This window comes from Xenopus tropicalis, chromosome 5 (assembly GCF_000004195.4).
Source record: "Xenopus tropicalis strain Nigerian chromosome 5, UCB_Xtro_10.0, whole genome shotgun sequence".
NCBI lineage: Eukaryota > Metazoa > Chordata > Amphibia > Anura > Pipidae > Xenopus > Xenopus tropicalis.
In genome coordinates, this window is record NC_030681.2 from 123,361,577 (window position 1) to 123,505,755 (window position 144,179).

Below are 144,179 nucleotides of genomic sequence, written 5' to 3' on the forward strand. Positions count from 1 at the left end.
CTTCAGACTTCTGATAAGCCCTTGCCCACCACTTTTCACACAGAGCCCTATAACTACACTAGCCCTGTGGCTGCTGATATTTACTGGGTTCACTGTCTGCTTTGCAAATGTCACAGATTGCATGGTCACTACTGCAGGAATCCCCTCCCCTGGTGCAAATGGGTGAGTTATCAAAAATAGCTCTCATGAACTTCTGCCCAACATACCAGTATATAATCCGTCTGTCAACAAAATAAAAAGGCATTGAACAAAAAATATGGGCAGATCATTTAGGGGGCAATGTTCACATTTTTTAGGCTCTATAACTGCTTTGCCCAGCATACTGCAATTTTCAATGCAAACGTGGCAACATTATAAAATCACCCCCCCCTCCCCCTGGCCTCTGGTAACAGATTTCCAAATTTGTTGAAAGTCATCCTAACCAACAAGCAGTGGTCATTTTTTAATAAGCTGTGAGATACAAAATTCACCTGTGATCACCAGTGATTTAATTGTATACCACCCTTTTTGTTCTCGTACTAACTGTGCACATTATATCTTAAGGAAGCCATACACAGGGATTTATAAGGTGCTGATTCAGCCCCCTCAGCAGCTTATCTGCCCATGTATGGGTCCCTCCAATAGACCTACCCAACAGATAGCTGGCCAAAAATCAGCCAGATTGGGCAGATTTGATTTTCTCATTGGATCAAGGACTACACATTGATGCAGTCCTCGATACAATTGCCTGCATAGGGGCAAATATGATCCAAATGTTGGCCCAAGGGCCAAACGATTGGATCCGCCTGATATTCCCCACCTCAAGTATATGACTGAAAGATCTGCTTGTTTGGAGACCTCGCCAAACAATCTGATCTTCAAATGCTCACACTAGTCTGCCACTGCTCCACCGGGAGTTTCTCTATTCTCCTATGCACCTACGTTACCCCTGAACTATGCCTACCGCTCTACTGCTTTCACAGTCTCTTTTCTACATCCCACCCGCCCCCATGCTGGTACTGTTAAAAGCGTCCTGATGTCTTTCCTATCTCCATGGCCACTGGTGAATCATTTAATAAGTCATTCTAACAAATTTCCTTTTCAATTATTTGCTGTTCGTTTATTAAGGAAAATAATTTTACAAATATTTATAAGTCCTAGATTCACCACTCGTGCATTAATTAAATTAACCAAATATCTCAGTTCTTTTAGCAGCCAGTAAGAGAAAATTGTTGTACAGTAAATTATAATACGTTGCTACCCAGCTGAGCTTGCCAGTGTGCTATGCATGCATGTGTGCCCCTGTCCTCCTTTTTGTAGCTGCTTCAGGGTGTACTTAAATAAAGCTGTAATTGTTGAAACTGCTAGGATATCTTAATTAGGATATTCTGAAGAAAGGTTTTTTTGAATAGCAGAGTAATTTATTAAAGGATTTATCAGTAGGAACTTCCTAGAAACATTACAGTTCAGTGCAATATATTATTGCAGCACATATAAAAATAGCTTATGTCTCATCATCCTGAGCAGCTCCATGCCGGGTGACAGTTGTCTTGTAATTGACACTTAATAATGCACTGCTATTGCTTTGGAACAACAGACTACTTCTTTGGAAAGTCATTCTTTACACACTTCAGTTATTAACCCCATAAATGCTGCCAAGTAAAGATCCTTTATTTGTGTATGTATTTAATATATATTTTGCAAGCCCTGTAGCACCTCATTAGCAGACAGGAAAAGCGATTGCACATTTTATCTTTTGCACCAGTAAACTGTATATTTATAGGCTATATCTGGGTATGCGTTGTCTGCACTAAAACAAATCCTCCACTTTCAAGTAGGTGCGGTGCCATTGGGCTCTGGAGCAGCTGATATGCACTCTACCGTGTGATGAACCTCTTTTCAATAGCTAACAGTCTAACAAGTAAGTGCGGGGTGGTGGACTTCAGGAGAATTTCTAGGGCCTCTGAAACCAGAGGCAGCAAACCTTAACTCCTTCATAATTCCCTTTTTCCTGGTCTGTGGCAACACTTTTTTTGTGTCAGCATCATAATGTACTTATGTAGAAAGTAAGGTTAATTACCAATTAGTTTGCTTAGAAGGGAACGTAAGAATGTGATTTGCACGTGTAAAGCCCTGACCTTAAACCAACTGAATTGCTATCCAAACTTGCTTTCACAATATTTGTGTCCCACCCAACACAGGGCCAGAACTTTTGGTAGGCAGAAAAGGCACCTGCCTAGGGTGTGATGATGGGGGATCACAAGGCAGGTACTTCTTCTGCCTACCCCTCATCCAGGCTCTTTTGCCCCTGCTGCTGCTGTCCCCCACAACCCTACCCCCACGCAATGCCACCGTGCATGTGCCGACTCTTTAGCGCACACGTACACATGTGGGGGGGGGGGGGCAGTCGGCTAGCCTAGGTGCCTGGCTGGCTTGGCCCTGCCTCTGGTTGGATAGGCTGGAGACAGGACATCTTTGGCCATATAGTGTATACAATTATATAACACCCTAAAAAGGTATCGCTATATATGACGAGAAGAGAAATAAACCTGGATATAGCAAATAAAATGTCTTTTTATTACAAACAAAAAACTATTGATTTTTAATCATGTAAATAGTAAGTCAAATGTAATAAGTATTTAACATAAAGCAAACAGTACATAAATGTGTAGGGATAAAGCCCCAAAGCTGCCCACACTTACCCATCCCATTGTGCAATGGTTCTATGTGGAAAATGGGACTTCCTACGGTTGTGCCGGCCTGGGGGCAGTGTGACAATTGTGACCAGTACTCCAGCCAGTTGAATCATGACACAACCATGCCAGCATGGCTGTCATCAGACTCTCTACTCTCAGGGATAGCATAGTACTACTGCTTTATTTGCTGTTGTATCTCTCACATCATCATCAGCTAATGCATTATGCATCCAGTAACTAGCAGGATGGTCTGTTTGATAGGGACACTACCCTTATCAGGCTTATATACAGTATAGAAGAGACACTACTTACTTCATTATTCTCCACCTATCGTAAGTGCTGTAGGGGGACCTGCAGTTCCATGAGTCAATACTTTAGTTGTTTAGTAAATGATGATTATAATTCTGCCCTCTATTCATCAGATGGTTTTATTAGAATACCCTTTTCCATGATTGTAGAACTAAATAATCTAGCAGCTGTTTCATCAGCATGTTTGTTTTTATCCTTAGGTTAAAGTGTGAAAATAAGCTGACACTGTAAAAGAGCAATATGTATAGAAAACAGCCAGAGAATAATCATAATATTTCTTGGCTGATTTCTTTGATATAAATTAGAAATAATAAGGTTAATGGCCAGTTATGAAAACAGCATTCAGCATTTAGAAATTCAACCTTTGAGGCTTCTGATGCAATACATAAAGCCATGATTTGTAACCCATTGTAAATAAAAAGGCATCCAATATGAACCAGGGCAATCAAATGTTTGCTTTCAAACATGTAACCAATAAATGCTACCTGTTGATTGGCTGCTATGGGTTATAACAGCTGGTGCAACCTTTATTATATTACCTTATATAGTTCCTATGCTCTGTTAATGTTCTCACTCCTTAAAAAAAAATGATCAGTCCTGGCTATTGGTATATATACTGGTATATATCAAGAGGAATATCTTTAAAGCTGTTGTAAAAAAAAAAAACAGTGTTGAAACTCCCCAAGCAATGGCACTTTAATGCTACAGTGCACCAGGTAATATCACATATAGTTATAAAGCTGTGTAATGAATTCTGGCAAATGTGTACCCAAGTGTAAAATTCTTGACTGATAAAAGGTGCTAGTTTGAAATAAGCTGCATAAAGAGTGACATTTTATGCAGCTTTTTACACCACATTTACCCCCACAATTTCTTGGGCATCTATTTTTGTCCCATTGACTTTAATGGGTCACTGAGAGCCGAACGTCTGTAAAACAACAATGTAAAATTACAGTTTTTTTCTGGCTCACATGTGAGAAGACTAAGTTACTTTTGTTTTGTGAAATCATTCAGTACATGAATAAAAAAGTTCCATTTGGCTAGCTCAACAAACAAGTGGATCTCTGCCTGGTTTAGCCACCTACAGTATGTGCTAGGCCAGTTTGGGCAGATTTTAATGTTTTATCCCTGGGCCAACACTGAAATCATATTAGAGGCCTCTCCTATTGGGAGAGCACCACATTAAAGGTCAGCATACACAAGCCGATAAAAGGTTGACAGTTTATCCGTCGTGTATGGGGTCCTCAGAGGGGCCTAACCACTAATATCTGGCTGTAAATTGGCCAGATATCAATTGGGCAGGTTTATAAATTTCATGGAGACAAGGAGCACATCAGTGCATTGATGCAGTCCTCATCCTGATGGCCTGCATCCTGATTCAATCCTAATTCAATCATTTGGCCCTCTGACCATACAAACAGATCAATCCATGGGCATACCGGTAAAAGATTTGCATCATTTGTATGGCTGATGCAGTCCTCATCAAACTGGATTTTCAAACCTGCCTGATGGAAAACTTCACAAAAATTCAAGGCTGGGCTTTATCACCAAATTTTTTTCAAATTGCAGAAAAATCACAATCTTGAATTTAACTAAATAGTCCTTTTAATGTGCACAATTACACCTGCGCCTCAGAGATTCCATTATGTGCCGGTACTTTGAAATGAAGGGAGGACATTTGTTAAATCTAAGTGGAGGTAAAGAATGACCCCACTAATGTTTCCTATGCTTGGAGACATGACTGGCCATGATGTAGCACTTCCAGCCCAATAAAACAATTGCATCATTGTTTGTTAGTTTCAGCAAACTATTTATCTCATGAATAGATTCCCAAAACATAAACCACATGGGAATACCACCCATAGAGATTCCCCCTTCATCATAAAACTATTTGATCCATCCTGTTTCATACAAACAAGTCACAGTAGCTGCAGTAGCTGGAAATTCTTGAATAAAATGATTTTAGCAGAAATGTTCCATTATTCAAAGAAAGAAGTTTGTGGAAAATATGTACTGGAAGCAGGGTTGCCACCTTTTTTGTTGAATAATACCAGCCTTTGGGGTGGGCAGCAACGCGTCATATGGTGGTAGGTCAAAGTCATCACACGGTTGGGACACAGGCGGACTGGACTGAGAAATGGGTGGAGCATAAAAGGGCCTGTCCTTATAAGGGGTAATCAGGCTGCAGAGACAGTCAGTGATTCCAGCCCGGCCCTAGCTGGTAATTTACCAGATTGGCCAGTGAAATACCAGCCAGGTGGCAACCCCAACAGTAAGGCTTGGATGAATTAACAGCCAGAATCGATAGCCTATTGTTGTATAACAACTATTCATTATTCCGCTATGCCAAGTTACCCACAGTACAGTTAGACATGAGGACAGAGGGTCCTTCTGACAGTATACTATTTACACAGGGCAGGGGAACAACACCTCATACTTTTGTCTTACCTATCCTGCCCCGGTCTAACTAATCCATTTATAAACAGTTCAAATACAAAGTAAAATTAATCTAAATTTAGAAGTATTGCACATTTTACCAGTTATGCACAACGTCCCTATACATGTACCAAAGGTACCAATCCTGCCTCTAACTCTTGCCTGTGCAGGGGGCAGCGGTGGCAGAAAGGCAAAAATGAGAGAGGATGACTGAGTTGCCAAGTGGAGTGGTGGGAGAGTTGCTGATCGGGGGGGATTTTCAAGGGGGGTTGGTGAATGTGGGGGCTTGCCTTGGGTGCTCTCCTGTGTTGGCCTGGCTCTGCCCATGTCTAGTATCCTATAGCAGCCAGATATTTCACTTTCCAACCAGTAAATGCTACCTGCTGATTGGTTGCTATGGGTTACTAGACTAGTATCTAAATGTGGGCCTTTTATTACATTACACCCAAAGTATCAACAGGATGTCAACAGCGGCTAGGAGCTTGTAGTTCCGTACCAGCCATAATGCTGCTGCACATTTTATACAAAGTATTGACGTCTTTATTTAACTTTGCCCAAATATGAGAACCAATTAATCATGTAGGGAAGTTCAGCTCAGCAAAAGCCAAATGAATGCTATGGTGTTGCAGTTTTCTTATTTGTGTGCTGTTCAGCAAATTACTATTGGAATGTATCTTGCTTAGTCTTTTCAAACTTCAATTCATTCTTTTTTATTTGAATTTGACAAATTATATTAGTGCCTGATAAAAATGATGGATTGCATTTCCCAAAAAAAAGTTTACATAAAATTGCCATATTTTATTATGTAATTACTTTTATCAAACTATCCAGGTCTTTTACAAGTTATGCCTTTTCATTTAGTGCCATGGGATCACTGTACGTATGCCACCGGGCCACTAATCAATAGACCACCTCCTTTTCTACTCAAATTGCTTCACACATTTCTTTAGCTTGTTCAACACTGCCACCTACTGTACAGATGGAAATAATTTCCGAAAAATTACCGTTGAGCACAAAATACTGTACATGTGCAGAAAATAAAGCAGTCAACTTGTTCAATTATAAAGATACATTAAAACTAATACATGCTGATTAAGGGGCAGACCACTGAAAAATGTTTAAGCACTTACATTGTGCCCCTAAATGTCTTGCTAACTGAGAAATTTTAAAGGGAATAAAAGACACAAAATGAATGGTTGCTCATCAAATTACATGTCAAATAGGTGGCCAGTAATGCTGCATGCAGAATGGTGTTTTTTGTTACTGCAAATGGAAAAGCTTTGCACCTGTTACTACCATTGTATAAATCTGTATATAAATAAATAAAGCTTTAACATGTTGCAATATATGGGCAAACAATCCCTGTTTTGTTTAAGTGGGAGGACATTTTATTGGTAGTTTTTCTACATAATTCCATAATATCTTTAATATAATAATATGGGTGAGTGCAGAACATCTTCTCACTGAAAAGTAGAACATAATATATTTTAACAGTTTTCTGCAATCTATAATAATAACTCCTGGTATTACTACTACATGGGTCCCTTATAATTACTCCCCCAAGTTGGTAAATAAATTAGAGGGGGATCAGCCCTGAGGTGATATAAATGATGGCTGGCGTCTATGGGGCCTATTGGTAAGGCTGTGTAACATGATCTATGCCAGAAAAACTTTGAACTTAAACTGGTGCATAATAAAAGGATTAATTATAAAGCCATGTATTTTTCCTTACATGTGATGTTACACTACCCATTGCAATTCCTGCAATCATCCTTTAAATACATCTATCCAAGATTGTATGCTGCCCATAGGCTGTAAATTTCACCATTACACCTTATTGTAGTCAAAAAATAAAACATTCTGGTGGCTAGTAAATTCTGCTGGAAACAGCCATATAGCAAAGCAATGTTGAATGTGATAATGCCTAATGCCAGTTTTTATACAGCATTTTAAAAATGCTACTTGTTATGCACTAGGCCATACCTCCCAACATTTGAAAAATGAAAAGAGGGACAAAAAGACTTGGTGCGCGTAGCACGGCATTTTTTGACCACGCCCACTTTTTGGCCACGCCCCAATTACCACACCCCATTTTTTTAATTCATTTTTAAATGCCCCCATAGAAAGTACCCTCCATACACAATGCCCCCATAGAAAGTGCCCCCAATTGCCCCCATACACAGTGTCCCCCATACACAGTAGCCCCCCATACACAGTGTCCCCCATACACAGTAGCCCCCCATACACAGTAGCCCCCTATACACAGTAGCCCCCCCATACACAGTAGCCCCCAATTGCCCCATAGAGAGTACCTCCAATAGTAAATGCCCCCCATACACAGTGCCCCCATACACAGTAGCCCCCAATTGCCCCATAGAGAGTACCTCCAATAGTAAATGCCCCCATACACTGTGCCCCCCATACACAGTAGCCCCCAATTGCCCCATAGAGAGTACCTCCAATAGTAAAATCCCCCATACACAGTGCCCCCCATAGACGCTGCTGCTTCTTGTGGCTCCTGCTCCTTATGCGGCTTCTTCTACGGCAGCGACAGGCCCTTTTATAAGGTTGCGCCCGTGCGTACGTGTGATGCCACACGTACGCACGGGCGCAACCTTATAAAAGGGCCTGTCGCCACCGTACGAGGAGCAGAATAAGAAGCAGGAGCCGGAGGATTAGACAGAGCCGGAGGATTAGACAGAGCCGGAGCCGGAGCGCTTGGCTGCAGCTAGCGCATCTCGCTGGCCTGGATAGTTTAATGAATGTTCTGCATTTCCGTAATGCGGGACATTCATTGAACAATCCGGGACAGCGGGACGCGCTGTAAAAACCGGGACTGTCCCGCGAAAAGCGGGACAGTTGGGGGGTATGCACTAGGCTATGCGGACCTCTTAAATGAATGCACAGATTTATAGAAAAGCCAAATGTTATGCAGCACTTTATTGCTTTCAGCTGACAATGAGTATATTAAATCAATAATTCGTACACAGCTTTGTAAATAGGCCTATAAGTGTCTCATATAATACGCTTAGGAATATATATATATAAGGCAGGAGCAGGGGCTCTAATGCAAAGATACATGTCTGTGTGGGGTTCCTATGGGTACTCTGGTTTCCTCTCACAATCCAAAAATATACAGGCAGTTTGATTGGCTTCTGACTAAATTAGACATAGTGTGTGTGTAATAGGGACCTTAGATTGGAAGCTCCTCTGGGGCAGGGACTGATGTGAATGATATATGATCTCTGTAAAGCAGTGTGGAAATGTGTTGGTATATAATAATAACAATTATATAACTGTTGTAACACCTAATAGTCTTCTCTAATATGTCCTCAAAGAAAGTAAAAAGGCTTACTGTGGTGAGAGCAATGCTAATATAATCTGTACCCCATACAAAATCAGCCATTTGTATATCATTGATATATTATGTGTATACTGGCCTCTTTGAGCAAGTCTGAATTCCCAGCAACATGTACTATACATTCGGATGCACAAATTAGGGAGGAACAAGCTACAAAAGAGTACTCTGTACTTAATGCCAGTCAGTAAGTAGTGGGCTGCCTTGAGTTCACCGAAGTTCTGCACCCAGCATGGCGCCTCCAATCCAGCACTAGGTGCAGAAGGCAGCCAGCCCCCCACACACAAGTGCTTTGTAAATGTTTCATGGGTCATGCTTTTGTGCCCCTTAGAGCATACCTCCCAACATTTGAAAAATGAAAAGAGGGACAAAAAGATTTGGCACATGCAGTGTGGCAAATTTTTGGACCAAGCCCACTTTTGTGACCACGCCCCGTTTTTTTTGTTTGTTTTTTTTAAATACTCCTTTTATATAGTTGAAATGGCGGGATCAGATGCAAATGTGCTATACCCTCATACTGTACTACCTAAGGAAAACAATATAGCAACTCCTACATATAAATACAAATAGAGAGAGAAGGCAGTCAGTTATAAGAGAGTTATAACTATCTACCAGTTTTGCCCCCCATACACAGTACCCCCATACACAGTGCCCCCAATGGCCCAATAGACAGTACCCCCCATATACACTGCCCCCATACACACTGCCCCCATAGAAAGTGCCCCAATACACACTGCCCCCATAGACAGTGCCCCCAATTGACCCCATAGACAGTAGCCCCCATAGAAAGTACCCCCCATACACAATGCCCCCATAGTAAGTGCCCCCATAGACAGTACCCCCCATACACAGTAACCCCCATACACAGTAACCCCCAAACACAGTGCCCCCATAGGCACTCAGGCTTCTTCTGCTGCTCTGCTCTTTATGCAGCTCCTTCTGCAGCGGCAACAGGCCCTTTTATAAGGTTGTGCCCTGTGTGTATTGACGTCACACGTACGCATGGGGTGCAACCTTATAAAAGGGCCTGTCGCCACCATACAAGGAGCGACATAAGAAGCAGAGCAGCAGAAGAAGCCAGAGCGCCCAGCTCCAGCCAGCGCATCCCGCTGTGCTGGATAGTTCAAGGAATGTCCCACATTTCCGTAATCTGTTACGGAAATGCGGGACATTTATTGAACTATCCGGGACAGCGGGATGCACTATAAAAACCGGGACTGTCACGCAGAAAGCAGGACAGTTGAGGGGTATGCCTTAGAGCCCCAAAGTAAATGACCCCTTGAATTTCATAAGCCCATGTGTGCTGTCAGTACTGCACAAGATGCATTTTCCTGCTTTGAAACAGTGCCTGGGTGTCCCCTGGAATGTTTCATTCATGCAAGAAATTAAGGGATAGCTGGAATGGGCCACAATGAACTAAGCCCAGTATTAACCATTGGCTCATAGAAGGATGCCTTTGTGCCCACAGTGCCACTCTCGCATCATGCACTGGATTTCCAACCCTGAGACAGGCACAGATGATCACACCCTGCCAAAGGTTTATTGTGGTTTGGCAAGGGTGCAAAAATGTTGCACCCGTTTATCCTTTAGCACTTGCACCAATGGCAATGATAAATGACACCTCTTATATAAAACCAAAAAATATTATACTGAAGGGCAAAATGTGTTTTTGCCTTTCCTAAATATTTCTTCTTATAATCTTTTGCTTTTTTTTTTTAAAGGCGGCTTGCTTTTTAGGGTATATTTTTAAATGTTTTACTACATTATCCATTTGAATAAAATTATTAAATATTTAAGCATTTTTGAGAAAAAAATGATTATAATACCCATAAAAATAGACAAGAGGCAGTTTACATTTTTTAAAGCTAGGTGGCAGTAAAGGCCCAGCAGACACTGCATCTGGTGCTGCTTGCTTCTTTGTACTGATCTTAGTGAAATACAAGGCTATAAGCCTTGCATAATTGTATTCTGTCTGCATTCATATTTGTTTTAAATAAGGTTTATATATGCACTAAATGCATCTGTCTATAATGACTGTATCTGTTTACAAAGAGAACCGCTGAAATTACTTTTCTCCCACGCGGTCTGTGAGGTTTTCTAAAGACAGGCAATGTGGGAGCACAGTACATCTATACATTTGGCTTGATAAATGGCTGGATTGAAGCCCCGAAACCTTGCCTTTTTGTTTTTTACACCTTAATCGATTTAGTACATCTATGCATTGCTCCAAGTGAAAGATCTGAGGAATGAATACTTCATGGACCTATTATCTCTCGACACATAAGTAATTCACTGGCTAGCTACAGATTGATGTTATCACTAACCAGTTCAAATTTGGAACTTCTGTTGCATCTCCTTGGTTTTTGTCCCTCACACCCTTTGGATTATAAATGCCACAAGTTGGTTCTTTCACATTTCTGATTGCATTGAATCGGGTTCTGTTTTGGTTCCTTTGAGTCATGTTCACACGTGAGGTGAGCTATAATTTAGGGCTAACAGACACTCATTTTTGGGTGCAATAAACTTAAACACAGCAGGTATATACAGTAAAGTATGCATAGTACAAATTTTAGGCGCAAGCTGTGCAGCAATTTGGGGATTAAACTTTCATGCAACTACCCTTTTGGTCCAAGAAAGCTCATTTTCAAAGCTAAGGGCAAGGTACAAAGTAAAAAAAAAAGAGAGACACATACACAAGTGGCAGTGCATTTACGGAGACATGTCTATCATGAATAGAGCTCTGGCTTTTACTGACAGGACACAAGTGAAGACAGTTCGCAATAACACATCCTACTGACTGCAGATTCTATGGATTTCACTAGTTCTAGAACCCAAATTCATAATTTTGTTGGTAAAAATGTTTTGCCTCTATCTTGAAAAAGTTTTGCAAAAAAGTGACAAATTATTCAGAATGTAGGGATTTGGTATATGGTCTTTGGCTTTTTAATACATTTCACAACAGATGCCAAAAGTTCTTTTCTGTTGAGAAAAAAACTGTATTGTGGCAATTTAAATATGCACAAAACAGGAAACACACAGTTTTTTCTTTTTATTTCTTATATAACACAACACCCTCGTTTAGTGTTTCAGACTACTGTAACAACTTATTAGACAATACTGTGTCTATATGGACTGTGTCCACTATATCTGCATAGGCACAGGATAGGAGAGACCAATTAAATTAAAAATGTGCAATATTTGCCTCATGTTTGGATGGTACGTATGTATAAAAGGAATATGTTTTGACTTAATCTGTTGGTTTTTCTCCCTTGATAGTGCATGTCGATCCATCACCACTAACCTCTGCATTTTAGAATATAGTTTTTATTTAGGAAAGCCTTTGGCTACCAAGAATACAAGCTGTTTCTTGTAACCAATCTGCAGCTCATTCCAGATCTCACAGAATGCATCTGATCCTGATTAGCTGCAAAAGTGGTACTAATTTTTTCACATTTAGAGGATGAATACTGGAATAGGGTATAAGGCTATTACAGCCTATTTTCACATTTAGATGAGTACTCGATCTACCATTAGATAATTTAACATGTATCTAAAAAAAACACAGATTTAAAATTATATTACATACAAAAAGAACACACATGTATGTATGTATAACTTTATTTATAAAGCGCCACAAGGGTACGCAGCGCTGTACAATCTTACAAAATACAAAATTACACACAGGGAGGACAAGTGTTATAATAAATAAATATATATAAATGCACAGGGAATAAGTGCCATGTGGTATGAGACACAGTAGGAAGGAGGTCCCTGCCCCGTAGAGCTTACAATCTAAGTGGTTGGGTAACATACAGGCACAAACTGGAAGGTAAGAGTGCACCAGGTATGGGCATTTGCCCTTAAGCGCAGGACTAAGCAAAATAATGTTTTAGTGCTCCAGAAGGTAACAGCTGTGCTTTTTCTTAAAGAGAGTTAGTGAGTGTTCCCTACGGAGGGATTCAGGGATAGAGTTCCAGAGGTAAGGAGCAGCAAGATAGAAAGGTTTAAAGGAACAGTAACATCAAAAAATTAAAGTGCTTTAAAGTAATTAAAATATAATATGCTGTTGCTCTGCAAAAAACTGGTGTTTTTGCTACAGAAAAGCTACTTTATAAATAAGCTGATGTGTGGCCATGGGGGCAGCCATTCAAGCTGGAAAAAAGGAGAAAAGGCACAGGTTACATAGCAGATAACTAGTAGATAAGCCCCATATAATGGGGGTTTATCTATTATATGCTAAGTAACCTGTGCCTTTTCTCCTTTGAATGGCTGCCCCCATGGCTACACAGCAGCTTACTTATATAAACTATAGTAGTCTTTCTGAGGCAAACACACCAGTTGTAGCAATGCAGGGCAACAGTACATTATATTGTCATTACTTTTATACACTTTCATTTTTTGATGTTACTGTTCCTTTAAGACGAGAGAGCGCAGTGGGTGTGGATGGTGTAAAAAGACGGAGGCTCTGAGAGGAGCGGAGGAGATGACCAGGAATATGCAGGGAGACCAGTGAAGAAATGTAGTGAGGAGCAGAGGAGTGAAGGGCTTTGCATGTTAGGAGAAGAATTTTGTAAGCTATCCTTAAATAATCTTTAAACTCAAAAAGAATCTGACATGCAACTGCCTTAGTAAATGGGAGTTTCTTTAGGGTATGGCCTACAACTTCTGGCTAATGGTAGCAGCACTCCATCTAAAAATAAGAAATGTGTCAAAATAGCATCCTTACTAGCCACTAGAGTGTGGCCTGGCAAACAAGAGGAATGCTTATATATCTATGTATGTATGTATGTATATCTTTATTTATAAAGCGCTACTTATGTACGCAGCACTGTACAGTAGAATACATTAATACAAACAGGGAATTATTAAGATAATAATAGATAAATACAAAGTATAACAATAAATACAGATCGATACAAGATAAATACAGTTGCAATAAGTTAAGAGTCAAAGACACAAAAGGATGTTATCATGTAAAAGTCATGTTTAATCAAATGCGATTGTATAAGAAAGTAATAATAAAAAGTTCTGTAATAAAAGTCCTTTGCAAATTACGCATGAAACCCAAATCCTTTCTTATGAAAACATTTATACCTGCTATAAACAGGTTTAGAAATCTGAGATGTCAATCATATATTGCCTGACCTGCAATATTTGCCTCATAGGTGGGAGAGTCAATAACTTTCACTATCCATTCAGCACTTCCTAGATGTCACTGCACTCCTCACTTTTCCCCTCCCTCCTCACAATCTATAATTGCGTATTCTGTGCATGGGCATCAGACCCCATTCTGTTGCAAGATTTTAGGGTGATACAAAGCTTGCCTCAATATCAGTGTCCACAAAATGGTATGTGCCCGCTTGCTGTGATTGTGAATTGAGGATTTGGAATTATTTCTTAGGCTGACAGGTCCACTTTAAAACTCATTAGAAATAACCTCCAGAAAATGGTACCTGGCTAATAAGCTCTTTACCATGTGCTGTTTATCATTTATTGGGTTTTGGGCAATATTTTGTATGTTTTAACATAATTTGCCTTTGTACATAATCCTTTTTGTCCTAAGTCACTAAAACGCCCAACATTTGCTCAACATACATAAGGTCTCTGACACACGGGGAGATTAGTCTCAAGGCAACGTCCGTGATTTCAGGAAAATTGCAGTGCCGCGTATGCTATCCCACCGGAGATTTACATTTTCGCCGGTGGGATGGCATTTCAGGGAGATTAGTCGCCCGCGAACAGGGAGATTTGTTGCGGGCGACTAATCTCCCTGTGTGCCAGAGCCCTAAACCAGTAATTGTATGAAACCATGTATCTGATAACAATATCTGTAAGGAAGGAGTGTTTAGTAAGAAGAATGTTCTCCATGCTCCCCTACACACTAAAAGGCTTGTAGGGAGAAGAGTAGGGAATAACATATTATATTTTTAAATCTCCAACCTCATTATCATTAACAATAAGAAGAAAACAATCTTTCTGGCGCCAAGGTCACCAGGCATTTGCCAATGAAATAAGCACAATGAAAGCTTGGTGTTTCTATGATAAGGACTCAAATCTTTTACAACATTTATGATAACAGAAAATGCATTTATAGTAAAAGCCATTTTAGGTCAATAAAAAAACTTCCTGCAAGATAACTGAATTACACTCAGCAATGTATTTTTGCACATTGTTTTTAAGCACATATTACATTGACCCTTATTTAAGTACGTTACTTTTAAAAGGTTGAGCAGTTTTTATCTAAGGCAAGAGTTAGTGGTCCAATATCTCTTTTGGCGCCAGTGTCTCAATTAGAAATCATTTGGAGCGCCAGCATTCAATGGAATTGCCACTACAGAGTTAAATCCTTTTAGGATGCATATGTAGTCTTATGGTAGATGTAATATTTTGCATGTACACATGTGGCCAGAAAACTCCTTACAAACAAGCACTACAGTATAGCAGATAGTAAACTCAGGTCCACAAATGCCAACAAGTGTGAATTCCAAGACTTAATAGGTGCGGTGTTTATGTTTCTTCAATCCCTTACTAAAATATTTTTTGCTAAGAATTATTGTGATTCCACTGCATCTGCCCATGTGAATATTTTAAATAAATTCAACCAGATCTTTGACCTTTACATAAAGACATGGTGAATCGCAAAAGGGTTTTGTTTTTTTTAAATGTATTACTTTTTTACATCTTGTATTTTCCATTGATAAACTCTCTGTTACAATGTGCCTGCCAAAACCTCAGTTGAGACAATCCAGGTTTAGGGAGTTCATAGGTGAAGAATAACAGGTACAGCTGGTACAGTAAATAGCAATATTAGCTAGGGCGGTCTACCAAAAACTCTGGAAATCATTTGGAGCTTTCTGAGAACACTGTAGGGTCTCGGTTTTCTTCATAAATCAATTAAAACTAGAAGATGAAAGGCAAATTCATTGATACTGAAAGCGTGTTTTTTAATTCCCTATGCTTGTAGGGATGGATAGTTATTCACAATGAAAACTGTCCTCCTTAATTCATACATAAGTAAAACATTCATTCTAACATAGTTTGGTACATCACTACATCAATTAGAGTTGTAAGAAATTATTCTTAATATAACCCATCCCTCTCTAGTATAATTTTGTGCATACTATGGTTCATTTCCTCATCATGTGCTTCATCCTCCAACACAAGAAGTTCTGCATTAGCTTTCCCATCACTGTGGGACATAGATCTTTTTATAACCTGAAAGCATTATCTAGAATCCATAATTTAAAACAGCTTGTGCCATATGATATGAAGATTTTTTTTTAAATAAGAAGTGAAGGCTGTATTTGCAGCATTGTATTTTTAGAGCCAGCTTATTAGCATTATGAGAAACCATCTGTAGGGCAGACACAAGACATAGCGAAACACCTTGTGCTCATCATTAATGGTTATTTACTAATTATCATATTAAATACAGATGAATATATTATGGTATATAATATTAGGCATTATGCATAGATTCTTCCCATACCAGCTGAAAGTCATAACTGCAAGGTTGTGTTCATGGCAGCCCTCTCAGTATGGCCATGACCTTGGTCTAACTGCAAGACATTGTGGTCAGGTGTGACATTGTCTCATGTTCAGCAATAAGGATTGCTATAACTAGTCAAACTGGGGTGTGCCATAAAGAGGTTTGAAGAGCAAGCTGCAATCAGGGCTTTGTTGGGAAGAAAGATGTCCATGGTTGAAAAACAAGTAAAGCACTATTTAACGGAGAAAATCAGAACCAGCTCATCATCCATGAACAAGCTACTTATGATGCCAGCATGAGGGCAGTGATTACTACTGAGTCTGAAGCCCATATTGCCTCTCCCTTTCCATCAGGGAAAAATATTCTGCAATATTATGACCAAGAATATCTGCATGTGGAAATCAGCATACATACAGACTATCTCCATTTCATAGAAATTGGTAGATATGAATTTTAATGGCCTGACCAGATCAGGGGTGCGGGTAAAATCTGCCGCTTTTTGAATGCATACATATTGGGAGGTACACAATACCAGAAACAGGCTCCACATATGTGCCAGAATAAATATACACATATTACTGGTCATAAAAGAATCTACAGACAAACAAGTGCAAAAAGGACCTTGTTTTGACTTGCATTGTGCCTATTGAGTATAAACACTGCCCATTAAAGTTAAAAAGCAACCTTTAAATGTTGTGCTACAAATAAATAAAGTGCTTGAAGTATATTTAGTGTACAGTTGTCTGTTGCTATGTCACTGCTGGCAGTTCTCTGCCCTTTAACAGAGATAAGCACATTGACCATTATTCAAATGGGTTTCCAGATCAATAATCTCTGCAATGTTCATTCCAAACTGGGAACAAATTGTTCTGTGTTGTTCATGATCTGGAACAGTTCAATACAATTGTTACATTTTAAACATATTTTGCTTGCAAAGCAGACAAAAAAATCAGAACCAACATGTCATTGAAATATTTGCCCACTGATTTGGATTTTGGATAACTCCAAATCATATTTCCAATTGGCCCACCACAATCCACCTCGAGGAGCAAAATGTCATATGTAGATATAATAAAGGTTGCATTTTTACCCCTTGCTCAACTGCAACTATAAATGGTGTTTTTTTTCTACAGGTGATTTTTTTTTCACATTCATTAACAGTCAGAAAAAAATGTTTTTTGGAAGTAATATTTTCATGACATTTTAAAATTGCATTAGTCACCAGGTATGAGATGCCAAAAGCCATGGGCAAAATAGGTGCGAAATAGTAAAATAATTCTTTTGGTGAACAACACTGGAAAAATGTGAAAAAATGTTGATTTGCACAAGATAATTTAAACTACTGATGCCTATGAGAAAGTTCTGTGCAGTGAGAATTATTTGTCAAGTGTTTTCTCACTAGAAAAAACAATTGGTAATTATATTAAATGCCTGAAAAGCAAAAATGTATGCTTTGCAAGAAAAAAAACAAAACAGTGAAAAAAATATTTAATGAATGCGCCTCATAAAGAACTTCCCCTATGTCCATGTTCCTGGTGCTAATGTGTTCCTTATGTGACTGTGACTGGGGTGCAAGATATAAAGGTACTTTATACCTGCCACTGATCAGTTGGTAAGTTAAGGGTTACATTGTATAATTTATGATATTTTTGATGCTGGTGTGATTATATGCACCCCTGTCCTACAAACAGGAGCAACTTTTCAAGCGTGTTAGTACATAGTTTGCCCCCAGCTGAAAATTTTGGCATTATGCTGGAATTCAGGGCAACATTCGTAAACCAAAATATTTCACTGGTAACTTATGCTTATATGTTCTGTTATTTCATATTTGTTTCATTCAAATGGTTGGTGTGCTGCAACATAAATGTATTGTTCATTATACTGTATATAAAGGCTTATAGAATATTCCTATTTTTCATGTTGTTGTGTATGTGATGTTATGGGGTACCACAGGACAAGGCAGACATCTGTGTGCCATGTTTAAGCATTTAGGCATCAGGATTGATTCTAAGGAGGCTATTGTAATGTGTGTGGCAGGCCACACAGTTACTCTGGGGCACCTCAAGTTGTTGCATGGGCAAGAGTTTTTGTAGAGAGATTAGCAATGGCATGCAAGGCTTGAGGGAAGGAACCCATTTCATCTCTTAGAGTATCTGAATAGGTTTTCTTATTGGGGGAAAGCTAAGTGAAAAATAGAACTAGATCTTCTTATCAATGTAAAATAATTGGTGTGCATTATCTAAGTAGAGAATGGTGAGTGGACAAGTGACCCCATGAATGGAGAGTAACATTCTATCTCCACGAAGCAGGGATGTTATAACTATTCATAGGGCCTAAGTCCACATAGCCACTTTTCCGATTTACCCAACATTGCCCAAGTCCCCCAAACTCAAAACCTGATCCATTTGAACTCTCTTTTCTGAATAACCCCACCTCTTTTGCAGCCATCTTGGACCCCAATAAGATCCCTATAATGGTCACCATCCTCAAGATATGCAAACAGGCAAGTTATCTCATATCCCAACATATACTCCCAGTGGGGTATATAGTGGGCATCATAGCTTTTACCTCTGCTTAGCTAGAATACAGTTACAGATTTAATGTATGCAAATATAACACAAAAGGGCATCTAAAGGTAAATCAAACACCATACACGTCGTACACACATTATTCCTGACAGATCTCTGAATGGTACACGATCAGTATCCTGTAAGTTGGATCAGTATCCCTTCTTGATAAGAATAAATCACAGCCTAATTGCAGCAGTTCTCCTAATGAGGCTTGCATCCTGTAATGAAAAATCACTCAGACTTGCACACACAGGAGGCAAGTGACTTGTACATACTGCACACACTTCATCAAAGATATGATTTTCAGTTCTAACAAAAGGTCTACATGGTTTGTTATTTAGCAAAGATAAGCTGATTACTTAGTATTTCTGCCTCATTTGCAGCTATTTTTAAAGGATATGTACCACTTATACACCAACAGAAAGCTTTACAGTGGACATCTGGGGACTATTTTTATTGTGACACATTTCACCACCTCCACCATGTAAGAATACAAAGGATGCTTTTTTATAACTTACCTTTTCTTTCTTTAATCAATATTTTCATACAACAGCATAAAAACAATGTAGTGTAGTGTAGAAGTGTAGTGATGATGGAGTTGCAAACTACTAAGTCTACATGTATAGCTACATCACTTCTGTATCTACCATGTCTAACTGTGAATATGAAGGTATAGTATGTAATCTGAGTTCAAGAGTACCCTCATAAATCTAAGCAATTTTAATGCTATACATATTTTGTTGCCAAATCACAACAAATACAGTCTACTACAAACTAGCATAATTAGATAACCATTGTTGGTGCAATTTGGCATCTATGGAAACAGCACTGATGCATTTTAGCAACTATTTTAGTTAATCAGCCCCAGATTGAGCAAACCTGTTTGTTCAGCCCTTTGGCAAGGTAATCGGATTGTTAGGGAAATGTGGCATTCTGAAGAACCTGCTGCTACAGGGTAAATTGATAGCATACCCATACATAGCTCATTTCATTTTCATTTGTTTATGAGTCTAGTCGTATTTAATGATGATCACTCAGGATATGTGTGAAAGTGAGCCACCCATTAAGCAAAAAGTCTACTAACAGGAAAAAAAATGGAGTGTCTTTAATCTATGTAGACTCTTGCAAACAAATGTTAATAGAAGAAATAGCAATATAGAGAAAAAATATACCGTACAGTAGTTGTAATTCCAAGTCAAAGAACAGGAAAAGGTGTTTGCTGGTCTCATTTATTGATTTGGTCACTGTCTGACTTGCCCTTCTTAACACACAGCCAAGGCCCTTCTTAAGACCTAAAACCCACCTGGCCGGGATGACTGTGCACTGACTTTATCGGTTTCAATTTCTCTTTGTTCTAAATTTTACCAGGTTCCACTTCAGACAACCATAAATTCCAGGAGAACCATTACTGGTGGGTGCCAATTTTTTAAAGACACTTCCTGACTATATTCGCTAACCTCCTACTGCAGGTGGCTGCTCATCTTCTTTAAAAAAAAAAATGTGGAGTGTGCCACAACCATCTTGCAGATTACACAAATGCATTTAGAATTTTTGCATCAAAAAATATTGATGGGGGTCTTAAAAATGCAATACAATTGTGTCTAATTAAGAAATTCTAATGTTAATAAAGATATTGTAATGTTTGGTCTTGTTTAAATAAATGTTTTTAGGTTTGTGACTTTAACTTCATTCAACATACATTTTATAGTAACAGCTGAAGGAGAGCATTTAGCTGCAAAACCTTTTCACAATTCCTTTCACAAGTTAACATTACCAATTTCTCTGAGCAAAGTCCAAGAGTCATCTCTCTGTCCTTTCTCTGTTCTTCCTCTTCTTGTCCTTTGTGCCCCATTAAACATGAAACCATCTGCTGTTTTTACAGAGTATTTTTACCTCCATAATATGGCTCATTTTAATGTCACCTACATTTTCAAGTTATTAATTATCACCTATTTTAACAGCCTTGTAATGCACCGTGTACATTTGTTCTGTTATGTTTTTATTCTGTATATTGTCTAAATACAATGCAATGCATTGCTCTTATAACCATCTCTTCTTGGTGGACCAGAGAGTTTGTTCAACTTCTCTGTTCTTTGATCTGACATAAAATGCTACCAAAATCTTTATAGTTATCCTTTGGTATTTTAATTATTACACCTGTACAAGGGACAGTCTCCATGGCTCCATAATGTAATGTCTATGACTAGAATTAGCCCTTCTTTACTTTTTTACTTTATGTACAATGGGAGATGGATTTCTATGTGTTTTCAAGTAAAAGTAATTATATATACAATAGTATGGGGTATCATTTATAAAACATTTTTTAATCTCTTTGCCCGTTGTGCTTGTGTTCTATGACCTAATGTATAGAACTGGGGGAAAAAAGCCAGCAAGACAGAAGTCAAGTGGCAAGAAACCAATTATTTTGTTGTTGGAGAAGTGGCACAGCAGTGCAGGAGTTGTAGGTTCAATTCTCATGGGTTTATCTCCCACTCTCAAAAAATATGCAGGAAGATTAATTTGTTCTGACCACTGGGGCAGGGAAGAAACTTTCTTGTGAGGACAAATTACTATATTTATTGCTAATAAATTTGGCTACTGCTACCAAAACGTGGTGTGATAACACACCCATATATTCCCCATTATCAAAACCCCATCAGTGCACTTTGATGGCAGGGTCACTGCAGAGTTATGTCATGGTGCTGGCAAAGGGCCACAATATTGGATGACAAGACCCTTCTAGCCCAGGTTAGCTAAAAGGCCTCCATGTACTGCACCCCATGACAAGAACCAGGACCCTACTGCCAGGTTTGAAAGGGACCAGGTTTAGAAAAAAGCACATGGAGATTAATATTTTTAGCTGCAAAACAGATTTTATCACATATAAAGAAGGAGCTCTAGGTTTCTGTCAGTTTAAGTTTTCTTGAGAAATACTTTTCATGATGTAGGATTTTGCCAAATTGTATTTTGAAGTGAGCTACATGGCAAGGTTATACTTAGGAAAAGTAACATCAGAAATGAGAAAGTCCTGGGGAATATAAACAAGATTATGGGCATACACACATAAAAAATGAAGATGTCCATGCAAGGAAAAAGCCAGGTCATCTCTCCTGGCAGGTAGATATGTGGTTGATGCTTTAAGTGCTTCAACTGGAATATGGATTGTAGGCAGGGGCATAATAAGTATTTATAATGCTCATCCATGAGGTTAAAGGCCATTTTACATTTATCGCCCTCACAAATCCTGATGAGGTTCTATGCATAAATCTAGCTGTTTGAAAAGTTCTAGGTGGTCAAAAAGTTCAGTAGTAAGAGGGTAAATTAGTGTGTAGGCTCAACCACAGAGGGCAAAGTTCTTATAGTTCATCAATAAATTCCCTGTCAACAAAAGTAAGACAACGATTGTAGTTTAGTGGTCACCACAGATACATTTTGGCAGGCAGTGCTTCAAGATAAAATGGGATTATTTGTGATTACTGACGAGTCTATACTTGGGTTGTGTAGACAAGTAATCCAAATATCACTGGAGTTCAGGGGCTAAGAATAAAGAGTAATAATAATTTCTCTATGTGCATGGTTCCCACTAAAAGCAGTAGCTTTACAGTGTTACAGATGAGTTTATATTTAGTAGCTAAAACTAGAACTAGGTGGTAACAGATAGAGTAAATGTTTGTGTCACTGACCATTTTCTGCAGTCTGGAATTCAATGGCATACTAGCTGGCATTGTGATTGCCCTGGTGAATCTGCAGAACATTTCAAGAAAGCCTTTGGTATTGTATACAAGGTTAACTAGGAACTGAGGAGGAAGCAAAATGCTGAAGAGGTGGGGGTCACTAGATAATGTGACCTACAACTTGTATCATCTACCAAGTCTACAAATAGAATGGAATATACTAATTGCTCAGAGCTCAGACTAATTTTAAACTGATTTTAATTGGCCTGTGTGAGACATATGCTCTATGCACATGTCTCATATTAAGTCTGATATCATAATGCAATTTAGCACTTTAGAATTTAAAAGAACTAAATGTTTGTTTCTTTATGTATACATATCTTGTTGGGATAACAGAGTAAGAAATTGTTGTATTCAGGAATGAGACTCGAGTTTTTAGTTCTTTTGTTCTGTCTATGCACCAAAAATCTAGACTGAATGGGCATAAGTAAGCGAATGGATGCCTCCCAGATCTTTTTTTCTATAATTTTCATTAGATTTTGTATTTAACCACAATATATTTTATAAACAACACTTATTAGTAAAATCTTACATACATGGGTGTTGATCTTTTAAACACTCTAAAAAAATAAAATTGTTTCACAAGGTTGTTTGCTGAGTATGGATAAAATGTAGGGTTACTCTACTGTTTAACAATATGACTGGACATCTGTGACCAACAATATTTGCCTGTGTATAGTCAGATTTAAAATGCAAAATGGATAGTTAAAAATTATTATTTCTTCTTTCTTTGTAATAATAAAGCAGCACCTTGTACTTGATCCCAAAATGTAATTAATCCTTATTGGAGGTAAAATAATGCTATAGGGTTTATTAAATGTTTCTATTTTTTTTAGTAGACTTAAATTATTGTGATCTAATTTATAGAAAGATCCCTTATCCAGAAAACCACTGACCCTGACCCAGTGAAGCTTTGAATTTAGTTCAACATAAGGTGAAGGATGATTGATTAAAAGTCACACCATGCTTAAATGTTTAGGATTTGCATGGCATTGTCTTGTAGAATAAACAAAAGTATTTGTTGTGTAAAGTCTAACACTCATCTGATGATGTTTGAAATAATCGTGGCCACTAAATGAGACTTTCCCCCCTTGCAGGGCTTGTAACAAACATAATTAAATTCAGACAGGCATTTGTTCAACATGACAGTTCCTCACTTCCACAGAGATATCAACCTGGATAAGTGGCCTGCTGAGTGAGCTTATGCACACGTAACACAGTGCCATGAAGTGCTAGTTTCCACCACATGCTCTGCCTTTTTTGGTCCCCACTTACTGGAGGAGGTGGTGTGCTGAAGAGCTTGAGATAGAGATAGGTTCCAGTAGGTGAAGTAAATTCCAGAAAAGATTTGTAATAGCTTGCTCTAGGAGTAAGAGGCAGGATCAGGGTAGTTAGTAGAGCAGTCAAAAGGTCCAACAAGGAGGCCAATTCAATGTCAATGCTGCCTATAGAGTGGTTATGCTTAGGAATTGTTTCACCAAGACAATGGGGTGTTACAAACACCTGTATTTGTGTGATAACCAAATAATGTAAGAAAGTATCTGAAGCATTTATTGATGTGATATTGTACCATTTGAATCAGAACCCACTAAGACGCTGTGTAAGATCTATTCAATATATGTTAATAATGTACATTCCCTAGTCCCTTTTTGGACAGATCAGACTAAGGGCTACGTTCATGAAATCACGAGTACCGAACGATTGTAAACAGCGGGAAAACCGTTCCGACTTTGACTCTTCTGTGCATGATTTTGGAAGCCTCCCATAGGAATCAATGGCACTCTGCAGCTCCAAGAAAAATTCACCCAGCACACCCTTACCTTCTCCAACAATTCTTACTCGGTGCACAGCCCAGAGAGTCGGCACTCCCAGCGCAGTCCAGCAAAAAATAATTGACCGGCACAACGAGTGTAATGCAAATGGGGATTGGCCCCTGCGTGTTTATTCAAAAATAGCAGCAACGTTTCGGGGGCGTACCCCTTCGCCAGGCATACAAACCAGTGCAGTGAATATGATTAAATAGTTTCACACTTCATTAGCATACACAATTGTGCAATTAGTATATTTAACCTTTAAACAATCTGTAAAAGCCTGCAGCTCCAACCTGGCCCAAGGAAAGTCTCCCATAGGGCTCAATGGCACTCTGCAGCTCCAACCCGGCCCAAGGAAAGTCTCCCATAGGGCTCAATGGCACTCTGCAGCTCCAACCCGGCCCAAGGAAAGTCTCCCATAGGGCTCAATGGCACTCTGCAGCTCCAACCCGGCCCAAGGAAAGTCTCCCATAGGGCTCAATGGCACTCTGCAGCTCTAACCCGGCCCAAGGAAAGTCTCCCATAGGGCTCAATGGCACTCTGCAGCTCCAACCCGGCCCAAGGAAAGTCTCCCATAGGGCTCAATGGCACTCTGCAGCTCCAACCCGGCCCAAGGAAAGTCTCCCATAGGGCTCAATGGCACTCTGCAGCTCCAACCCGGCCCAAGGAAAGTCTCCCATAGGGCTCAATGGCACTCTGCAGCTCCAACCCGGCCCAAGGAAAGTCTCCCATAGGGCTCAATGGCACTCTGCAGCTCCAACCTGGCCCAAGGAAAGTCTCCCATAGGGCTCAATGGCACTCTGCAGCTCCAACCTGGCCCAAGGAAAGTCTCCCATAGGGCTCAATGGCACTCTGCAGCTCCAACCTGGCCCAAGGAAAGTCTCCCATAGGAATCAATGGCACTCTGCAACTCCAACCTGGCCGAAGGAAAGTCTCCCATAGGGCTCAATGGCACTCTGCAGCTCCAACCCGACCCAAGGAAAGTCTCCCATAGGGCTCAATGGCACTCTGCAGCTCCAACCCGGCCCAAGGAAAGTCTCCCATAGGACTCAATGGCACTCTGCAGCTCCAACCCGGCCCAAGGAAAGTCTCCCATAGGGCTCAATGGCACTCTGCAGCTCCAACCCGGCCCAAGGAAAGTCTCCCATAGGGCTCAATGGCACTCTGCAGCTCCAACCTGGCCCAAGGAAAGTCTCCCATAGGGCTCAATGGCACTCTGCAGCTCCAACCTGGCCCAAGGAAAGTCACGATAATGAAGCTTGAATGAATCCGAAACTTTCGTACTCGGTGCGACAATAAGATTTTATCACACAAATTTTGTTGCAAGGTACAAAATTTTCGTGCAAAGTACGAAATTGTCGCACAAGCTACGAAATTGTCGCAGAAAATATGCACACATCATTCGAACGAACGCTCGGAGGGTTCGTGGATTAATAAATGTCCCCCTTAAGGTATGAAGATCCAAATTACAAAAAAGATCCCTTATCTGGAAAACCCCAGGTCCCAAGCATTCTGGATAACAGGTCCCATACTTGTATTAGCTTTCACACATGAAAAATATAAATCACCCATTTTTGAATTTATATTGGTTTTAACAATATTAGAAGCATTATTTTATATGAATATAAATGGTGTTTTTGCTTTAGTTTTTATCTGCACTAAACAGATTTTTTTTTTCTCATATAAAATTATTTTTTTTTCAAACTGTCTAATATGCAAACACAGTGCCATTTCTGTCTTGTTATATTAAAGACTTAGCTAATTTACCATTTGGGCAGAATACCAGACTACCCAAATCAGTTCATGGCTATAGCTTTAATTGAAATAAAATATACTTTTTGCATGTATTTAAGCACTCCTGTTTTAAAGTTTTAGACTTTCAAAAAGTTAAAAGTTGCACTGCAGCAGTGAATCTGTTTGTCCTTCAGTACCTCTTATTTCTTGTTACCTGTTGGATTACTTGGTACCAAAGAGCACAAAGGGACTAGTTGTATAATGTAAAACCTCCTGTTTCCAGTGTATAACCCTGGTATGAAGGCCATATAATACATTTAATACTGCAGTCCTTCTATGCATACCTCCCAACATTTGAAAAATGAAAAGAGGGACAAAAAGACTTGGCGCGCGCAGTGCACCAAAATTTTTTGACCACGCCCACCTTTGTGGCCACGCCCCAATTAACACACCCCATTTTTTTCTAAAAATACTCCTTTTATATAGTTTAAATGGTGGGATCAGACGCAAATGTGCTATACCCTCATACTGTACTACTTAAGGAAAACAATATAGCAACTCCTACATATAAATACAAATAGAGAGAGAAGGCAGTGAGTTATAACTATGTACCAGTTTTTCCCCCCATACACAGTATCCCCAATGGCCCACAGTACCCTTCATACACAGTGCCCCCCAATACACAGTACCCTTCATACACAGTACCCTTCATACAGTGCCCCCCAATACACAGTACCCTTCATACACAGTGCCCCCCAATACACAGTACCCCCAATACACAGTACCCTTCATACAGTGCCCCCAATACACAGTGACCCCAATACACAGTGCCCCCAATACACAATGCCCTTCATACACAGTACCCCCAACACACAGTGCCCCAATACACAGTGCCCCCCAACACACAGTGCCCCCAACACACAGTGCCCCCAATACACAGTGACCCCAATACACAGTGCCCCCCAATACACAGTGCCCCCAATACACAGTGTCCCCAATACACAGTGCCCCCCAATACACAGTGCCCACCAATACACAGTGCCCCAAATACACAGAGCCCCCCATTACACAGAGCCCCCCATTACACAGAGCCCCCATTACACAGAGCCCCCCATTACACAGAGCCCCCCACACATCCTCCTACTTCTCCCGTGGTTCCTCTCCTTATACGGCTCCATGTGCGGCGGTGCCAGGCCCTTTTATAAGGTTGCGCCCCGTGTGTACGTGTGACGTCAGTATGCACGGGGCGCAACCTTATAAAAGGGCCTGGCACTGCCGGAGAAGAAGCCACATAAGGAGAGGAATCGCGCAAGGAGCAGGGGGGTATGTTCTATGTATTATGGTATTCAGATCCATCCTAGGGCTGTGAGTTGTCCATGTCATCAAGAGTCCAGCCCCCATGACAAAAACAATGTGCCCCAAAGTGCTTGCATGGCAGGCCCAGACTAGTAATCAGACAAATGCCAGAGGGGCTGCTGTAAGATGCCATAGACAGTCACTATTTAGTGCAGGGGTGAGCAAACTTTTAGGCCCAGGGGCCACATTGACTTTTAAAATTTGGCAGACGGGCCAGGCCAGCGCCGTCTCTGCTCATCATTCTCCTAGGTTTTGCGTCGCTGCACTTACATGCAGTCTTGACATGAGACTTCTGAAAGGCAGAAGATGCGGACTGCGGTCTCTGTTAGGAAAAGCGAGACACACCAATCCTTGGTGGGCCGGATCAAAAAGACTAACGGGCCGGACTTGGCCCGCGGACCTTAGTTTGCCCACCCCTGATTTAGTGAGTTGTTGGGGGGCTGTTTGAGCCTCTTTGTGCTTTATATTCCAGGGACTATTTTGAATTCCAGTCCAGATTGTGGTACAGTGCTGCCCCCTAGTGTTTCATCACAGGCGCAATGTGCCCCCTGCTGTTTTATGACAGGCAGCGTGGCTACCCAGTGTTTCACAACAAGCACACCATATCCCCCCAGTGTTTCACAACAAGCACACCATATCCCCCCCCCCAGTGTTTCATAACATGCACACCATATCCCCCCAGTGTTTCACAACAAGCACACCATATCCCCCCAGTGTTTCACAACAAGCACACCATATCCCCCCAGTGTTTCACAACAAGCACACCATATCCCCCCCAGTGTTTCATAACATGCACACCATATCCCCCCCCAGTGTTTCACAACAAGCACACCATATCCCCCCCAGTGTTTCACAACAAGCACACCATATCCCCCCAGTGTTTCACAACATGCACACCATATCCCCCCCAGTGTTTCATAACATGCACACCATATCCCCCCCCAGTGTTTCACAACAAGCACACCATATCCCCCCAGTGTTTCACAACAAGCACACCATATCCCCCCCAGTGTTTCATAACATGCACACCATATCCCCCCCCAGTGTTTCACAACAAGCACACCATATCCCCCCCAGTGTTTCACAACATGCACACCATATCCCCCCAGTGTTTCACAACATGCACACCATATCCCCCCAGTGTTTCACAACATGCACACCATATCCCCCCAGTGTTTCACAACAAGCACACCATATCCCCCCAGTGTTTCACAACAAGCACACCATATCCCCCCAGTGTTTCACAACAAGCACACCATATCCCCCCAGTGTTTCACAACAAGCACACCATATCCCCCCCAGTGTTTCACAACAAGCACACCATATCCCTCCAGTGTTTCACAACAAGCACACCATATCCCTCCAGTGTTTCACAACAAGCACACCATATCCCCCCAGTGTTTCACAACAAGCACACCATATCCCCCCAGTGTTTCACAACAAGCACACCATATCCCCCCAGTGTTTCACAACAAGCACACCATATCCCCCCAGTGTTTCACAACAAGCACACCATATCCCCCCAGTGTTTCATAACATGCACACCATATCCCCCCAGTGTTTCATAACATGCACACCATATCCCCCCCAGTGTTTCACAACAAGCACACCATATCCCCCCCAGTGTTTCATAACAAGCACACCATATCCCCCCCCCCCAGTGTTTCCCCCCAGTGTTTCACAACAAGCACACCATATCCCCCCAGTGTTTCACAACAAGCACACCATATCCCTCCAGTGTTTCACAACAAGCACACCATATCCCCCCAGTGTTTCACAACAAGCACACCATATCCCCCCAGTGTTTCACAACAAGCACACCATATCCCCCCCTGTGTTTCACAACAAGCACACCATATCCCTCCAGTGTTTCACAACAAGCACACCATATCCCCCCAGTGTTTCACAACAAGCACACCATATCCCCCCCAGTGTTTCACAACAAGCACACCATATCCCCCCAGTGTTTCACAACAAGCACACCATATCCCCCCAGTGTTTCACAACAAGCACACCATATCCCCCCAGTGTTTCACAACAAGCACACCATATCCCCCCAGTGTTTCACAACAAGCACACCATATCCCCCCAGTGTTTCCCAACATGCAGTGTGGCACTAAGCATTGCATGACACGTAGGGTGGCCCCAAAAATGTCATGATAAAGTGGCAAAGTGCGGCCACAGGCAGAATTTTACAACAGGCACAGTGTGCCTCTCACAACTTCATTAATCTTTTAACTGGGGCAAGAAGCATTAGCTACACTGTATAAGAACAGCTTATGGAGTACTGAAAGTGAATGTAATAAAAATGTGCCCGTCAGTAACAATTCTAGGCACAGAAACGCTTCTTTCAAATGCGTGCTGCCCTTAGTCTGAAATGTGTTTGCCTTTTTACCATATGGAGGAGGCTGGAGCGCAGCTCCTTTCACCTGCAGGAAAGCGTATACTCGCAACGCTTGCAGAGCAGAAACTTCCCATATAGTTAGTACAGGCACATTCCAACTGCCAGCTACATTGTGTAAAAATCCTCTCCTCTTCCCAAGCTGACAGAGCGCTGTCAGGAGTATTGAGGCAAGGGGAGGGAAATTGAGCTTAGCAACGGCTCCTGATAGGACATAGCCATCTCCAACCAAAGGCTCGTCACTTCCGCCCACGCATGCGCGTCTCTGCTTTTAGCTTCGCAACTTACAGCCCTTCTACTGAGGGGTTCAGCGCATGCGCGGGCATGCGCGCCCTCATATTATTAATATATATATAAGGCTAAGGATAATGAGGATTGTTTCACTTCTGCTACAAGGTGACAAGCTTTAGTGGGTGCAACCACAGCAAGGTTCGGGGGGGTTGGTGTAGAGTGCCAGTAAAGTGTTAAGGGCGGGGAAGGGCACTGGATACTTTGCAAGGGTAAGGCAGAGAAGTGTTTCCACTGGATCCTGCCCCACTGCTTCCCTTCTGCAGGGGAAAAGAATGAGAGAGAATGAGCCAGAGAGACACCCTGGTGCATCTGTTTGCTGGAGGGTAGGTGCTTTTTTCTTTAAATTCAGGAGTGTCCTGTCTGTAGCTCTCCAGCTGTGGCTGAACTACACCTCTAGCACCAGACTGTGCTGGGAGTTCTACTTCTAAAGCAGCTGGAGGGTCGCAGGTTGGATATGCGTGTAAATGGTTTTTTTATTTAACTGTCTGTCATTCATCTTTTCAGTGCTACACAGTTTAATTGCCAAGCATCTTTGGCAAAAGGGCATTTTTGTTGTCCAAATGGACCCAGAGGCCACATAATATTAAAGCAACTTCATTTTATTTTCCCCCTGTATCCCTAAGTGCCAGAGCAGGGTGCCCTTTGGTGTTCACTTCTTATCAGTGATGCTTGTATTTCTTGCAGACTAGGGCAGTTGTACATCAGAAGGGACTGCCGAGTAGGCATTGGCTGGCACTGCACAATATGAACACTTTATTAAGCCCTTTAGAGCTCTTTCAACTGTATGTACTTGAGGGTGTTTATTTAGTTAGGTGCATTATTTGTCCTCTGTGATGTGCACATAAATATGGGGAAAAGGTAACAAGCACGTTCAGCTCTACTGAAACGTGTGATGCACTTATATATGCCTTATATTTATATCCTAGGCTGAATTATAGCGACTGACATGGCAAGAATGCCACTTAGCCATCTGTGATATGTAAGGGCAGCTGTGTGGCAGTGCTGCTATAAATGTTAATTGGGTGTTTTGACCTGCTACATATTTACACACATTTGAATAATAACTTAGTTTACCTAGTTTCTGTTCTTTTTGTTTTCTGCAAAATAAGCCTGCAATGTGAACTGTGAGCATTTTAAAAAGCATTAAAAGGCATTTAGAAAGCATTTTAAAAATCACTTAAACACACTTATATATCCCATATAGATACCGTTGACTTAATTTAGTCATTAACATGGCACTTAAACAGCAAAAGTAACCAGATTATTAATAATAATATAGCAAGAAAACTATATAATATGTCTTTACATCAGCACATGCTGAACTCTGTAGTAAAATATTGCCTGTTTTTCATTTCAGTTTTAGATCTGTGGTAGTATCCAGTGCCAAGTCATGCAACAATGTTTCAGTGAGACATGTGACACTTGTTGTGTTTGGTTGGGCTGCGGCTATATTGCTACAACAAATGAAAGATGTAAACTTGCTTTTATGCAGTAGAGGTTATGGTCATGTTCTCTCCTATTCATTCCTTCAGGGGGAATGTTGGAAATTGCATAGAGCCTGAAAAACAGGTAAAGCATAGGGAAGAGCTTGTGGTAGTTAAAATACAAAGTAAGATATTGCAGAAAGTTGCATCGTTGCTGTTTGTAGGATGAAAACAACATCTTTGTCAGATGTGAAAATATTTGTTTCATTCAAACTGTTACACCAACTGTGGTAACTTTTTTGTTGGACATTTTAGCAAAGACAGTTTTTAAGAGGGATTATAGGCTCTTTATTTGAATTTCAGTATTCACCACTAAAGGGCCCTTAGCTTAGCAAATGATTTCAGTGTAGCTAAAGCTGGGCATATTTAGCAGGACTTTAACAGTATCTGAACACTTAATTTGTAGGCCGAACTGTTGCATACTGGTCAAGTAGGAAACTGGCATGGAAGGCCAAAGTATATTGCTTGTCTGATGGGCCTAAAAAAAGATTTGCTCTGCTAATTACTCTTTACAGATATAAATTAAAGCCATAAGGTTGTCTGGTTTTTCTCATTTGAACAATGAGAACAAGTGCTATAAAATCAAAATTTCCATACAGGAGCCCAAAACATGCACCCTTATTCATAGAAATTGGTGGTAAATGACCAAAATTGTTTGGCATTATGGGTTCTTACATAGCCAGCTTAAACACCACCTATTTAAAGCATTTATTTTAAATATGTTTTAATTAGCTTTGAACAAAATTTAGCATAGGTGAGTGGAAAATATAGGACTCAACTGTATGTCTTGGAAATGGTCCTCATGGTAATATTTAAGTTCTGGAGCCTTTCCTCAGTGCTGTCTTGTAACAGGTATCAATAACTGTACCTCAGTGTAGCAGGCCTGACGGCTATCGAATTCTTCCGCACAGGGTTCAAACACTTATTTGAAGTTGGTCAGCTTTAATATATGGCCTATTTATAATTTGATCCTAAAAAAAATGCTCCTGCTGATTTATAATTATAAGTATCCTGGGAAGCATGATCTTTGCAAACCATGTATGCATAAGTTATCATATTTCATTGTGCATCTGCAGTTTGTAGTTCAGTCGAGTCCTGTAGTTAATTTCACATATCTGTTTCACTTAAGCAGTGCTTTCCCATCTCAACTGATGGCTGTAAATCATCCTTTTAACTTCTCTCTTTAAGGATGACTCAACATATGTGAAAAATCCCTTTTATTTTGCAAACATTAACATTCAAAGTTGCTTACAAAATGCATTCTAACTTTCAAGTTGTCTTTGACTAAATTAACTTTATTACAGAGCCAATCAAGCCTATCCAACTATTAGGCCTATACAGCTACCAGTAGGTGCTTTCTCTCCCTTGCCAGGGTAGTCAGGGACTGATTTCTGGGTGGTTGCCAAGCAGTTGCGTATCAAAGATGAGGGTGCACATTTATTTCAACTCTGCTTCTGTGCAAGGAATTCGCTAAAAGCAGCGTCAGATGGAAAATGTAAGAAATTGTAGTCAGGTGAGTGGTGATGATCTCCACTGATCCTGTCAACACTTTACTCTTGTGAAGTATAGGAAGATTTATCTTTTGGGCACCCCTGTGGCTGCCTTGATACTGCTGTTTATTTTCTTCCACTCACAGATACCACTGTATTTACGAGTAGCAGTTTATAAATAGAAATATACATAGATACATACATGAGAAAATATGTAAATGAAAAAAAAAACTGTTTTCTTTTTCTCTCCATATTTTCTTATTTACAATATTTAAAATTTCTCCAAGGATGCAATACACAAGCACAGCTAAGTTCTGGGTCTTCTGTAGGTATAGGTGGAGGTGCAGCTGCAAGCCCTTCACAAATATAGGCCCATAATATTTTTACCATGAAGAAACTGAACATCAGCTCTTAACTATATAGCATCTATCACAAACTCAGATAGACCTGCTAAAGCTTATTGTGCTGTTGATGTATGGCCATGGGTGCTCTATTTGTTTGTGCTACAAAAGTTTACAACAGTGGTGACTCGGCTCACAGCATCACATCAAACGGGCTTGTGGTTTTCAGGTTTAAGTCTTCAAGAGGAGCTACAACAAAGAAAACATACATGCTTCTAGTGCACTTTATAAACTAACACAATGTTTATTAAAGTAAAACTATACCCCCAGAATGAATACTTAACCAACAGGTCACTTAACATAATATAAACTATCAAAGAATCTCGCCAGACTGGAATATTTAAGTAAATATTGTCCTATTACATCATTTCCCTTGATCCACCATTTAGTGATGGTCTGTGCTCTAACTGTAACAGGAAGTAGTGTGGAAGCAAAAGACAGAATTTTGGCCATTAATTGGCTGATGTGGCCTAGCATGTATGTGTGCCCTTGGTTTGTGTGCACTGTGAATTCTATGATGAGCACAATAATGAATTTATTATGCCTTTTATCAACTGATTGCACTGGACCACAGCAACCAAGATAGTTACTTATGATCCAATTTGTTCATCTATACTTCTTTGTTCTCCATTTGTACACATGCATCACTGATGGCTACAACTAATAAGTTAATGCTTCATCTTATTTTCTGGAGGCAAACCTGATGAACTTTCTGGTACAGGGAAACAGAAGGACTTACTTGGCAAAATAAATATTAGAGTAAGTGACTTCTTTGTAAACAAATCTCAATATTGTATCCAAGATATAGCCATGATGATAACTCTTCTGGTGGTATCACGTCTACTTAAATTTGATTTATTCACTTGAAATAGTCAGGCAGAAGATGTTCCTCAGCTTTGCAACACAAGAAGTGATTTAGAATCTAGTGTCTAAATGAGTCTTTTTACTGTTTTCTGCTGTAGCCACAAATTGCATTATATTGAAGTCGTTAAAGGAAAAGGAAAGGTAAAAACTAAGTAAGCTTTATCAGAAAGGTCTATGTAAATACAGCCAAAAAAGGATTTCTTGTCTCTCTTTTTTCTTCCTGTGCCAGAGTCTGCGCAGCTCTCTCCTCTCTCCTGCTCCCCCCTCCCTCAACAATGCTAAGAACTCCCTCCCCCCCTTAGGTATGTGTGATCTGAGTCATTCAGCAGGAAGCTTCCTCATAGTCTTACAGACTGGGCATGTACAGGGGTCTTGGTCTTGGTGCAGGAGCGTGGCATTATGGGAATTTTCTTTACAGAGCTCAGCGGTTTGTTTTCCTATGAGGCTTCTGATCATCTGAACGGGAGAAATATGGGGAGACGTAAGGGCACTATTGAGAGAACTGAAGGTATGCCTTCAGTTTGAGATTATTTTTTTATTAGCCTTTCCTTCTCCTTTAATGGAGACCCACCATATGCAGTCTTCCATTTTTGAGTCCAGAGTCAAATTCAAAATTAATGGCATAAACCCTAGAGAAAAAGAAAATAGGCGGAAATCAGAAAAGCTTAGCAAAAGAATAGTGTAGTCCAACCAATAATTTTTTTAAAAGCACAGTAAATGCTAGCAAAATTAATACAGCCCTACTGAACAGTTGCTTAGTACAGAACACTTTCATTTAAGCAAGAGTTTTGGCTTTAGGCGTGACCTTATCAGCGATTTAGTGACATTTTTTTTTTGTTGGTATGGGCTTGGTGATCTCAACTGATTAGAAGATTTCCAGGTAAAAAACAAAAGTACTGATGGTGTAAGGTATTTTCACATAGGATCAATGGGAGAAAGCAGGAATTGTTTTAGTATTTTCAGCTGGCGGAAAGAAAGCTATGTGCTGTCAACCTTAAGTAGGCCATACACAGTCTGGTGACTTGGCAGCTTATTGGCCTGTGTATGGGGCCCACCAGTGTGCCTGCCTGACTAAATTTCAGTCAGATTTCAAACGGAGGATTCTATAAAATAATAATAGATCTATCTGCTGCATTTTGGTGACTGAATGATGGGAGCTGTAGTAATTATTAACTGGTGAACACCAAATTTGGCAGCTCTGATTAATGGCCTTGTACTGGCTTTTTAAATGAAGTGTTCCCTCAGATTATGATTTTTGCCCTTGGGATGTACTTGCTTCCTTGTTGTGCAGCACCTGTTAAGTATTGGATGCTCTAGACATTCATTTGCTCTTCATTATAGAAGTATATTGTGATAATTTGATTTATTTCCCTAAATCTTGTGACCTGCCAAGCCACACTTTCCTGCCAGGATTCCCTGCAAGTGGTTGTACTGCATACATTATTGTCTGTTTTGACAGTATAAACAGTTAAAAGAAAGGTAGGAAAGTATAACTCGGCAATTTGTTGATATTGGCAACAGTATGGCACTACAGGGGCATTGCCCTAACAAGTGTTGTAATAACCAATAATCAAACAACATTATTGCAGAAGATTACAGGATATTGTTATATTTGCTGGTGAGAATTGAAAGGCAGTCATGTATGAACTGTTTTTTTTTGTTTTGTTTTGTTTTTTTTCCTGGATATGACAGGGTTTTACTTATTGTTAATTGGATCCTAAAGGAACTGACCCTAGTATGAATGTTACAGAGCACTTAGACTGTAAGCTTCCATTTGGCAAGTCTAATGTGAATGATAAACACTATATAAATAAATAATGATAATATTGCATAAAGAACCGCCTGAATCTCTAGCTTGAATCTGCCTATCCAACATCTCACACTTTTTTCCACTGTTACAACCTCTCTTTGTGAGGAATGCCTTATCTCTAGATTTTGAAACATTGTTGGTGGGATTTATTTGCATTCAGCTTGGCTCCCATCCATAATTCCATCATTCCAATTCATCCCACATCAAATTAGTTCTACACGGAGACAACATTGTGCCAAAGCAGGAAGGGCTTTCCCAAAACCATTGCTACAAAGTAAAAGGTGCTGAATTGTGAAGAATGTTGTTTACCCTTAAGTGTTCTGGTTTGCTTTTACTGAAAATGCATAAACCCTAAAAAAACATGTTTCTACTGCTCTAAAGTCTGGTGGAGATGACCTTTACACCACTCCACCCTACTTGGCATTGGGCACTGTGATGGCCTGTATATGCCAGCTTACCTGCTAAAACCAAAGTTATCCTGCTCTTGTCCTGATATTGGTCCCTTTCTATGAATTTAGGTGGCCTACCATTTTATAGGTAAAAATATTTGCCTCTAGATGTTTACCGTTTGATTTTTTTACATTTAGGTGACTGGGACAGAAATACGCTGAGCTGACCTAGAGAGGCCACATCCTATCACAATGCCAATACATAGCTGTTTACTAAAATTATACAACCGTGTCATTAATCTATGCAGCTTCACAGGCCAATTCTTAACAAAAACTTCTCACAAAAACATTTACACAAGGGTAATGTCATTATTTATACAGCAAATAAAGCCAGCTTGAGAGAAAGTACACACTATGATTCGACAACTTTTGGAACCTCCTTTATTTTATTATATTCATGTACACTTTTTAGAATAAATTTGTGTTTTCTCTGAAATGTTTTTTTTTTGGGTACGGAGGGACTTTAAGTAAATAATGTTATTTTCTGCACCCAAGACACACTTATATGACAACTGTCAATAGAGTTGAAGTCAGCATAGGTAGTTATGCACAGGTGTAGTTCCACCTGTGCATAAAAAGGCAATTAAAAAATATTGTTATACAAGATTATAGTTTGACATTTCAATTTTCTCCCTCTGGAGTTTCCCAGTTGCCTGCTCTTTAAACTGTTACGATTGACTACATTAGCTAATACATTTCTCAGCCACATCAAAAGTGTCAGCAACTGATGTATCAACATGCAACTGTTGCTCTGTGTCGTACAGTTCATTGAGGATGCTTATTAGGGGCTGAAGCTGCCCCTTTATATATCAATAGCTAATAGAGTCCCACCCACCGTCATGAGGGGCCTATAAATCCTAAAATGTAGCTTTTCCGTTCTACCTATGTTGAGCCTTTAGCAAAAAATGCAGTGTGCATTCGAAAAAACAGGTAGGCTGTGAAGGTTATCTCTGTCACATAATTTATATGCTGAAGGATATGTTGGGAACAGGTTTAGTGACCTATTTGGAACAGATAACATTCTCACAAATGAATTGTTACCACAGAAAATTTCACATTATAGTACATAAGGATTAGGAATGAATTTGCATGTAATTGGAAGCTACTGAAAATGGCCGGCAGTTAATGTTTGTGTGGATATATTTCTCGTCTACATCTAACCTATTGCACATTCTTGGCTGTGAGCCGCTCACAAGTAGGCCAAGGGTCATGGCAAGCAGAGAAGGCCTATGGAGAAAGCTATGCATAGAAAGGAATGTAGTCAGACTTGGTAACCCAGCTCTGCAGTATAGTTTAAAAGCAAAATAATCACCTTCTTTAGAAAAGCACCAAGGACATAAAGCATAAAGGCCGCAGAATAATCATAACGTAGCACATCTTTTGTTTTGTTTATATTTGTGTGCCAGCATTATGTGTAAGTCACCTTCACAACAATAAGCTTTGCCTAATGTGCAATTTTACCAATGCATAAAGAGCAAAGTTATCCCTATGGAATTGACTTTTAAAGTGGACATTCCCCTTTTTTAAAGAATTGTAGGTGCTCTATAGTAAATTGTAATCTTTTTTTAATGGCATTATGAGGGGTGACAGCCCCTGAAGTAGAAAGTAAGTCTTAGTGGCATATTTATTATAGTGTGTAAGCCGGAGATCAGATCTTTGCTTTTGTTTTCTAACTTGTAGATGTTCAAATTGCTGATTGGTTGCTTTGAGCAACATCACTGGTGTGGTACGCACTGTAATAAATATGCCCCTTAGTCACTGGGTGGGGGTGCCTTCTCCTTGTAAGTAATTTTTTATTTATGTAGTATAGCATTCTGTCTATTTCCATGAGGCTAGTGGCACACAAAGCTGCTCACCAACTTTTCCCTGCCTGCATTTTCTATGGCGTGAGCCTATGAGTGCACACATGGAGTGGATTTTGGCACGTAAACATGAAAATATGCATTGTCGCACTTAAAACGGCTTCAAAAACTGCAGGCAGATAAGAGCCACTAGCCTAATTTGTGCTGTTATTATGTTTTGCAACCATGTGATTAACAGATTAAATATTTATTTTTGAATTGTACCAAGCCTTTAGCACTGTCTCAGCATTTGTACTTGTGCAGTCTTGCATTGTGCATGTGAATAAAGCAGGATGTGATCAGCTAATGATTTTTATCTGCTGACTCAGTACACTAGGTCATGTTAGGTTTATATCGGGGTGTCAGGGAAACAGCCACTTATATGTAAACTTAGCTTTACTCTAAACTTTATAGGATGAAATTTCATTTTTGGTATTTGCAGTAGATTTTTTTTGTCTTAGAATTGTCTTAGAACTACTACTTGCTTTTAGGCTCTAGCAACCAAACAGCAGTTAAAATGCCATGCATAACAAAAAAAGGTTATTATTTATAAATCGAGAACCAACTGCAAATTTTCTTTGAATATACTGTGCACATCATACAACTGCTTGGCAGACAAATGGTGTTGTTTAATGGCCACTGAGCCCTTTAGACCCTATTACTTGCTTGGGTAGAGAGGATTCTTTTCTTGTTTTTATTTCTTGGACACATCAATCCTGGCAGCCAAGACTGACCACACAAAAGAGCGCCTGTCTTGTAATTAGGCCATGGGGCTCCATTCACATAGTGTTTGTGTAAAAACTATTTGCTATTGGGCACACTAGCCAAAATGCTGCTCTGCACACTTTACTCATTAGAGAGATTGTTGCAACCCTTGTCTGCTTTTTAATGGGGCACACACACAGGGGCTTAAGTTGCCAGCTTCAAAGTTGGTGCCAAGCTTAGTTGCTCCACTATGTCCACGTGGCCTTTTAAAACGTTTATTTAAGGTATTTACAAATACAGGTATAGGACCCGTTATCCAGAATGCTTGGGACCAAGGGTATTCCGGATAAGGGGTCTTTCTGTGATTTGGATCTCCATACCTTAAGTCTACTAAATCAATAAACCATTAATTAAACCCAGTAGGATTGTTTTGCACCCAATAAGGATTATTTACATCTCGGTTGGGATCAATTACAAGGTAATGTTTTATTACTACAGAGAAAAAGGAAATCAGTTTTAAAATTCTGAATTATTTGATTAAAATGGAGTCTATGGGAGACGGGCATTCCTTAATTCAGAGCTTTCTGGAGAATGGGTTTCCGGATAAAGGATCCCACACCTGTACCATAAAGTTGCTGAGCATTTATTTCTGGTCAGGTGTCAATTCCCATTGTAAGGTAACTACACCTTTAAACTCTCACTGCATATGTGATTTCTTGAAAATTATATTAAGGGTATGACATTTTTGCCCCACACCTAGTGGATTTTTTTTTTTCATATAAAGTTATAGTGGGGTGGTTTGAATAGACAATGTTTCTTCTGTCTGAAGCAGACTTGGGAAAACAGTTTTTTTTTCTCCTAGCTTTTCCTCCTACCAGTCCATCCAGTAAAATGTAAGAGGTGGTAGTTTCCAACAGAGTCATATTTAAATTATTTTATGCATGTAAAATAGTATAACAAACAATTTTTTAAAGATTTTTGTTCTTGTGCCAGCAACTAATTCTATGTCTGGTAAATGATTATAGGGAAACACAAATTCACTGTAAAGTGATGGCAAATGCAAGAGAGAAGAATTAGAATAAGCACTGTGCTAAACATGCAGTGTCAGAATTTTAGGTTTATGCTATGCAGACCCAAGTCACAGCAGTCAGGCACTTGTTTTCCAAAGCTACTGCATGGGAGACTCTGCTTAGCAAAATAACCATTTTTAAAGTGCTTATTAAGGGGATGCACTACCATAATGTTTGGATTTGCCCAAATACCTAATCCTCCACAAACAGTGTCTCACTGGGGTGCGAAGGGCCCACTAGAAAACCTTAGACTTTTGGCCTACTCTCCCCTTCTCTGTTTACTCACTTTCTTTAATCTCTTAATTACTTCTTTTTACATACTATCTCCATTTCTTTTGTTTCTTCTCTTATAGAATTGAGTAATTGCCATGGTATAGGCATACAAAGCAAATGGTTGGGTGAGCGTGAGGGCCCACTGACACTTGGGCCCACCGGGAGTTTTTCTGGTATCCTGGTGGGCCAGTCCAACACTGTCCACAAAGAATTTTGCTGAATTCCAAACCAAATATTCAAATGTGAGAAATCAAAAATGTGCATCATCTGCTTTTATTAAGCTGGCACTATTAAATAGTTAATGCACTGCTAAAATAGTTTTTATACATGTTGGATGGATAACCCCATCTTCCAGTGCAGCATGTTGGCCTGTGCCAGGTGCATGAGCAGAGGCAGGTCCGATTGTTTTAGGGCTTTATAGTGCAAATGAAAGAAAATGTTGAAATGTGACCATACTCTATGATCGCTTGTATAGTATTTTTTTACATGTCAGCCAGATACCAACAAGTATTAGCCAGTATATGGCCACCTTAATGCCAAGAACTGATTCTGCATGCTTAAGTAATCCAAAGCAAACTCAGCAGCAGTAAAACAACTAATCGATATGTTATATACTCCTGTGGTGCAGACAAGCTTTCTGAGCTTTCTCCTCCAGTTGATGGATTGTGTTCAGTTATGATCAGTACAATCATGATCAGATATATAGTACAGGTATAGAACCTGTTATCCAGAATGTTTTTTGGCACCTTGGTTTTTCTGGATAAGGAATCTTTGTGTTATTTGGATCTCTACAACTTAAGTCTACTAAAAATAATTTCAGTATTAATTAAACCCAATAGGATTGTTTTGTCACCAATAAGGATTAAATATATCTTAGTTGGGTAAAGGTACAAGGTAGTCTCTTATTATTGCTGGGAAAAAAAACATTTTTAAAAACTTTGGGTTAAAATGGAGTCTATAGGAGATGACCTTCCCGTAATTGGGAGCTTTCTGGATAATGGGTTTCCGGATATCTAGTCCCATACCTGTAATTGGTACAGACGGCCTTAGGTCATTTGTTGACAACTGCATGCTCTATGCTGTCCATCAGAACTAATGGCATCAGTAATGTTTACAGAACATTTTAATTTATTTATTTTGGATTAAAACAAACAATACAACCTACAAAGGAAAGCCCTCTCTGGAGACACTGAAGTCATACATCTGAGCAGACTTTGCTACATCATTCTGCACATGTATCCGTTAAAGCAGACGTGATTTAGTCCTAGAAAGCAGGAAATTTGTGCACACTAGAGAAAAGCAAATGTAAGCGTGCAAAATGTTCATGCCCTTTCAATAAATTTTTATTCAATACATTTTGCTAAAAATATAAATAAAATGTATATTATGGTACATTTGTCTTATAGTTCTTGATCTTGCAACATCTCTTTTACAACTGTTAACTTTCTCTCTCTTCTGCCTGCCTTTTATTAATGCCAGCATGATTGTCTCCCTTGGCACTGGGGTTGTTTAACACCCCAGGGTACTGCTTTCCAAATGCGTTCACATGCTGCCTAATTATAGCACTTTGTTCATGTCCCTGTAGTGGGAATTATTCGTCAGAAGCACCTTCGCACTGTGTGTCAGTCAGTTGTGAATAATTCAGAAGGCTGTTAGACCATCTATCCTGTAATACATTTGGTTCAGTCACAACCTGCTTAAAAATATATAATAATATAATAACAAGATTAATAATAATATAATAAAGTAGTTTGGAGATTTCTAGATAACAGGTTTTAGGGTAATAGATTCAATAACCGTATTTTATGTTTGTTATGATTATTATTATTTAAATGTAAGTGTTTCTGTATGCATTCACCATACCACAATGCTATTTGTCTGTGCATCTTTCAGACTTGGCAGCCTTGGGACCTGGCACGGCCCTGCTGGACAGTTTTACATTTGACTATAAATAACAGTCAGTTAACCTTCCTATTTCTCTGATTAGACCTTATCAAATTGCCCTCTGTGGCAGTATGCCCCTATATTAAACATGAAGTGCTCTTATTTATGGCTCTTATTTTTTATCTATTTGAAAACACTGTGTAACCTTTGTCATCTGTTACTGTACAATACCTACGGCACCCATAACATGTATCGAAAATAATTACCATTTTCATAGCAGATGGTAGGGTTAGCCTGGTGTGACAGAGCTAAAGTAGACATATCCTAGAAATTATTAGAGTTTAAGTTCATGGAGCTATAGTGAAACTTTCTTTATCCAAAACAACGGTTGTCTCTGTAGTCTGTAAACATACAGTAACACATTGGTCATAGGGCTGGGCCAAATGATGATTTATTTATGCCTGTAGGTAATATGTCTGGCATTCATCAATGATGAGCAAAAGAGCTGAGAGTTTTGAGAAAGTGTTGAGAGGATGAATATTTGTGTGTGTGTGTGTGTGTGTGTAAGTGTACATATACATACATACAGTATTCTGTGAGGTGCACGACCAAAATACATGTAGTTAATCGCAATGGATCAGCACTCTCATAATAAAAATATTTTATTAAAACATGGTGAAAAAAATTCCAACATGTCTGTCCCACCTTGAGAAAGGGCCAAGGACTGAAACGTTGAAATTTTTCGTTCACCATGTTTTAATAAAATTTTTTTTTTAATATATGTACATATATATATGTGTGTATACAAGAATGCTTGGTATTATTTTCCGCAATAAGGATTAATTACATTTTATGATTAATTTTAGGATTAAGTACAAGGTACTGTTTTATTACAGGGAAGAAGGAATTTTTTTATTTTTTTTTACTTTATTGTACTATTTTTTTACTTTACTGTATTAAAATGGAGTCTATGGGGATGGCTTTTGTATAGTGGGTTTTTGGATAACAAATCTCATTCCTGTAATAATGCAGGACTGACTGCCGGGTGATTTGCAGATATAACCCTGAAGAATTAGTTTGACATGCAGCAGTGGTTGCTTGTGAAATGTCAAAATTTCGATTACAGCTCTTCTGTATCTACCTGGTTGCCGAGCTGTATATGATTCAGTCATATTGTTTTTATTAAAGGATTCCGGTTGTAAGGAAGTTTAATGGCTTTGTAGTTCTGTGGAAATTATACTTGATTTGTTAAATGTTGCTTAGTTTTCCAGCAAAGTCTTTCTGATCTGATTATCAGTGGAAATGCTTTTATTACAGAACGTTGTATCACAAGCCATAAGGTGCAACCCTTGGTCTCTGCTGGGCCATTAAACACATTGATCACCTGGAAAAATGGGACCAGTGTCACTTCTGCTTTATTGCACTTCTCAGTATCCACTGGATGTTTGAGGTAGCAATTCAGCCATGGGAGCTGTACCTGACTGATTTTACCTGTTATCTATCCGACATCCTGTATCCAGCAACTTGCAGCATTATTGAAGCCAAATATTGGTTGATAAATGTCCTATAGACAACACTCAGAATCCGGAGTGCAGAGAACAGATTGTACTTTCAATAATAATTACATTTACAAAAACTTTACAAACATTGCTAATTTGTATTTTGGGAAAGTTGCCAAGAATTACATTTATTTCATTATGGAAAAAAACTGATATTGGGTGGACTTGTCCAGTTGTATAAAAACTTAATAACATCTCACCACTGATGCTGCATGTAGACATTTTAATTGAGATAATTTGATGATAGATGTTTGTTATTGTAAACCCTGTAGACAACAGAACAGGATCTGCACACAAATTGCCCATTTATTTGGGCAATTTGCTGGAATGGCAAGGGCTGCTCTCAGGGCCTACAGGTAGTACTCCTGGTGGGGGGTCTGGGTGATGAACCTAGATTTTTAGCCAGTGGGCTAATAGCATAGTTATAGCGACATTGATTTCGGCCAAAAAAAGAAAAGTGAAGAAGTTGTAGAATAAGGGAGGAGTGACGGTGGAGTATGGGAGAGAGAATGGAAGATGGAGAGTAAATGGGTAAGCAAGCAGAAAACTGAAGGAAGGATGGAAACAATGTAAGGATTTTTAATCACATGATGATATTGCACATTTTGTGGCCTAAACAATTTCCCTTTTCGAATAGAGATTGACTGCAACGGCATTATTATTGCTCAAAACTACTGCCCAATGCATTTTTCTGCATCCATACCATTTTAGGCAATTCCTAAAAATAAATAATCTCAATTCAGAGCATTTTATTGATTTTGGAGACATATATTTTTTTATGGACAAATGATTTAAGGCATAACTTCCAAAAAGCTGTAAAATTTAAAATACTACAATAGAACCCGTTTTCTGAACTTATAACCAATTTCTGTCTTAGACCTTTCACATTTGTATCTCCTAGTAGTAATTTCCTTCCTGTCTTGTCCTACCCTAGATGTGGAGGCACTGTTGGTGCAATTTTGACCTGTCCATTGGAAGTTGTAAAGACCAGACTGCAGTCTTCATCAGTGACTCTATACATCTCTGAAGTCCATTTGAACACTGTTAATGGTGCCAGTGTTAACAGAGTGGCAAGAGTATCGCCAGGACCACTACACTGTCTCAAGTAAGAACTAACTTAATATAGTTGATATAAGCGAAATAGTTTCCCTTTTGTATTTTGTTGATTTGCAGTGTGATGCTTTGTGGAGAGTGTATATTTTATGGGTGAAATGGGTTTTGCTATTATATTGGCTATCCAAGTTATACTTATATATAGGGTTTACATTGTACAGATGTAGCTATGTTAATTCAGTGCTATTATTATCTGTTTTTGATTGGATATGCCGTGGCTGGTTTCTTACAAAGGTGTTCTGGCCCTCCAGGAATAATATGGAAGTAGAGCACTAAAACAACAGTAACACTTTGTTGGGAAAATAAAGCAAAAAGGAAAATAATTACCGTTTCATCACTTAATACTTCTCTAGACAAATACACCACAGCATTTTAAAAAATGTTGGCATGGCCTTTTAAAACAGCTCTATATATTGGAGCCATAAGAGAAATTGCTAGAGGCCAACACCTAAAGTTGTAGTAAAAATTTACAATGTTTTTAAATAATAGTAATGAACTTGCTATCTTTATTATATACCTTCTATAATAATAACATTGCACTAATATAATTTCTACAGGTTGGAGAAAGATGAAAAATAGCTTGCCACGGTCTTAGTTTATGCTGGCTGGCTGTGCAAGAAATGACTTCCTGAGTGGTTAGTTGTTGCCATTGACCCATTTAAGGCTGGACTTTATATGTGATATACATACAGTTCAGTCATCTGTAAAAGCTTGTAGTCTTCTCTGATTTGCTGAAAGGTTTGTTTTTCAGGCTGATTAGGAATGATTAGAATGCGTGTGATATGAGCACATAATGGGCTGTTGCTCGGCTCAAAGGAAGTTTCCAGCTGCCTTCTGCCCCTTTCCTTTCCTGCTAACCAAACATGCACAAACAATTAGTCATGATGAAATCTGCATAAACTTTCGAGATTTCATCGTAATTCGATGTTTTACAAGAAGGAGTGGTGAAAGCCTCTCCTGTTATAAATATTTAAACCAACCACCCCTTTTTACTTTTTTTTTTAATAAACTAGTTAAAAAATATACTTTTCTAGTAGAATGTGCCATTGGGTATTTCTAAATAGAAAATTGCCATATTAAGGGCCGCCTCCTGGGATCATAGGATTCACAGTGCACACAAACAAGCAAATACTGAATCCTAATTTACATATACGGAGGAGTGTAAAAAACAAAAGATGCAAAAAGTCACATGATTTTAAAGATTCGGTTTGGTCGAATCCTGCTGAAAGGCTGAATTTTGGCCGAATGCCGAACCAAATCCTGGATTCGTTCATCCCTAATAATTATAGTTATTTTATATGAAGTTGATACAACATCTATAAAATAAAATAGATTTGCCAAATAATACGGGACAGCAGTTTGCGCATATAGAAACACTTCACCAAAGTAGATGCCCATAGTTATAATTGCATATTGTTAGAAGGTAGTAGGGGGAGAGCCCAGCTCACGAGAGCATATAATCTTTTAACTATATTAAATTGTTAAAACTTTAGGGCTTACCCCATTAAACAAGCTTTAGAAGTGTTCTAAATTGTACCTATTAGAAAACGGCCTGCTTAAAAGAAGCATTTCTTGGCTTTCTACCTCATCTCAATGCAGTTAGTTATTACATATATTGTCTTGTTTGTCTTTTAGAGTGATCTTGCAGAAGGAAGGTCCTCGTTCCCTATTCAGAGGTCTGGGTCCTAATCTTGTGGGCGTGGCTCCTTCCAGGTAGGTTTCTAAACTTTGTCCATGTCACTCATGTTACGCACTTAGGCATCTTCTGTCCAAAATCTTCTCCATGTGAGCTTACTGAACAGGGTGTGAATTAGAAAAATGCAAAGAAAATAGCCACATGTGACTGCACCCCTGTAGGGTAATGGCCCACGTGGTACATTTCAGCACACAAAATTACCTGATGCACCTGGAAACAGTGTGGGCATTCTATGGCTGAAACGCACCAGAACTGGCAATTTCAGGTATTTTCCAAGGCTCTTACTTCTACCAAAAAAATTAAAGAAAAAAAGTGGAAGACATATTAAAGGGTTTAATAGATATACAGGTCTATGAATAAGGACCTGTTACCTAAAACCCAGTAGTAATTTATATACCGGAATCCTGTTTTTTTTTTAAATATGTTGGCAAATTAATAAGGATGACTTATTACTCTAATTAGGTACATAATGTTTTAGACCTGTGGTGGCTGTTGGCTGCTTTGTCAGACACACTTTTTGACACAAAACACCTAAAATGAACTTCTGCAGGTTCCGGTGTATTAACTAAGAAATACCTGATTTTGGACATTTTGGTGTTGTGCCAAAAATGCATCAGGCAAAAACAACCCACATCCCCTTTGTGCTCATGAGCTTAGAATTGTATTGTGTTTTACATTATGCATCCTATTTACATGAGAAGTATACTAGTTTCTGGTTGTTCTTGATGGATTAAATGCTTGTATAGTCATGTGATTTATTGGCCAATAACCTCTACCAATATTTTGTCCTGGAGTCTTCACAGTTCGCTGATTACTGTATTTAATATTTCACAGAGCCATCTATTTTGCAGCTTACTCGAGCTGTAAAGAAAGGCTGAACCATGTATTTGCAGCGGATTCCACCCAGGTTCATATGATCTCCGCTGGGGCAGCAGGTAAATGCATATGTAGTTGCATAGAATTGATGGTAGGCCAGTAGTTAGTAACATGGTAAGGCAGTCAATGTTTGTCGTTGCAAATGGACTGCAATCTATGCTTCTTAGACCATAGGGATATTAGCAGAAATAGTTCATAAATAAGAATGATAGTTGAACCTAGTGTTGCTGTCAACCACCTGTATTAAGTCCTATAGAACCCTTGTATATTGGAATAACCAGTGCAATGCATTGCAATTCACCTTGCTGAAAGGTAATCCATTCACTGACTAAAACTCTGCACATGGTGAATCACTGTGCAATTATATAGCCTAGGGATAATGCTAAGATATATATCGTGCCCTATGTCACTATAGGACTGATTCACTAAAGGTCGAAAAAACGAGTGATATTTATAGCATGAATTAAAAATATTATCACTTCTTATATTTTGAGAATTAACGATCAATTCACTAAAAGGACACTTGTCTGAATTAAGAAGCAATGTTATTGTCGTTATTTATGTTGCGATTACATATTTTTAAGCAATATTTTAAACCATGCAATATATTTATGCGTTATTTCATTGCACGCGATATTAGCGCACACTATTACGCACGTAACCGTTACTTTCTGAAAATTACCATTTCCCTGAAAACTGGAGGATGCATCACTCTAGGGCAATCCGACTGCAAACTCCATCTTGTCAGCACAGACAATCACCAGCTGCAATGTTGTTTTGTAACGCCTACACCTGGGAGGCGTTAAGTTTCACATTAATTATGGCCACATTGTATGCTTACACTTAAACTATGTCTGTGAATTATGCGTTAGTATTATTTCTATTCGATAATTACCACAATGTGATGGAAAGAACGCTTTGCGATAATTGGGATTTTTGCACATGCGAAATGAGTAGTAATGCATGCGAAATGACTTTAATGAATCGGTACTTAATTAACGAACACTTTTTAACGCATAAAACTATGTGTTAAGCATTAACGGCCTTTAGTGAATCGGCCCCTTTGTGTTTCTGCTTAGAAACCACTGGAACATTTTATCTGAACTGATTGTGTACAAAAAGTACTGTTTAAGGGTCAGTTATTGCCTTTCTCTTTGCAGCTCTGAGATAAGGCTGCATCTGGCACATAATCTTTTGTAATATTTTTTTCATTAAAAGTGTAAAGTGTTACTGTCTTCATTACACATTTGTGTATGAGAAAAACCGTATCCTCTAATGAAAGGCCTTTCTCTTTATCACCAGTATATTTGTGAAGACTATTTTGGGAATATTCATAATAGAAGTTGAAAATAATTAGCATTTTGTATGTAAAATCTAAGATGCCACAAACAGGCCATTGACAGTCCATTCTATTAATGCACTTGTTGGGCCTGCAACCCAAATAAATGGACTGAAGGAATTTATAACAAGGGGCATCCCTGGTTACTTCCATGTTGGCTAGTGACATTTCAGTAGACCAGTTGCATTCAGAAGAGATCCCACAATGGTCTTTCAGAACAGCCTTCTGAGGCGACACATAAAAATACAAGATCTTCATAAGTCCATGTACAAGTGCTTACATGTAATTCTTCCACCCCAAGCTTCTTCTCAGGAACTAACATTTTATTCATAATCAGTCTCTTCTCTTTGGCAATGCTTCCTTTGTTTAAAGTGTAATTGTTTTCTAAGGGTAATAGCGATTTCTAGCATCTTGTTGCTGGTGTATTTCTTGCTTTGTGACAGAATGAATGGGAATCACCACCAAGCAGTGGCTTGTGTACCATTACCCTAATTCTGCACTTATATCCTACGTGTTTTTTTTATTTTATTTTATATTTTAATCAAACACAGAGTGGCGTAGCTTGCAAGTGCTGGGCCCCTCCACAAAAAACTCTTCAGAGGGGCTAGTATGGGTGGAACTATGATACAGACCCCACAGTCTGCCCCCTTCACCTAAGCATCTGCTGTATATGCAGTTATAACTCTTCATATACTACCCCTTCGGCCAACAGTTTTTTTTTTTGTTTTTTCCAATGGCCCATTTATGCCCAGCTAAGGTGGGCCATATTGGGCTAATGCCATCAAAATAAGGCAATTGGTAAAGGAGCCATCAGAGCGAGGGCAGCATCAATTAGTCAATTTGGTGCTCGATACAAGGGGAAAATCAAACCTGCTTGATACCTAGTTGATAATTGGCCAGAAATTGGTGGGGTAGGCTCATTTGGGGTCCCCATACATGGACAGATAAGCTGCTGATTGGTCTAAAGGACCTGAATTGACAGCTAAAATCTGTCTTTGTATGGTCACCTTAGCTGTGGTGCCAAATTGCACTTTATGACATTGGCTTTATCCTGCTTACTAAACTATATGCTGCATAGAACTTTAACTGCTATTGAAGACTTTCACCATTTTAGCTGCAGGGATTCATTTTCACTTCTTTGCAATTATAATCTTTCAGATTGTTTGTTTGCTTTTGGAAGCATGGCCCGAATGGTTTCCTTTTGGTGCTGCATTTGGTAATTGAATTAAAGAGAGAATTCGCCATCATAAAACTTGGTGTTATTTATCAAATATCAAAGTGGGAATCCTGATGAATTCCCAACAGACAGATATTTTATCCATGAATCAAAACTTTCCTACACTTAAGAAAATTATTAACAAATTGCCACATTTATTTACTGCTTTGAGCAGTTTAACTGTCCAATGTTGTGATTGTGTTTAGTAGCCGCACTGTGCACAATCTCCTGTCCGAATCCTTGCTCCCTGATGCGAGTCAGGCCATGAGATATTAGATTCAGGTTATAGTCACTGTTATATTCATTTTTAAAGGCTTGATAAAAGTTTTACCAAGGGGTAGTTATCACTACTGCTTGGATGTGTTTTTAAAAATTATTTTTATACTTGGCTTACTCAACTGTTTAACACAAGCTAAGTTAACTACACCTATAATAAACTCAGGTGCATATTTTATCTCAGTTTTACAACTTCTGTTACAAACATCTGCCTTGAAAAAAGAAGAAAAGTTATAGACCATAAATTGTAAGAAAAGTACAGGTTATCAAATTGGTGTGTAGACTAATGCCACAGCAGGCTTATTTTCAGCCTGTGGATCAATGCAGGCAGAGAATCAGCCCTTATGGTTGCCTCAGCATACCTAGTGGCAGTTGCCTTTAGATGTTGGATGTAGCAAAGCAAAATAGCTTCTAGACAGTACATTTTTGCCTTTTCTTTTAGGTGACCTGTCATCTGGACATAAAAAAACTGTACAATTAAAGTCTTTTGCAAATTAAACATAAAACTTTTTTTTAAACACATTTGAATATATCAGCTGTCAATCATATATTGACAATATTGCCCGCCCGCCTCAGCAATTACTTTCATGTTCATGCGTCAGGTCCTCCTCCTGGCTTATACACATGAGTTGCAGATGTTGCAAACTTTGCCATAATAACAGCTTCCACAAAATGGCCGCCTCCTGCTTGCTGTGATTTTGAATTCCAAAAGAAGAAAAGACTCAATATTTAAATAATTCATTTAGTGTAAGTAAGCTTTATTGTGCCTGACTAGCAAAATAAAATAAAATAAGATTTTGAAGTATTTCTTAGGATGACAGGTCCCCTTTAAGTTTCATCACACACTTGCATAATATACACGAGTGCTGCATGTGCTTAAATGTTACATTTTCAATCTAGTCTCTTATTATTCCTAATAAAAAAGGCTAGATATCTGTAGTCTTCTGTTGCCATTTATTTCTTTTCCACATATATTTTTTTCATTTATGGGACAAACAAATGACAAAAGCAACACTTACTCAGACTGAACATTTATTTAGGTTCTTTATGCACAGAGGTTTTCACTGTCCCAGATCACTTATGGTATACTAAAGCAGACATTCTTACAATCTTGAATTTAGAATTTAGTTTCAGTCCTGTCATTTAGTGCCAACCATTAAACCATTATCTGTATTATTCATCCCATCATCCCCATTTTCCATGATATTGCCACCTTGCAGACACTCGTGCTGCAAAGTTACCCATAAAGCTTGTCAGCATTATACAAATAAAGTATAATTATTCCAATAAGTTTGGTGTATTATTGGCCATGTGATATACAGGTCCTTTTCAAAAAATTAGCATATTGTGATAAAGTTCATTATTTTCTGTAATGTACTGATAAACATTAGACTTTCATATATTTTAGATTCATTACACACAACTGAAGTAGTTCAAGCCTTTTCTTGTTTTAATATTGATGATTGTGGCATACAGCTCATGAAAACCCAAAATTCCTATCTCAAAAAATTAGCATATCATGAAAAGGTTCTCTAAACGAGCTATTAACTTAATCATCTGAATCAACAAATTAACTCTAAAAACCTGCAAAAGATTCCTGAGGCTTTTAGAAACTCCCAGCCTGGTTCATTATTCAAAACCGCAATCATGGGTAAGACTGCCGACCTGACTGCTGCCCAGAAGGCCATCATTGACACCCTCAAGCAAGAGGGTAAGACACAGAAAGAAATTTCTGAACGAATAGGCTGTTCCCAGAGTGCTGTATCAAGGCACCTCAGTGGGAAGTCTGTGGGAAGTCTGTGGGAAGGAAAAAGTGTGGCAGAAAACGCTGCACAACGAGAAGAGGTGACTGGGCCCTGAGGAAGATTGTGGAGAAGGACCGATTCCTGACCTTGGGGGACCTGCGGAAGCAGTGGACTGAGTCTGGAGTAGAAACATCCAGAGCCACCGTGTACAGGCGCGTGCAGGAAATGGGCTACAGGTGCCGCATTGGTCCACTGTGTTTTATCAAGGGCAGGGTCAATGCAGCTAGCTATCAGGAGATTTTGGAGCACTTCATGCTTCCATCTGCTGAAAAGCTTTATGGAGATGAAGATTTCATTTTTCAGCACGACCTGGCACCTGCTCACAGTGCCAAAACCACTGGTAAATGGTTTACTGCCCATGGTATTACTGTGCTCAATTGGCCTGCCAACTCTCCTGACCTGAACCCCATAGAGAATCTGTGGGATATTGTGAAGAGAAAGTTGAGAGACACAAGACCCAACATTCTGGATGAGCTTAAGGCCGCTATTGAAGCATCCTGGGCCTCCATAACACCTGAGCAGTGCCACAGGCTGATTGCCTCCATGCCACGCCGCATTGAAGCAGTCATTTCTGCAAAAGGATTCCCGACCAAGTATTGAGTGCATAACTGAACATAATTATTTGAAGGTTGACTTTTTTTGTATTAAAAACACTTTTCTTTTATTGGGCGGATGAAATATGCAAATTTTTTGAGATAGGAATTTTGGGTTTTCATGAGCTGTATGCCACAATCATCAATATTAAAACAAGAAAAGGCTTGAACTACTTCAGTTGTGTGTAATGAATCTAAAATATATGAAAGTCTAATGTTTATCAGTACATTACAGAAAATAATGAACTTTATCACAATATGCTAATTTTTTGAAAAGGACCTGTATACCTGGAGAAGTCAGAAGTCATGCACTACCTGACTATTGTCAGTAAAGCTGAAATTTCTGCTACACATTTAATTTAAGTTATTAAATATATATTTCTAATGTATGCTCTTTAGTATAATAATTACTGGGCCATATTTCAAAAGCTATTCTAAGGTACATATAAATTATAAGGTCAAATGTGATAAAGATATGGACTTCAAGCATGGCACTGTTTACAAATAATGTAAAATATTCTGCCTTCCCTGCCCTCTGGCACTTTAGTCAGTGAAAAGAACCATGCCAAGTTTCCTAAATGAGTCTGATCTATTAATTGAGCTGATTATTATATGAGATTATTGGATTGATTTGTAGCTAATGTATTTGAGTAGATATGTGAAGCATTGTTTGCTTGTGAATTGCCCCAGTTCCTCTTGAGAAATATGACCTAGTTTTTTTAAACATAATTTAAAGAGTAAAGTTACCCTCTTTGAAGTGCAGTTTATTTTTCCATAAGCAGTTTAACATTAGGTCAGCTCATACTTGCTTTATATATTTGCTTTTATGTATGACATATTGCCAGCCATGAAGAAATGAATGCTTGAAATGGTTAGTCAACATAATGAGATGGAACTGTATGATTAGAGATACAAATGATATGGGCAATACCAAGTCCTATGTGTTTATGCAAATATGCTAAGAAGAAATGTTCACACACTAAACTCTGCCTTCATACTGTACCCTGTGTTAAATCTAATGGTGAGACCGGGCCTCAACAAGGCATGTAAGGCATAACATTCTAAATAGCTAATGTCATTCAGTTACTGTAATTATTTTCACATTGAAACTGTTTTTTTCCTTGTCAATCTGAATCTCAAAATGACTGAAATCCTTGCCGTGGGTATAATTGGTACGCAATGTTGTGGACCACTGCTTGTTTTTGCGATACAGAAAAGCCTGTGTCTATTTTAGGCATTTACTGTACATTTCAACTGCGAAAAGCGCGAGATTGTGTCATCTCATGCTCGCCTCCTGCAGGTCTCGTCCTGCTGCAATATGGACTAAGTAGAACTTCGTGAGTACTTGACCCTGCTTCTCTTTGCAGCGAAAAGTGTAAGAACCACACATGGGAAATGTTTTGATTTTTTTTTTTTTGCTTTCTTTCTTTTTCTTTTTTTAAGGGAAATGGAACATTCATTATTTTAAAGTATTTAGAGAAAAAGCCCTAACTTTTTTGAACATGCGTGATCTTTGGGCTTTCCTTTCTGTTGTGGTGTATGTGTGTTTTCATATTCATTTTTTTCCCTTGGATTCATCATGTTCTTTAAACACAAATGCTAAAATACATAAATGGTTTTTTTTTTTTAAATTACTTAATGTATTGCCTAATATTCAATAGCATTCTTCTGTTGAATAAATAATCTCAGTAGGAATGGTATAATTTCTCTAGAAATGACACCCTATCCCCACTGAAGTCCACCAATTGTCAGGACCCCCCCTTAGTCTATAATAGTGATCCCCAACCAGTTGCTCGGGAGCAACATGTTGCTCCCCAACCCCTTGGATGTTGCTCCCAGTGCCCTCAAACCAGGTAGTTATTTTTGAATTCCTGACGTGGGCGCAAGTTTTGGTTGAATAAAAACAAGATTTCCTACCAAATAAAGCCTCCTGTAAGCTGATAGGGTGCATAGATAGCCAATCACAGCCCTAGTTCCACAAATATCTGGGACGGTGTGAATGCCAAATCGCCCCCTCACTGCCCCTCAGGCTGGGATGCCAGGAGTATTTTTTAGAAACAAATGGCTATTCTCTGCAATTCTTAGCTTTACTGGCCTTTAGGTTGGGCCCTTCCAACTACTGCTCTGGGTCCCGTTGCTAAGGATAAGTCACTAAGGAGACGTTATAGGATATCATCTAGTGGTTTCCAAAATAAGTGGCACTAGATTATATCCTACAAAATGAGGTATCGGCGCATCTTTATAAAAATGCATGTATGTATTTTAGCCTTTGTGTCTCCTATTCTTCAACTGTTCTGCAGCTTCTCTTAGAATTAGATATTATACATGTCATGCTTCTCTCAAGCTGTGCCCTAAGGTTCTTTGAAACAAATGCACCATGCTTCCACTTCATGTCATGCATATTTCTTCATCGACCATTTTTCTTTTGCGCTGCATACCCATGCTTCTTGGTCCTTCTGTAGTACTAATTCTTTAAAATGGCTTTGTGGGATCTGGCCTGACTTGCATCATACCTGCTATTGGTCAATTTCTACATAAAGTGTATATGCAAGGCTTTTCCGCTCTTTTACTCTGTGGATATTTGGAAATGGCTTTTAGCAAGGCAGTCAATTTGGATTTTATTGGATCCACTTCCTTTGTTTGATCTGGCTTTTCTGTGGAGAATGAACTAAATCCAAAATATTATCTAAGGCAAGCACCATCAAGCAAACATGTTGTGAAACTTTCTAATAGTAAATGAGCTGAGACAACATTGTACAGTACATGATAGAAACTGCAGAAAAGTTTTCTGTCAGTGCCAAGGAAATTTGTCTAAATGAAGAAATAACCATAGCCAAACCAAAAAAGAAAGCAATGAACAATAGTTAAATGTATTTATTTGTAAATAGTACTATAATTTCTCAAGTCTTAGAATAGAAAGGGCTATAAATAAAACCACCCACTAGGTTAGTGAAAATCACATATGAGAGCTAAAAAGACATGGCCATGATTATGGATTGCGTATTAAAACCTTGCAGGCAATACAGAAAAAAACCCACAACTAAAAATTTGGATGTTACAAACCAGTTGTTTATTACTCTCTTAAGTATCCTAGATATGCCACAAGGAACATGTGGACCACCATAATAGTTTTACACTATACTTAAAATATGTAGTGGTAAAAATTGAAAGTTTTCAGTCCCTAGTTGCAACACCTTTGGTCCTGGACATACAACTGTTTATAACTGTGTCTTTCCTTCTCTATTTGCATTTCTGCCCTGCATTTCTGTCTTGCAAGAAATGTCCCATACTGTTCATCTGTACTTTCTGATTTCCAGGACATATTACAAAGCCTCATGCTTTTATCAGATAGAGCATATTGTAAAATTGATACATAAAATAGACCAAAGCATGTGGTTTGCTGTTTTATTTCCATATATGTGTGTGTGTGTGTGTGTTGGATGAATGCTGGGGATATCCTTGCAAGCTTTCCTCCATGTGAGATGGGTACATATTAATGTCTAACTGCAGCATGCTTTCTCTGTTACTACTTCCAAGAACGTCATTAACATTCTTAGTTCTGTTCAGATTTCTCCAAAAAGTAAAGCAACATTTTATTGTTTGCAATACAATAATTATCCAGAGTTACGATATCTTGCATCTTTTCACATTTAGCCTGGTGAAATGTTTGTAATGGCATGCTACTGCCTTTGAAGACAACTATACCCAAAAACAACTGTTGTAATCGGAATTCACCTCATGACAAAAATGTAATACATCTTAGTTTTATCTTATCGCTGTGAGATAACAAAGGTTAATGAGCCTTCTGCAACTGTGCCTGTATAATATCCATAGAGGCTGCTTTTGGCTGACCATGCCTTTTTTTTTCTTCATGACACTTCATGAGTGCCACAAGAGTAGGTAACAAAGGCAAACTGTTGTTAAACAATACTAAGCCATTATATTATTGTATTCTATTAAGCTAGCCATACACTGGAAGATCTGCCTGTTTGGCAAAGTCACCATACAACCGTATGGGTGATTGGACAAGTCAGGCTACGTGTTCTGTGCCCTGTGTTCATACTCATCAGGAAAGGACCTCGTCCACAGCCTGATGTGGTCCTTGTCTGACAGGATTTCCAGCAAGACTTAATACCTGCCTGAGCTTCAAACAGATATGTGTTGGGAGAAGCTAATTTTTGCCCCATACAGTGCTCAGTGAGCTGGCGACCTAAATAATAGTGGCCAATTTGGTACGCTTTACTGGTCTGTGTATACACAACTTTAGATATGTTTTGAAGATTTCAGTAGAGCCAAACAGTTTAGGTTTATATCTCGTTTATGACTTATTCTCATGTCATTAGTCATGCTATAAGACTTATACAATATCTTCTACAGCATTTTTGTAGGATGCAACATCACAGCAAGCTTGTTTTATTAGTAATGATAATCTAAATTGTTTTGGTTAGTTATGTGCTCCACCTACACTCTTGGTAGTATGATGGTAAATAAAGTTGTGGGCACGTGGGCAAGGAGCAGTTGAAAAGGTGAGGTAACATGGTTTTCTCATGGAGAGGGTGTAAAGAGCAAAACCTTCTCTTGTTTTTGGGTATAGTAGTCCTTTTCTAAAGTGTGCTTAGTAGCTTGTAAGGCCCAATGAACTCTATTATAAATGCATGTTTATATAAAGTCATGTTATTTGAGCAGTTTGTACAAGATGCTGAGATCAGGAAAAGATGTTGTATACAAGAATGAACACTGCAGAGCGGAGACTAACTAGCAAAAAAACTATAGCAGTATATTGTCCGGTGTTTTGTCATGTGACTCTATAACTCCCTTCCTGTGACCCTGTAAACAAATGCTTTTTACATAGAGTGGGTGGGAGTTACCCTGAAACAGCTAGGCTGTTTTTAGTTGTGGGCTGTAAAGGGAATTTACCATTAAAAAGTTTTGTTTTACACATTAGTTGCGGCATTCACTATCATTTTTTTGTGCTGTGTGTATGGTAGCCTTCATACTCTCCTATGACATTTTGCATCACTTGCCTTTGGTGATTGTGATGTGCCATTTCACTAACACCACTATGTTTTTAGAGCCATTTTTTTCTTGGACAATAGAGCATTCATTTGTATTTTAGCTACTAAAACCAGGAATTACAGACCAGTAAGACTTACACTGTATGTTTTTAACCTGGATCTTATGGTATCTTACATATCATCGCACGTCATAAACTGAAAACCGATAAAACTTTCTCGGGGTAAATTCCCTATAGCTACACTAATCTTAATCTTAAGCTCAAACCCATTTGATCACATTATGTTGCCTTTATTTTTGTGTCTCATGCAAAATATTTTATTTCCAACTTCATTTTAGGATTCACAGCCATAACAGCCACCAATCCAATCTGGTTAATTAAGACTCGCCTGCAACTAGATGCAAGGTAAGCATTCATATCTATGGACGTTTGTAACTGATAATTTGTGCATATGGTTGCTGTTCACATGCCCTGAGGAAGAGCCCGGCTGGGCTCAAAACATTGCAGTCTTTAATATGTACATTAAGATCATGATGTGATTGTTTTATACAATTTACTTTTGCACTTCCAATGTGTGTGCTGTCCGTTTTTTGAAATATATTGTGAAAGGAGAATCCTAGCCTGTTGGGGACAAAGCAATGCAGTTTTGTTTCATGTAAATTAAAAATAAATGTTCCTAAAATAATAAAGTAAATCTTCCCTTTCCCTCCCTCCACAATCTGCCTCTCTGCATGCAGGCTTTGTGTCAGAGTTGGTCTTTGTTGGACAGTTGGCTTTAAAGGAGAAGGAAAGGCTAATAAAGAGTTACTCTATAGCTGCAGGAATACCTTCAGTTCTCTCAATAGTGCCCTTAAGTCTCCCCATATTTCACCTGTTCAGATGATCAGAAGCCAAACAGGAAGAAAAAACACAGCTGTGTAAAGAAAGTTCCCATAATGCCTCACTCCTGCACCCAGACCAAGGCCAGCTACTCAGGAAGCGCATGCGTATTTTACATCTCACAAGCAGGAGCGTTCACCCTCCCACCGCACCTGTGACCCTCCCACTAGGAGCACACACCGTAGAATAGGTCTCGCTCGCTTCTAGGGAGAGGGAGAAGATTCATGCATGCGCATTTACTTATGCGGCACCATGTTGGGCTAATTTAAATCCAACATGGCAGCCGCAATAGATGCTAAAGAGTAGGGATGTAGCGAACCTCAAAAAAAAAGTTCGCGAACCTGTTCGCGAACTTCCGCCGAAAATTGCGAATATTCGCGAACTTTGCGAACCCCATAGACTTCAATGGGAAGGCGAACTTTAAAACCTAGAAAAGCCATTTCTGGCCAGAAAACTGATTTTAAAGTTGTTTAAAGGGTGCCACGACCTGGACAGTGGCATGCAGGAGGGGGATCAAGCAAAAATTTCTCTGAAAAATTGACCCACGCTGTTTTTCGAAATGATCGGTAATTTTGTGACTTTTTCGTAATTTCCGGCGCTTTCGTAAAGTTATCGTAAGTTTTGCGACTTTTTCGGAGCATTCGTAACGTTATCGTAAGTTTTGCGACTTTTTCGGAGCATTCGTAACGTTATCGTAAGTTTTGCGACTTTTTCGGAGCATTCGTAACGTTATCGGAAGTTTTGCGACTTTTTCGGAGCATTCGTAACGTTATCGGAAGTTTTGCGATTTTTTCGGTGCCGGCGAACCCAAATTGCGAACATCACGAAAAGTTCGCGAATTTGCGGACTTGCGAACACCCGATGTTCGCGCGAATTAGTTCGCCGGCGAACAGTTCGCTACATCTCTACTAAAGAGTGCTCAGAACGAACGGCGAGTGCTTTGAAAGTGCTTGCAAAAAAGGTAAAAATATGTAGCGATCAGCTACAGGGACATGTGGCCTATCTATGTATGGGGGGGGGGGGGGGTGGGTGTCACATTTTTAACCCTTTCCTTCTCCTTTAATACATCATTGACATGTGGATGTGGCCCTTCAAGGGATTTTTGTGGCCCCTGGTCTGCTCAAATGCTCCTTAGACGTCACTGTATCACATCCTCATGTTCCTTTAATTTGGCCATTAAACATGCTACTTACTTGTCCCATTACATGTAATAAGTTGGACAGAACCCTAGGGTATGTATCAATGCTAGTTGTCCATAAAAAATACTCCTATTTTCGTAAGACAAAGCTTCTGTTAACTTTTTGCTTTTGTGACAGTATTCCTTTAAGATCCGGAGACCCAGTAATAGATGGATAATATACTGTTATTCCTTATTCATCATGTGACCAGCAGATAATGAGCACATTGACAGTGTTTGTGTGCTTGTTTACTCCAACTCATGGTTCTTGTTGCACTTGATGTCAAAACAAGGAGCTCTTTCTAATAAAGAATGTTGTGTAATATCCCGCATTAGGGCCCAGATATATGCAGATATCTGTGTAGGTGGTGATGCAGTTTCGTTTCACTACACATTCCATATACAAATAATAAAAACTTTGTTCTTAAACCAACAGTATCTATTTGTGTGTGTGTGTTTAACCTTTACTTATAAGTCATTGTGTTAACTGGCTACTGCCTAGTTTGTGCATATATGTATATGATGCAGTATCTTTTAACCTGTTTTTTTTTTTTTGTTTTTTTTTTTTTCAATTTTAGAAATCGAGGAGAAAGAAGAATGAGCGCATTTGAGTGCATACGCAAGGTGTACAAAACTGATGGACTGAAGGGGTTTTACCGAGGCATGTCTGCCTCTTATGCTGGCATCTCTGAAACCGTTATCCACTTTGTTATTTACGAAAGTATTAAACGCAAACTGCTGGAACAGAAAATTGCTGATGAAGATGAGTCTGTTAAAGAGCCCTCAGACTTTGTTGGACTTATGCTGGCAGCAGCAACTTCTAAAACATGTGCCACCTCCATTGCATACCCGCATGGTAAGCTGGCAGGAATATCTTTACTTAACTTTACACCCGCCCCCCTGCCCACAAAGCATCTAATCAGCCTAAAGTCTCAGCATCAATGATCCAGGTCTTTACAGTTGTCACAGGAGCTCCCCATCTTGGAAAGTGTTTGCAACACTCGCATGCTTAGTATGCTTTATGCAGTTGTTGAGAAGCTGAGCTTAGAGTTCGTCGCAAATTATCCAGCAGAAAATTATGCTTTCATGTAATATAAGCTGATTATTCATTCTGATCCTAATTGCGCTGGTTTCAGAGCAACCATGTAATGTAAATTTGAACAAATTACTAATCAGCCATATATCGTGACATTTATAATCTATATATACAGTATATTGTCTGTCTGTCCCTAAGCTCAGTAAGTGACTGCAGCACAGAGCATGTGCAGGGAATCAGCAGAAAAGAAGATGGGGAGCTACTGGGGCATCTCTGGGGGCAAAGATCTTCCCTGCTAAAGGGCTGTGGTTGCATGGGCTGACGCACAAACACTAAACATAATGTACAGGTATAGAATTCCTTATCCAGAAACTCGTTATCCAGAAAGTTCTGAATTACGGAAGGGCCATTTCCCATAGACTCCATTATAAGCAAATAATTCCATTTTTAAAAATGATTTCCTTTTTCTCTGTAATAATAAAACAAAACCTTGTACTTGATCTAAGATATAATTAATCCTTATTGGAGACAAAACAATCCTGTTGGGTTTAAATGATGTTTAAATTATTTTTTTAGTAGACTTAAGGTATGGAGATCCAAATGGTGATCCCTTATCTGGAAAGCCCCAGGTCCTGAGCATTCTGGATCTGGATAACCTGCCCTATACCTGTACCTGTACGTTCTTTAGTTAAGCTTTAGTTCTCCTTTTAAGGGCAGTGTGAAACTTTAAGGGTTATCAGATTTATTTTCTGTACAGGTTTATGAAAAAAATCCTGACAGTTAAAAATAGATGCTGGGTTCATTTTGTTAGTGTTTTTTTTTTTTTCTAACAATGTATGTAAACTTCATTTTAGAAAATACTTTTTTTAACATGGTTAAAAGATTATAACTTCTGGTGTGGTATCATCTACATCAGTGATCCTAAGCCAGTGGCTCGTGAGCAACATGATGCTCCCAGTGGCCTCATTTTAAATCTCTGGCTTGGAGGCAAGTTCTGTAAGTACAGAGACACAGTTTTACCCCAAGCAGAGCCTCCTGTAGGCTAGCAGTCCACACAGGGCTACCAAATAGCCAATCACAGTCCTTATTTTGCATCCCCAAAGAACTCTTCATGCTTGTGTGACTCACCAGTAAAGGAGGTTGGGGATCCCTGAATTACATTGTAGATACATTTAAACATCTCAGTTACAACATAGAAAATTTTCATTTTTTTTTTTTTTTTTATCTTATGCAGAGGTTGTACGAACTCGTCTCCGTGAAGAAGGGACAAAATACAGGGCCTTCTTCCAGACCCTGTCACTGGTTGTAAAGGAAGAAGGCTACGGGGCCCTTTATAGAGGTCTCACAACGCACCTTGTCAGACAGATCCCTAACACAGCGATAATGATGTCAACTTATGAGGTGGTGGTTTATTTGCTGAACGGATAGCGCCATTCTGTTTTCTTTTCTACGAAGAAGACAAGAGACCAAATGGAATTAAAGTGGACCAGGAGGCACCAATAGAAAATGGCAAAAAGTAAAGACAAGGAAAACCATCATGAAGTGCATTTGTAGCTGTACACAAATGGCATGCTGCAGAAGCCACAGCATTCCTGCTGCATTTATTCTGTGTGGCACAAAGAAGCTGTGATATGGTTGATGCCCGAGTGTGGAATGCTTGTCAACACCAGCCATTTTAGAATTGCATCTTTCCTTCTCTAAAGCGGTTTAGTGGAGTCCTACCTGTAAGGCTTGGTGCATATCCCAATGGAAGTTACAGAAAGGACATCTTGGGTGGAATGCTTGTTCACAATAAGGGCTCATGTACACTACAGATTTTTGGCTTCTACTAGTCAGAGTCTTCCAGACCCTACTCTGATTCATGTGACTCAGGTCAGAACCATGTTGAACCGATGAGTCTCAGACAGTCAGCCATGATTAGCTGTTACCACCCAACTAATTCTGTAGTGCGTATGAGGCCTCATATAGAATGTGCAGGGGGCTAGGGAAGCTGTGCCTTAATCCCCTGTACCTCTGTATTCTATAATATTCAGAACCATCATCCCATCAGAGATGGGCTTTTTGTGTGTAATACTTCTGGCTGCTACATAGGTCCAGTTTCTTTTTGGTGTAATTGCCAGAGTTTCCTGGACTGGGCTTTTGAAATATTGTGCAATTTGTACATTGTTTTACTTTTATTGAGCCTTTGTAGAATAGTAGAAATACACTTGAACTTTATCCTGCTTAATAAGGCTGATAATTGTTTACTTATTCTCACAATGAGACTAAGGCATATATGTGTATGAGGTGCTTGGCTACAGAATAAGAAAAGCCATTTCTTACTTTACCATATATAATGCATCAAAGATAGTGTGCCATGGTACTTTCCTACAAAGCACTAGAACTATATGTACTGTTGTGATGGCAGTCTTTTATTGCAAAAAAAAATAAAAAATAGGCCTCCTAACAGTAATTTTACTGTGCAGCGTAAATGTCCTAAAGCAGCCGCCAGTACCACGGCTTTCACTGAAGCTTCATGAGAGGTTCATACTGCAAAAGGAGGAACTCTTAGCGGTGGTCTTAAATAGCTTTGTTAGCTACAACCCTACGGTGTAGCCTGCCAACAAAATCAAAAGGCTAAATTCCTCCATACAAACAATAATATAATTCCCAGCAGAATGTGAGGCCTATTTGGATCCAAGCATTCTTTGATGCATTATAACCACAAAGGAACACTGACCTTTGAAGAGGTAACAATTACTTGTTGTTTTGTTTTTTTTTTGCCTGCCAAAATCTTTTTATTCCCTTTAATCAAACAACAAAATGATGTTAAAATTAAGTCGGCTCAAAGGTAAAATATATAACTAACATGGAGAGCTCAATAAATTCAATTCTTTGTTTAACAGTAACCCAAAGCACCAAGCAAAAGTCGCCATGAAGAGTTTTATTCTTTCCATTGTGTGTTTTATTATTTGATGAGTTTAGGCATTCCTCTGACTGTGTTTGTATACCTGTAAACAGAGCAGTATAACCCATCAGAGTACAGTTGTACTGAGCTTAATCTCCAGTGGTGGAGTCCTATTAAATGGTAACAGTGTGGGCAAGATTATAGGCTTCTTTGCTTTCATATAAAGGGTCCTTGTGTCTTGGGCTGTAGCTGTTTATATCACCTTGCATGGCTCTTCTGTGGAGTTGCAAATTGCTAACAAGAAGCCATATACACACACTATCTATCTCTATCAGAGAAGGAGTATTTAAATCAAATTATATATAATAAGTCACACAAGTCTATCACCAACATTTTATTCCATTCTGCGAGGTATTCCTTGGCAAAAGCATTTTGCTGAAAAGGAGCCATAAACGTAACCTTCTATATCAGAGACAATCCCTAGGGTTTCTTGTAGCCTGTATTGAGACATACTGTAAAATGGCTGGCATTGGTATTCTCCTGTACTAAGCACAATTCTGTTGGAATAATCACCCTATTCAGCACTTAGGATGATCAGTAACTCCTTGCACCTCTGGATCAGCAGGTGTCCCCAACATGCAACAACCATGCTGTCGACTCTAAGTTTAGTTTTTCTTGATTTCTATAGTTCATAGTTATTATGACTGACTATTGCCTTAAATTATAACGTATTTTAATAATTCCCCATGTGTGACCAATTGAGCAAATCCATTTGAGCTGCATTTTGATTCCCCTCTGTAGTAAATTAGACTTGATACTGCAAAAGTATCTGTAGATAAAAGCCATAAAGTTTGGCCATGCATCCCCTTCAGCGTGAATGAGGAGAAAGAAGGGATGAGCCACCTTAACCTTTTAATACTAAATGCATATGCTACATGTGTTTCCTTTTTCCACATTTCCAGTAAGTGTGGCCCCTTGGAAATACCTAGCTTCCCCTTTAATAGACCTGCTGTATGCCCAGGTTTTTTGCCTAAGCCCTATGGATAGGCTATACTATTAGAAAGAAACTGTTGGTGAGTCCCCTTTAATCTGTTGCATAGTAATGGATATTAAGATGCTTTGCCTTATTACAGGTTTGCTGATTTCACTATTCTAAGATATTCCCTGGTATCCTGGCCCTTTGCGCCTAATTGACAGCTGCTTGGTTAAAATGTAGCCCTTTAATAAAATTCTCATATTTAGACACCTGATCACACTTTATCTGCTGAATTGTGTTGTACAGCTTTAGTTAAGCATCAGAAAGTGTTTGCATAGATAATGCGTGCCAAAGATATAAAAGTGAGTCTATATTCACATTGGGCAACAGGCAAATTATTCTAATTAAACAGTTTTAGTTTTTAGACTATGAAAATCTGTTTTGTTATTTGGGTGGGGGGGGGGGGTTATTGTTTAAATGCATTCCCTTGAGTTCCTTTGTGTAGTTTTATTACCAGCTTTGCATATAAAACCACAAGTAGGGTGTTTAGATGAGCAGGTAACGGAGTTATTTAGGGAATAATTTTACCATTTTAAAATCTATTCCATGAGCACATACACATGCCACAGCCTTGCTCTTTACAGATCATTATCCTTCTCGCTGATTTATCCTCCTGTTTTAGAGTAAGGAGGTTTGTTTTCTTTTCTTTTTTTCTAATACACAAGTTTCACAAGTCATGTGACACAAGTGATGCACCAGTTATAGCTAAAGACTTCACTAATCACTTTTTATAAGGATGTATTTTGCAGACTACTCTTGGCTGTTGTGTACTTTATACCTAGAACATTTGTTTTCCCTATTCGCTTTGGTCAAACCAAAGGTAGCTTTTAAAAAGAGCTTGATAAACCCTGTTGCTGGTCATATCCAAGCAATATCAGAATCAATAAAACCTTGCTTTTCAGCATAATAGCATTATCCATATTTACCCTATCATTTACATTTGTGTATTTTACATTTCATTGCTTCCATATGATGCCCTAGCGCCCTGGTTGCAAAAATACATTTTGGGGAGGAAAATGGCAAATAGCCATGCCTATAGCTTCCCATTACAGTCTGCTTATAGCCTAATGCTAACCATATATTGGGGCTAATTTCCATAAGTGGCATTTTAGTGCTAGAATGTGTTTCTGGTTTTCCTTTTATTATGAGGTGTAAATTTAAACTTTTTTTTTTCTCTTTTTAAATTCCACTACTTCTACGCTAGACCTTTGGCCATTCCTGTTCATCCCGCCATCCTGCTCTCTTTATGCTATGGTGTGCATTATACAGCTTTGTGAAGTTGCTTTAAGACTGAATTTGTGTGCAATGTTTGACCTCTGTTCTGCACATTGGCAGCCAATGATTCATAATATGCTATTGAAAGAAATCTAGTTTCTTTCCCCTTGGGGTCTGTGAGTGAGTGATAAACTATCTGAGCCTACCTGTATATAAGCACTGATGCTATTTATTTCAGGCTATGCGAGTTCTCTGTATTACATATGTAAATTTAAATCCGGGAATAAAAGTTATCTCAACACTGTCCACTGTGATGATGGGCAGGTTGAAAATTTCCAACCTACTTCTGTCCCAAAAAGTTTAATTTTTTTTTTTTATTTTATTTTTTTTTTTTTTAAATTTGCACTTGGCCGGTCATCACAAATGAGTGGGGTCGGCATATGGTGAAGTCCCGAGTAGGCAGTGGGTTGCTGCGTGGGCATTGCCAAAAGCAAAGGGACCCTTCCTTTAAGCTTTATTCTCCACCCTCCAGAGCCTGTGTCTGGGGATCCATCTCTCAGCCTGGAACTGCCCAACTCAAGGGTAGGCAAGTGAGTTTCAGGGCAGTCTGTCCATGACTAGTCCACTGTATTGTTATATAGATGGATACCTTGGTTTATGATGTAAACCCAGTCAAACTAACTATTATGGGTCGATGACACTTATACTGTACTCTACATTACTTTATAGGCAGATGCTGTATGAGATGATCATGTCAATGGAATAGTCTCCATTCTATTAATTCATGTGTGAAAAGCTGATACAGATAACACACATATATATATATATTTTTCTGGTTTCGACATCAGTTGCATCCCAGTTTGCGCCTAAGCATGCTGAAGCCCAATACATTTCTCATGTTTTCGTTGCTTGCTGATGTTTGTAAGAGGCAGCGGCTTTTCCCTGGAGAGACAAGTCATTCCACAGTATTTTCCAAAGGATTTCAGGGTTTCTTTGCAGTAAGATTTAGCTGTGTTCTAGCTTCCTCCTCGCAGTACAAAGGAAGTAAGTGTCCAGTAGAAATTGTCAATGAGAAATGTTCATTTTCTGGAGCCGTTTGCAAAATTGAATGTTTTTAATACAATGTGTTCCCTGTTGCTAATAAAATAAAATCCCTTGTAGGGAGCATGAGCTTCTCCTCTTCATTTCTTTGTATCCATGTTTAGGGGCAACATTTAGGTGCACATTGTTGGTTTGGGATTATTTATTAAAAATAACTTAGATATATATCCTACAAATCATGAAGTTGCCTGCATATGATATTAGCCATTTGTACATTGCCGACTTGTAAATGTATAATGGGAGAGCTGTGTGCTAGTCTGTCCATTTAGAGGCCAAGATTTTAAGTGGCGGATGCAAGAAGTGCCTTCTTTTCTGCTCATTCCTATTGCTCATGTCACACTGAGCCATAGAATTAAACAGAGAATTGCCAGAAGACACCTCCTGCATTAATATAGTCAGCATTTGCTGTTATATTCAGAACCCTGGGGGCTCTTGTTGCACATTTACAATATTAGCAGTGTAAAAACCAATATAGTTTGTAGAGCAATTGTATTTTGTTATATAGGTGGGTAGATGTCCCTTATGTAAAAAAAAGCCTCAATACGTATTACGTATCCCCATTTTATATATATATATAATATAATACAAATATATTTATTTATTGGGGTACAGTGACCCAACAAATAAAAATGTGAGTTTTCCCTTTAATTTCTCCATAGTGGTTGATGTAAGCAATGGAGAGAATGTTTCTCTGTTTAAAGGACTTTGCAGGCCTGTGGGTGCTGCCTGTCACTGCAAGGATCAGTGGGAGCCCTTGACAAAGCAACTGATGAGAGACTGAGAGTTCTTGAAGAACTGAGAGGAAACCCAGAAGGCTAAGAAATTCCCCAAAAGAAGTATTGTGAGTACAGGGGTGACCCTCAACCATTTGTGTTTACTGGTAGTCCACAAAGAGAGAGAGATGTATATGTAAATAGCGAGTATGGCCCTTAGACATTGCAACCAATGGCAGCAGTTATCTTTGATGCGCCAAATACATTTGCAATACTGAGATCATATGTCTGGTTGTTACAAAAAAGATATCCAGCTATAAGTATCAAAGCAAATTGCAAATTGTCTTAGATGAAGACCAATTGCAAGTTTTCTCAGATTACTACCAATTGCAAGTTGTCTCAGATGACGATCAACTGCAGGTTGTCTCAGCTGAAGACCAATTGCAAGTATAGCCTGTACGACCTGCCAAACAGCTAAAGACAGTCTGTGCCAACAAAGCAATAAATGGAATAAAACCCCTGGTATTTAACAAAAAGCAATAAGTAAGATGACAATTGATTAAATGACAGGGACACTCAGTGTACCATCAGGAGCCTGTGTACCATAATATGCAACCCAACCCCCAGACTCTCATTCAAACTACTGCCTGGTTGCTAGGGTAAATAAGACCCTAGCAACTGGATTGCTGTAAAAAACCAAACTGTAGGAATGCAAAGCAGAAACCTAAATAAATAAAAAAAATAAATGTACCATAATATGCAGCCCAACCCCCAGACTCTCATTCAAACTACTGCCTGGTTGCTAGAGTAAATAAGACCCTAGCAACTGGATTGCTGTAAAATACCAAACTGTAGGAATGCAAAGCAGAAACCTAAATAAATAAAAAAATAAATGTACCATAATATGCAGCCCAACCCCCAGACTCTCATTCAAACAACTGCCTGGTTGCTAGGGTAAATAAGACCCTAGCAACTGGATTGCTGTAAAATACCAAATTGTAGGAATGCAAAGCAGAAACCTAAATAAATGAAAAAATAAATGAAGACCAACTGCAGGTTGTCTCAGCTGAAGACCAATTGCAAGTATAGCCTGTACGACCTGCCAAACAGCTAAAGACAGTCTGTGCCAACAAAGCAATAAATGGAATAAAACCCCTGGTATTTAAACCAAAGCTATAAATAGGATGACAATTGGTTAAATGACAGGGACACTCAGTGGTGTGTAGCAAATGTTGCCTCTGCAGTTGTGTAAGGTGTATTCAGGTTGTGTCATTAGGAGTCCCTGATGGTCAAAGATAGAACAATGCACCTAAACTAGGCCTCATCAGCTGAATAGAATCTAAATCCTATGTAAAAATATCAATATAGTTAAACCTGCAGCAATTAGTGATGCTGCCCCCCACCCCCGCCATTAGATAACAGTTCCCTCTCCCACAGCAGCAGTAGAGCTGTGTGCCCTACTGGGCAAGGATATACTGGCAGCTCATTTGCATACCAGTTACGGTGGAAGAGTCCATTACGAAGGGAAAAATATGTTTGTTTCTGCTTTGATTAAGGAACCAGAGGAAGAGGCAGGGATAATATTGATGACACGCACTGTGCAGTGAAAATGGCAATGTTTTGTTGGTTCTCCCCAAGGCGTAAAGGGTGGGCAATTGAAGGTGTCTACATTCAGACATGCTAGAGCATGGCTGCCTTCGGGCAGCCGACATGGTAGGGGCCCCCTGGCCCCCTGGCCCCCTGGCCCCCTGGCCCCCTGGCCCCCTGGCCCCCTGGCCCCCTGGCCCCCTGGCCCCCTGGCCCCCTGGCCCCCTGGCCCCCTGGCCCCCTGGCCCCCTGGCCCCCTGGCCCCCTGGCCCCCTGGCCCTTCTGATAAAGACCATCTGCAGATTGTCCCATTGGCCATTTCCACACTCATTGCAATGGCACAGTATTGATTATACTGGCATGTCTAAGTAAATTTCATGAGTATCCATCTTCTGTAGTAATTATTTGGCACGTCTGGGTTTATGTTTTGGTGAAACGGGTGTGGGCAAAGAGTTGGTGTCATTAAAAATAAAAATATTCCCATGCTGCATGCAGCAGGATAATAGGGCCCCATTCTTTGGATTTTGGCCCAGGGCCCACCAAGGCCTTAAAAAGGCCCTGCAGCTTGCTTTTATTGTGGGACTTGTTGCCCCTTAACCTGCCCAGGAGCCTTTGTACCATAATATGCAGCCCAACTCCCAGATTCTCATTCAAACTACTGCCTGGTTGCTAGGGTAAATAAGACCCTAGCAACTGGATTGCTGTTAAATACCAAACTGTAGGAATGCAAAGCAGAAACCTAAATAAATGAAAAAATAAATGAAGACCAACTGCAGGTTTTCTCAGCTGAGGACCAATTGCAAGTATAGCCTGTACGACCTGCCAAACAGCTAAAGACAGTCTGTGCCAACAAAGCAATAAATGGAATAAAACCCCTGGTATTTAACACAAAGCTATAAATAGGATGACAATTGGTTAAATGACAGGGACACTCAGTGTACCATCAGGAGCCTGTGTACCATAATATGCAACCCAACCCCCAGACTCTCATTCAAACTACTGCCTGGTTGCTAGGGTAAATAAGACCCTAGCAACTGGATTGCTGTAAAATACCAAACTGTAGGAATGCAAAGCAGAAACCTAAATAAATAAAAAAATAAATGTACCATAATATGCAGCCCAACCCCCAGACTCTCATTCAAACAACTGCCTGGTTGCTAGGGTAAATAAGACCCTAGCAACTGGATTGCTGTAAAATACCAAACTGTAGGAATGCAAAGCAGAAACCTAAATAAATAAAAAAATAAATGTACCATAATATGCAGCCCAACCCCCAGACTCTCATTCAAACTACTGCCTGGTTGCTAGGGTAAATAAGACCCTAGCAACTGGATTGCTGTAAAATACCAAACTGTAGGAATGCAAAGCAGAAACCTAAATAAATGAAGACCAACTGCAGGTTGTCTCAGCTGAAGACCAATTGCAAGTATAGCCTGTACGACCTGCCAAACAGTTAAGACAGTCTGTGCCAACAAAGCAATAAATGGAATAAAACCCCTGGTATTTAAACCAAAGCAATAAATAAGATGACAATTGGTTAAATGACAGGGACACTCAGTGGTGTGTAGCAAATGTTGCCTCTGCAGTTGTGTAAGGTGTATTCAGGTTGTGTCATTAGGAGTCCCTGATGGTCAAAAATAGAGCAATGCACCTAAACTAGGCCTCATCAGCTGAATAGAATCTAAATCCTATGTAAAAATATCAATATAGTTAAACCTGCAGCAATTAGTGATGCTGCCCCCCACCCCCCCGCCATTAGATAACAGTTCTCTCTCCCACAGCAGCAGTAGAGCTGTGTGCCCTACTGGGCAAGGATATACTGGCAGCTCATTTGCATACCAGTTACGGTGGAAGAGTCCATTACGAAGGGAAAAATATGTTTGTTTCTGCTTTGATTAAGGAACCAGAGGAAGAGGCAGGGATAATATTGATGACACGCACTGTGCAGTGAAAATGGCAATGTTTTGTTGGTTCTCCCCAAGGCGTAAAGGGTGGGCAATTGAAGGTGTCTACATTCAGACATGCTAGAGCATGGCTGCCTTCGGGCAGCCGACTTGGTGGGGACCCCCTCCTGGCGACATGCTAGGGGCCCCCCTGGCCCCCTGGCCCCCTGCCCCTTCAGATGAAGACCATCTGCAGATTGTCCCATTGGCCATTTCCACACTCATTGCAATGGCACAGTATTGATTATACTGGCATGTCTAAGTAAATTTCATGAGTATCCATCTTCTGTAGTAATTATTCTGGCACGTCTGGGTTTATGTTTTGGTGAAACGGGTGTGGGCAAAGAGTTGGTGTCATTAAAAATAAAAATATTCCCATGCTGCATGCAGCAGGATAATAGGGCCCCATTCTTTGGATTTTGGCCCAGGGCCCACCAAGGCCTTAAAAAGGCCCTGCAGCTTGCTTTTATTGTGGGACTTGTTGCCCCTTAACCTGCCCAGGAGCCTTTGTACCATAATATGCAGCCCAACTCCCAGATTCTCATTCAAACTACTGCCTGGTTGCTAGGGTAAATAAGACCCTAGAAACTGGATTGCTGTTAAATACCAAACTGTAGGAATGCAAAGCAGAAACCTAAATAAATGAAAAAATAAATGAAGACCAACTGCAGGTTGTCTCAGCTGAGGACCAATTGCAAGTATAGCCTGTACGACCTGCCAAACAGCTAAAGACAGTCTGTGCCAACAAAGCAATAAATGGAATAAAACCCCTGGTATTTAACACAAAGCTATAAATAGGATGACAATTGGTTAAATGACAGGGACACTCAGTGTACCATCAGGAGCCTGTGTACCATAATATGCAACCCAACCCCCAGACTCTCATTCAAACTACTGCCTGGTTGCTAGGGTAAATAAGACCCTAGCAACTGGATTGCTGTAAAAAACCAAACTGTAGGAATGCAAAGCAGAAACCTAAATAAATAAAAAAATAAATGTACCATAAAATGCAGCCCAACCCCCAGACTCTCATTCAAACTACTGCCTGGTTGCTAGGGTAAATAAGACCCTAGCAACTGGATTGCTGTAAAATACCAAACTGTAGGAATGCAAAGCAGAAACCTAAATAAATAAAAAAATAAATGTACCATAATATGCAGCCCAACCCCCAGACTCTCATTCAAACAACTGTCTGGTTGCTAGGGTAAATAAGACCCTAGCAACTGGATTGCTGTAAAATACCAAACTGTAGGAATGCAAAGCAGAAACCTAAATAAATAAAAAATAAATGTACCATAATATGCAGCCCAACTCCCAGATTCTCATTCAAACTACTGCCTGGTTGCTAGGGTAAATAAGACCCTAGAAACGGGATTGCTGTTAAATACCAAACTGTAGGAATGCAAAGCAGAAACCTAAATAAATGAAAAAATAAATGAAGACCAACTGCAGGTTGTCTCAGCTGAGGACCAATTGCAAGTATAGCCTGTACGACCTGCCAAACAGCTAAAGACAGTCTGTGCCAACAAAGCAATAAATGGAATAAAACCCCTGGTATTTAACACAAAGCTATAAATAGGATGACAATTGGTTAAATGACAGGGACACTCAGTGTACCATCAGGAGCCTGTGTACCATAATATGCAACCCAACCCCCAGACTCTCATTCAAACAACTGCCTGGTTGCTAGGGTAAATAAGACCCTAGCAACTGGATTGCTGTAAAATACCAAACTGTAGGAATGCAAAGCAGAAACCTAAATAAATAAAAAAATAAATGTACCATAATATGCAGCCCAACCCCCAGACTCTCATTCAAACAACTGCCTGGTTGCTCGGGTAAATAAGACCCTAGCAACTGGATTGCTGTAAAATACCAAACTGTAGGAATGCAAAGCAGAAACCTAAATAAATAAAAAAATAAATGTACCATAATATGCAGCCCAACCCCCAGACTCTCATTCAAACTACTGCCTGGTTGCTAGGGTAAATAAGACCCTAGCAACTGGATTGCTGTAAAATACCAAACTGTAGGAATGCAAAGCAGAAAAAATCTAAATAAATGAAAAAATAAATGAAGACCAACTGCAGGTTGTCTCAGCTGAAGACCAATTGCAAGTATAGCCTGTACGACCTGCCAAACAGCTAAAGACAGTCTGTGCCAACAAAGCAATAAATGGAATAAAACCCCTGGTATTTAAACCAAAGCAATAAATAAGATGACAATTGGTTAAATGACAGGGACACTCAGTGGTGTGTAGCAAATGTTGCCTCTGCAGTTGTGTAAGGTGTATTCAGGTTGTGTCATTAGGAGTCCCTGATGGTCAAAAATAGAGCAATGCACCTAAACTAGGCCTCATCAGCTGAATAGAATCTAAATCCTATGTAAAAATATCAATATAGTTAAACCTGCAGCAATTAGTGATGCTGCCCCCCACCCCCCCGCCATTAGATAACAGTTCCCTCTCCCAGAGCAGCAGTAGAGCTGTGTGCCCTACTGGGCAAGGATATACTGGCAGCTCATTTGCATACCAGTTACGGTGGAAGAGTCCATTACGAAGGGAAAAATATGTTTGTTTCTGCTTTGATTAAGGAACCAGAGGAAGAGGCAGGGATAATATTGATGACACGCACTGTGCAGTGAAAATGGCAATGTTTTGTTGGTTCTCCCCAAGGCCTAAAGGGTGGGCAATTGAAGGTGTCTACATTCAGACATGCTAGAGCATGGCTGCCTTCGGGCAGCCGACATGGTAGGGGCCCCCCTGCCCCCCGGCCCCCCGGCCCCCCGGCCCCCCGGCCCCCCGGCCCCCCGGCCCCCCGGCCCCCCTGCCCCTTCTGATAAAGACCATCTGCAGATTGTCCCATTGGCCATTTCCACACTCATTGCAATGGCACAGTATTGATTATACTGGCATGTCTAAGTAAATTTCATGAGTATCCCTCTTCTGTAGTAATTATTCTGCGACGTCTGGGTTTATGTTTTGGTGAAACGGGTGTGGGCAAAGAGTTGGTGTCATTAAAAATAAAAATATTCCCATGCTGCATGCAGCAGGATAATAGGGCCCCATTCTTTGGATTTTGGCCCAGGGCCCACCAAGGCCTTAAAAAGGCCCTGCAGCTTGCTTTTATTGTTGGACTTGTTGCCCCTTAACCTGCCCAGGAGCCTTTGTACCATAATATGCAGCCCAACTCCCAGATTCTCATTCAAACTACTGCCTGGTTGCTAGGGTAAATAAGACCCTAGCAACTGGATTGCTGTTAAATACCAAACTGTAGGAATGCAAAGCAGAAACCTAAATAAATGAAAAAATAAATGAAGACCAACTGCAGGTTGTCTCAGCTGAGGACCAATTGCAAGTATAGCCTGTACGACCTGCCAAACAGCTAAAGACAGTCTGTGCCAACAAAGCAATAAATGGAATAAAACCCCTGGTATTTAACACAAAGCTATAAATAGGATGACAATTGGTTAAATGACAGGGACACTCAGTGTACCATCAGGAGCCTGTGTACCATAATATGCAACCCAACCCCCAGACTCTCATTCAAACTACTGCCTGGTTGCTAGGGTAAATAAGACCCTAGCAACTGGATTGCTGTAAAAAACCAAACTGTAGGAATGCAAAGCAGAAACCTAAATAAATAAAAAAATAAATGTACCATAAAATGCAGCCCAACCCCCAGACTCTCATTCAAACTACTGCCTGGTTGCTAGGGTAAATAAGACCCTAGCAACTGGATTGCTGTAAAATACCAAACTGTAGGAATGCAAAGCAGAAACCTAAATAAATGAAAAAATAAATGAAGACCAACTGCAGGTTGTCTCAGCTGAGGACCAATTGCAAGTATAGCCTGTACGACCTGCCAAACAGCTAAAGACAGTCTGTGCCAACAAAGCAATAAATGGAATAAAACCCCTGGTATTTAAACCAAAGCAATAAATAAGATGACAATTGGTTAAATGACAGGGACACTCAGTGGTGTGTAGCAAATGTTGCCTCTGCAGTTGTGTAAGGTGTATTCAGGTTGTGTCATTAGGAGTCCCTGATGGTCAAAGATAGAGCAATGCACCTAAACTAGGCCTCATCAGCTGAATAGAATCTAAATCCTATGTAAAAATATCAATATAGTTAAACCTGCAGCAATTAGTGATGCTGCCCCCCACCCCCCCGCCATTAGATAACAGTTCCCTCTCCCACAGCAGCAGTAGAGCTGTGTGCCCTACTGGGCAAGGATATACTGGCAGCTCATTTGCATACCAGTTACGGTGGAAGAGTCCATTACGAAGGGAAAAATATGTTTGTTTCTGCTTTGATTAAGGAACCAGAGGAAGAGGCAGGGATAATATTGATGACACGCACTGTGCAGTGAAAATGGCAATGTTTTGTTGGTTCTCCCCAAGGCGTAAAGGGTGGGCAATTGAAGGTGTCTACATTCAGACATGCTAGAGCATGGCTGCCTTCGGGCAGCCGACATGGTACTGGCCCCCTGGCCCCCTGGCCCCCTGGCCCCCTGGCCCCCTGGCCCCCTGGCCCCCTGGCCCCCTGGCCCCCTGGCCCCCTGGCCCCCTGGCCCCCTGGCCCCCTGGCCCCCTGGCCCCCTGGCCCCCTGGCCCCCTGGCCCTTCTGATAAAGACCATCTGCAGATTGTCCCATTGGCCATTTCCACACTCATTGCAATGGCACAGTATTGATTATACTGGCATGTCTAAGTAAATTTCATGAGTATCCATCTTCTGTAGTAATTATTCTGGCACGTCTGGGTTTATGTTTTGGTGAAACGGGTGTGGGCAAAGAGTTGGTGTCATTAAAAATAAAAATATTCCCATGCTGCATGCAGCAGGATAATAGGGCCCCATTCTTTGGATTTTGGCCCAGGGCCCACCAAGGCCTTAAAAAGGCCCTGCAGCTTGCTTTTATTGTGGGACTTGTTGCCCCTTAACCTGCCCAGGAGCCTTTGTACCATAATATGCAGCCCAACTCCCAGATTCTCATTCAAACTACTGCCTGGTTGCTAGGGTAAATAAGACCCTAGCAACTGGATTGCTGTAAAATACCAAACTGTAGGAATGCAAAGCAGAAACCTAAATAAATAAAAAAATAAATGTACCATAAAATGCAGCCCAACCCCCAGACTCTCATTCAAACTACTGCCTGGTTGCTAGGGTAAATAAGACCCTAGCAACTGGATTGCTGTAAAATACCAAACTGTAGGAATGCAAAGCAGAAACCTAAATAAATGAAAAAATAAATGAAGACCAACTGCAGGTTGTCTCAGCTGAGGACCAATTGCAAGTATAGCCTGTACGACCTGCCAAACAGCTAAAGACAGTCTGTGCCAACAAAGCAATAAATGGAATAAAACCCCTGGTATTTAACACAAAGCTATAAATAGGATGACAATTGGTTAAATGACAGGGACACTCAGTGTACCATCAGGAGCCTGTGTACCATAATATGCAACCCAACCCCCAGACTCTCATTCAAACAACTGCCTGGTTGTTGGGTAAATAAGACCCTAGCAACTGGATTGCTGTAAAATACCAAACTGTAGGAATGCAAAGCAGAAACCTAAATAAATAAAAAAATAAATGTACCATAATATGCAGCCCAACCCCCAGACTCTCATTCAAACTACTGCCTGGTTGCTCGGGTAAATAAGACCCTAGCAACTGGATTGCTGTAAAATACCAAACTGTAGGAATGCAAAGCAGAAACCTAAATAAATAAAAAAATAAATGTACCATAATATGCAGCCCAACCCCCAGACTCTCATTCAAACTACTGCCTGGTTGCTAGGGTAAATAAGACCCTAGAAACTGGATTGCTGTAAAATACCAAACTGTAGGAATGCAAAGCAGAAACCTAAATAAATGAAAAAATAAATGAAGACCAACTGCAGGTTGTCTCAGCTGAAGACCAATTGCAAGTATAGCCTGTACGACCTGCCAAACAGCTAAAGACAGTCTGTGCCAACAAAGCAATAAATGGAATAAAACCCCTGGTATTTAAACCAAAGCAATAAATAAGATGACAATTGGTTAAATGACAGGGACACTCAGTGGTGTGTAGCAAATGTTGCCTCTGCAGTTGTGTAAGGTGTATTCAGGTTGTGTCATTAGGAGTCCCTGATGGTCAAAAATAGAGCAATGCACCTAAACTAGGCCTCATCAGCTGAATAGAATCTAAATCCTATGTAAAAATATCAATATAGTTAAACCAGCAGCAATTAGTGATGCTGCCCCCCACCCCCCCGCCATTAGATAACAGTTCCCTCTCCCACAGCAGCAGTAGAGCTGTGTGCCCTACTGGGCAAGGATATACTGGCAGCTCATTTGCATACCGGTTACGGTGGAAGAGTCCATTACGAAGGGAAAAATATGTTTGTTTCTGCTTTGATTAAGGAACCAGAGGAAGAGGCAGGGATAATATTGATGACACGCACTGTGCAGTGAAAATGGCAATGTTTTGTTGGTTCTCCCCAAGGCGTAAAGGGTGGGCAATTGAAGGTGTCTACATTCAGACATGCTAGAGCATGGCTGCCTTCGGGCAGCCGACATGGTAGGGGCCCCCCTGCCGACATGGTAGGGGCCCCCCTGATAAAGACCATCTGCAGATTGTCCCATTGGCCATTTCCACACTCATTGCAATGGCACAGTATTGATTATACTGGCATGTCTAAGTAAATTTCATGAGTATCCATCTTCTGTAGTAATTATTCTGGCACGTCTGGGTTTATGTTTTGGTGAAACGGGTGTGGGCAAAGAGTTGGTGTCATTAAAAATAAAAATATTCCCATGCTGCATGCAGCAGGATAATAGGGCCCCATTCTTTGGATTTTGGACCAGGGCCCACCAAGGCCTTAAAAAGGCCCTGCAGCTTGCTTTTATTGTGGGACTTGTTGCCCCTTAACCTGCCCAGGAGCCTTTGTACCATAATATGCAGCCCAACTCCCAGATTCTCATTCAAACTACTGCCTGGTTGCTAGGGTAAATAAGACCCTAGAAACTGGATTGCTGTTAAATACCAAACTGTAGGAATGCAAAGCAGAAACCTAAATAAATGAAAAAATAAATGAAGACCAACTGCAGGTTGTCTCAGCTGAGGACCAATTGCAAGTATACCCTGTACGACCTGCCAAACAGCTAAAGACAGTCTGTGCCAACAAAGCAATAAATGGAATAAAACCCCTGGTATTTAACACAAAGCTATAAATAGGATGACAATTGGTTAAATGACAGGGACACTCAGTGTACCATCAGGAGCCTGTGTACCATAATATGCAACCCAACCCCCAGACTCTCATTCAAACTACTGCCTGGTTGCTAGGGTAAATAAGACCCTAGCAACTGGATTGCTGTAAAAAACCAAACTGTAGGAATGCAAAGCAGAAACCTAAATAAATAAAAAAATAAATGTACCATAAAATGCAGCCCAACCCCCAGACTCTCATTCAAACAACTGCCTGGTTGCTAGGGTAAATAAGACCCTAGCAACTGGATTGCTGTAAAATACCAAACTGTAGGAATGCAAAGCAGAAACCTAAATAAATAAAAAATAAATGTACCATAATATGCAGCCCAACCCCCAGACTCTCATTCAAACAACTGCCTGGTTGCTAGGGTAAATAAGACCCTAGCAACTGGATTGCTGTAAAATACCAAACTGTAGGAATGCAAAGCAGAAACCTAAATAAATAAAAAAATAAATGTACCATAATATGCAGCCCAACCCCCAGACTCTCATTCAAACTACTGCCTGGTTGCTAGGGTAAATAAGACCCTAGCAACTGGATTGCTGTAAAATACCAAACTGTAGGAATGCAAAGCAGAAACCTAAATAAATGAAAAAATAAATGAAGACCAACTGCAGGTTGTCTCAGCTGAAGACCAATTGCAAGTATAGCCTGTACGACCTGCCAAACAGCTAAAGACAGTCTGTGCCAACAAAGCAATAAATGGAATAAAACCCCTGGTATTTAAACCAAAGCAATAAATAAGATGACAATTGGTTAAATGACAGGGACACTCAGTGGTGTGTAGCAAATGTTGCCTCTGCAGTTGTGTAAGGTGTATTCAGGTTGTGTCATTAGGAGTCCCTGATGGTCAAAAATAGAGCAATGCACCTAAACTAGGCCTCATCAGCTGAATAGAATCTAAATCCTATGTAAAAATATCAATATAGTTAAACCTGCAGCAATTAGTGATGCTGCCCCCCACCCCCCCGCCATTAGATAACAGTTCCCTCTCCCACAGCAGCAGTAGAGCTGTGTGCCCTACTGGGCAAGGATATACTGGCAGCTCATTTGCATATCAGTTACGGTGGAAGAGTCCATTACGAAGGGAAAAATATGTTTGTTTCTGCTTTGATTAAGGAACCAGAGGTAGAGGCAGGGATAATATTGATGACACGCACTGTGCAGTGAAAATGGCAATGTTTTGTTGGTTCTCCCCAAGGCGTAAAGGGTGGGCAATTGAAGGTGTCTACATTCAGACATGCTAGAGCATGGCTGTCTTCGGGCAGCCGACATTGTAGGGGCCCCCCTGGCCCCCTGGCCCCCTGGCCCCCTGGCCCCCTGGCCCCCTGGCCCCCTGGCCCCCTGGCCCCCTGGCCCCCTGGCCCCCTGGCCCCCTGGCCCTTCTGATAAAGACCATCTGCAGATTGTCCCATTGGCCATTTCCACACTCATTGCAATGGCACAGTATTGATTATACTGGCATGTCTAAGTAAATTTCATGAGTATCCATCTTCTGTAGTAATTATTCTGGCACGTCTGGGTTTATGTTTTGGTGAAACGGGTGTGGGCAAAGAGTTGGTGTCATTAAAAATAAAAATATTCCCATGCTGCATGCAGCAGGATAATAGGGCCCCATTCTTTGGATTTTGGCCCAGGGCCCACCAAGGCCTTAAAAAGGCCCTGCAGCTTGCTTTTATTGTGGGACTTGTTGCCCCTTAACCTGCCCAGGAGCCTTTGTACCATAATATGCAGCCCAACTCCCAGATTCTCATTCAAACTACTGCCTAGTTGCTAGGGTAAATAAGACCCTAGAAACTGGATTGCTGTTAAATACCAAACTGTAGGAATGCAAAGCAGAAACCTAAATAAATGAAAAAATAAATGAAGACCAACTGCAGGTTGTCTCAGCTGAGGACCAATTGCAAGTATAGCCTGTACGACCTGCCAAACAGCTAAAGACAGTCTGTGCCAACAAAGCAATAAATGGAATAAAACCCCTGGTATTTAACACAAAGCTATAAATAGGATGACAATTGGTTAAATGACAGGGACACTCAGTGTACCATCAGGAGCCTGTGTACCATAATATGCAACCCAACCCCCAGACTCTCATTCAAACTACTGCCTGGTTGCTAGGGTAAATAAGACCCTAGCAACTGGATTGCTGTAAAAAACCAAACTGTAGGAATGCAAAGCAGAAACCTAAATAAATAAAAAAATAAATGTACCATAAAATGCAGCCCAACCCCCAGACTCTCATTCAAACTACTGCCTGGTTGCTAGGGTAAATAAGACCCTAGCAACTGGATTGCTGTAAAATACCAAACTGTAGGAATGCAAAGCAGAAACCTAAATAAATAAAAAAATAAATGTACTATAATATGCAGCCCAACCCCCAGACTCTCATTCAAACAACTGCCTGGTTGCTAGGGTAAATAAGACCCTAGCAACTGGATTGCTGTAAAATACCAAACTGTAGGAATGCAAAGCAGAAACCTAAATAAATAAAAAAATAAATGTACCATAATATGCAGCCCAACTCCCAGATTCTCATTCAAACTACTGCCTGGTTGCTAGGGTAAATAAGACCCTAGAAACTGGATTGCTGTTAAATACCAAACTGTAGGAATGCAAAGCAGAAACCTAAATAAATGAAAAAATAAATGAAGACCAACTGCAGGTTGTCTCAGCTGAGGACCAATTGCAAGTATAGCCTGTACGACCTGCCAAACAGCTAAAGACAGTCTGTGCCAACAAAGCAATAAATGGAATAAAACCCCTGGTATTTAACACAAAGCTATAAATAGGATGACAATTGGTTAAATGACAGGGACACTCAGTGTACCATCAGGAGCCTGTGTACCATAATATGCAACCCAACCCCCAGACTCTCATTCAAACAACTGCCTGGTTGTTGGGTAAATAAGACCCTAGCAACTGGATTGCTGTAAAATACCAAACTGTAGGAATGCAAAGCAGAAACCTAAATAAATAAAAAAATAAATGTACCATAATATGCAGCCCAACCCCCAGACTCTCATTCAAACTACTGCCTGGTTGCTCGGGTAAATAAGACCCTAGCAACTGGATTGCTGTAAAATACCAAACTGTAGGAATGCAAAGCAGAAACCTAAATAAATAAAAAAATAAATGTACCATAATATGCAGCCCAACCCCCAGACTCTCATTCAAACTACTGCCTGGTTGCTAGGGTAAATAAGACCCTAGAAACTGGATTGCTGTAAAATACCAAACTGTAGGAATGCAAAGCAGAAACCTAAATAAATGAAAAAATAAATGAAGACCAACTGCAGGTTGTCTCAGCTGAAGACCAATTGCAAGTATAGCCTGTACGACCTGCCAAACAGCTAAAGACAGTCTGTGCCAACAAAGCAATAAATGGAATAAAACCCCTGGTATTTAAACCAAAGCAATAAATAAGATGACAATTGGTTAAATGACAGGGACACTCAGTGGTGTGTAGCAAATGTTGCCTCTGCAGTTGTGTAAGGTGTATTCAGGTTGTGTCATTAGGAGTCCCTGATGGTCAAAAATAGAGCAATGCACCTAAACTAGGCCTCATCAGCTGAATAGAATCTAAATCCTATGTAAAAATATCAATATAGTTAAACCTGCAGCAATTAGTGATGCTGCCCCCCACCCCCCCGCCATTAGATAACAGTTCCCTCTCCCACAGCAGCAGTAGAGCTGTGTGCCCTACTGGGCAAGGATATACTGGCAGCTCATTTGCATACCGGTTACGGTGGAAGAGTCCATTACGAAGGGAAAAATATGTTTGTTTCTGCTTTGATTAAGGAACCAGAGGAAGAGGCAGGGATAATATTGATGACACGCACTGTGCAGTGAAAATGGCAATGTTTTGTTGGTTCTCCCCAAGGCGTAAAGGGTGGGCAATTGAAGGTGTCTACATTCAGACATGCTAGAGCATGGCTGCCTTCGGGCAGCCGACATGGTAGGGGCCCCCCTGCCGACATGGTAGGGGCCCCCCTGATAAAGACCATCTGCAGATTGTCCCATTGGCCATTTCCACACTCATTGCAATGGCACAGTATTGATTATACTGGCATGTCTAAGTAAATTTCATGAGTATCCATCTTCTGTAGTAATTATTCTGGCACGTCTGGGTTTATGTTTTGGTGAAACGGGTGTGGGCAAAGAGTTGGTGTCATTAAAAATAAAAATATTCCCATGCTGCATGCAGCAGGATAATAGGGCCCCATTCTTTGGATTTTGGCCCAGGGCCCACCAAGGCCTTAAAAAGGCCCTGCAGCTTGCTTTTATTGTGGGACTTGTTGCCCCTTAACCTGCCCAGGAGCCTTTATACCATAATATGCAGCCCAACTCCCAGATTCTCATTCAAACTACTGCCTGGTTGCTACGGTAAATAAGACCCTAGAAACTGGATTGCTGTTAAATACCAAACTGTAGGAATGCAAAGCAGAAACCTAAATAAATGAAAAAATAAATGAAGACCAACTGCAGGTTGTCTCAGCTGAGGACCAATTGCAAGTATACCCTGTACGACCTGCCAAACAGCTAAAGACAGTCTGTGCCAACAAAGCAATAAATGGAATAAAACCCCTGGTATTTAACACAAAGCTATAAATAGGATGACAATTGGTTAAATGACAGGGACACTCAGTGTACCATCAGGAGCCTGTGTACCATAATATGCAACCCAACCCCCAGACTCTCATTCAAACTACTGCCTGGTTGCTAGGGTAAATAAGACCCTAGCAACTGGATTGCTGTAAAAAACCAAACTGTAGGAATGCAAAGCAGAAACCTAAATAAATAAAAAAATAAATGTACCATAAAATGCAGCCCAACCCCCAGACTCTCATTCAAACTACTGCCTGGTTGCTAGGGTAAATAAGACCCTAGCAACTGGATTGCTGTAAAATACCAAACTGTAGGAATGCAAAGCAGAAACCTAAATAAATAAAAAAATAAATGTACCATAATATGCAGCCCAACCCCCAGACTCTCATTCAAACAACTGCCTGGTTGCTAGGGTAAATAAGACCCTAGCAACTGGATTGCTGTAAAATACCAAACTGTAGGAATGCAAAGCAGAAACCTAAATAAATAAAAAAATAAATGTACCATAATATGCAGCCCAACCCCCAGACTCTCATTCAAACTACTGCCTGGTTGCTAGGGTAAATAAGACCCTAGCAACTGGATTGCTGTAAAATACCAAACTGTAGGAATGCAAAGCAGAAACCTAAATAAATGAAAAAATAAATGAAGACCAACTGCAGGTTGTCTCAGCTGAAGACCAATTGCAAGTATAGCCTGTACGACCTGCCAAACAGCTAAAGACAGTCTGTGCCAACAAAGCAATAAATGGAATAAAACCCCTGGTATTTAAACCAAAGCAATAAATAAGATGACAATTGGTTAAATGACAGGGACACTCAGTGGTGTGTAGCAAATGTTGCCTCTGCAGTTGTGTAAGGTGTATTCAGGTTGTGTCATTAGGAGTCCCTGATGGTCAAAAATAGAGCAATGCACCTAAACTAGGCCTCATCAGCTGAATAGAATCTAAATCCTATGTAAAAATATCAATATAGTTAAACCTGCAGCCTGGCCCCTTCTGATAAAGACCATCTGCAGATTGTCCCATTGGCCATTTCCACACTCATTGCAATGGCACAGTATTGATTATACTGGCATGTCTAAGTAAATTTCATGAGTATCCATCTTCTGTAGTAATTATTCTGGCACGTCTGGGTTTATGTTTTGGTGAAACGGGTGTGGGCAAAGAGTTGGTGTCATTAAAAATAAAAATATTCCCATGCTGCATGCAGCAGGATAATAGGGCCCCATTCTTTGGATTTTGGCCCAGGGCCCACCAAGGCCTTAAAAAGGCCCTGCAGCTTGCTTTTATTGTGGGACTTGTTGCCCCTTAACCTGCCCAGGAGCCTTTGTACCATAATATGCAGCCCAACTCCCAGATTCTCATTCAAACTACTGCCTGGTTGCTAGGGTAAATAAGACCCTAGAAACTGGATTGCTGTTAAATACCAAACTGTAGGAATGCAAAGCAGAAACCTAAATAAATGAAAAAATAAATGAAGACCAACTGCAGGTTGTCTCAGCTGAGGACCAATTGCAAGTATAGCCTGTACGACCTGCCAAACAGCTAAAGACAGTCTGTGCCAACAAAGCAATAAATGGAATAAAACCCCTGGTATTTAACACAAAGCTATAAATAGGATGACAATTGGTTAAATGACAGGGACACTCAGTGTACCATCAGGAGCCTGTGTACCATAATATGCAACCCAACCCCCAGACTCTCATTCAAACTACTGCCTGGTTGCTAGGGTAAATAAGACCCTAGCAACTGGATTGCTGTAAAAAACCAAACTGTAGGAATGCAAAGCAGAAACCTAAATAAATAAAAAAATAAATGTACCATAAAATGCAGCCCAACCCCCAGACTCTCATTCAAACTACTGCCTGGTTGCTAGGTTAAATAAGACCCTAGCAACTGGATTGCTGTAAAATACCAAACTGTAGGAATGCAAAGCAGAAACCTAAATAAATAAAAAAAATAAATGTACCATAATATGCAGCCCAACCCCCAGACTCTCATTCAAACAACTGCCTGGTTGCTAGGGTAAATAAGACCCTAGCAACTGGATTGCTGTAAAATACCAAACTGTAGGAATGCAAAGCAGAAACCTAAATAAATAAAAAAATAAATGTACCATAATATGCAGCCCAACCCCCAGACTCTCATTCAAACTACTGCCTGGTTGCTAGGGTAAATAAGACCCTAGCAACTGGATTGCTGTAAAATACCAAACTGTAGGAATGCAAAGCAGAAACCTAAATAAATGAAAAAATAAATGAAGACCAACTGCAGGTTGTCTCAGCTGAAGACCAATTGCAAGTATAGCCTGTACGACCTGCCAAACAGCTAAAGACAGTCTGTGCCAACAAAGCAATAAATGCAATAAAACCCCTGGTATTTAAACCAAAGCAATAAATAAGATGACAATTGGTTAAATGACAGGGACACTCAGTGGTGTGTAGCAAATGTTGCCTCTGCAGTTGTGTAAGGTGTATTCAGGTTGTGTCATTAGGAGTCCCTGATGGTCAAAAATAGAGCAATGCACCTAAACTAGGCCTCATCAGCTGAATAGAATCTAAATCCTATGTAAAAATATCAATATAGTTAAACCTGCAGCAATTAGTGATGCTGCCCCCCACCCCCCCGCCATTAGATAACAGTTCCCTCTCCCACAGCAGCAGTAGAGCTGTGTGCCCTACTGGGCAAGGATATACTGGCAGCTCATTTGCATATCAGTTACGGTGGAAGAGTCCATTACGAAGGGAAAAATATGTTTGTTTCTGCTTTGATTAAGGAACCAGAGGAAGAGGCAGGGATAATATTGATGACACGCACTGTGCAGTGAAAATGGCAATGTTTTGTTGGTTCTCCCCAAGGCGTAAAGGGTGGGCAATTGAAGGTGTCTACATTCAGACATGCTAGAGCATGGCTGCCCTTGGGCAGCCGACTTGGTAGGGCCCCCCCCTGCCGACATGGTAAGTGGCCCCCTGGCCCCCTGGCCTCTTCTGATAAAGACCATCTGCAGATTGTCCCATTGGCCATTTCCACACTCATTGCAATGGCACAGTATTGATTATACTGGCATGTCTAAGTAAATTTCATGAGTATCCATCTTCTGTAGTAATTATTCTGGCACGTCTGGGTTTATGTTTTGGTGAAACGGGTGTGGGCAAAGAGTTGGTGTCATTAAAAATAAAAATATTCCCATGCTGCATGCAGCAGGATAATAGGGCCCCATTCTTTGGATTTTGGCCCAGGGCCCACCAAGGCCTTAAAAAGGCCCTGCAGCTTGCTTTTATTGTGGGACTTGTTGCCCCTTAACCTGCCCAGGAGCCTTTGTACCATAATATGCAGCCCAACTCCCAGATTCTCATTCAAACTACTGCCTGGTTGCTAGGGTAAATAAGACCCTAGAAACTGGATTGCTGTTAAATACCAAACTGTAGGAATGCAAAGCAGAAACCTAAATAAATGAAAAAATAAATGAAGACCAACTGCAGGTTGTCTCAGCTGAGGACCAATTGCAAGTATAGCCTGTACGACCTGCCAAACAGCTAAAGACAGTCTGTGCCAACAAAGCAATAAATGGAATAAAACCCCTGGTATTTAACACAAAGCTATAAATAGGATGACAATTGGTTAAATGACAGGGACACTCAGTGTACCATCAGGAGCCTGTGTACCATAATATGCAACCCAACCCCCAGACTCTCATTCAAACTACTGCCTGGTTGCTAGGGTAAATAAGACCCTAGCAACTGGATTGCTGTAAAAAACCAAACTGTAGGAATGCAAAGCAGAAACCTAAATAAATAAAAAATAAATGTACCATAAAATGCAGCCCAACCCCCAGACTCTCATTCAAACTACTGCCTGGTTGCTAGGGTAAATAAGACCCTAGCAACTGGATTGCTGTAAAATACCAAACTGTAGGAATGCAAAGCAGAAACCTAAATAAATAAAAAAATAAATGTACTATAATATGCAGCCCAACCCCCAGACTCTCATTCAAACAACTGCCTGGTTGCTAGGGTAAATAAGACCCTAGCAACTGGATTGCTGTAAAATACCAAACTGTAGGAATGCAAAGCAGAAACCTAAATAAATAAAAAAATACATGTACCATAATATGCAGCCCAACTCCCAGATTCTCATTCAAACTACTGCCTGGTTGCTAGGGTAAATAAGACCCTAGAAACTGGATTGCTGTTAAATACCAAACTGTAGGAATGCAAAGCAGAAACCTAAATAAATGAAAAAATAAATGAAGACCAACTGCAGGTTGTCTCAGCTGAGGACCAATTGCAAGTATAGCCTGTACGACCTGCCAAACAGCTAAAGACAGTCTGTGCCAACAAAGCAATAAATGGAATAAAACCCCTGGTATTTAACACAAAGCTATAAATAGGATGACAATTGGTTAAATGACAGGGACACTCAGTGTACCATCAGGAGCCTGTGTACCATAATATGCAACCCAACCCCCAGACTCTCATTCAAACTACTGCCTGGTTGCTAGGGTAAATAAGACCCTAGCAACTGGATTGCTGTAAAAAACCAAACTGTAGGAATGCAAAGCAGAAACCTAAATAAATAAAAAAATAAATGTACCATAAAATGCAGCCCAACCCCCAGACTCTCATTCAAACTACTGCCTGGTTGCTAGGGTAAATAAGACCCTAGCAACTGGATTGCTGTAAAATACCAAACTGTAGGAATGCAAAGCAGAAACCTAAATAAATAAAAAAATAAATGTACCATAATATGCAGCCCAACCCCCAGACTCTCATTCAAACAACTGCCTGGTTGCTAGGGTAAATAAGACCCTAGCAACTGGATTGCTGTAAAATACCAAACTGTAGGAATGCAAAGCAGAAACCTAAATAAATAAAAAATAAATGTACCATAATATGCAGCCCAACCCCCAGACTCTCATTCAAACTACTGCCTGGTTGCTAGGGTAAATAAGACCCTAGCAACTGGATTGCTGTAAAATACCAAACTGTAGGAATGCAAAGCAGAAACCTAAATAAATGAAAAAATAAATGAAGACCAACTGCAGGTTGTCTCAGCTGAAGACCAATTGCAAGTATAGCCTGTACGACCTGCCAAACAGCTAAAGACAGTCTGTGCCAACAAAGCAATAAATGGAATAAAACCCCTGGTATTTAAACCAAAGCAATAAATAAGATGACAATTGGTTAAATGACAGGGACACTCAGTGGTGTGTAGCAAATGTTGCCTCTGCAGTTGTGTAAGGTGTATTCAGGTTGTGTCATTAGGAGTCCCTGATGGTCAAAAATAGAGCAATGCACCTAAACTAGGCCTCATCAGCTGAATAGAATCTAAATCCTATGTAAAAATATCAATATAGTTAAACCTGCAGCAATTAGTGATGCTGCCCCCCACCCCCCCGCCATTAGATAACAGTTCCCTCGCCCACAGCAGCAGTAGAGCTGTGTGCCCTACTGGGCAAGGATATACTGGCAGCTCATTTGCATATCAGTTACGGTGGAAGAGTCCATTACGAAGGGAAAAATATGTTTGTTTCTGCTTTGATTAAGGAACCAGAGGTAGAGGCAGGGATAATATTGATGACACGCACTGTGCAGTGAAAATGGCAATGTTTTGTTGGTTCTCCCCAAGGCGTAAAGGGTGGGCAATTGAAGGTGTCTACATTCAGACATGCTAGAGCATGGCTGCCTTCGGGCAGCCGACTTGGTAGGGGCCCCCCCCCCCTGCCAACATGGTAGGGGCCCCCCTGGCCCCCCTGGCCCCCCTGGCCCCCCTGGCCCCCCTGGCCCCCCTGGCCCCCCTGGCCCCCTGCCCCTTCTGATAAAGACCATCTGCAGATTGTCCCATTGGCCATTTCCACACTCATTGCAATGGCACAGTATTGATTATACTGGCATGTCTAAGTAAATTTCATGAGTATCCATCTTCTGTAGTAATTATTCTGGCACGTCTGGGTTTATGTTTTGGTGAAACGGGTGTGGGCAAAGAGTTGGTGTCATTAAAAATAAAAATATTCCCATGCTGCATGCAGCAGGATAATAGGGCCCCATTCTTTGGATTTTGGCCCAGGGCCCACCAAGGCCTTAAAAAGGCCCTGCAGCTTGCTTTTATTGTGGGACTTGTTGCCCCTTAACCTGCCCAGGAGCCTTTGTACCATAATATGCAGCCCAACTCCCAGATTCTCATTCAAACTACTGCCTGGTTGCTAGGGTAAATAAGACCCTAGCAACTGGATTGCTGTTAAATACCAAACTGTAGGAATGCAAAGCAGAAACCTAAATAAATAAAAAAATAAATGTACCATAATATGCAGCCCAACCCCCAGACTCTCATTCAAACTACTGCCTGGTTGCTAGGGTAAATAAGACCCTAGAAACTGGATTGCTGTAAAATACCAAACTGTAGGAATGCAAAGCAGAAACCTAAATAAATGAAAAAATAAATGAAGACCAACTGCAGGTTGTCTCAGCTGAAGACCAATTGCAAGTATAGCCTGTACGACCTGCCAAACAGCTAAAGACAGTCTGTGCCAACAAAGCAATAAATGGAATAAAACCCCTGGTATTTAAACCAAAGCAATAAATAAGATGACAATTGGTTAAATGACAGGGACACTCAGTGGTGTGTAGCAAATGTTGCCTCTGCAGTTGTGTAAGGTGTATTCAGGTTGTGTCATTAGGAGTCCCTGATGGTCAAAAATAGAGCAATGCACCTAAACTAGGCCTCATCAGCTGAATAGAATCTAAATCCTATGTAAAAATATCAATATAGTTAAACCTGCAGCAATTAGTGATGCTGCCCCCCACCCCCCCGCCATTAGATAACAGTTCCCTCTCCCACAGCAGCAGTAGAGCTGTGTGCCCTACTGGGCAAGGATATACTGGCAGCTCATTTGCATACCGGTTACGGTGGAAGAGTCCATTACGAAGGGAAAAATATGTTTGTTTCTGCTTTGATTAAGGAACCAGAGGAAGAGGCAGGGATAATATTGATGACACGCACTGTGCAGTGAAAATGGCAATGTTTTGTTGGTTCTCCCCAAGGCGTAAAGGGTGGGCAATTGAAGGTGTCTACATTCAGACATGCTAGAGCATGGCTGCCTTCGGGCAGCCGACATGGTAGGGGCCCCCCTGCCGACATGGTAGGGGCCCCCCTGATAAAGACCATCTGCAGATTGTCCCATTGGCCATTTCCACACTCATTGCAATGGCACAGTATTGATTATACTGGCATGTCTAAGTAAATTTCATGAGTATCCATCTTCTGTAGTAATTATTCTGGCACGTCTGGGTTTATGTTTTGGTGAAACGGGTGTGGGCAAAGAGTTGGTGTCATTAAAAATAAAAATATTCCCATGCTGCATGCAGCAGGATAATAGGGCCCCATTCTTTGGATTTTGGACCAGGGCCCACCAAGGCCTTAAAAAGGCCCTGCAGCTTGCTTTTATTGTGGGACTTGTTGCCCCTTAACCTGCCCAGGAGCCTTTGTACCATAATATGCAGCCCAACTCCCAGATTCTCATTCAAACTACTGCCTGGTTGCTAGGGTAAATAAGACCCTAGAAACTGGATTGCTGTTAAATACCAAACTGTAGGAATGCAAAGCAGAAACCTAAATAAATGAAAAAATAAATGAAGACCAACTGCAGGTTGTCTCAGCTGAGGACCAATTGCAAGTATACCCTGTACGACCTGCCAAACAGCTAAAGACAGTCTGTGCCAACAAAGCAATAAATGGAATAAAACCCCTGGTATTTAACACAAAGCTATAAATAGGATGACAATTGGTTAAATGACAGGGACACTCAGTGTACCATCAGGAGCCTGTGTACCATAATATGCAACCCAACCCCCAGACTCTCATTCAAACTACTGCCTGGTTGCTAGGGTAAATAAGACCCTAGCAACTTGATTGCTGTAAAAAACCAAACTGTAGGAATGCAAAGCAGAAACCTAAATAAATAAAAAAATAAATGTACCATAAAATGCAGCCCAACCCCCAGACTCTCATTCAAACAACTGCCTGGTTGCTAGGGTAAATAAGACCCTAGCAACTGGATTGCTGTAAAATACCAAACTGTAGGAATGCAAAGCAGAAACCTAAATAAATAAAAAAATAAATGTACCATAATATGCAGCCCAACCCCCAGACTCTCATTCAAACAACTGCCTGGTTGCTAGGGTAAATAAGACCCTAGCAACTGGATTGCTGTAAAATACCAAACTGTAGGAATGCAAAGCAGAAACCTAAATAAATAAAAAAATAAATGTACCATAATATGCAGCCCAACCCCCAGACTCTCATTCAAACTACTGCCTGGTTGCTAGGGTAAATAAGACCCTAGCAACTGGATTGCTGTAAAATACCAAACTGTAGGAATGCAAAGCAGAAACCTAAATAAATGAAAAAATAAATGAAGACCAACTGCAGGTTGTCTCAGCTGAAGACCAATTGCAAGTATAGCCTGTACGACCTGCCAAACAGCTAAAGACAGTCTGTGCCAACAAAGCAATAAATGGAATAAAACCCCTGGTATTTAAACCAAAGCAATAAATAAGATGACAATTGGTTAAATGACAGGGACACTCAGTGGTGTGTAGCAAATGTTGCCTCTGCAGTTGTGTAAGGTGTATTCAGGTTGTGTCATTAGGAGTCCCTGATGGTCAAAATAGAGCAATGCACCTAAACTAGGCCTCATCAGCTGAATAGAATCTAAATCCTATGTAAAAATATCAATATAGTTAAACCTGCAGCAATTAGTGATGCTGCCCCCCACCCCCCCGCCATTAGATAACAGTTCCCTCTCCCACAGCAGCAGTAGAGCTGTGTGCCCTACTGGGCAAGGATATACTGGCAGCTCATTTGCATATCAGTTACGGTGGAAGAGTCCATTACGAAGGGAAAAATATGTTTGTTTCTGCTTTGATTAAGGAACCAGAGGAAGAGGCAGGGATAATATTGATGACACGCACTGTGCAGTGAAAATGGCAATGTTTTGTTGGTTCTCCCCAAGGCGTAAAGGGTGGGCAATTGAAGGTGTCTACATTCAGACATGCTAGAGCATGGCTGCCTTCGGGCAGCCGACATTGTAGGGGCCCCCCTGGCCCCCTGGCCCCCTGGCCCCCTGGCCCCCTGGCCCCCTGGCCCCCTGGCCCCCTGGCCCCCTGGCCCCCTGGCCCCCTGGCCCCCTGGCCCCCTGGCCCCCTGGCCCCCTGGCCCTTCTGATAAAGACCATCTGCAGATTGTCCCATTGGCCATTTCCACACTCATTGCAATGGCACAGTATTGATTATACTGGCATGTCTAAGTAAATTTCATGAGTATCCATCTTCTGTAGTAATTATTCTGGCACGTCTGGGTTTATGTTTTGGTGAAACGGGTGTGGGCAAAGAGTTGGTGTCATTAAAAATAAAAATATTCCCATGCTGCATGCAGCAGGATAATAGGGCCCCATTCTTTGGATTTTGGCCCAGGGCCCACCAAGGCCTTAAAAAGGCCCTGCAGCTTGCTTTTATTGTGGGACTTGTTGCCCCTTAACCTGCCCAGGAGCCTTTGTACCATAATATGCAGCCCAACTCCCAGATTCTCATTCAAACTACTGCCTAGTTGCTAGGGTAAATAAGACCCTAGAAACTGGATTGCTGTTAAATACCAAACTGTAGGAATGCAAAGCAGAAACCTAAATAAATGAAAAAATAAATGAAGACCAACTGCAGGTTGTCTCAGCTGAGGACCAATTGCAAGTATAGCCTGTACGACCTGCCAAACAGCTAAAGACAGTCTGTGCCAACAAAGCAATAAATGGAATAAAACCCCTGGTATTTAACACAAAGCTATAAATAGGATGACAATTGGTTAAATGACAGGGACACTCAGTGTACCATCAGGAGCCTGTGTACCATAATATGCAACCCAACCCCCAGACTCTCATTCAAACTACTGCCTGGTTGCTAGGGTAAATAAGACCCTAGCAACTGGATTGCTGTAAAAAACCAAACTGTAGGAATGCAAAGCAGAAACCTAAATAAATAAAAAAATAAATGTACCATAAAATGCAGCCCAACCCCCAGACTCTCATTCAAACTACTGCCTGGTTGCTAGGGTAAATAAGACCCTAGCAACTGGATTGCTGTAAAATACCAAACTGTAGGAATGCAAAGCAGAAACCTAAATAAATAAAAAAATAAATGTACCATAATATGCAGCCCAACCCCCAGACTCTCATTCAAACTACTGCCTGGTTGCTCGGGTAAATAAGACCCTAGCAACTGGATTGCTGTAAAATACCAAACTGTAGGAATGCAAAGCAGAAACCTAAATAAATAAAAAAATAAATGTACCATAATATGCAGCCCAACCCCCAGACTCTCATTCAAACTACTGCCTGGTTGCTAGGGTAAATAAGACCCTAGAAACTGGATTGCTGTAAAATACCAAACTGTAGGAATGCAAAGCAGAAACCTAAATAAATGAAAAAATAAATGAAGACCAACTGCAGGTTGTCTCAGCTGAAGACCAATTGCAAGTATAGCCTGTACGACCTGCCAAACAGCTAAAGACAGTCTGTGCCAACAAAGCAATAAATGGAATAAAACCCCTGGTATTTAAACCAAAGCAATAAATAAGATGACAATTGGTTAAATGACAGGGACACTCAGTGGTGTGTAGCAAATGTTGCCTCTGCAGTTGTGTAAGGTGTATTCAGGTTGTGTCATTAGGAGTCCCTGATGGTCAAAATAGAGCAATGCACCTAAACTAGGCCTCATCAGCTGAATAGAATCTAAATCCTATGTAAAAATATCAATATAGTTAAACCTGCAGCAATTAGTGATGCTGCCCCCCACCCCCCCGCCATTAGATAACAGTTCCCTCTCCCACAGCAGCAGTAGAGCTGTGTGCCCTACTGGGCAAGGATATACTGGCAGCTCATTTGCATACCAGTTACGGTGGAAGAGTCCATTACGAAGGGAAAAATATGTTTGTTTCTGCTTTGATTAAGGAACCAGAGGAAGAGGCAGGGATAATATTGATGACACGCACTGTGCAGTGAAAATGGCAATGTTTTGTTGGTTCTCCCCAAGGCGTAAAGGGTGGGCAATTGAAGGTGTCTACATTCAGACATGCTAGAGCATGGCTGCCTTCGGGCAGCCGACATGGTAGGGGCCCCCCTGCCGACATGGTAGGGGCCCCCCTGATAAAGACCATCTGCAGATTGTCCCATTGGCCATTTCCACACTCATTGCAATGGCACAGTATTGATTATACTGGCATGTCTAAGTAAATTTCATGAGTATCCATCTTCTGTAGTAATTATTCTGGCACGTCTGGGTTTATGTTTTGGTGAAACGGGTGTGGGCAAAGAGTTGGTGTCATTAAAAATAAAAATATTCCCATGCTGCATGCAGCAGGATAATAGGGCCCCATTCTTTGGATTTTGGCCCAGGGCCCACCAAGGCCTTAAAAAGGCCCTGCAGCTTGCTTTTATTGTGGGACTTGTTGCCCCTTAACCTGCCCAGGAGCCTTTATACCATAATATGCAGCCCAACTCCCAGATTCTCATTCAAACTACTGCCTGGTTGCTAGGGTAAATAAGACCCTAGAAACTGGATTGCTGTTAAATACCAAACTGTAGGAATGCAAAGCAGAAACCTAAATAAATGAAAAAATAAATGAAGACCAACTGCAGGTTGTCTCAGCTGAGGACCAATTGCAAGTATACCCTGTACGACCTGCCAAACAGCTAAAGACAGTCTGTGCCAACAAAGCAATAAATGGAATAAAACCCCTGGTATTTAACACAAAGCTATAAATAGGATGACAATTGGTTAAATGACAGGGACACTCAGTGTACCATCAGGAGCCTGTGTACCATAATATGCAACCCAACCCCCAGACTCTCATTCAAACTACTGCCTGGTTGCTAGGGTAAATAAGACCCTAGCAACTGGATTGCTGTAAAAAACCAAACTGTAGGAATGCAAAGCAGAAACCTAAATAAATAAAAAAATAAATGTACCATAAATGCAGCCCAACCCCCAGACTCTCATTCAAACTACTGCCTGGTTGCTAGGGTAAATAAGACCCTAGCAACTGGATTGCTGTAAAATACCAAACTGTAGGAATGCAAAGCAGAAACCTAAATAAATAAAAAAATAAATGTACCATAATATGCAGCCCAACCCCCAGACTCTCATTCAAACAACTGCCTGGTTGCTAGGGTAAATAAGACCCTAGCAACTGGATTGCTGTAAAATACCAAACTGTAGGAATGCAAAGCAGAAACCTAAATAAATAAAAAAATAAATGTACCATAATATGCAGCCCAACCCCCAGACTCTCATTCAAACTACTGCCTGGTTGCTAGGGTAAATAAGACCCTAGCAACTGGATTGCTGTAAAATACCAAACTGTAGGAATGCAAAGCAGAAACCTAAATAAATGAAAAAATAAATGAAGACCAACTGCAGGTTGTCTCAGCTGAAGACCAATTGCAAGTATAGCCTGTACGACCTGCCAAACAGCTAAAGACAGTCTGTGCCAACAAAGCAATAAATGGAATAAAACCCCTGGTATTTAAACCAAAGCAATAAATAAGATGACAATTGGTTAAATGACAGGGACACTCAGTGGTGTGTAGCAAATGTTGCCTCTGCAGTTGTGTAAGGTGTATTCAGGTTGTGTCATTAGGAGTCCCTGATGGTCAAAAATAGAGCAATGCACCTAAACTAGGCCTCATCAGCTGAATAGAATCTAAATCCTATGTAAAAATATCAATATAGTTAAACCTGCAGCAATTAGTGATGCTGCCCCCCACCCCCCCGCCATTAGATAACAGTTCCCTCTCCCACAGCAGCAGTAGAGCTGTGTGCCCTACTGGGCAAGGATATACTGGCAGCTCATTTGCATATCAGTTACGGTGGAAGAGTCCATTACGAAGGGAAAAATATGTTTGTTTCTGCTTTGATTAAGGAACCAGAGGTAGAGGCAGGGATAATATTGATGACACGCACTGTGCAGTGAAAATGGCAATGTTTTGTTGGTTCTCCCCAAGGCGTAAAGGGTGGGCAATTGAAGGTGTCTACATTCAGACATGCTAGAGCATGGCTGCCTTCGGGCAGCCGGCTTGGTAGGGGCCCCCTCCTGCCGACATGGTAGGGGCCCCCCCTGGTGACATGCTAGTGGCCCCCCTGGCCCCCTGCCCCTTCTGATAAAGACCATCTGAAGATTGTCCCATTGGCCATTTCCACACTCATTGCAATGGCACAGTATTGATTATACTGGCATGTCTAAGTAAATTTCATGAGTATCCATCTTCTGTAGTAATTATTCTGGCACGTCTGGGTTTATGTTTTGGTGAAACGGGTGTGGGCAAAGAGTTGGTGTCATTAAAAATAAAAATATTCCCATGCTGCATGCAGCAGGATAATAGGGCCCCATTCTTTGGATTTTGGCCCAGGGCCCACCAAGGCCTTAAAAAGGCCCTGCAGCTTGCTTTTATTGTGGGACTTGTTGCCCCTTAACCTGCCCAGGAGCCTTTGTACCATAATATGCAGCCCAACTCCCAGATTCTCATTCAAACTACTGCCTGGTTGCTAGGGTAAATAAGACCCTAGAAACTGGATTGCTGTTAAATACCAAACTGTAGGAATGCAAAGCAGAAACCTAAATAAATAAAAAAATAAATGAAGACCAACTGCAGGTTGTCTCAGCTGAGGACCAATTGCAAGTATAGCCTGTACGACCTGCCAAACAGCTAAAGACAGTCTGTGCCAACAAAGCAATAAATGGAATAAAACCCCTGGTATTTAACACAAAGCTATAAATAGGATGACAATTGGTTAAATGACAGGGACACTCAGTGTACCATCAGGAGCCTGTGTACCATAATATGCAACCCAACCCCCAGACTCTCATTCAAACTACTGCCTGGTTGCTAGGGTAAATAAGACCCTAGCAACTGGATTGCTGTAAAAAACCAAACTGTAGGAATGCAAAGCAGAAACCTAAATAAATAAAAAAATAAATGTACCATAAATGCAGCCCAACCCCCAGACTCTCATTCAAACTACTGCCTGGTTGCTAGGGTAAATAAGACCCTAGCAACTGGATTGCTGTAAAATACCAAACTGTAGGAATGCAAAGCAGAAACCTAAATAAATAAAAAAATAAATGTACCATAATATGCAGCCCAACCCCCAGACTCTCATTCAAACAACTGCCTGGTTGCTAGGGTAAATAAGACCCTAGCAACTGGATTGCTGTAAAATACCAAACTGTAGGAATGCAAAGCAGAAACCTAAATAAATAAAAAATAAATGTACCATAATATGCAGCCCAACCCCCAGACTCTCATTCAAACTACTGCCTGGTTGCTAGGGTAAATAAGACCCTAGCAACTGGATTGCTGTAAAATACCAAACTGTAGGAATGCAAAGCAGAAACCTAAATAAATGAAAAAATAAATGAAGACCAACTGCAGGTTGTCTCAGCTGAAGACCAATTGCAAGTATAGCCTGTACGACCTGCCAAACAGCTAAAGACAGTCTGTGCCAACAAAGCAATAAATGGAATAAAACCCCTGGTATTTAAACCAAAGCAATAAATAAGATGACAATTGGTTAAATGACAGGGACACTCAGTGGTGTGTAGCAAATGTTGCCTCTGCAGTTGTGTAAGGTGTATTCAGGTTGTGTCATTAGGAGTCCCTGATGGTCAAAGATAGAGCAATGCACCTAAACTAGGCCTCATCAGCTGAATAGAATCTAAATCCTATGTAAAAATATCAATATAGTTAAACCTGCAGCAATTAGTGATGCTGCCCCCCCACCCCCCCCGCCATTAGATAACAGTTCCCTCTCCCACAGCAGCAGTAGAGCTGTGTGCCCTACTGGGCAAGGATATACTGGCAGCTCATTTGCATACCAGTTACGGTGGAAGAGTCCATTACGAAGGGAAAAATATGTTTGTTTCTGCTTTGATTAAGGAACCAGAGGAAGAGGCAGGGATAATATTGATGACACGCACTGTGCAGTGAAAATGGCAATGTTTTGTTGGTTCTCCCCAAGGCGTAAAGGGTGGGCAATTGAAGGTGTCTACATTCAGACATGCTAGAGCATGGCTGCCTTAGGGCAGCCGACATGGTAGGGGCCCCCCCGGCCCCGACCCCCGGCCCCCGGCCCCCCGGCCCCCCGGCCCCCTGCCCCTTCTGATAAAGACCATCTGCAGATTGTCCCATTGGCCATTTCCACACTCATTGCAATGGCACAGTATTGATTATACTGGCATGTCTAAGTAAATTTCATGAGTATCCATCTTCTGTAGTAATTATTCTGGCACGTCTGGGTTTATGTTTTGGTGAAACGGGTGTGGGCAAAGAGTTGGTGTCATTAAAAATAAAAATATTCCCATGCTGCATGCAGCAGGATAATAGGGCCCCATTCTTTGGATTTTGGCCCAGGCCCACCAAGGCCTTAAAAAGGCCCTGCAGCTTGCTTTTATTGTGGGACTTGTTGCCCCTTAACCTGCCCAGGAGCCTTTGTACCATAATATGCAGCCCAACTCCCAGATTCTCATTCAAACTACTGCCTGGTTGCTAGGGTAAATAAGACCCTAGAAACTGGATTGCTGTTAAATACCAAACTGTAGGAATGCAAAGCAGAAACCTAAATAAATGAAAAAATAAATGAAGACCAACTGCAGGTTGTCTCAGCTGAGGACCAATTGCAAGTATAGCCTGTACGACCTGCCAAACAGCTAAAGACAGTCTGTGCCAAAAAAGCAATAAATGGAATAAAACCCCTGGTATTTAACACAAAGCTATAAATAGGATGACAATTGGTTAAATGACAGGGACACTCAGTGTACCATCAGGAGCCTGTGTACCATAATATGCAACCCAACCCCCAGACTCTCATTCAAACTACTGCCTGGTTGCTAGGGTAAATAAGACCCTAGCAACTGGATTGCTGTAAAAAACCAAACTGTAGGAATGCAAAGCAGAAACCTAAATAAATAAAAAAATAAATGTACCATAATATGCAGCCAACCCCAGACTCTCATTCAAACTACTGCCTGGTTGCTAGGGTAAATAAGACCCTAGCAACTGGATTGCTGTAAAAAACCAAACTGTAGGAATGCAAAGCAGAAACCTAAATAAATAAAAAAATAAATGTACCATAATATGCAGCCCAACCCCCAGACTCTCATTCAAACTACTGCCTGGTTGCTAGGGTAAATAAGACCCTAGCAACTGGATTGCTGTAAAATACCAAACTGTAGGAATGGTAGGAGTCCCTGATGGTCAAAAATAGAGCAATGCACCTAAACTAGGCCTCATCAGCTGAATAGAATCTAAATCCTATGTAAAAATATCAATATAGTTAAACCTGCAGCAATTAGTGATGCTGCCCCCCACCCCCCCGCCATTAGATAACAGTTCCCTCTCCCACAGCAGCAGTAGAGCTGTGTGCCCTACTGGGCAAGGATATACTGGCAGCTCATTTGCATACCAGTTACGGTGGAAGAGTCCATTACGAAGGGAAAAATATGTTTGTTTCTGCTTTGATTAAGGAACCAGAGGAAGAGGCAGGGATAATATTGATGACACGCACTGTGCAGTGAAAATGGCAATGTTTTGTTGGTTCTCCCCAAGGCGTAAAGGGTGGGCAATTGAAGGTGTCTACATTCAGACATGCTAGAGCATGGCTGCCTTCGGGCAGCCGACTTGGTAGGGGCCCCCCCTGGCCGACATGGTAGGGGCCCCCCTGGCCCCCTGGCCCCCTGCCCCTTCTGATAAAGACCATCTGCAGATTGTCCCATTGGCCATTTCCACACTCATTGCAATGGCACAGTATTGATTATACTGGCATGTCTAAGTAAATTTCATGAGTATCCATCTTCTGTAGTAATTATTCTGGCACGTCTGGGTTTATGTTTTGGTGAAACGGGTGTGGGCAAAGAGTTGGTGTCATTAAAAATAAAAATATTCCCATGCTGCATGCAGCAGGATAATAGGGCCCCATTCTTTGGATTTTGGCCCAGGGCCCACCAAGGCCTTAAAAAGGCCCTGCAGCTTGCTTTTATTGTGGGACTTGTTGCCCCTTAACCTGCCCAGGAGCCTTTGTACCATAATATGCAGCCCAACTCCCAGATTCTCATTCAAACTACTGCCTGGTTGCTAGGGTAAATAAGACCCTAGCAACTGGATTGCTGTTAAATACCAAACTGTAGGAATGCAAAGCAGTAACCTAAATAAATGAAAAAATAAATGAAGACCAACTGCAGGTTGTCTCAGCTGAGGACCAATTGCAAGTATAGCCTGTACGACCTGCCAAACAGCTAAAGACAGTCTGTGCCAACAAAGCAATAAATGGAATAAAACCCCTGGTATTTAACACAAAGCTATAAATAGGATGACAATTGGTTAAATGACAGGGACACTCAGTGTACCATCAGGAGCCTGTGTACCATAATATGCAACCCAACCCCCAGACTCTCATTCAAACTACTGCCTGGTTGCTAGGGTAAATAAGACCCTAGCAACTGGATTGCTGTAAAATACCAAACTGTAGGAATGCAAAGCAGAAACCTAAATAAATAAAAAAATAAATGTACCATAATATGCAGCCCAACCCCCAGACTCTCATTCAAACAACTGCCTGGTTGCTCGGGTAAATAAGACCCTAGCAACTGGATTGCTGTAAAATACCAAACTGTAGGAATGCAAAGCAGAAACCTAAATAAATAAAAAAATAAATGTACCATAATATGCATCCCAACCCCCAGACTCTCATTCAAACTACTGCCTGGTTGCTAGGGTAAATAAGACCCTAGCAACTGGATTGCTGTAAAATACCAAACTGTAGGAATGCAAAGCAGTAACCTAAATAAATGAAAAAATAAATGAAGACCAACTGCAGGTTGTCTCAGCTGAGGACCAATTGCAAGTATAGCCTGTACGACCTGCCAAACAGCTAAAGACAGTCTGTGCCAACAAAGCAATAAATGGAATAAAACCCCTGGTATTTAACACAAAGCTATAAATAGGATGACAATTGGTTAAATGACAGGGACACTCAGTGTACCATCAGGAGCCTGTGTACCATAATATGCAACCCAACCCCCAGACTCTCATTCAAACTACTGCCTGGTTGCTAGGGTAAATAAGACCCTAGCAACTGGATTGCTGTAAAATACCAAACTGTAGGAATGCAAAGCAGAAACCTAAATAAATAAAAAAATAAATGTACCATAATATGCAGCCCAACCCCCAGACTCTCATTCAAACAACTGCCTGGTTGCTCGGGTAAATAAGACCCTAGCAACTGGATTGCTGTAAAATACCAAACTGTAGGAATGCAAAGCAGAAATCTAAATAAATAAAAAAATAAATGTACCATAATATGCAGCCCAACCCCCAGACTCTCATTCAAACTACTGCCTGGTTGCTAGGGTAAATAAGACCCTAGCAACTGGATTGCTGTAAAATACCAAACTGTAGGAATGCAAAGCAGAAACCTAAATAAATGAAAAAATAAATGAAGACCAACTGCAGGTTGTCTCAGCTGAGGACCAATTGCAAGTATAGCCTGTACGACCTGCCAAACAGCTAAAGACAGTCTGTGCCAACAAAGCAATAAATGGAATAAAACCCCTGGTATTTAAACCAAAGCAATAAATAAGATGACAATTGGTTAAATGACAGGGACACTCAGTGGTGTGTAGCAAATGTTGCCTCTGCAGTTGTGTAAGGTGTATTCAGGTTGTGTCATTAGGAGTCCCTGATGGTCAAAGATAGAGCAATGCACCTAAACTAGGCCTCATCAGCTGAATAGAATCTAAATCCTATGTAAAAATATCAATATAGTTAAACCTGCAGCAATTAGTGATGCTGCCCCCCACCCCCCCGCCATTAGATAACAGTTCCCTCTCCCACAGCAGCAGTAGAGCTGTGTGCCCTACTGGGCAAGGATATACTGGCAGCTCATTTGCATACCAGTTACGGTGGAAGAGTCCATTACGAAGGGAAAAATATGTTTGTTTCTGCTTTGATTAAGGAACCAGAGGAAGAGGCAGGGATAATATTGATGACACGCACTGTGCAGTGAAAATGGCAATGTTTTGTTGGTTCTCCCCAAGGCGTAAAGGGTGGGCAATTGAAGGTGTCTACATTCAGACATGCTAGAGCATGGCTGCCTTCGGGCAGCCGACATGGTAGGGCCCCCTGGCCCCCTGGCCCCTGGCCCCCTGGCCCCCTGGCCCCCTGGCCCCTGGCCCCCTGGCCCCCTGGCCCCCTGGCCCCTGGCCCTTCTGATAAAGACCATCTGCAGATTGTCCCATTGGCCATTTCCACACTCATTGCAATGGCACAGTATTGATTATACTGGCATGTCTAAGTAAATTTCATGAGTATCCATCTTCTGTAGTAATTATTCTGGCACGTCTGGGTTTATGTTTTGGTGAAACGGGTGTGGGCAAAGAGTTGGTGTCATTAAAAATAAAAATATTCCCATGCTGCATGCAGCAGGATAATAGGGCCCCATTCTTTGGATTTTGGCCCAGGGCCCACCAAGGCCTTAAAAAGGCCCTGCAGCTTGCTTTTATTGTGGGACTTGTTGCCCCTTAACCTGCCCAGGAGCCTTTGTACCATAATATGCAGCCCAACTCCCAGATTCTCATTCAAACTACTGCCTGGTTGCTAGGGTAAATAAGACCCTAGCAACTGGATTGCTGTTAAATACCAAACTGTAGGAATGCAAAGCAGAAACCTAAATAAATGAAAAAATAAATGAAGACCAACTGCAGGTTGTCTCAGCTGAGGACCAATTGCAAGTATAGCCTGTACGACCTGCCAAACAGCTAAAGACAGTCTGTGCCAACAAAGCAATAAATGGAATAAAACCCCTGGTATTTAACACAAAGCTATAAATAGGATGACAATTGGTTAAATGACAGGGACACTCAGTGTACCATCAGGAGCCTGTGTACCATAATATGCAACCCAACCCCCAGACTCTCATTCAAACTACTGCCTGGTTGCTAGGGTAAATAAGACCCTAGCAACTGGATTGCTGTAAAAAACCAAACTGTAGGAATGCAAAGCAGAAACCTAAATAAATAAAAAAATAAATGTACCATAATATGCAGCCCAACCCCCAGACTCTCATTCAAACTACTGCCTGGTTGCTAGGGTAAATAAGACCCTAGCAACTGGATTGCTGTAAAATACCAAACTGTAGGAATGCAAAGCAGAAACCTAAATAAATAAAAAAATAAATGTACCATAATATGCAGCCCAACCCCCAGACTCTCATTCAAACAACTGCCTGGTTGCTACGGTAAATAAGACCCTAGCAACTGGATTGCTGTAAAATACCAAACTGTAGGAATGCAAAGCAGAAACCTAAATAAATAAAAAAATAAATGTACCATAATATGCATCCCAACCCCCAGACTCTCATTCAAACTACTGCCTGGTTGCTAGGGTAAATAAGACCCTAGCAACTGGATTGCTGTAAAATACCAAACTGTAGGAATGCAAAGCAGAAACCTAAATAAATGAAAAAATAAATGAAGACCAACTGCAGGTTGTCTCAGCTGAAGACCAATTGCAAGTATAGCCTGTACGACCTGCCAAACAGCTAAAGACAGTCTGTGCCAACAAAGCAATAAATGGAATAAAACCCCTGGTATTTAAACCAAAGCAATAAATAAGATGACAATTGGTTAAATGACAGGGACACTCAGTGGTGTGTAGCAAATGTTGCCTCTGCAGTTGTGTAAGGTGTATTCAGGTTGTGTCATTAGGAGTCCCTGATGGTCAAAGATAGAGCAATGCACCTAAACTAGGCCTCATCAGCTGAATAGAATCTAAATCCTATGTAAAAATATCAATATAGTTAAACCTGCAGCAATTAGTGATGCTGCCCCCCACCCCCCCGCCATTAGATAACAGTTCCCTCTCCCACAGCAGCAGTAGAGCTGTGTGCCCTACTGGGCAAGGATATACTGGCAGCTCATTTGCATACCAGTTACGGTGGAAGAGTCCATTACGAAGGGAAAAATATGTTTGTTTCTGCTTTGATTAAGGAACCAGAGGAAGAGGCAGGGATAATATTGATGACACGCACTGTGCAGTGAAAATGGCAATGTTTTGTTGGTTCTCCCCAAGGCGTAAAGGGTGGGCAATTGAAGGTGTCTACATTCAGACATGCTAGAGCATGGCTGCCTTCGGGCAGCCGACATGGTGGGGCCCCCCCGGCCCCCCCGGCCCCCCCGGCCCCCCCGGCCCCCCCGCCCCCCCCCGGCCCCCTGCCCCTTCTGATAAAGACCATCTGCAGATTGTCCCATTGGCCATTTCCACACTCATTGCAATGGCACAGTATTGATTATACTGGCATGTCTAAGTAAATTTCATGAGTATCCATCTTCTGTAGTAATTATTCTGGCACGTCTGGGTTTATGTTTTGGTGAAACGGGTGTGGGCAAAGAGTTGGTGTCATTAAAAATAAAAATATTCCCATGCTGCATGCAGCAGGATAATAGGGCCCCATTCTTTGGATTTTGGCCCAAGGCCCACCAAGGCCTTAAAAAGGCCCTGCAGCTTGCTTTTATTGTGGGACTTGTTGCCCCTTAACCTGCCCAGGAGCCATTGTACCATAATATGCAGCCCAACTCCCAGATTCTCATTCAAACTACTGCCTGGTTGCTAGGGTAAATAAGACCCTAGCAACTGGATTGCTGTTAAATACCAAACTGTAGGAATGCAAAGCAGAAACCTAAATAAATGAAAAAATAAATGAAGACCAACTGCAGGTTGTCTCAGCTGAGGACCAATTGCAAGTATAGCCTGTACGACCTGCCAAACAGCTAAAGACAGTCTGTGCCAACAAAGCAATAAATGGAATAAAACCCCTGGTATTTAACACAAAGCTATAAATAGGATGACAATTGGTTAAATGACAGGGACACTCAGTGTACCATCAGGAGCCTGTGTACCATAATATGCAACCCAACCCCCAGACTCTCATTCAAACTACTGCCTGGTTGCTAGGGTAAATAAGACCCTAGCAACTGGATTGCTGTAAAAATACCAACTGTAGAATTGCAAAGCAGAAACCTAAATAAATGAAAAAAAATAAATGAAGACCGAACTGAGGTTGGTCTCAGCTGAAGACCAATTGCAAGTATAGCCTGTACGACCTGCCAAACAGCTAAGACATGTCTGTGCCAACACAAGCAATAAATGGAATTAAAACCCCTGTATTTAAAACCAAAGCATAATAGTGACTAATGGTTAAATGACAGGGACACCTCAGTGGTGTGAAGCAAACTTGTTGCCTCTGCAGGTTGGTGTAAGGTGTATTCAGGTTGTGTCATTAGGAGTCCCTGATGGTCAAAGAATAGAGCAATTGCACCTAAACTAGGCCTCATCAGCTGAATAGAATCTAAATCCTATGTAAAAATATCAATATAGTTAAACCTGCAGCAATTAGTGATGCTGCCCCCACCCCCCCGCATTAGATAACAGTTCCCTCTCCCACAGCAGCAGTAGAGCTGTGTGCCCTACTGGGCAAGGATATACTGGCAGCTCATTTGCATACCAGTTACGGTGGAAGAGTCCATTACGAAGGGAAAAATATGTTTGTTTCTGCTTTGATTAAGGAACCAGAGGAAGAGGCAGGGATAATATTGATGACAAGCACTGTGCAGTGAAAATGGCAATGTTTTGTTGGTTCTCCCCAAGGCGTAAAGGGTGGGCAATTGAAGGTGTCTACATTCAGACATGCTAGAGCATGGCTGCCTTCGGGCAGCTGACTTCGTAGGGGCCCCCCCCCTGGCGACATGGTAGGGGCCCCCCTGGCCCCCTGGCCCCCTGCCCCTTCTGATAAAGACCATCTGCAGATTGTCCCATTGGCCATTTCCACACTCATTGCAATGGCACAGTATTGATTATACTGGCATGTCTAAGTAAATTTCATGAGTATCCATCTTCTGTAGTAATTATTCTGGCACGTCTGGGTTTATGTTTTGGTGAAACGGGTGTGGGCAAAGAGTTGGTGTCATTAAAAATAAAAATATTCCCATGCTGCATGCAGCAGGATAATAGGGCCCCATTCTTTGGATTTTGGCCCAGGGCCCACCAAGGCCTTAAAAAGGCCCTGCAGCTTGCTTTTATTGTGGGACTTGTTGCCCCTTAACCTGCCCAGGAGCCTTTGTACCATAATATGCAGCCCAACTCCCAGATTCTCATTCAAACTACTGCCTGGTTGCTAGGGTAAATAAGACCCTAGCAACTGGATTGCTGTTAAATACCAAACTGTAGGAATGCAAAGCAGAAACCTAAATAAATGAAAAAATAAATGAAGACCAACTGCAGGTTGTCTCAGCTGAGGACCAATTGCAAGTATAGCCTGTACGACCTGCCAAACAGCTAAAGACAGTCTGTGCCAACAAAGCAATAAATGGAATAAAACCCCTGGTATTTAACACAAAGCTATAAATAGGATGACAATTGGTTAAATGACAGGGACACTCAGTGTACCATCAGGAGCCTGTGTACCATAATATGCAACCCAACCCCCAGACTCTCATTCAAACTACTGCCTGGTTGCTAGGGTAAATAAGACCCTAGCAACTGGATTGCTGTAAAAAAACAAACTGTAGGAATGCAAAGCAGAAACCTAAATAAATAAAAAAATAAATGTACCATAATATGCAGCCCAACCCCCAGACTCTCATTCAAACTACTGCCTGGATGCTAGGGTAAATAAGACCCTAGCAACTGGATTGCTGTAAAATACCAAACTGTAGGAATGCAAAGCAGAAACCTAAATAAATAAAAAAATAAATGTACCATAATATGCAGCCCAACCCCCAGACTCTCATTCAAACAACTGCCTGGTTGCTAGGGTAAATAAGACCCTAGCAACTGGATTGCTGTAAAATACCAAACTGTAGGAATGCAAAGCAGAAACCTAAATAAATAAAAAAATAAATGTACCATAATATGCATCCCAACCCCCAGACTCTCATTCAAACTACTGCCTGGTTGCTAGGGTAAATAAGACCCTAGCAACTGGATTGCTGTAAAATACCAAACTGTAGGAATGCAAAGCAGAAACCTAAATAAATGAAAAAATAAATGAAGACCAACTGCAGGTTGTCTCAGCTGAAGACCAATTGCAAGTATAGCCTGTACGACCTGCCAAACAGCTAAAGACAGTCTGTGCCAACAAAGCAATAAATGGAATAAAACCCCTGGTATTTAAACCAAAGCAATAAATAAGATGACAATTGGTTAAATGACAGGGACACTCAGTGGTGTGTAGCAAATGTTGCCTCTGCAGTTGTGTAAGGTGTATTCAGGTTGTGTCATTAGGAGTCCCTGATGGTCAAAGATAGAGCAATGCACCTAAACTAGGCCTCATCAGCTGAATAGAATCTAAATCCTATGTAAAAATATCAATATAGTTAAACCTGCAGCAATTAGTGATGCTGCCCCCCACCCCCCCGCCATTAGATAACAGTTCCCTCTCCCACAGCAGCAGTAGAGCTGTGTGCCCTACTGGGCAAGGATATACTGGCAGCTCATTTGCATACCAGTTACGGTGGAAGAGTCCATTACGAAGGGAAAAATATGTTTGTTTCTGCTTTGATTAAGGAACCAGAGGAAGAGGCAGGGATAATATTGATGACACGCACTGTGCAGTGAAAATGGCAATGTTTTGTTGGTTCTCCCCAAGGCGTAAAGGGTGGGCAATTGAAGGTGTCTACATTCAGACATGCTAGAGCATGGCTGCCTTCGGGCAGCCGACATGGTAGGGGCCCCGCCCCTGCCCCCTGGCCCCTGGCCCCTGCCCCCTGGCCCCTGGCCCCTGGCCCCCTGCCCCCCTGGCCCCCTGGCCCCCTGGCCCCTGCCCCCTGCCCCGCCCCTGGCCCCCCTGGCCCCTTCTGATAAAGACCATCTGCAGATTGTCCCATTGGCCATTTCCACACTCATTGCAATGGCACAGTATTGATTATACTGGCATGTCTAAGTAAATTTCATGAGTATCCATCTTCTGTAGTAATTATTCTGGCACGTCTGGGTTTATGTTTTGGTGAAACGGGTGTGGGCAAAGAGTTGGTGTCATTAAAAATAAAAATATTCCCATGCTGCATGCAGCAGGATAATAGGGCCCCATTCTTTGGATTTTGGCCCAGGGCCCACCAAGGCCTTAAAAAGGCCCTGCAGCTTGCTTTTATTGTGGGACTTGTTGCCCCTTAACCTGCCCAGGAGCCTTTGTACCATAATATGCAGCCCAACTCCCAGATTCTCATTCAAACTACTGCCTGGTTGCTAGGGTAAATAAGACCCTAGAAACTGGATTGCTGTTAAATACCAAACTGTAGGAATGCAAAGCAGAAACCTAAATAAATGAAAAAATAAATGAAGACCAACTGCAGGTTGTCTCAGCTGAGGACCAATTGCAAGTATAGCCTGTACGACCTGCCAAACAGCTAAAGACAGTCTGTGCCAACAAAGCAATAAATGGAATAAAACCCCTGGTATTTAACACAAAGCTATAAATAGGATGACAATTGGTTAAATGACAGGGACACTCAGTGTACCATCAGGAGCCTGTGTACCATAATATGCAACCCAACCCCCAGACTCTCATTCAAACTACTGCCTGGTTGCTAGGGTAAATAAGACCCTAGCAACTGGATTGCTGTAAAAAACCAAACTGTAGGAATGCAAAGCAGAAACCTAAATAAATAAAAAAATAAATGTACCATAATATGCAGCCCAACCTCCAGACTCTCATTCAAACAACTGCCTGGTTGCTAGGGTAAATAAGACCCTAGCAACTGGATTGCTGTAAAATACCAAACTGTAGGAATGCAAAGCAGAAACCTAAATAAATAAAAAAATAAATGTACCATAATATGCAGCCCAACCCCCAGACTCTCATTCAAACTACTGCCTGGTTGCTAGGGTAAATAAGACCCTAGAAACTGGATTGCTGTAAAATACCAAACTGTAGGAATGCAAAGCAGAAACCTAAATAAATGAAAAAATAAATGAAGACCAACTGCAGGTTGTCTCAGCTGAAGACCAATTGCAAGTATAGCCTGTACGACCTGCCAAACAGCTAAAGACAGTCTGTGCCAACAAAGCAATAAATGGAATAAAACCCCTGGTATTTAAACCAAAGCAATAAATAAGATGACAATTGGTTAAATGACAGGGACACTCAGTGGTGTGTAGCAAATGTTGCCTCTGCAGTTGTGTAAGGTGTATTCAGGTTGTGTCATTAGGAGTCCCTGATGGTCAAAGATAGAGCAATGCACCTAAACTAGGCCTCATCAGCTGAATAGAATCTAAATCCTATGTAAAAATATCAATATAGTTAAACCTGCAGCAATTAGTGATGCTGCCCCTCACCCCCCCGCCATTAGATAACAGTTCCCTCTCCCAGAGCAGCAGTAGAGCTGTGTGCCCTACTGGGCAAGGATATACTGGCAGCTCATTTGCATACCAGTTACGGTGGAAGAGTCCATTACGAAGGGAAAAATATGTTTGTTTCTGCTTTGATTAAGGAACCAGAGGAAGAGGCAGGGATAATATTGATGACACGCACTGTGCAGTGAAAATGGCAATGTTTTGTTGGTTCTCCCCAAGGCGTAAAGGGTGGGCAATTGAAGGTGTCTACATTCAGACATGCTAGAGCATGGCTGCCTTCGGGCAGCCGACATGGTAGGGGCCCCCCGTGCCCCCCGTGCCCCCCGTGCCCCCCGTGCCCCCCGTGCCCCCCGTGCCCCCCGTGCCCCCCGTGCCCCCCGTGCCCCCCGTGCCCCCCGTGCCCCCCGTGCCCTTCTGATAAAGACCATCTGCAGATTGTCCCATTGGCCATTTCCACACTCATTGCAATGGCACAGTATTGATTATACTGGCATGTCTAAGTAAATTTCATGAGTATCCATCTTCTGTAGTAATTATTCTGGCACGTCTGGGTTTATGTTTTGGTGAAACGGGTGTGGGCAAAGAGTTGGTGTCATTAAAAATAAAAATATTCCCATGCTGCATGCAGCAGGATAATAGGGCCCCATTCTTTGGATTTTGGCCCAGGGCCCACCAAGGCCTTAAAAAGGCCCTGCAGCTTGCTTTTATTGTGGGACTTGTTGCCCCTTAACCTGCCCAGGAGCCTTTGTACCATAATATGCAGCCCAACTCCCAGATTCTCATTCAAACTACTGCCTGGTTGCTAGGGTAAATAAGACCCTAGAAACTGGATTGCTGTTAAATACCAAACTGTAGGAATGCAAAGCAGAAACCTAAATAAATGAAAAAATAAATGAAGACCAACTGCAGGTTGTCTCAGCTGAGGACCAATTGCAAGTATAGCCTGTACGACCTGCCAAACAGCTAAAGACAGTCTGTGCCAACAAAGCAATAAATGGAATAAAACCCCTGGTATTTAACACAAAGCTATAAATAGGATGACAATTGGTTAAATGACAGGGACACTCAGTGTACCATCAGGAGCCTGTGTACCATAATATGCAACCCAACCCCCAGACTCTCATTCAAACTACTGCCTGGTTGCTAGGGTAAATAAGACCCTAGCAACTGGATTGCTGTAAAAAACCAAACTGTAGGAATGCAAAGCAGAAACCTAAATAAATAAAAAAATAAATGTACCATAATATGCAGCCCAACCCCCAGACTCTCATTCAAACTACTGCCTGGTTGCTAGGGTAAATAAGACCCTAGCAACTGGATTGCTGTAAAATACCAAACTGTAGGAATGCAAAGCAGAAACCTAAATAAATAAAAAAATAAATGTACCATAATATGCAGCCCAACCCCCAGACTCTCATTCAAACAACTGCCTGGTTGCTAGGGTAAATAAGACCCTAGCAACTGGATTGCTGTAAAATACCAAACTGTAGGAATGCAAAGCAGAAACCTAAATAAATAAAAAAATAAATGTACCATAATATGCAGCCCAACCCCCAGACTCTCATTCAAACTACTGCCTGGTTGCTAGGGTAAATAAGACCCTAGCAACTGGATTGCTGTAAAATACCAAACTGTAGGAATGCAAAGCAGAAACCTAAATAAATGAAAAAATAAATGAAGACCAACTGCAGGTTGTCTCAGCTGAAGACCAATTGCAAGTATAGCCTGTACGACCTGCCAAACAGCTAAAGACAGTCTGTGCCAACAAAGCAATAAATGGAATAAAACCCCTGGTATTTAAACCAAAGCAATAAATAAGATGACAATTGGTTAAATGACAGGGACACTCAGTGGTGTGTAGCAAATGTTGCCTCTGCAGTTGTGTAAGGTGTATTCAGGTTGTGTCATTAGGAGTCCCTGATGGTCAAAGATAGAGCAATGCACCTAAACTAGGCCTCATCAGCTGAATAGAATCTAAATCCTATTTAAAAATATCAATATAGTTAAACCTGCAGCAATTAGTGATGCTGCCCCCACCCCCCCGCCATTAGATAACAGTTCCCTCTCCCAGAGCAGCAGTAGAGCTGTGTGCCCTACTGGGCAAGGATATACTGGCAGCTCATTTGCATACCAGTTACGGTGGAAGAGTCCATTACGAAGGGAAAAATATGTTTGTTTCTGCTTTGATTAAGGAACCAGAGGAAGAGGCAGGGATAATATTGATGACACGCACTGTGCAGTGAAAATGGCAATGTTTTGTTGGTTCTCCCCAAGGCGTAAAGGGTGGGCAATTGAAGGTGTCTACATTCAGACATGCTAGAGCATGGCTGCCTTCGGGCAGCCGACATGGTAGGGCCCCCCCGTGCCCCCCCGTGCCCCCCCGTGCCCCCCGTGGCCCCCCCCGTGCCCCCCGTGCCCCCCCGTGCCCCCCCGTGCCCCCCCGTGCCCCCCGTGCCCTTCTGATAAAGACCATCTGCAGATTGTCCCATTGGCCATTTCCACACTCATTGCAATGGCACAGTAGTGATTATACTGGCATGTCTAAGTAAATTTCATGAGTATCCATCTTCTGTAGTAATTATTCTGGCACGTCTGGGTTTATGTTTTGGTGAAACGGGTGTGGGCAAAGAGTTGGTGTCATTAAAAATAAAAATATTCCCATGCTGCATGCAGCAGGATAATAGGGTCCCATTCTTTGGATTTTGGCCCAGGGCCCACCAAGGCCTTAAAAAGGCCCTGCAGCTTGCTTTTATTGTGGGACTTGTTGCCCCTTAACCTGCCCAGGAGCCTTTGTACCATAATATGCAGCCCAACTCCCAGATTCTCATTCAAACTACTGCCTGGTTGCTAGGGTAAATAAGACCCTAGCAACTGGATTGCTGTTAAATACCAAACTGTAGGAATGCAAAGCAGAAACCTAAATAAATGAAAAAATAAATGAAGACCAACTGCAGGTTGTCTCAGCTGAAGACCAATTGCAAGTATAGCCTGTACGACCTGCCAAACAGCTAAAGACAGTCTGTGCCAACAAAGCAATAAATGGAATAAAACCCCTGGTATTTAAACCAAAGCAATAAATAAGATGACAATTGGTTAAATGACAGGGACACTCAGTGGTGTGTAGCAAATGTTGCCTCTGCAGTTGTGTAAGGTGTATTCAGGTTGTGTCATTAGGAGTCCCTGATGGTCAAAGATAGAGCAATGCACCTAAACTAGGCCTCATCAGCTGAATAGAATCTAAATCCTATTTAAAAATATCAATATAGTTAAACCTGCAGCAATTAGTGATGCTGCCCCTCACCCCCCCGCCATTAGATAACAGTTCCCTCTCCCAGAGCAGCAGTAGAGCTGTGTGCCCTACTGGGCAAGGATATACTGGCAGCTCATTTGCATACCAGTTACGGTGGAAGAGTCCATTACGAAGGGAAAAATATGTTTGTTTCTGCTTTGATTAAGGAACCAGAGGAAGAGGCAGGGATAATATTGATGACACGCACTGTGCAGTGAAAATGGCAATGTTTTGTTGGTTCTCCCCAAGGCGTAAAGGGTGGGCAATTGAAGGTGTCTACATTCAGACATGCTAGAGCATGGCTGCCTTCGGGCAGCCGACATGGTAGTGCCCCCCCGTGCCCCCCCGTGCCCCCCCGTGCCCCCCCGTGCCCCCCCGTGCCCCCCGTGCCCCCCCGTGCCCCCCCGTGCCCCCCGTGCCCTTCTGATAAAGACCATCTGCAGATTGTCCCATTGGCCATTTCCACACTCATTGCAATGGCACAGTAGTGATTATACTGGCATGTCTAAGTAAATTTCATGAGTATCCATCTTCTGTAGTAATTATTCTGGCACGTCTGGGTTTATGTTTTGGTGAAACGGGTGTGGGCAAAGAGTTGGTGTCATTAAAAATAAAAATATTCCCATGCTGCATGCAGCAGGATAATAGGGTCCCATTCTTTGGATTTTGGCCCAGGGCCCACCAAGGCCTTAAAAAGGCCCTGCAGCTTGCTTTTATTGTGGGACTTGTTGCCCCTTAACCTGCCCAGGAGCCTTTGTACCATAATATGCAGCCCAACTCCCAGATTCTCATTCAAACTACTGCCTGGTTGCTAGGGTAAATAAGACCCTAGCAACTGGATTGCTGTAAAAAACCAAACTGTAGGAATGCAAAGCAGAAACCTAAATAAATAAAAAAATAAATGTACCATAATATGCAGCCCAACCCCCAGACTCTCATTCAAACTACTGCCTGGTTGCTAGGGTAAATAAGACCCTAGCAACTGGATTGCTGTAAAATACCAAACTGTAGGAATGCAAAGCAGAAACCTAAATAAATAAAAAAATAAATGTACCATAATATGCAGCCCAACCCCCAGACTCTCATTCAAACTACTGCCTGGTTGCTAGGGTAAATAAGACCCTAGCAACTGGATTGCTGTAAAATACCAAACTGTAGGAATGCAAAGCAGAAACCTAAATAAATGAAAAAATAAATGAAGACCAACTGCAGGTTGTCTCAGCTGAAGACCAATTGCAAGTATAGCCTGTACGACCTGCCAAACAGCTAAAGACAGTCTGTGCCAACAAAGCAATAAATGGAATAAAACCCCTGGTATTTAAACCAAAGCAATAAATAAGATGACAATTGGTTAAATGACAGGGACACTCAGTGGTGTGTAGCAAATGTTGCCTCTGCAGTTGTGTAAGGTGTATTCAGGTTGTGTCATTAGGAGTCCCTGATGGTCAAAGATAGAGCAATGCACCTAAACTAGGCCTCATCAGCTGAATAGAATCTAAATCCTATGTAAAAATATCAATATAGTTAAACCTGCAGCAATTAGTGATGCTGCCCCCCACCCCCCCGCCATTAGATAACAGTTCCCTCTCCCACAGCAGCAGTAGAGCTGTGTGCCCTACTGGGCAAGGATATACTGGCAGCTCATTTGCATACCAGTTACGGTGGAAGAGTCCATTACGAAGGGAAAAATATGTTTGTTTCTGCTTTGATTAAGGAACCAGAGGAAGAGGCAGGGATAATATTGATGACACGCACTGTGCAGTGAAAATGGCAATGTTTTGTTGGTTCTCCCCAAGGCGTAAAGGGTGGGCAATTGAAGGTGTCTACATTCAGACATGCTAGAGCATGGCTGCCTTCGGGTAGGGGCCCTTCTGATAAAGACCATCTGCAGATTGTCCCATTGGCCATTTCCACACTCATTGCAATGGCACAGTATTGATTATACTGGCATGTCTAAGTAAATTTCATGAGTATCCATCTTCTGTAGTAATTATTCTGGCACGTCTGGGTTTATGTTTTGGTGAAACGGGTGTGGGCAAAGAGTTAGTGTCATTAAAAATAAAAATATTCCCATGCTGCATGCAGCAGGATAATAGGGCCCCATTCTTTGGATTTTGGCCCAGGGCCCACCAAGGCCTTAAAAAGGCCCTGCAGCTTGCTTTTATTGTGGGACTTGTTGCCCCTTAACCTGCCCAGGAGCCTTTGTACCATAATATGCAGCCCAACTCCCAGATTCTCATTCAAACTACTGCCTGGTTGCTAGGGTAAATAAGACCCTAGCAACTGGATTGCTGTTAAATACCAAACTGTAGGAATGCAAAGCAGAAACCTAAATAAATGAAAAAATAAATGAAGACCAACTGCAGGTTGTCTCAGCTGAGGACCAATTGCAAGTATAGCCTGTACGACCTGCCAAACAGCTAAAGACAGTCTGTGCCAACAAAGCAATAAATGGAATAAAACCCCTGGTATTTAACACAAAGCTATAAATAGGATGACAATTGGTTAAATGACAGGGACACTCAGTGTACCATCAGGAGCCTGTGTACCATAATATGCAACCCAACCCCCAGACTCTCATTCAAACTACTGCCTGGTTGCTAGGGTAAATAAGACCCTAGCAACTGGATTGCTGTAAAAAAACAAACTGTAGGAATGCAAAGCAGAAACCTAAATAAATAAAAAATACCAAACTGTAGGAATGCAAAGCAGAAACCTAAATAAATGAAAAAATAAATGAAGACCAACTGCAGGTTGTCTCAGCTGAAGACCAATTGCAAGTATAGCCTGTACGACCTGCCAAACAGCTAAAGACAGTCTGTGCCAACAAAGCAATAAATGGAATAAAACCCCTGGTATTTAAACCAAAGCAATAAATAAGATGACAATTGGTTAAATGACAGGGACACTCAGTGGTGTGTAGCAAATGTTGCCTCTGCAGTTGTGTAAGGTGTATTCAGGTTGTGTCATTAGGAGTCCCTGATGGTCAAAGATAGAGCAATGCACCTAAACTAGGCCTCATCAGCTGAATAGAATCTAAATCCTATGTAAAAATATCAATATAGTTAAACCTGCAGCAATTAGTGATGCTGCCCCCCACCCCCCCGCCATTAGATAACAGTTCCCTCTCCCACAGCAGCAGTAGAGCTGTGTGCCCTACTGGGCAAGGATATACTGGCAGCTAATTTGCATACCAGTTACGGTGGAAGAGTCCATTACGAAGGGAAAAATATGTTTGTTTCTGCTTTGATTAAGGAACCAGAGGAAGAGGCAGGGATAATATTGATGACACGCACTGTGCAGTGAAAATGGCAATGTTTTGTTGGTTCTCCCCAAGGCGTAAAGGGTGGGCAATTGAAGGTGTCTACATTCAGACATGCTAGAGCATGGCTGCCTTCGGGCAGCCGACATGGTAGGGGCCCCCTGGCCCCCTGGCCCCCTGGCCCCCTGGCCCCCTGGCCCCCTGGCCCCCTGGCCCCCTGGCCCCCTGGCCCCCTGGCCCCCTGGCCCCCTGGCCCCCTGGCCCCCTGGCCCCCTGGCCCCCTGGCCCCCTGGCCCCCTGGCCCCCTGGCCCTTCTGATAAAGACCATCTGCAGATTGTCCCATTGGCCATTTCCACACTCATTGCAATGGCACAGTATTGATTATACTGGCATGTCTAAGTAAATTTCATGAGTATCCATCTTCTGTAGTAATTATTCTGGCACGTCTGGGTTTATGTTTTGGTGAAACGGGTGTGGGCAAAGAGTTGGTGTCATTAAAAATAAAAATATTCCCATGCTGCATGCAGCAGGATAATAGGGCCCCATTCTTTGGATTTTGGCCCAGGGCCCACCAAGGCCTTAAAAAGGCCCTGCAGCTTGCTTTTATTGTGGGACTTGTTGCCCCTTAACCTGCCCAGGAGCCTTTGTACCATAATATGCAGCCCAACTCCCAGATTCTCATTCAAACTACTGCCTGGTTGCTAGGGTAAATAAGACCCTAGCAACTGGATTGCTGTTAAATACCAAACTGTAGGAATGCAAAGCAGAAACCTAAATAAATGAAAAAATAAATGAAGACCAACTGCAGGTTGTCTCAGCTGAGGACCAATTGCAAGTATAGCCTGTACGACCTGCCAAACAGCTAAAGACAGTCTGTGCCAACAAAGCAATAAATGGAATAAAACCCCTGGTATTTAACACAAAGCTATAAATAGGATGACAATTGGTTAAATGACAGGGACACTCAGTGTACCATCAGGAGCCTGTGTACCATAATATGCAACCCAACCCCCAGACTCTCATTCAAACTACTGCCTGGTTGCTAGGGTAAATAAGACCCTAGCAACTGGATTGCTGTAAAAAAACAAACTGTAGGAATGCAAAGCAGAAACCTAAATAAATAAAAAAATAAATGTACCATAATATGCAGCCCAACCCCCAGACTCTCATTCAAACTACTGCCTGGATGCTAGGGTAAATAAGACCCTAGCAACTGGATTGCTGTAAAATACCAAACTGTAGGAATGCAAAGCAGAAACCTAAATAAATAAAAAAATAAATGTACCATAATATGCAGCCCAACCCCCAGACTCTCATTCAAACAACTGCCTGGTTGCTAGGGTAAATAAGACCCTAGCAACTGGATTGCTGTAAAATACCAAACTGTAGGAATGCAAAGCAGAAACCTAAATAAATAAAAAAATAAATGTACCATAATATGCATCCCAACCCCCAGACTCTCATTCAAACTACTGCCTGGTTGCTAGGGTAAATAAGACCCTAGCAACTGGATTGCTGTAAAATACCAAACTGTAGGAATGCAAAGCAGAAACCTAAATAAATGAAAAAATAAATGAAGACCAACTGCAGGTTGTCTCAGCTGAAGACCAATTGCAAGTATAGCCTGTACGACCTGCCAAACAGCTAAAGACAGTCTGTGCCAACAAAGCAATAAATGGAATAAAACCCCTGGTATTTAAACCAAAGCAATAAATAAGATGACAATTGGTTAAATGACAGGGACACTCAGTGGTGTGTAGCAAATGTTGCCTCTGCAGTTGTGTAAGGTGTATTCAGGTTGTGTCATTAGGAGTCCCTGATGGTCAAAGATAGAGCAATGCACCTAAACTAGGCCTCATCAGCTGAATAGAATCTAAATCCTATGTAAAAATATCAATATAGTTAAACCTGCAGCAATTAGTGATGCTGCCCCCCACCCCCCCGCCATTAGATAACAGTTCCCTCTCCCACAGCAGCAGTAGAGCTGTGTGCCCTACTGGGCAAGGATATACTGGCAGCTCATTTGCATACCAGTTACGGTGGAAGAGTCCATTACGAAGGGAAAAATATGTTTGTTTCTGCTTTGATTAAGGAACCAGAGGAAGAGGCAGGGATAATATTGATGACACGCACTGTACAGTGAAAATGGCAATGTTTTGTTGGTTCTCCCCAAGGCGTAAAGGGTGGGCAATTGAAGGTGTCTACATTCAGACATGCTAGAGCATGGCTGCCTTCGGGCAGCCGACATGGTAGGGGCCCCCCTGGCCCCCTGGCCCCCCTGGCCCCCCTGGCCCCCCTGGCCCCCCTGGCCCCCCTGGCCCCCCTGGCCCCCCTGGCCCCCCTGGCCCCCCTGGCCCCCCTGGCCCCCCTGGCCCCCCTGGCCCCCCTGGCCCTTCTGATAAAGACCATCTGCAGATTGTCCCATTGGCCATTTCCACACTCATTGCAATGGCACAGTATTGATTATACTGGCATGTCTAAGTAAATTTCATGAGTATCCATCTTCTGTAGTAATTATTCTGGCACGTCTGGGTTTATGTTTTGGTGAAACGGGTGTGGGCAAAGAGTTGGTGTCATTAAAAATAAAAATATTCCCATGCTGCATGCAGCAGGATAATAGGGCCCCATTCTTTGGATTTTGGCCCAGGGCCCACCAAGGCCTTAAAAAGGCCCTGCAGCTTGCTTTTATTGTGGGACTTGTTGCCCCTTAACCTGCCCAGGAGCCTTTGTACCATAATATGCAGCCCAACTCCCAGATTCTCATTCAAACTACTGCCTGGTTGCTAGGGTAAATAAGACCCTAGCAACTGGATTGCTGTTAAATACCAAACTGTAGGAATGCAAAGCAGAAACCTAAATAAATGAAAAAATAAATGAAGACCAACTGCAGGTTGTCTCAGCTGAGGACCAATTGCAAGTATAGCCTGTACGACCTGCCAAACAGCTAAAGACAGTCTGTGCCAACAAAGCAATAAATGGAATAAAACCCCTGGTATTTAAACCAAAGCAATAAATAAGATGACAATTGGTTAAATGACAGGGACACTCAGTGGTGTGTAGCAAATGTTGCCTCTGCAGTTGTGTAAGGTATATTCAGGTTGTGTCATTAGGAGTCCCTGATGGTCAAAGATAGAGCAATGCACCTAAACTAGGCCTCATCAGCTGAATAGAATCTAAATCCTATGTAAAAATATCAATATAGTTAAACCTGCAGCAATTAGTGATGCTGCCCCCCACCCCCCCGCCATTAGATAACAGTTCCCTCTCCCACAGCAGCAGTAGAGCTGTGTGCCCTACTGGGCAAGGATATACTGGCAGCTCATTTGCATACCAGTTACGGTGGAAGAGTCCATTACGAAGGGAAAAATATGTTTGTTTCTGCTTTGATTAAGGAACCAGAGGAAGAGGCAGGGATAATATTGATGACACGCACTGTGCAGTGAAAATGGCAATGTTTTGTTGGTTCTCCCCAAGGCGTAAAGGGTGGGCAATTGAAGGTGTCTACATTCAGACATGCTAGAGCATGGCTGCCTTCGGGCAGCCGACATGGTAGGGGCCCCCCCTGTCGACATGGTAGGGGCCCCCTGGCCCCCTGGCCCCCTGGCCCCCTGGCCCCCTGGCCCCCTGGCCCCCTGGCCCCCTGGCCCCCTGGCCCTTCTGATAAAGACCATCTGCAGATTGTCCCATTGGCCATTTACACACTCATTGCAATGGCACAGTATTGATTATACTGGCATGTCTAAGTAAATTTCATGAGTATCCATCTTCTGTAGTAATTATTCTGGCACGTCTGGGTTTATGTTTTGGTGAAACGGGTGTGGGCAAAGAGTTGGTGTCATTAAAAATAAAAATATTCGCATGCAGCAGGATAATAGGGCCCCATTCTTTGGATTTTGGCCCAGGGCCCACCAAGGCCTTAAAAAGGCCCTGCAGCTTGCTTTTATTGTGGGACTTGTTGCCCCTTAACCTGCCCAGGAGCCTTTGTACCATAATATGCAGCCCAACTCCCAGATTCTCATTCAAACTACTGCCTGGTTGCTAGGGTAAATAAGACCCTAGCAACTGGATTGCTGTTAAATACCAAACTGTAGGAATGCAAAGCAGAAACCTAAATAAATGAAAAAATAAATGAAGACCAACTGCAGGTTGTCTCAGCTGAGGACCAATTGCAAGTATAGCCTGTACGACCTGCCAAACAGCTAAAGACAGTCTGTGCCAACAAAGCAATAAATGGAATAAAACCCCTGGTATTTAACACAAAGCTATAAATAGGATGACAATTGGTTAAATGACAGGGACACTCAGTGTACCATCAGGAGCCTGTGTACCATAATATGCAACCCAACCCCCAGACTCTCATTCAAACTACTGCCTGGTTGCTAGGGTAAATAAGACCCTAGCAACTGGATTGCTGTAAAAAACAAACTGTAGGAATGCAAAGCAGAAACCTAAATAAATAAAAAAATAAATGTACCATAATATGCAGCCCAACCCCCAGACTCTCATTCAAACTACTGCCTGGTTGCTAGGGTAAATAAGACCCTAGCAACTGGATTGCTGTAAAATACCAAACTGTAGGAATGCAAAGCAGAAACCTAAATAAATAAAAAAATAAATGTACCATAATATGCAGCCCAACCCCCAGACTCTCATTCAAACAACTGCCTGGTTGCTAGGGTAAATAAGACCCTAGCAACTGGATTGCTGTAAAATACCAAACTGTAGGAATGCAAAGCAGAAACCTAAATAAATAAAAAAATAAATGTACCATAATATGCAGCCCAACCCCCAGACTCTCATTCAAACTACTGCCTGGTTGCTAGGGTAAATAAGACCCTAGCAACTGGATTGCTGTAAAATACCAAACTGTAGGAATGCAAAGCAGAAACCTAAATAAATGAAAAAATAAATGAAGACCAACTGCAGGTTGTCTCAGCTGAAGACCAATTGCAAGTATAGCCTGTACGACCTGCCAAACAGCTAAAGACAGTCTGTGCCAACAAAGCAATAAATGGAATAAAACCCCTGGTATTTAAACCAAAGCAATAAATAAGATGACAATTGGTTAAATGACAGGGACACTCAGTGGTGTGTAGCAAATGTTGCCTCTGCAGTTGTGTAAGGTGTATTCAGGTTGTGTCATTAGGAGTCCCTGATGGTCAAAAATAGAGCAATGCACCTAAACTAGGCCTCATCAGCTGAATAGAATCTAAATCCTATGTAAAAATATCAATATAGTTAAACCTGCAGCAATTAGTGATGCTGCCCCCCAACCCCCCGCCATTAGATAACAGTTCCCTCTCCCACAGCAGCAGTAGAGCTGTGTGCCCTACTGGGCAAGGATATACTGGCAGCTCATTTGCATACCAGTTACGGTGGAAGAGTCCATTACGAAGGGAAAAATATGTTTGTTTCTGCTTTGATTAAGGAACCAGAGGAAGAGGCAGGGATAATATTGATGACACGCACTGTGCAGTGAAAATGGCAATGTTTTGTTGGTTCTCCCCAAGGCGTAAAGGGTGGGCAATTGAAGGTGTCTACATTCAGACATGCTAGAGCATGGCTGCCTTCGGGCAGCCGACATGGTAGGGGCCCCCCTGGCCCCCTGGCCCCCCTGGCCCCCTGGCCCCCTGGCCCCCTGGCCCCCTGGCCCCCTGGCCCCCCTGGCCCCCTGGCCCCCTGGCCCCCTGGCCCCCTGGCCCCCTGGCCCCCTGGCCCTTCTGATAAAGACCATCTGCAGATTGTCCCATTGGCCATTTACACACTCATTGCAATGGCACAGTATTGATTATACTGGCATGTCTAAGTAAATTTCATGAGTATCCATCTTCTGTAGTAATTATTCTGGCACGTCTGGGTTTATGTTTTGGTGAAACGGGTGTGGGCAAAGAGTTGGTGTCATTAAAAATAAAAATATTCCCATGCTGCATGCAGCAGGATAATAGGGCCCCATTCTTTGGATTTTGGCCCAGGGCCCACCAAGGCCTTAAAAAGGCCCTGCAGCTTGCTTTTATTGTGGGACTTGTTGCCCCTTAACCTGCCCAGGAGCCTTTGTACCATAATATGCAGCCCAACTCCCAGATTCTCATTCAAACTACTGCCTGGTTGCTAGGGTAAATAAGACCCTAGCAACTGGATTGCTGTTAAATACCAAACTGTAGGAATGCAAAGCAGAAACCTAAATAAATGAAAAAATAAATGAAGACCAACTGCAGGTTGTCTCAGCTGAGGACCAATTGCAAGTATAGCCTGTACGACCTGCCAAACAGCTAAAGACAGTCTGTGCCAACAAAGCAATAAATGGAATAAAACCCCTGGTATTTAACACAAAGCTATAAATAGGATGACAATTGGTTAAATGACAGGGACACTCAGTGTACCATCAGGAGCCTGTGTACCATAATATGCAACCCAACCCCCAGACTCTCATTCAAACTACTGCCTGGTTGCTAGGGTAAATAAGACCCTAGCAACTGGATTGCTGTAAAAAAACAAACTGTAGGAATGCAAAGCAGAAACCTAAATAAATAAAAAAATAAATGTACCATAATATGCAGCCCAACCCCCAGACTCTCATTCAAACTACTGCCTGGTTGCTAGGGTAAATAAGACCCTAGCAACTGGATTGCTGTAAAATACCAAACTGTAGGAATGCAAAGCAGAAACCTAAATAAATAAAAAAATAAATGTACCATAATATGCAGCCCAACCCCCAGACTCTCATTCAAACAACTGCCTGGTTGCTAGGGTAAATAAGACCCTAGCAACTGGATTGCTGTAAAATACCAAACTGTAGGAATGCAAAGCAGAAACCTAAATAAATAAAAAAATAAATGTACCATAATATGCAGCCCAACCCCCAGACTCTCATTCAAACTACTGCCTGGTTGCTAGGGTAAATAAGACCCTAGCAACTGGATTGCTGTAAAATACCAAACTGTAGGAATGCAAAGCAGAAACCTAAATAAATGAAAAAATAAATGAAGACCAACTGCAGGTTGTCTCAGCTGAAGACCAATTGCAAGTATAGCCTGTACGACCTGCCAAACAGCTAAAGACAGTCTGTGCCAACAAAGCAATAAATGGAATAAAACCCCTGGTATTTAAACCAAAGCAATAAATAAGATGACAATTGGTTAAATGACAGGGACACTCAGTGGTGTGTAGCAAATGTTGCCTCTGCAGTTGTGTAAGGTGTATTCAGGTTGTGTCATTAGGAGTCCCTGATGGTCAAAGATGGAGCAATGCACCTAAACTAGGCCTCATCAGCTGAATAGAATCTAAATCCTATGTAAAAATATCAATATAGTTAAACCTGCAGCAATTAGTGATGCTGCCCCCCACCCCCCCCCGCCATTAGATAACAGTTCCCTCTCCCACAGCAGCAGTAGAGCTGTGTGCCCTACTGGGCAAGGATATACTGGCAGCTCATTTGCATACCAGTTACGGTGGAAGAGTCCATTACGAAGGGAAAAATATGTTTGTTTCTGCTTTGATTAAGGAACCAGAGGAAGAGGCAGGGATAATATTGATGACACGCACTGTGCAGTGAAAATGGCAATGTTTTGTTGGTTCTCCCCAAGGCGTAAAGGGTGGGCAATTGAAGGTGTCTACATTCAGACATGCTAGAGCATGGCTGCCTTCGGGCAGCCGACATGGTAGGGGCCCCCCTGGCCCCCTGGCCCCCTGGCCCCCTGGCCCCCTGGCCCCCTGGCCCCCTGGCCCCCTGGCCCCCTGGCCCCCTGGCCCCCTGGCCCCCTGGCCCCCTGGCCCCCTGGCCCCCTGGCCCCCTGGCCCCCTGGCCCCCTGGCCCTTCTGATAAAGACCATCTGCAGATTGTCCCATTGGCCATTTCCACACTCATTGCAATGGCACAGTATTGATTATACTGGCATGTCTAAGTAAATTTCATGAGTATCCATCTTCTGTAGTAATTATTCTGGCACGTCTGGGTTTATGTTTTGGTGAAACGGGTGTGGGCAAAGAGTTGGTGTCATTAAAAATAAAAATATTCCCATGCTGCATGCAGCAGGATAATAGGCCCCATTCTTTGGATTTTGGCCCAGGGCCCACCAAGGCCTTAAAAAGGCCCTGCAGCTTGCTTTTATTGTGGGACTTGTTGCCCCTTAACCTGCCCAGGAGCCTTTGTACCATAATATGCAGCCCAACTCCCAGATTCTCATTCAAACTACTGCCTGGTTGCTAGGGTAAATAAGACCCTAGCAACTGGATTGCTGTTAAATACCAAACTGTAGGAATGCAAAGCAGAAACCTAAATAAATGAAAAAATAAATGAAGACCAACTGCAGGTTGTCTCAGCTGAGGACCAATTGCAAGTATAGCCTGTACGACCTGCCAAACAGCTAAAGACAGTCTGTGCCAACAAAGCAATAAATGGAATAAAACCCCTGGTATTTAAACCAAAGCAATAAATAAGATGACAATTGGTTAAATGACAGGGACACTCAGTGGTGTGTAGCAAATGTTGCCTCTGCAGTTGTGTAAGGTGTATTCAGGTTGTGTCATTAGGAGTCCCTGATGGTCAAAGATAGAGCAATGCACCTAAACTAGGCCTCATCAGCTGAATAGAATCTAAATCCTATGTAAAAATATCAATATAGTTAAACCTGCAGCAATTAGTGATGCTGCCCCCCACCCCCCCGCCATTAGATAACAGTTCCCTCTCCCACAGCAGCAGTAGAGCTGTGTGCCCTACTGGGCAAGGATATACTGGCAGCTCATTTGCATACCAGTTACGGTGGAAGAGTCCATTACGAAGGGAAAAATATGTTTGTTTCTGCTTTGATTAAGGAACCAGAGGAAGAGGCAGGGATAATATTGATGACACGCACTGTGCAGTGAAAATGGCAATGTTTTGTTGGTTCTCCCCAAGGCGTAAAGGGTGGGCAATTGAAGGTGTCTACATTCAGACATGCTAGAGCATGGCTGCCTTCGGGCAGCCGACATGGTAGGGGCCCCCCCTGTCGACATGGTAGGGCCCCTGGCCCCTGGCCCCCTGGCCCCCTGGCCCCCTGGCCCCCTGGCCTGGCCCCCTGGCCCCCCCTGGCCCCCTGGCCCTTCTGATAAAGACCATCTGCAGATTGTCCCATTGGCCATTTACACACTCATTGCAATGGCACAGTATTGATTATACTGGCATGTCTAAGTAAATTTCATGAGTATCCATCTTCTGTAGTAATTATTCTGGCACGTCTGGGTTTATGTTTTGGTGAAACGGGTGTGGGCAAAGAGTTGGTGTCATTAAAAATAAAAATATTCCCATGCTGCATGCAGCAGGATAATAGGGCCCCATTCTTTGGATTTTGGCCCAGGGCCCACCAAGGCCTTAAAAAGGCCCTGCAGCTTGCTTTTATTGTGGGACTTGTTGCCCCTTAACCTGCCCAGGAGCCTTTGTACCATAATATGCAGCCCAACTCCCAGATTCTCATTCAAACTACTGCCTGGTTGCTAGGGTAAATAAGACCCTAGCAACTGGATTGCTGTTAAATACCAAACTGTAGGAATGCAAAGCAGAAACCTAAATAAATGAAAAAATAAATGAAGACCAACTGCAGGTTGTCTCAGCTGAGGACCAATTGCAAGTATAGCCTGTACGACCTGCCAAACAGCTAAAGACAGTCTGTGCCAACAAAGCAATAAATGGAATAAAACCCCTGGTATTTAACACAAAGCTATAAATAGGATGACAATTGGTTAAATGACAGGGACACTCAGTGTACCATCAGGAGCCTGTGTACCATAATATGCAACCCAACCCCCAGACTCTCATTCAAACTACTGCCTGGTTGCTAGGGTAAATAAGACCCTAGCAACTGGATTGCTGTAAAAAAACAAACTGTAGGAATGCAAAGCAGAAACCTAAATAAATAAAAAAATAAATGTACCATAATATGCAGCCCAACCCCCAGACTCTCATTCAAACTACTGCCTGGTTGCTAGGGTAAATAAGACCCTAGCAACTGGATTGCTGTAAAATACCAAACTGTAGGAATGCAAAGCAGAAACCTAAATAAATAAAAAAATAAATGTACCATAATATGCAGCCCAACCCCCAGACTCTCATTCAAACAACTGCCTGGTTGCTAGGGTAAATAAGACCCTAGCAACTGGATTGCTGTAAAATACCAAACTGTAGGAATGCAAAGCAGAAACCTAAATAAATAAAAAATAAATGTACCATAATATGCAGCCCAACCCCCAGACTCTCATTCAAACTACTGCCTGGTTGCTAGGGTAAATAAGACCCTAGCAACTGGATTGCTGTAAAATACCAAACTGTAGGAATGCAAAGCAGAAACCTAAATAAATGAAAAAATAAATGAAGACCAACTGCAGGTTGTCTCAGCTGAAGACCAATTGCAAGTATAGCCTGTACGACCTGCCAAACAGCTAAAGACAGTCTGTGCCAACAAAGCAATAAATGGAATAAAACCCCTGGTATTTAAACCAAAGCAATAAATAAGATGACAATTGGTTAAATGACAGGGACACTCAGTGGTGTGTAGCAAATGTTGCCTCTGCAGTTGTGTAAGGTGTATTCAGGTTGTGTCATTAGGAGTCCCTGATGGTCAAAGATAGAGCAATGCACCTAAACTAGGCCTCATCAGCTGAATAGAATCTAAATCCTATGTAAAAATATCAATATAGTTAAACCTGCAGCAATTAGTGATGCTGCCCCCCACCCCCCCCGCCATTAGATAACAGTTCCCTCTCCCACAGCAGCAGTAGAGCTGTGTGCCCTACTGGGCAAGGATATACTGGCAGCTCATTTGCATACCAGTTACGGTGGAAGAGTCCATTACGAAGGGAAAAATATGTTTGTTTCTGCTTTGATTAAGGAACCAGAGGAAGAGGCAGGGATAATATTGATGACACGCACTGTGCAGTGAAAATGGCAATGTTTTGTTGGTTCTCCCCAAGGCGTAAAGGGTGGGCAATTGAAGGTGTCTACATTCAGACATGCTAGAGCATGGCTGCCTTCGGGCAGCCGACATGGTAGGGGCCCCCCTGCCCCATGGTAGGCCCCCCCTGCCCGCCTGCCTGGGCCCCCCTGCCCCCCCGCCCCTTCTGATAAAGACCATCTGCAGATTGTCCCATTGGCCATTTCCACACTCATTGCAATGGCACAGTATTGATTATACTGGCATGTCTAAGTAAATTTCATGAGTATCCATCTTCTGTAGTAATTATTCTGGCACGTCTGGGTTTATGTTTTGGTGAAACGGGTGTGGGCAAAGAGTTGGTGTCATTAAAAATAAAAATATTCCCATGCTGCATGCAGCAGGATAATAGGGCCCCATTCTTTGGATTTTGGCCCAGGGCCCACCAAGGCCTTAAAAAGGCCCTGCAGCTTGCTTTTATTGTGGGACTTGTTGCCCCTTAACCTGCCCAGGAGCCTTTGTACCATAATATGCAGCCCAACTCCCAGATTCTCATTCAAACTACTGCCTGGTTGCTAGGGTAAATAAGACCCTAGCAACTGGATTGCTGTTAAATACCAAACTGTAGGAATGCAAAGCAGAAACCTAAATAAATGAAAAAATAAATGAAGACCAACTGCAGGTTGTCTCAGCTGAGGACCAATTGCAAGTATAGCCTGTACGACCTGCCAAACAGCTAAAGACAGTCTGTGCCAACAAAGCAATAAATGGAATAAAACCCCTGGTATTTAACACAAAGCTATAAATAGGATGACAATTGGTTAAATGACAGGGACACTCAGTGTACCATCAGGAGCCTGTGTACCATAATATGCAACCCAACCCCCAGACTCTCATTCAAACTACTGCCTGGTTGCTAGGGTAAATAAGACCCTAGCAACTGGATTGCTGTAAAAAACAAACTGTAGGAATGCAAAGCAGAAACCTAAATAAATAAAAAAATAAATGTACCATAATATGCAGCCCAACCCCCAGACTCTCATTCAAACTACTGCCTGGTTGCTAGGGTAAATAAGACCCTAGCAACTGGATTGCTGTAAAATACCAAACTGTAGGAATGCAAAGCAGAAACCTAAATAAATAAAAAAATAAATGTACCATAATATGCATCCCAACCCCCAGACTCTCATTCAAACTACTGCCTGGTTGCTAGGGTAAATAAGACCCTAGCAACTGGATTGCTGTAAAATACCAAACTGTAGGAATGCAAAGCAGAAACCTAAATAAATGAAAAAATAAATGAAGACCAACTGCAGGTTGTCTCAGCTGAAGACCAATTGCAAGTATAGCCTGTACGACCTGCCAAACAGCTAAAGACAGTCTGTGCCAACAAAGCAATAAATGGAATAAAACCCCTGGTATTTAAACCAAAGCAATAAATAAGATGACAATTGGTTAAATGACAGGGACACTCAGTGGTGTGTAGCAAATGTTGCCTCTGCAGTTGTGTAAGGTGTATTCAGGTTGTGTCATTAGGAGTCCCTGATGGTCAAAGATAGAGCAATGCACCTAAACTAGGCCTCATCAGCTGAATAGAATCTAAATCCTATGTAAAAATATCAATATAGTTAAACCTGCAGCAATTAGTGATGCTGCCCCCCACCCCCCCCGCCATTAGATAACAGTTCCCTCTCCCACAGCAGCAGTAGAGCTGTGTGCCCTACTGGGCAAGGATATACTGGCAGCTCATTTGCATACCAGTTACGGTGGAAGAGTCCATTACGAAGGGAAAAATATGTTTGTTTCTGCTTTGATTAAGGAACCAGAGGAAGAGGCAGGGATAATATTGATGACACGCACTGTGCAGTGAAAATGGCAATGTTTTGTTGGTTCTCCCCAAGGCGTAAAGGGTGGGCAATTGAAGGTGTCTACATTCAGACATGCTAGAGCATGGCTGCCTTCGGGCAGCCGACATGGTAGGGGCCCCCCTGGCCCCCTGGCCCCCTGGCCCCCTGGCCCCCTGGCCCCCTGGCCCCCTGGCCCCCTGGCCCCCTGGCCCCCTGGCCCCCTGGCCCCCTGGCCCCCTGGCCCCCTGGCCCTTCTGATAAAGACCATCTGCAGATTGTCCCATTGGCCATTTCCACACTCATTGCAATGGCACAGTATTGATTATACTGGCATGTCTAAGTAAATTTCATGAGTATCCATCTTCTGTAGTAATTATTCTGGCACGTCTGGGTTTATGTTTTGGTGAAACGGGTGTGGGCAAAGAGTTGGTGTCATTAAAAATAAAAATATTCCCATGCTGCATGCAGCAGGATAATAGGGCCCCATTCTTTGGATTTTGGCCCAGGGCCCACCAAGGCCTTAAAAAGGCCCTGCAGCTTGCTTTTATTGTGGGACTTGTTGCCCCTTAACCTGCCCAGGAGCCTTTGTACCATAATATGCAGCCCAACTCCCAGATTCTCATTCAAACTACTGCCTGGTTGCTAGGGTAAATAAGACCCTAGCAACTGGATTGCTGTTAAATACCAAACTGTAGGAATGCAAAGCAGAAACCTAAATAAATGAAAAAATAAATGAAGACCAACTGCAGGTTGTCTCAGCTGAGGACCAATTGCAAGTATAGCCTGTACGACCTGCCAAACAGCTAAAGACAGTCTGTGCCAACAAAGCAATAAATGGAATAAAACCCCTGGTATTTAACACAAAGCTATAAATAGGATGACAATTGGTTAAATGACAGGGACACTCAGTGTACCATCAGGAGCCTGTGTACCATAATATGCAACCCAACCCCCAGACTCTCATTCAAACTACTGCCTGGTTGCTAGGGTAAATAAGACCCTAGCAACTGGATTGCTGTAAAAAAACAAACTGTAGGAATGCAAAGCAGAAACCTAAATAAATAAAAAAATAAATGTACCATAATATGCAGCCCAACCCCCAGACTCTCATTCAAACTACTGCCTGGTTGCTAGGGTAAATAAGACCCTAGCAACTGGATTGCTGTAAAATACCAAACTGTAGGAATGCAAAGCAGAAACCTAAATAAATAAAAAAATAAATGTACCATAATATGCATCCCAACCCCCAGACTCTCATTCAAACTACTGCCTGGTTGCTAGGGTAAATAAGACCCTAGCAACTGGATTGCTGTAAAATACCAAACTGTAGGAATGCAAAGCAGAAACCTAAATAAATGAAAAAATAAATGAAGACCAACTGCAGGTTGTCTCAGCTGAAGACCAATTGCAAGTATAGCCTGTACGACCTGCCAAACAGCTAAGACAGTCTGTGCCAACAAAGCAATAAATGGAATAAAACCCCTGGTATTTAAACCAAAGCAATAAATAAGATGACAATTGGTTAAATGACAGGGACACTCAGTGGTGTGTAGCAAATGTTGCCTCTGCAGTTGTGTAAGGTGTATTCAGGTTGTGTCATTAGGAGTCCCTGATGGTCAAAGATAGAGCAATGCACCTAAACTAGGCCTCATCAGCTGAATAGAATCTAAATCCTATGTAAAAATATCAATATAGTTAAACCTGCAGCAATTAGTGATGCTGCCCCCCACCCCCCCGCCATTAGATAACAGTTCCCTCTCCCACAGCAGCAGTAGAGCTGTGTGCCCTACTGGGCAAGGATATACTGGCAGCTCATTTGCATACCAGTTACGGTGGAAGAGTCCATTACGAAGGGAAAAATATGTTTGTTTCTGCTTTGATTAAGGAACCAGAGGAAGAGGCAGGGATAATATTGATGACACGCACTGTGCAGTGAAAATGGCAATGTTTTGTTGGTTCTCCCCAAGGCGTAAAGGGTGGGCAATTGAAGGTGTCTACATTCAGACATGCTAGAGCATGGCTGCCTTCGGGCAGCCGACATGGTAGGGGCCCCCCTGGCCCCCTGGCCCCTGGCCCCCTGGCCCCCTGGCCCCTGGCCCCCTGGCCCCCTGGCCCCTGGCCCCTGGCCCCCGGCCCCCTGGCCCCCTGGCCCCTGGCCCTTCTGATAAAGACCATCTGCAGATTGTCCCATTGGCCATTTCCACACTCATTGCAATGGCACAGTATTGATTATACTGGCATGTCTAAGTAAATTTCATGAGTATCCATCTTCTGTAGTAATTATTCTGGCACGTCTGGGTTTATGTTTTGGTGAAACGGGTGTGGGCAAAGAGTTGGTGTCATTAAAAATAAAAATATTCCCATGCTGCATGCAGCAGGATAATAGGGCCCCATTCTTTGGATTTTGGCCCAGGGCCCACCAAGGCCTTAAAAAGGCCCTGCAGCTTGCTTTTATTGTGGGACTTGTTGCCCCTTAACCTGCCCAGGAGCCTTTGTACCATAATATGCAGCCCAACTCCCAGATTCTCATTCAAACTACTGCCTGGTTGCTAGGGTAAATAAGACCCTAGCAACTGGATTGCTGTTAAATACCAAACTGTAGGAATGCAAAGCAGAAACCTAAATAAATGAAAAAATAAATGAAGACCAACTGCAGGTTGTCTCAGCTGAGGACCAATTGCAAGTATAGCCTGTACGACCTGCCAAACAGCTAAAGACAGTCTGTGCCAACAAAGCAATAAATGGAATAAAACCCCTGGTATTTAAACCAAAGCAATAAATAAGATGACAATTGGTTAAATGACAGGGACACTCAGTGGTGTGTAGCAAATGTTGCCTCTGCAGTTGTGTAAGGTATATTCAGGTTGTGTCATTAGGAGTCCCTGATGGTCAAAGATAGAGCAATGCACCTAAACTAGGCCTCATCAGCTGAATAGAATCTAAATCATATGTAAAAATATCAATATAGTTAAACCTGCAGCAATTAGTGATGCTGCCCCCCACCCCCCCGCCATTAGATAACAGTTCCCTCTCCCACAGCAGCAGTAGAGCTGTGTGCCCTACTGGGCAAGGATATACTGGCAGCTCATTTGCATACCAGTTACGGTGGAAGAGTCCATTACGAAGGGAAAAATATGTTTGTTTCTGCTTTGATTAAGGAACCAGAGGAAGAGGCAGGGATAATATTGATGACACGCACTGTGCAGTGAAAATGGCAATGTTTTGTTGGTTCTCCCCAAGGCGTAAAGGGTGGGCAATTGAAGGTGTCTACATTCAGACATGCTAGAGCATGGCTGCCTTCGGGCAGCCGACATGGTAGGGGCCCCCCTGGCCCCTGGCCCCCTGGCCCCCTGGCCCCCTGGCCCCCTGGCCCCCTGGCCCCCTGGCCCCCTGGCCCCCTGGCCCCTGGCCCCCTGGCCCCCTGGCCCCCTGGCCCCCTGGCCCCCTGGCCCTTCTGATAAAGACCATCTGCAGATTGTCCCATTGGCCATTTCCACACTCATTGCAATGGCACAGTATTGATTATACTGGCATGTCTAAGTAAATTTCATGAGTATCCATCTTCTGTAGTAATTATTCTGGCACGTCTGGGTTTATGTTTTGGTGAAACGGGTGTGGGCAAAGAGTTGGTGTCATTAAAAATAAAAATATTCCCATGCTGCATGCAGCAGGATAATAGGGCCCCATTCTTTGGATTTTGGCCCAGGGCCCACCAAGGCCTTAAAAAGGCCCTGCAGCTTGCTTTTATTGTGGGACTTGTTGCCCCTTAACCTGCCCAGGAGCCTTTGTACCATAATATGCAGCCCAACTCCCAGATTCTCATTCAAACTACTGCCTGGTTGCTAGGGTAAATAAGACCCTAGCAACTGGATTGCTGTTAAATACCAAACTGTAGGAATGCAAAGCAGAAACCTAAATAAATGAAAAAATAAATGAAGACCAACTGCAGGTTGTCTCAGCTGAGGACCAATTGCAAGTATAGCCTGTACGACCTGCCAAACAGCTAAAGACAGTCTGTGCCAACAAAGCAATAAATGGAATAAAACCCCTGGTATTTAACACAAAGCTATAAATAGGATGACAATTGGTTAAATGACAGGGACACTCAGTGTACCATCAGGAGCCTGTGTACCATAATATGCAACCCAACCCCCAGACTCTCATTCAAACTACTGCCTGGTTGCTAGGGTAAATAAGACCCTAGCAACTGGATTGCTGTAAAAAAACAAACTGTAGGAATGCAAAGCAGAAACCTAAATAAATAAAAAATAAATGTACCATAATATGCAGCCCAACCCCCAGACTCTCATTCAAACAACTGCCTGGTTGCTAGGGTAAATAAGACCCTAGCAACTGGATTGCTGTAAAATACCAAACTGTAGGAATGCAAAGCAGAAACCTAAATAAATAAAAAAATAAATGTACCATAATATGCAGCCCAACCCCCAGACTCTCATTCAAACTACTGCCTGGTTGCTAGGGTAAATAAGACCCTAGCAACTGGATTGCTGTAAAATACCAAACTGTAGGAATGCAAAGCAGAAACCTAAATAAATGAAAAAATAAATGAAGACCAACTGCAGGTTGTCTCAGCTGAAGACCAATTGCAAGTATAGCCTGTACGACCTGCCAAACAGCTAAAGACAGTCTGTGCCAACAAAGCAATAAATGGAATAAAACCCCTGGTATTTAAACCAAAGCAATAAATAAGATGACAATTGGTTAAATGACAGGGACACTCAGTGGTGTGTAGCAAATGTTGCCTCTGCAGTTGTGTAAGGTGTATTCAGGTTGTGTCATTAGGAGTCCCTGATGGTCAAAGATAGAGCAATGCACCTAAACTAGGCCTCATCAGCTGAATAGAATCTAAATCCTATGTAAAAATATCAATATAGTTAAACCTGCAGCAATTAGTGATGCTGCCCCCCACCCCCCCCCGCCATTAGATAACAGTTCCCTCTCCCACAGCAGCAGTAGAGCTGTGTGCCCTACTGGGCAAGGATATACTGCAGCTCATTTGCATACCAGTTACGGTGGAAGAGTCCATTACGAAGGGAAAAATATGTTTGTTTCTGCTTTGATTAAGGAACCAGAGGAAGAGGCAGGGATAATATTGATGACACGCACTGTGCAGTGAAAATGGCAATGTTTTGTTGGTTCTCCCCAAGGCGTAAAGGGTGGGCAATTGAAGGTGTCTACATTCAGACATGCTAGAGCATGGCTGCCTTCGGGCAGCCGACATGGTAGGGGCCCCCCTGGCCCCCTGGCCCCCTGGCCCCCTGGCCCCCTGGCCCCCTGGCCCCCTGGCCCCCTGGCCCCCTGGCCCCCTGGCCCCCTGGCCCCCTGGCCCCCTGGCCCCCTGGCCCCCTGGCCCCCTGGCCCTTCTGATAAAGACCATCTGCAGATTGTCCCATTGGCCATTTCCACACTCATTGCAATGGCACAGTATTGATTATACTGGCATGTCTAAGTAAATTTCATGAGTATCCATCTTCTGTAGTAATTATTCTGGCACGTCTGGGTTTATGTTTTGGTGAAACGGGTGTGGGCAAAGAGTTGGTGTCATTAAAAATAAAAATATTCCCATGCTGCATGCAGCAGGATAATAGGGCCCCATTCTTTGGATTTTGGCCCAGGGCCCACCAAGGCCTTAAAAAGGCCCTGCAGCTTGCTTTTATTGTGGGACTTGTTGCCCCTTAACCTGCCCAGGAGCCTTTGTACCATAATATGCAGCCCAACTCCCAGATTCTCATTCAAAACTACTGCCTGGTTGCTAGGGTAAATAAGACCCTAGCAACTGGATTGCTGTTAAATACCAAACTGTAGGAATGCAAAGCAGAAACCTAAATAAATGAAAAAATAAATGAAGACCAACTGCAGGTTGTCTCAGCTGAGGACCAATTGCAAGTATAGCCTGTACGACCTGCCAAACAGCTAAAGACAGTCTGTGCCAACAAAGCAATAAATGGAATAAAACCCCTGGTATTTAACACAAAGCTATAAATAGGATGACAATTGGTTAAATGACAGGGACACTCAGTGTACCATCAGGAGCCTGTGTACCATAATATGCAACCCAACCCCCAGACTCTCATTCAAACTACTGCCTGGTTGCTAGGGTAAATAAGACCCTAGCAACTGGATTGCTGTAAAAAAACAAACTGTAGGAATGCAAAGCAGAAACCTAAATAAATAAAAAAATAAATGTACCATAATATGCAGCCCAACCCCCAGACTCTCATTCAAACTACTGCCTGGTTGCTAGGGTAAATAAGACCCTAGCAACTGGATTGCTGTAAAATACCAAACTGTAGGAATGCAAAGCAGAAACCTAAATAAATAAAAAAATAAATGTACCATAATATGCATCCCAACCCCCAGACTCTCATTCAAACTACTGCCTGGTTGCTAGGGTAAATAAGACCCTAGCAACTGGATTGCTGTAAAATACCAAACTGTAGGAATGCAAAGCAGAAACCTAAATAAATGAAAAAATAAATGAAGACCAACTGCAGGTTGTCTCAGCTGAAGACCAATTGCAAGTATAGCCTGTACGACCTGCCAAACAGCTAAAGACAGTCTGTGCCAACAAAGCAATAAATGGAATAAAACCCCTGGTATTTAAACCAAAGCAATAAATAAGATGACAATTGGTTAAATGACAGGGACACTCAGTGGTGTGTAGCAAATGTTGCCTCTGCAGTTGTGTAAGGTGTATTCAGGTTGTGTCATTAGGAGTCCCTGATGGTCAAAGATAGAGCAATGCACCTAAACTAGGCCTCATCAGCTGAATAGAATCTAAATCCTATGTAAAAATATCAATATAGTTAAACCTGCAGCAATTAGTGATGCTGCCCCCCACCCCCCCGCCATTAGATAACAGTTCCCTCTCCCACAGCAGCAGTAGAGCTGTGTGCCCTACTGGGCAAGGATATACTGGCAGCTCATTTGCATACCAGTTACGGTGGAAGAGTCCATTACGAAGGGAAAAATATGTTTGTTTCTGCTTTGATTAAGGAACCAGAGGAAGAGGCAGGGATAATATTGATGACACGCACTGTACAGTGAAAATGGCAATGTTTTGTTGGTTCTCCCCAAGGCGTAAAGGGTGGGCAATTGAAGGTGTCTACATTCAGACATGCTAGAGCATGGCTGCCTTCGGGCAGCCGACATGGTAGGGGCCCCCCTGGCCCCCTGGCCCCCTGGCCCCCTGGCCCCCTGGCCCCCTGGCCCCCTGGCCCCCTGGCCCCCTGGCCCCCTGGCCCCCTGGCCCTTCTGATAAAGACCATCTGCAGATTGTCCCATTGGCCATTTCCACACTCATTGCAATGGCACAGTATTGATTATACTGGCATGTCTAAGTAAATTTCATGAGTATCCATCTTCTGTAGTAATTATTCTGGCACGTCTGGGTTTATGTTTTGGTGAAACGGGTGTGGGCAAAGAGTTGGTGTCATTAAAAATAAAAATATTCCCATGCTGCATGCAGCAGGATAATAGGGCCCCATTCTTTGGATTTTGGCCCAGGGCCCACCAAGGCCTTAAAAAGGCCCTGCAGCTTGCTTTTATTGTGGGACTTGTTGCCCCTTAACCTGCCCAGGAGCCTTTGTACCATAATATGCAGCCCAACTCCCAGATTCTCATTCAAACTACTGCCTGGTTGCTAGGGTAAATAAGACCCTAGCAACTGGATTGCTGTTAAATACCAAACTGTAGGAATGCAAAGCAGAAACCTAAATAAATGAAAAAATAAATGAAGACCAACTGCAGGTTGTCTCAGCTGAGGACCAATTGCAAGTATAGCCTGTACGACCTGCCAAACAGCTAAAGACAGTCTGTGCCAACAAAGCAATAAATGGAATAAAACCCCTGGTATTTAAACCAAAGCAATAAATAAGATGACAATTGGTTAAATGACAGGGACACTCAGTGGTGTGTAGCAAATGTTGCCTCTGCAGTTGTGTAAGGTATATTCAGGTTGTGTCATTAGGAGTCCCTGATGGTCAAAGATAGAGCAATGCACCTAAACTAGGCCTCATCAGCTGAATAGAATCTAAATCCTATGTAAAAATATCAATATAGTTAAACCTGCAGCAATTAGTGATGCTGCCCCCCACCCCCCCGCCATTAGATAACAGTTCCCTCTCCCACAGCAGCAGTAGAGCTGTGTGCCCTACTGGGCAAGGATATACTGGCAGCTCATTTGCATACCAGTTACGGTGGAAGAGTCCATTACGAAGGGAAAAATATGTTTGTTTCTGCTTTGATTAAGGAACCAGAGGAAGAGGCAGGGATAATATTGATGACACGCACTGTGCAGTGAAAATGGCAATGTTTTGTTGGTTCTCCCCAAGGCGTAAAGGGTGGGCAATTGAAGGTGTCTACATTCAGACATGCTAGAGCATGGCTGCCTTCGGGCAGCCGACATGGTAGGGGCCCCCCTGGCCCCCTGGCCCCCTGGCCCCCTGGCCCCCTGGCCCCCTGGCCCCTGGCCCCCTGGCCCCCTGGCCCCCTGGCCCCCTGGCCCCCTGGCCCCCTGGCCCCCTGGCCCCCTGGCCCCCTGGCCCTTCTGATAAAGACCATCTGCAGATTGTCCCATTGGCCATTTACACACTCATTGCAATGGCACAGTATTGATTATACTGGCATGTCTAAGTAAATTTCATGAGTATCCATCTTCTGTAGTAATTATTCTGGCACGTCTGGGTTTATGTTTTGGTGAAACGGGTGTGGGCAAAGAGTTGGTGTCATTAAAAATAAAAATATTCGCATGCAGCAGGATAATAGGGCCCCATTCTTTGGATTTTGGCCCAGGGCCCACCAAGGCCTTAAAAAGGCCCTGCAGCTTGCTTTTATTGTGGGACTTGTTGCCCCTTAACCTGCCCAGGAGCCTTTGTACCATAATATGCAGCCCAACTCCCAGATTCTCATTCAAACTACTGCCTGGTTGCTAGGGTAAATAAGACCCTAGCAACTGGATTGCTGTTAAATACCAAACTGTAGGAATGCAAAGCAGAAACCTAAATAAATGAAAAAATAAATGAAGACCAACTGCAGGTTGTCTCAGCTGAGGACCACTTGCAAGTATAGCCTGTACGACCTGCCAAACAGCTAAAGACAGTCTGTGCCAACAAAGCAATAAATGGAATAAAACCCCTGGTATTTAACACAAAGCTATAAATAGGATGACAATTGGTTAAATGACAGGGACACTCAGTGTACCATCAGGAGCCTGTGTACCATAATATGCAACCCAACCCCCAGACTCTCATTCAAACTACTGCCTGGTTGCTAGGGTAAATAAGACCCTAGCAACTGGATTGCTGTAAAAAAACAAACTGTAGGAATGCAAAGCAGAAACCTAAATAAATAAAAAAATAAATGTACCATAATATGCAGCCCAACCCCCAGACTCTCATTCAAACTACTGCCTGGTTGCTAGGGTAAATAAGACCCTAGCAACTGGATTGCTGTAAAATACCAAACTGTAGGAATGCAAAGCAGAAACCTAAATAAATAAAAAAATAAATGTACCATAATATGCAGCCCAACCCCCAGACTCTCATTCAAACAACTGCCTGGTTGCTAGGGTAAATAAGACCCTAGCAACTGGATTGCTGTAAAATACCAAACTGTAGGAATGCAAAGCAGAAACCTAAATAAATAAAAAAATAAATGTACCATAATATGCAGCCCAACCCCCAGACTCTCATTCAAACTACTGCCTGGTTGCTAGGGTAAATAAGACCCTAGCAACTGGATTGCTGTAAAATACCAAACTGTAGGAATGCAAAGCAGAAACCTAAATAAATGAAAAAATAAATGAAGACCAACTGCAGGTTGTCTCAGCTGAAGACCAATTGCAAGTATAGCCTGTACAACCTGCCAAACAGCTAAAGACAGTCTGTGCCAACAAAGCAATAAATGGAATAAAACCCCTGGTATTTAAACCAAAGCAATAAATAAGATGACAATTGGTTAAATGACAGGGACACTCAGTGGTGTGTAGCAAATGTTGCCTCTGCAGTTGTGTAAGGTGTATTCAGGTTGTGTCATTAGGAGTCCCTGATGGTCAAAGATAGAGCAATGCACCTAAACTAGGCCTCATCTGCTGAATAGAATCTAAATCCTATGTAAAAATATCAATATAGTTAAACCTGCAGCAATTAGTGATGCTGCCCCCCAACCCCCCGCCATTAGATAACAGTTCCCTCTCCCACAGCAGCAGTAGAGCTGTGTGCCCTACTGGGCAAGGATATACTGGCAGCTCATTTGCATACCAGTTACGGTGGAAGAGTCCATTACGAAGGGAAAAATATGTTTGTTTCTGCTTTGATTAAGGAACCAGAGGAAGAGGCAGGGATAATATTGATGACACGCACTGTACAGTGAAAATGGCAATGTTTTGTTGGTTCTCCCCAAGGCGTAAAGGGTGGGCAATTGAAGGTGTCTACATTCAGACATGCTAGAACATGGCTGCCATCGGGCAGCCGACATGGTAGGGGCCCCCCTGGCCCCCTGGCCCCCTGGCCCCCTGGCCCCCTGGCCCCCTGGCCCTTCTGATAAAGACCATCTGCAGATTGTCCCATTGGCCATTTCCACACTCATTGCAATGGCACAGTATTGATTATACTGGCATGTCTAAGTAAATTTCATGAGTATCCATCTTCTGTAGTAATTATTCTGGCACGTCTGGGTTTATGTTTTGGTGAAACGGGTGTGGGCAAAGAGTTGGTGTCATTAAAAATAAAAATATTCCCATGCTGCATGCAGCAGGATAATAGGGCCCCATTCTTTGGATTTTGGCCCAGGGCCCACCAAGGCCTTAAAAAGGCCCTGCAGCTTGCTTTTATTATGGGACTTGTTGCCCCTTAACCTGCCCAGGAGCCTTTGTACCATAATATGCAGCCCAACTCCCAGATTCTCATTCAAACTACTGCCTGGTTGCTAGGGTAAATAAGACCCTAGCAACTGGATTGCTGTTAAATACCAAACTGTAGGAATGCAAAGCAGAAACCTAAATAAATGAAAAAATAAATGAAGACCAACTGCAGGTTGTCTCAGCTGAGGACCAATTGCAAGTATAGCCTGTACGACCTGCCAAACAGCTAAAGACAGTCTGTGCCAACAAAGCAATAAATGGAATAAAACCCCTGGTATTTAAACCAAAGCAATAAATAAGATGACAATTGGTTAAATGACAGGGACACTCAGTGGTGTGTAGCAAATGTTGCCTCTGCAGTTGTGTAAGGTGTATTCAGGTTGTGTCATTAGGAGTCCCTGATGGTCAAAGATAGAGCAATGCACCTAAACTAGGCCTCATCAGCTGAATAGAATCTAAATCCTATGTAAAAATATCAATATAGTTAAACCTGCAGCAATTAGTGATGCTGCCCCCCACCCCCCCGCCATTAGATAACAGTTCCCTCTCCCACAGCAGCAGTAGAGCTGTGTGCCCTACTGGGCAAGGATATACTGGCAGCTCATTTGCATACCAGTTACGGTGGAAGAGTCCATTACGAAGGGAAAAATATGTTTGTTTCTGCTTTGATTAAGGAACCAGAGGAAGAGGCAGGGATAATATTGATGACACGCACTGTGCAGTGAAAATGGCAATGTTTTGTTGGTTCTCCCCAAGGCGTAAAGGGTGGGCAATTGAAGGTGTCTACATTCAGACATGCTAGAGCATGGCTGCCTTCGGGCAGCCGACATGGTAGGGGCCCCCTGGCCCCCTGGCCCCCTGGCCCCCTGGCCCCTGGCCCCCTGGCCCCCTGGCCCCCTGGCCCCCTGGCCCCCCTGGCCCCCTGGCCCCCTGGCCCCCTGGCCCCCCTGGCCCCCTGGCCCCCTGGCCCCCTGGCCCCCTGGCCCTTCTGATAAAGACCATCTGCAGATTGTCCCATTGGCCATTTACACACTCATTGCAATGGCACAGTATTGATTATACTGGCATGTCTAAGTAAATTTCATGAGTATCCATCTTCTGTAGTAATTATTCTGGCACGTCTGGGTTTATGTTTTGGTGAAACGGGTGTGGGCAAAGAGTTGGTGTCATTAAAAATAAAATATTCCCATGCTGCATGCAGCAGGATAATAGGGCCCCATTCTTTGGATTTTGGCCCAGGGCCCACCAAGGCCTTAAAAAGGCCCTGCAGCTTGCTTTTATTGTGGGACTTGTTGCCCCTTAACCTGCCCAGGAGCCTTTGTACCATAATATGCAGCCCAACTCCCAGATTCTCATTCAAACTACTGCCTGGTTGCTAGGGTAAATAAGACCCTAGCAACTGGATTGCTGTTAAATACCAAACTGTAGGAATGCAAAGCAGAAACCTAAATAAATGAAAAAATAAATGAAGACCAACTGCAGGTTGTCTCAGCTGAGGACCAATTGCAAGTATAGCCTGTACGACCTGCCAAACAGCTAAAGACAGTCTGTGCCAACAAAGCAATAAATGGAATAAAACCCCTGGTATTTAACACAAAGCTATAAATAGGATGACAATTGGTTAAATGACAGGGACACTCAGTGTACCATCAGGAGCCTGTGTACCATAATATGCAACCCAACCCCCAGACTCTCATTCAAACTACTGCCTGGTTGCTAGGGTAAATAAGACCCTAGCAACTGGATTGCTGTAAAAAAACAAACTGTAGGAATGCAAAGCAGAAACCTAAATAAATAAAAAAATAAATGTACCATAATATGCAGCCCAACCCCCAGACTCTCATTCAAACTACTGCCTGGTTGCTAGGGTAAATAAGACCCTAGCAACTGGATTGCTGTAAAATACCAAACTGTAGGAATGCAAAGCAGAAACCTAAATAAATAAAAAAATAAATGTACCATAATATGCAGCCCAACCCCCAGACTCTCATTCAAACAACTGCCTGGTTGCTAGGGTAAATAAGACCCTAGCAACTGGATTGCTGTAAAATACCAAACTGTAGGAATGCAAAGCAGAAACCTAAATAAATAAAAAAATAAATGTACCATAATATGCAGCCCAACCCCCAGACTCTCATTCAAACTACTGCCTGGTTGCTAGGGTAAATAAGACCCTAGCAACTGGATTGCTGTAAAATACCAAACTGTAGGAATGCAAAGCAGAAACCTAAATAAATGAAAAAATAAATGAAGACCAACTGCAGGTTGTCTCAGCTGAAGACCAATTGCAAGTATAGCCTGTACGACCTGCCAAACAGCTAAAGACAGTCTGTGCCAACAAAGCAATAAATGGAATAAAACCCCTGGTATTTAAACCAAAGCAATAAATAAGATGACAATTGGTTAAATGACAGGGACACTCAGTGGTGTGTAGCAAATGTTGCCTCTGCAGTTGTGTAAGGTGTATTCAGGTTGTGTCATTAGGAGTCCCTGATGGTCAAAGATAGAGCAATGCACCTAAACTAGGCCTCATCAGCTGAATAGAATCTAAATCCTATGTAAAAATATCAATATAGTTAAACCTGCAGCAATTAGTGATGCTGCCCCCCACCCCCCCCCGCCATTAGATAACAGTTCCCTCTCCCACAGCAGCAGTAGAGCTGTGTGCCCTACTGGGCAAGGATATACTGGCAGCTCATTTGCATACCAGTTACGGTGGAAGAGTCCATTACGAAGGGAAAATATGTTTGTTTCTGCTTTGATTAAGGAACCAGAGGAAGAGGCAGGGATAATATTGATGACACGCACTGTGCAGTGAAAATGGCAATGTTTTGTTGGTTCTCCCCAAGGCGTAAAGGGTGGGCAATTGAAGGTGTCTACATTCAGACATGCTAGAGCATGGCTGCCTTCGGGCAGCCGACATGGTAGGGGCCCCCCTGGCCCCCTGGCCCCCTGGCCCCCTGGCCCCTGGCCCCCTGGCCCCCTGGCCCCCTGGCCCCCTGGCCCCTGGCCCCCTGGCCCCCTGGCCCCCTGGCCCCCTGGCCCTTCTGATAAAGACCATCTGCAGATTGTCCCATTGGCCATTTCCACACTCATTGCAATGGCACAGTATTGATTATACTGGCATGTCTAAGTAAATTTCATGAGTATCCATCTTCTGTAGTAATTATTCTGGCACGTCTGGGTTTATGTTTTGGTGAAACGGGTGTGGGCAAAGAGTTGGTGTCATTAAAAATAAAAATATTCCCATGCTGCATGCAGCAGGATAATAGGGCCCCATTCTTTGGATTTTGGCCCAGGGCCCACCAAGGCCTTAAAAAGGCCCTGCAGCTTGCTTTTATTGTGGGACTTGTTGCCCCTTAACCTGCCCAGGAGCCTTTGTACCATAATATGCAGCCCAACTCCCAGATTCTCATTCAAACTACTGCCTGGTTGCTAGGGTAAATAAGACCCTAGCAACTGGATTGCTGTTAAATACCAAACTGTAGGAATGCAAAGCAGAAACCTAAATAAATGAAAAAATAAATGAAGACCAACTGCAGGTTGTCTCAGCTGAGGACCAATTGCAAGTATAGCCTGTACGACCTGCCAAACAGCTAAAGACAGTCTGTGCCAACAAAGCAATAAATGGAATAAAACCCCTGGTATTTAAACCAAAGCAATAAATAAGATGACAATTGGTTAAATGACAGGGACACTCAGTGGTGTGTAGCAAATGTTGCCTCTGCAGTTGTGTAAGGTGTATTCAGGTTGTGTCATTAGGAGTCCCTGATGGTCAAAGATAGAGCAATGCACCTAAACTAGGCCTCATCAGCTGAATAGAATCTAAATCCTATGTAAAAATATCAATATAGTTAAACCTGCAGCAATTAGTGATGCTGCCCCCCACCCCCCCGCCATTAGATAACAGTTCCCTCTCCCACAGCAGCAGTAGAGCTGTGTGCCCTACTGGGCAAGGATATACTGGCAGCTCATTTGCATACCAGTTACGGTGGAAGAGTCCATTACGAAGGGAAAAATATGTTTGTTTCTGCTTTGATTAAGGAACCAGAGGAAGAGGCAGGGATAATATTGATGACACGCACTGTGCAGTGAAAATGGCAATGTTTTGTTGGTTCTCCCCAAGGCGTAAAGGGTGGGCAATTGAAGGTGTCTACATTCAGACATGCTAGAGCATGGCTGCCTTCGGGCAGCCGACA

The 144,179-nt window shown here is 41.9% G+C and overlaps 1 protein-coding gene across 1 annotated transcript; it reads left to right on the forward strand.

Annotated features, from left to right (window-relative positions):
- The first annotated feature begins 30,165 nt into the window (after positions 1–30,165).
- On the forward strand, positions 30,166–67,322 carry slc25a36 (solute carrier family 25 (pyrimidine nucleotide carrier), member 36). Its single transcript, XM_002941191.5, has 7 exons — positions 30,166–30,487; positions 44,929–45,099; positions 46,743–46,820; positions 47,638–47,738; positions 58,261–58,327; positions 60,557–60,834; positions 62,249–67,322. Exons 1-7 carry the CDS (start codon positions 30,447–30,449, stop codon positions 62,440–62,442), a joined length of 930 nt encoding a protein of 309 aa, XP_002941237.1. The 5' UTR covers positions 30,166–30,446; the 3' UTR covers positions 62,443–67,322.
- The last annotated feature ends 76,857 nt before the right edge of the window (positions 67,323–144,179 follow it).

Coding starts and splice junctions, on each gene's coding strand:
- slc25a36 (XM_002941191.5), top strand. CDS start 30,447: ATGAGCCAGAGAGACACCCTGGTGCATCTGTTTGCTGGAGG. Junction 45,100..46,742: donor GGACCACTACACTGTCTCAA/GTAAGAACTAAC, acceptor TTTGTCTTTTAG/AGTGATCTTGCAGAAGGAAG. Junction 46,821..47,637: donor GTGGGCGTGGCTCCTTCCAG/GTAGGTTTCTAA, acceptor AATATTTCACAG/AGCCATCTATTTTGCAGCTT.